We start from the raw sequence: 108,451 nt of genomic DNA on the forward strand, positions 1-108,451 counted from the left end.
GATACACTTCTCACTGCCTAAAGAAGGCCATGGAGACTGGCAGGATTTTGTCATATGAAAATAGACACCAAGGATAAAGCACTTTTTTTTTTAACATTCATTTGAGCTAGTATAACCTACAGAACCAGTTTTAAATCGACTCTTTTGGAGAGGCTGAAAAAAGATGTGAGGAAATGCACAAATGTACACCCCCTCTTATAACTGGGGATGTTAATGAATCAAATACATAATATCAGGGGTGTCAAAGTCATTTTTTTCGCAGGCCGCATTGTAGTCATAGCTTCTTTCGGAGGGCCATTATGACTGTCAACCCAAATAAATGTATGAGCGCCTCATATTATATACAGTAAAAGCTACAAAACAAACTGACAAATAACTCGTTTTCAAATCAGTCGAGTAAAAAACTGGTAAAATATTTAAAAAAAAAAAGAAGATATTACTAAAAGTGAAGACAATTTGCTATTCTAGTAATGACATGACAAATTTGATGCACAATTTGTCTTCGCGGGCCACATAAAATGATGTGGCGGGCCGTATCTGGCCCCCGGGCCTTGGGTTTGACACCAGTGCATTACATGACATAAAAAGACATTCTAGGTCCAAAATCCTGCAGATTGCATTTTTAAATTTAACATTGATACTTGACACAATGCCAACAAATAACATAGGCTGACCTTCACCCGGTCACCAAATACATTACCTCACCTCTTGCACGCCCTCGCTCCCCTTTTGCGCTTTGCCAGCTGTGCTTTGGGCACATTGAGTCCCATTCTGGGTAACATGATCCAAATGATGGTGACACTCACAGCAGGCGAGCATCTGCTGAGGTACAACAGTGTCCCCCCTCAAAAGCTGTTTATTCTTTGTGCGCGTGTGTGTGCGTACTGAGAGCTGCTGAGGTTTGTCCTGAAAACTGCTGACACTACCAAATATTAAAATCGATATTTCCTTGACTGTAAGGTCTGGCTATCTTGTTAGAAAAAGATTTTAGCCAATTGGATTGAACTTTTCTGCTTGTCAGCATTTGTCTCACTGTGTCATCCATCGCCTGTCTGAATTGGAGTCCAGCTTTCTCGCTCCATTTGGCACCTGGCTTTGGCTGCCGCCTGAACCCCCTGATCAGCGAGCCCGCCTGCAAATCTCCCTCATCTGAAACAACACTGGCAACACTTGCACCTTGGGCCAGCCCGGCCCCCCATCTGCTGTCCTGGCAGTGTGCTCACGCATGGAGATTATCTACTTAATCTCACCGTTCCAAACCAGATCGCCTCCTCATGCACGCACACGCCCATGCTGCCATTTTGGCTGGACTGAGGTGATCGCGAGGTTCTCATGGGAGCGTCCGCAAGCGGCTCGGGAACCTGACCGCTGCAGGTTTGATCCCTGGGACTTCATATTTGAAGCTTCCCATTCATGTCATCAGCTCTTTCTCTTTGCGCTAAATGTCTTATGAGTGTGTCAACTCCATCACACACGAGCATAATGGAAGAGCGAACGGGACCCGTAAAAGACAAGGAGACCCACTCTTAATGCTCCAGCTGCCTGACGACGTGACACACTAGCACACTCCGGCTGGAAGCTCCTGGAAGGAAGTGGCTGGCAAATTGGGTTGTTTTTCTGTGAACACTCAGAAGGGCTTGTGATTAATTATTCAGCAGGTTCTTGGTGTCCCTGCAGCAAGCCCAACATCTGCCAATTATTTAAAGCCACTCACATCTCATTAACAGATTATAGCTTCATGTGCATCTATTTTGCACATCTTCAAATGAACACAAATGACTCATTTAAACTAGTTTCCCCGTGTAAATAAATGCAACTTGCATTTAAGACACTTTGAGTGCTACACATTTTGGCTGGATTGTCTTTCTTAATCAAAACGTTAACATCAGGTATCATCAACAATGGCTGGCAGATTGATTGGCTGCAATACAACAGTACAATTTTGCTGCAAATCCATTTTTACGAGCTTCTGAAAGCCATAAAAAAAATCATATCCCCTGAAGAGATTAGCGTGGATGTTTCCATAACAGCAGTTTTATCAGAACAGCACATTTTCTTTCTATGAAGAGCACTTGCGGCTTCTTCTTCATTGTTTTTCGCATAAACATAAACAGACAGTGGCTACTTGGAAAACGACTTACTGACTGATCTAGTTGACCCAACAAAACAATTTATCTTTCATTTTTGTGCCTGCTCTGTTCATAAGTCTCAGTGACATTGTGAGATTCACATCATTACCTGTAATTTACTATATTTGGGAAATTTGGATCCATTTAGTTAGCAGCCAGACTTGTTTGTAGTGCATGAGAGAACAGCTGAATATTCTATTCAGACTCTCAGCACAGTAAATTAGTCCTTTCTATTCATTTCATGAAATTAAATGAAACTGTAAACACAACTATTTCCATCTACATTTATTTTAAAAAAGAAAATCTGAAGAAAACACAAAACAACATCCAGTGTCTCTCCCTGCCTGGGAATGAGACAGAGCAACATGTTTAAAAGCATACAAACCAGCAAACTGTAATCTAGCAGCATCCAAATGTTGGAATCTCCAAAGTCATCATTTATATATTTAAATATATAGAGTTGTTGTTTTTTTTTGTTTTTTTTTTCCTTAGCCCTGCCCAACTACACATTTTACAACATACAGAGAGCTGTATCTCTCCTTAGTGCAGAAAAAGAAAAAGAATTACCCTTAATAAAATAAACAACTTTAGGTTAAATAAGCTTAAATAACAGTGTTAAATACAAGACACTTCTGTGGCTGATATGTACAGAAATAAACACATTTGGCGTTGTAATTGTGGTTCACTGGCGCTTGCTCTAATGCTTTCGAAAACCACTGCATAAGAACACATTTTACTGCGATAAACGACACACAGTCACACACACAGGCACGCTCGCACGCACGCACGCACGCACACGCGTTTCTATCAGTGAGCCACAGACAAGGCATGTGTTTAGAAAAGCCAAGAGAAACAATCCGATTTAACACCCAAGAGTTTTAGGCACAATCTCCTGCTTTAGAATACAACTGCTGAGTGTTTGTGCTAACCTCTTTCATAGTTTTATTCCTAACACAGTTCCATAACTACAACTTGTTATTGCTAGGACAGTGCGACAGTGACTGGAGACTACCGACAATCGTGTGTAGGGAAAAGCACCTTTGAACATCAAGACCGCTGCCAAAATGTGACACGTCATCACTACACTGAGGGAACAAAAAGGTGAAGTTGAAAGAACAAGAAAGAAAAAGGCGCAAATGAGACCCCCTTTTTTTCATCACTTATGGAACCCAAACGTCTCAAGTTGAGGTACATTCATTATTCTTCCAGCTCTCATTTTTCACCCAGGGGTTGATTCCTCTTGAGCGTATAGCACTTCATGAAATCCTCTTCCCGAAGCGGCTGCGACAGCGTGCGGAGCTTAAGTACAGCTGCAGGTACAGTAGACTGACGTGACATAGGTAGGTTACAAGTTGACCACAGTAAATGAGCTTTACATTCCACTACTGTAAGAGGATCTCGTGGAAGAATTCCTCTCCGCAGCCGGGGATGAGGGAATTTCCCAGAAGGAGTCTCAGCTGGCGCGATGGACAAACTGTTAGCCAAGTCTGGACTGAATACGAGGAGGCCTGTTCACATAATGCGAGTCTCTCCACACTTGAGCTCTTTCTATAGTCTTCCCGAGACAATTCACAAGTGTTGTGGACTGGGAGCTTTCAGTACAAAAGTGTGCGCCGTCCACCTCATCCACCGTCTCCATCTCAGGGCTTCTTGTCGATGCTGTGAAAGAACCACTCGGTGAACTTCCTGAGCTGAGCCGACGCCGTCTGGCTCTCCTCTTGCAACCGCATGTTGTCCTTCCTCAGGTGCTGTACCTCCTCCTGTAGCATTGCCTTGTCCTCCTTCTCCTAAACATAGTTAACAAGAACAAGTTCTGGTTTGGAGAGGTGTGGAGCGATTCTGGAAAACAGCTGATTTGCGATTGGTCATGACCTCAGCTGAGAGTATTCCATTAAACTAACATGCATGTTTTTCAGTGTAGCAGGAAGCTGGAGTAAACAAGTAACAACAGGTAGTTGTGCTAACCACGTGACCACTGAGCTGCTGAAAGAGCATCCTTCCATCCATTTTCTATAGCGTTTGTCCACAAGTTCAATGGTAAGCACAAATAGACAATAATACATCTATGGACAAATTTGAGTCTTCAGATAACCTAAGCCGAGCATAAAGGTACATGTACCAACATGGAAAACCCACACAGGGAGGCTGGAGGCGAGATTTAAACCGAAAACCTCAGAACTGTGAGTCAGACGTCCTAACCGCTCGAAGGGCATAATTAAAAATCCTTAAAAAGAGGTGGATGAAAGCGCCTCCATTACAAACGGTTTTCATCATTAAAGGGAGATATTAACATAGCAAAGCAGCCTTTTTAGCTTGATAAAAGTACACTTCCTCCTATTTGGAAACATGAAGGCCCAACACAAAGAGGCAAGCAAGGCAAGGTATTGAGTGAAGGAAGAACCATGAATATATTCGGAGCTGAGCTGGCGTGGAGATAGCAAGCAAACGCGATGATTGAAAGCTGAAGCAATACATTTGTGGGTGAAGTTACCTTTCGGAGGTCATGCTGGAGCTGCCTGAGGATCACCTCCAGCTGGTTCACTTTGCCAGTCAGTGTAGATGGGGAGCTGCAGAGCAAGAGATAGAATACAAGGTAAAAAGTCTAATTAGTCTCACAGGGGGGAAATTTGGTATCACAGGAGACAAAACAAATTCTATTACTATACGCTATACAATAAGTGCTCATGTCGGTACGTACTCTGTATCCAGTGCCGCTCCTTCCGCCTCGACAACCCTTCTGGTCAGTTCTCGAGATAGCTCCAGTGCTTCGGCCCTCTGCATGTCCGTCATGGTGCAGAAAGACGCCACACGCTGGTCTACAGACACAATGGGTCAAATATTAGGTCAGAATGTTACAAAAAAAACTGAACCACACGCCCCGCTTAGGATAGAGCAACTCATTTAAGCAAAGTATGAATATAAATTAATGTTTTGGGGGATATGGGGGGGAGTCTCTCAGAGCGATCAGGATGCAGACAATATGGAACAAGGTGGTAAACTGAGAGTTTTCCTCTGGCAGCTGTTTGCTTCTTAATGGGCTGAGAGGAATCAGGCATGCTTCTTTTCTTGTATCAGGCCCTTAAGCTTCCTAAAATCCCAGTGGAATAGCCAAATTTAGCATGTTATGCTCGGAATTGCTCCGTTTTAGAGGCATAATGCTCTTTTCTTAAGTAAGCAGCCTCTCTGTCTTGCGCCGATGGTGTGAGACACACGATAGGGGAATCTGCATAATTCACACGAGAGATTAAGAAAAACCCTTCCTTTAATGTAGCGCTAATCCACTCAAAGACAAAAAGCTAATTGAGTCTGGAGGTGGATACTCAGATGAGTCAGGAAAGGGACAGCGAGCTCTCATTTACATATGAATGTATATTTTCTTGATATTACGCATGTGTTTGAAAGATTAAAAACACAGAAAAGCAGTTTGTGTGTTTTGGACGATGCCGCGTCCAGCTTGAATAGACATTGAGACAAAAAAAAAAAGCAGCCGCTATTAGATTTGACTGGAAAAGACATTTTACAGCCATCAACATTTGTGCAGTGTGATTGAAAAGAAGCCATTGAAATGTCATATTTTTGTTGCGATAATGTAGGAGGCCCCCACTCTGTGGTATGTCCCGGGGTCCAAGTGAGCAGTGGTGGTAAATGCATTGCTCCAAGCTAGTCAAGTATACATGTACATGGCACAACAAGAGTGCTCTGATCTGGCCGGGTTGCCTGTCATTCTCACTGTTTCCATTCTACTTAAATGATTTGCTGCAGGGCAATGTGGCAGAAAATGCATCAGTGAAGAATCTGAATCAGGAGTTCTTATTAATTATGACAAATGAATGGTCACGTTACATTGCCCGCTCAGTCGACTCGGGGTCAGGGAAAGTTCAGGCGTGCTGGCGTTTCTGTGAGTAATGGGGGATACTCTGCAAACAGGCTCGTAAAAAAGGGGAGGGGGGGGGGGCGGAAACATGATGCTGACCATGACAAAATGATGACACGTGTCATCACTTCTTGAATGCCATTAAAATACTCTGACTTGGCAGGGACCGGTTGGTCATTTTGAGAAGACAACATTGTTTTTTATAAACTTGTCTGAGATGCTTTTTTTAGTATGTTAGTATTATAATGCAAAAAAAAAAAAGAAAAGAATTTCACATGAGGATTGGGCCAAGGTTAAATCTTATTGCATGATTTAGATCTAGATGAGCATTCAGGAATTTAGATATATAATTTTGAATATGGACACATTACAACCAGCTAGAGAAAGTCGGACTGGAACAGTATCATGTCCTTTGTGTTTGTCTTTTATTTTTTATGATTGCTTAATGTGTTATTTTGTCCATTAATATAGGAGACAGGAGTCTACCACAATATAGCACTATTTTTGGTCTTGTCGGAGAAAAAGCTACGCAAATAATTTCCAGAAAACTATCATGCTGTATAATAAAAAAAGGGCCAGAATCCACCTGAAGGCTGATTACTTGCTGAGCAGTGAAACGTTGGGCTTACATTGTCAAAAACAGCCTCCAAGCAAAATTGCTTGACAGGAATCAGAATGAGGCTCAGAGCAGAGGGTAAAAAGCAACCATTCCCAAAGGTTGCCTCCATGAGCACTTTGGAGAGACGGGAAAAAAAACAAGCACTATTCTAAGCCTACACATGCAAGAGAGAAAGTTCTTGCAGACTGCAGACAGACAAACAGATAAGCTAAGCAGCAAAGAGGAAAGGCAGCCGGTGTCTAGGGGGCGCTAGCAGCTTGAGGAAGGCAGGTTACCTTCAAAGGCTTTTGCTGCGTCAACCAGGTGAGACCAGTCCAGGCCTGTGGCAGTCTCTGGGAGGGGCATGAGGCCCGGGTCGCTGAACTTGGACCTGTCTGCCAAGAAGCCGTCAGAGAACCAAAACTCATCTGCAGAGACAGGCCCAGATCAGATCAGCGTCTGGTTCTGGAGCTGAGTTTAGGCCTTGATTTGGAGTCACCCATCAATTTGCAGAAGGGCATTACGTGAAGGGTTAAGGAGGGAGAGGACATCCAGGAAGGTGCGGGGCGAGGGGATCTCTCGTTTCATTAGGATGTATATTATCAGCAGCTATCTTTAAAATATGCTTAGTTAAACAGCTCATTTAAAATCTGGCATTTAAGTCTATATTGACTCTGAATGCCTCAAACTGCAAACTAATTTTGTGTGCACAGTTGGGTGGAGTGACATAAACTCATTTCTCTGCATAACAATTGCAAAACCCAGAGAGAGGCAATAAATAAGCTGTCAAAATGAATGTCTCATGTTTCAATCAATATCGCTCTTCCCTGAAAATGTCTTCAGCCAAGTCTCGGCGCTAAATATATCCATTCAATCAACAGTCCGCCATTCCAAAGAGGCATTTTAAGCAGCATGAGATGGAGACCGAAAGAGTGGATGCTTCCCTTCTATTTAGCCAGCAGTTTGAGGGATTCACTCTTTACTAAATTGGGCTGTTTCAAAATGGAAAAAGCGAGAGCCGCTGTTCTCAACCACCCTTCAAAACAATCAGGAATCCATCAGGATGACAGCTAGACAAGGCTAAGAAGCCAAGCACACCCTCCCCCCCCCAAAAAAGCTGGTTTCTGTCTAGCCGCGACAGCCAGAGACGACTGAGGAATAATGTGGAAATGAGACATGAGGGACAGAGACGGGAAGCAGACAGTGACTGATGAGTGAACGAAGCATCACGTCTGACACACACCAGCACGGAGGCATGGACACGTTCTCGTCGGAGCTAAGCTCAAAGACCTGCAGTGGTGCGAGCAGGACACATCACGGCTTTTCCACTAATCCGTATTGAGATGATGCTGCGGCAAGCACGGCGAGCCTCTCGTAGGCATCGCGCCGCCTAACACACACTTTCAATTAGGTGGCGATGCCAAGGAGTTTTGCTCAAGTGTTTTGCTGGTTGGCCCAGTGAAATTGTTTTGATAGAAGTAGCTCTTCAAACAAGTATCTATAAGATGACTCATCTGGAGCCAAGTGAGAAGAGACACTTGAATAAGATGTGTCGCTTGCATAAAAAAAAATATATATATTTGTGTCTTCTGTACTAGGCTTGTACTTACTCCTCAGGTTGGACTGGGGTTGGTTGTGGATCATGCGAGGGGGAAGCGTGCAGTGGTAAGGTGGCGTGGTGCTGAATAGAATGTCGTTAGGCATGGCTTGGTCCAGCATGGAGCTGTGGGAGCTGGCGTAGGAGGAGCCCTTGCGGTTGCTACATACGCTCTCGTCCGATAACGTCCGGTACAGAGAATGACGGGGTGATAGACTTCCCGTCACAGACAGCTGGGTGGAGCAAAGAAAAAGGACAGCTTATCAGGAGGGAGTCAATGACAATCTGAAACACTTTAATCAACAATGGGTGGTTGAGGAAATCACAGAGGGAACAACATCAGGAATTAACGAGAAGTAGGAAGCAGTACGCATGCCTCAGCTGCTTGACGAACAATAAAGTCAACATTCATTGTTAATGCAATATCAGATAAAGGGCATGTTTTGCCACCATACGACCTTGTAATTTACTAATCGTACTAAAACGTACTGAAACATTTTGGCAGAGCGCTGTGTACAACCAGTATGGATCAACAAAATCATCAATTGATCCATATATAAGGCGCTCTGCATTATAAGGCGCACTGTGTTTTTTTTTTTTTGGAAATTTGACGTTTTTAAGTGTGCCTAATAGTGCGGAAAATACGGTACTTTGTTTAGTAACATTTCATTGTTTCCACATTTTACAATTAACAGTGGTTAACTAGTTTTCACACTTGTATTGTAGCTGGAAGTCACAACATTCTTCTGGTATTAAAGAGACAGTATTATTATTCCCTCAAGTGACAGAGTAATTCGTTACATGTGACGTAGTCATTAAACCAGGAAATTTGTGATCTGGTGATTTTCCCCCCCGTAGCAGAAAGATGGCGGCGAGATATGTCAGGGTTCAGTACAGTGAGGCCTACCCGTATAAAACAATTAGTAATATTACTAGACACAGGATTATATGAAAAAATATATATTAATCTGGTAATACTTTTTTTTTTTGCATATTATGGAAATGAATGGTGTTTTTAAAATAAATGAACCCTAAAAAAATCAAAACATTCTACACTGTCCCTTTAAGTATTTAATATGTTTTGAATTCAGAGCCTGCTTAAATCTACAATATAGTACACAAACTAGTTTCATTCTTATTGATTATATGGTGCAACAAGTTTTACAGCGCTGTGATATGCTTCTGGCTCAGGCTTTTTACCAAGGTACAGCCAATACTGCAGTCGACTAAATCACCTTTTTGCTGAGCTGAGTGCATACTTGCTCGAGAAGGCATATACTGTGCAAACATCTTTGTGTGTGTGCTCACCGCAATAGACTGATAATGAACTCTTCGAGGCCAGTGCAGCGTAACCACATACGTACACAAGAGTAGGTAGGAGAGTTGGAAAAGCATTTTTCTCCTGAGGGCATGTATGTATGTTCGTGAGGCAGGATACATAGAGTTTCAAGGCCGTGTCCAGAAATTTGACAGGGATCTCCTCTCGAAACACGCAAAACCACACAGCGCAACCCAATCCGTCATTGCCCTGTTCAGCTTACATAAATATTGCTGGAGTGGCATCAGAAGTAGCCACAAATGATATGCAGGACTGACAGCCAGATGAGTAAATGTCAGCCTACAGCTTCCCGACTTTAAGCATCAACGACTGTCATCTGCGCGAGCCAACACCCAGCCGTCTCTATTTCAAAGACGGCGTTGCCACGAATCCCGCAGTGCGAAGCTAACAGACAGCGAGTGCATCTTGAAAGTGAGCATACATTGGAATTCAAAGGAGAGGACGGACGCACTCTGCTTCCTTAAAATCTCTAACGACATGTCATTCTCACTCATCAAAACATTAAGCAGGATTTAGAACTTCCCTTCATGTGAAGAGAAAATAGCCTCGATCACAAAGCACACACATGGACCAAAGGTCAGTGAAAACATTTGCGATCTAATGATTTGCAGAAGCCACATGTTATTGAAGCTTTAATCAGAAGAGGTGATTTGGGAACCTGCGGTGTACTTTAAATACCTTTAAAATAACATTTCAAAGTTGTTTCCAGGTGCCAAATGTTATCGTAACAGCCCAAAATTCCACGCCTGGTTTGGAGTATCGTGAATTCTTTACCTCATGCGCTTATCAGCCACACTAACACATGCACCTATATTTTCCCTTGAGTTATCGGAGTTTTTCCTCAATGGACAAAGCCAACGAGCGGCATATGGAACCCCTTGACGTGCCACTTGGGAGGATGTGTTGGACAACCAGTTTCTTTCCCACAAGAGGAGCCGTGCGGTAGACTAAGCTGCAAACGGCCTTTCCTTTACGTCAGCCGCACAATAGTCAGCCTGTCCGTGGAAGGGACGTCCCGGCGGACATGGTGGTTGCCAAAGAAAATCTCTCAGCACCTGCTCAACCACACAAAGAATGGCATCGGGCGGTTGCCGGAAGTGACACATGCGCTAACCTTTTCTGTAATACTCTCCTTGATTACATAGAGGCCCAACCACGTCACATTGTATTAAATTAGAAACGACCCAATGGTTTTTTCCAACATTGTCACCAGTGCAATGTGCCAGCTGATGATTGAAAACATTCACCTCCAACAAAAGAGCCGTATGTATTCATTAGGATTACCCAGTTTGTATACAGTCGTTTGGGCATGCGTCTCCCTCCCAGATTGCTTTTCCACATGTTATCAGGCAGAGGATGTGTGCAAACAAAGGCTTACAATTTCAACTTGCACTCTGAGAGCACTTTTGGGGATTTCATGTCCAGCTTTACTACGACATGGAGGGGAAATGAAAGAAAATGACGCAGACACATCTGTGTTATGTTCATTTTCAGAACAGAAAATAGCCGTTTCACGGTGTAAGGCTAGTGCGTGAAAATATGACAAACTAATCAGAGGCCCAAGATGCTTTGTGCGAGAACACGGCTGTGTGCCTTCCTCCTCTCACGAGAGGAAGTAGATTTTGCACAAGAATTGAGTGGCATCCAAAAATAACCCAATTGTGCATCTCTAGGGTCCCTTCCAGGAAGATAATAGATGGAGGACAGCAGGAAGAGGGTGGTGGGGCTGGGGGAGATGATGCAATTAATCGAGTCTGTAGGACCCAGCAACAGCAAACATCATTCCATTCTGCGCCTTTAATCCATAACATCCCAATAGAGCGGACTCAGGCTCTGTTATAAATTGAATTTACCTGTCAATAGCAAGCGAGATAAAGGCTCTGGTGTTGGGAGGGAGGAGTTGTAGCCGCAGATGTTTGCCCTGCTTTTTCTGTCTTTGCGGTTAGAGGTTATCTGCACGGGTTCACGCTTTGAATCCAGGAAAATGGCCTAAGGGGGGGTTGCTCATATCTGTGCTTGATACTTCCAATGCTGTGTTTTCTCATGTTAAAGTTTAAGAGGTTCCATTTGAACGCACGCCATGAAAGATATAGATGGTGGCCTCACCTTTTGACCCCTGCCTTCTCCTGGTGGACTGTCGGGCAGCATCATTTTCAGGTATTCCTTCTTTGAAAGTCTTTGCAATGATTTTCCATCCCGCTCGGTTGCCTGAAGGTGGCAGGCGGCCTCCTGTGCATACAGCTGCCTAAAGACAAACAACAGCAGAGCCCATCAGCAAGGTCATGCAAGGCAAGTCCTGCAGGGGAGGCTTGGAGCCAGCCGGCCCGGGTTCAGCTTTTGAAGAAAGTATGTCAGTAACACACAAGGCAACTCGGGTGAATCTGATTTAGCATGCCAACATCAGGCAACATCAGTGTTGTGAAGGAGCAGAGCTGGAAAGTGTGAAGAACACAGCCAAGCACCGTGAGACGGAGGGAGGGAGAGAGGGAGGGAGGGGAACAAGGAAGGATTTGTAGATGAATGACATCAAAAATATTGCACTCTGTGGGAGTGTACAGACACCACTGGAGGAGGACATAAGAGGTGCAGGACCCAGAAGAGGGAGCATGTTTTGATTTGTGGGCGGTGGGTTGGGGAAATTCAGATGCTTTTAGAGCAAGCACTCGGATGTGAGCGACCTATCCGGTAAAGTGAGCTGCCAGTGAGGATGGCACAGTATCAGCGCTGCTCTTGGCACTTCGGTTGGCACAGAGTTCGATGGCTACGCTGGGAAATTACCACACACACGTCTGGCTGAAATGCTACACATCGACACATGCACATGTGTTAAGAGATGCGTTATATTTTATACTAGAACCGTTCTGGTTCTTGACTGTGTGGCTAATTGTTTTGGGCACAACTTTACCACAGTAACTACAAATGTATTCATTATAGCTTCAAGTAAAACATCTGCTACCACTGGCTTATCCTGTGAAAGAGTAACAATAGAGTGTAGTGTTTACAGTAGGTTACCCGCCAAACACTCCGCAAGCTTGTCTAACATTAATGTTATTACCCAGCTGGAACCTTGCAGTGTTGGCTAGGGGGCTGACACAAGGACTTTGGGGTAAGCAGTAGTGCGCTGTAACATTAGTCTGCAGAGACCCGGAAGAAATGTCACAGCCACTGATGCACAAGTCATTAACCTCCACTTATAGCAAGCAACCATCTTGAGGGAGTGAGAGTCGGGGAAAGGGTAGAGTGTGTGTGTGTGTGTGTGTGTATGGGGGAGGTTCACAATGGATCAGAGCTAGGGCCAGAGGGTTGATTTCCACTGATTGTGTACCTTGCACGCTCAGACAGCATTTCGAGAAGGAGCGCTAACAAGCTTTCAGCTCCTCTGGAAGAAGAAGGAGCAAGTGGAAGAGAAAAAAAAAGATGGAGTTAGGCGCGCCATTACAAATACTGACTAGTGTTACAGCGGGTCAAGAGAGAAACATCATTATGTTACAACAATATCCGCGAAAAAATATTACACCATTCATCACGAGACGGGCTTATGTAAGGTAAAATAAATAATAAACAACCCCTTGGGAAGGATAAGTGAATTAGGGGGCTTTTTCATAAGTCTGCAAAAGATGACTTAGGCACATGTGATCAATCACACAGCGCTTAAAAAACAAATATCGACGAGTAGATTAAATTACTTCAAAGATGGCGCAAAGTTTTGCTCTCGCAAGTCCCCAAGCCCATTTGATCATTGGTGAGTCTTTGCAGGAAATAAGCTTCAACCAGTACCGACTGATGGCATCCTTTTGCATCCCGCATGACTGTTGTGTACTTGTCATCTCATAGCAGTGTGTGGATCTCTCATTGTCATCCACAAAAGACGGGCTAGAAACTGAGGCCGGCAGTCCACGGGGATACGTCTCCTCGGAAACGATCAATAACCACAAGTGACATATGCCAAGTGTATGATGTCCGCGGCTTCATTGAGCGTATTTGTTCTGTAGCTGTCTGTCTCAATCAGGCTGAGTTTGTGCACACCGGGAGTCCACTAGACAGAATGGGTGCTTGGATCGGAACGGGTCTGGCAGTAATCGTAACCGGTGATTCTCGTGCAAAATCATATATCTTTCTCCGTCTTGTTAACAAACACACTCACCCACACTGTGACATGTTGGGAGGTTCCTCATTGCTGTGATCATCATCACCGTCATTATTAGTTGTCTTCTCTGGGAGATTGCCATCTGACTGTGGACGTGTCTGTGCACTAGCCCCTGAGCTGGCATCCAGGCCACAATCGGGGCCTGGCCCCGGCTGGGGCTCGGGCTCTGCACCCGAGTTGCTGGTCTGAGGGATGGTGTACACCTTGGTGGAGTCGGCGGACATACGATATCTGGCACCACGGGCCAACGGACTCCCAGAGTGATGTGAGCCACTGACCAAAAAGCAAAAGAAAAGAAAACAAAAAAATGCAACTCAAAAGTTGACCATGCATGAATTGAGTCAAAGCGGGCAAAAAATATGAACGCATGAACAAACATGAAATGATCTCAGCATTAAGATAATAAATAAAAATCATACAAATATGATACATGGAGAAAGATAATCTTCCTTCCTAATTCATGTTTAGATTCAATCCAAATCTTGTGTGCAATTTAAAGTTGGCATTAGCTGGCGATAGTCTCCACTTGCATATTCATGACCATCTGGACCACACCCCTGCTGTATTTGCCCCTGCTGCACTGTTGGTTTGAATGTTCAAAAACAATTACATGAAAAAGATGGGAAGCATCAGGGTGGTTATGGCGCGATGATGCTATGGACTACTTCCTTATTTAGGATGCTCGTGAGTTGGTCTAGTTCCCACAAACACTACTAATTAGAGCAAATTATGCAAACATAATCATGTAATGGATGCCATAAACACAAGACTTCAATTCTATTTTTTGGCCAATGAGACCAGTGAGTGCTAGACTAGCCTTCTTCACACCACTTTTCTTTCCCAGATGGGCAGCAGCCTGGTGAGGGGCATTTGGACAAGAATGTGATGAAGCACTCCCCCATGTTGCTTCAGTCTGACAACAGCTCCAGCAACAATCCTCAACACAGCTGGATGAGTCAAAGTGAGTCGAGAGCAAGGATGGGTGAAAAGTGTAGCTTTATAGCCGGTAAATAAAATATCCTTGTGTGTGTTTTTTTTTTTTTTAACAGAATGGGGCATGGCATGGTGTCTTGGTGGCGAATGTAACGCGGGATTTTGTGGCGAACCGTATAAGGATCACTTGGTGTGTTTTATCTCAGTAGTCAAATCAATAACCCAACACGCTAGAAATAAAGCCACAGCAGACTCAAGTAAGTCCAAAGAAAAAGAGGAAATAAAAATCAAGGAAGTTTGAGTGGTTTATCTCCTTTTGTTTCTGGGCTTCCTCAAATAATTATTTTGTGTCCTAAATGTTAAATAAAGATGTACATATAACTCCAGCAGCACGAGTGGTCACATGGGTTGCGCAACATTTACAAAACACTGATTAAATTAGTCAGAGAGATACGATGTTGCATAATCTAAATTCGATTAGTATTATTATAAAAACGCTACATACATGCGAGTACGGGAGGACACAGATCATAGTTTGGTGTTTGGAACAAGGACATTTTGGATGTGATTCTCCTTCATGTTCATCCCACCTTTCAATAAGACCTTGAATTTTTGTCATTCAGTGATGTGCAAAGTGTTTTTACAGAAAAAAAACTTTGATTTGGTATTTGTCCTTCAGCCGCGAGAATTGCAACAAGCCATATGCCTCAATTTAAATGACAACACTTTCGGCATGAGTACTCTTCATGCTTCTATTCGATTTTTGCAAGCGAGTGAAAATCCAAAAGCCAACCAAAAAATTGATATTTATGGGAACAAGTAAAATACATTTGGAAGTGCGCAATGATGTATACTCTTAAAATGTCCATTGAATAGAAATCCTTAATACATATTACTTAGACTCAGATTTTCTCACTTCATTAGTCATCTACACATTTCCCCTCCATTTGTTTTAATATGTCGGCCATATAAAACAAATCAAACAGTGTGTGTTAACACAAAAAATAGTGCCATTGAAAATAACATTTAGAGCCGTCGTTTCGGTGATGTGCCGTACCTCGAGTGTGAAGAGATCTCGCTGAGGTCTCCGATGCTTCCTTCTGCCACATTACTCGCCATTAAAGCAGAAGCGTAACACTGCGGCAGGTATGGTTTTCCATGATCTTCTTCAGATGCTCCGTCTTCATGGTGCTCTGATACCCATGGGTGTCCCTGCTCCCCCGCCCTGCTCTGCATCAACATCCGAGCCCCCGGGACCATGCAGGGATTGGTGTCGATGCCGCTGTCCGTGGAGGCCCCTTTGATGTAAGTAAGACCCAACATCTCCGGGTCCATCAAATCTCCTGAGCCAAAATGCTTATCATCACTGTTGCTGGAGGCGTTGCTGGATAGAGTGTTGCTACTTGAGTGGCTCGAGTTTTTATCGCCCATCTAGGGACGGCAAGAGAATCACATATACACATTATATCAGACAAGGTCAGACAAACATTACAGGGTTTTTTTTCGCGCTAGCTCTACAGAAGAAAATATCAGCCTTGCTCCTCCTAAGTAGTCCTACTTGGGGTGTTTCATGTTGTTAGCGTCGTGGAACTTAGTTTAAAGTACCGTGACTTCAACTTTGCTACCACTCAACTTAAATCAACAGCCATGTAATTTATTTTGTTGACTAGTACAACGGGCAAAATGTAATTTGGGATCTCTGGGGAGGCAAATTAAGATCACTCCATGTTACATCAAAAAGACCAACGTTACTCTTTTTTAATTTTTTTAAATAAGATGGTAACTGCATTGTATTGGGGGGAATGTTGTTTGGCGTCAAGAGACCAGTTCCACTTTTTATCCATCTCCCCTGGGGTGATGTGACAACATCTGAATTATGAACGCCTTGGTTGTTGTTAAAGCTGTCACTGGTTTCAAAGTAGGAACCCAATGGTTTGGAAAAGAATGCACCACTGACAGAAGGGCTATTGTTCAGAATATATTCAAGCTTCCGGCTAAGGTATCTGAGCAAAGAAGAAGTGATGAGATAGGACATGACTGAAGCCACACAAAACACTGCTCAGAAGCAAATGAGTCTTAAATACGTCCAATACTTGAGACAATTGAACTTTTACCCTGGAGAGCTTGTTGGGAGAGTCTTTGCTTCCTTCTCGCTGCTTCAGAGGGTTCAGGATCTTAGTGGAGGGGATGTGCCACTTGGCCTCTGCGGACCCGCATAAAGAAATGTAAACAACTTTATCCAACTCGAGACTATGGCTACCATGGTTGGATCGAGCACTCACCTGCCGACCTGGTCCTCTCCAGAGTGGGTTCTCGTTCCCTGTGCATGTCTCCATCGTCTCCTTGGATATCTTCCCCATGCTCATGAAGGATAGGAGAGGGACATCTGCAGAGAGAAACACCAGACAGGAGGTGGTGAGCATTGTTCTCCACAAGGAGAAAGGCTCATAATGGATTTTCAGCAGAGGTAACGCAATTAGTGCACAATCACCGGGAGCCGAAACACTTGACTTTAGAACAGAGAAGCAAACAAAAGAGCTTTCAGATGACTCAGCATTCTTTGTCTTGAGAAAAAGAAGAGCTATTTTTTTTCCAGCTGGCTTTATAATTAAAGCGATTAGAACTAATAGGGGTTCCCTCCTCTACACTGCCGGTCATGCTGTCCTCGTGATTTTTCCCAGCGATCCTAGCTGGAGATCAATGGACTCGTCAATGTGTCACGTTCTGTTCTGTCAGCTCTGATGGACCACAGCAACCCGCATCCCTGCAAATTTAGTGCACCATTGAGGCTTCTGACAGGAATGTAGCAGCATGGAGCAAGGCATTTTGTCAAGGGCTGTAATCTTTTAGAGAAGTATATTGGTCTCTGGAGCATTCTGCTTATATGTCAGTAACAGGTTGGAAAGTGGTAACCTACTGGTCTCTGGATTTAACTGAAATTATAATTCATTTTTTCGATTTCATTCATTTTCAAACCAGAATTTTTGAATGGCCTCTGAGTTCAGCAGGCCAGACAGTCAGCAATTCTTTAGAATGGTTTTATCATTTCGTTTCAATGTTCTGAGAAAAGAAGCTGGAAACAGTCTGAGATTACACACAAGAAAAACAAAAAAAACTTCTCTTTCCAACTGAGCTGCCTCCACTTCAAAGCAAGGACTGATCTTTTAGGGAGACTTTTTCAACAACACCCGTTGAACCCATTTTGCAAGTTGGTGGTTATACTTGGCAGATTTTTTAAAATCAGGATCCATAATACAGCAGAAAACAAGCACAGCAAGGCCCGTTATTTAAACTAATACTAGACGAACAGCCTCAACCAAGTAATTTGTCCATTCAAATTCTTCGCTTAAAGCTTTTGCTTGAACATAACGACTATGTATTCAATGCTAATAAATAAATAAATAAATAAATAAATAAATAAATAAATAAATAAATAAATAAATAAATAAATAAATAAATAAATAAATAAATAAATAAATAAATAAATAAATAAATAAATACATGAACCAACCAACCAACCAACCAATAAATAAATAAATAAATTTGTGAAATCACATGTATTACGATTGCAGGAGCACACACCTTCAAAAAACTAGGATTAAAGTATGGGTTGTGAAAAGGAGTACCATTGATGTGGTCACCTACCCATCATATCCAGGCTGTTGAGACCAGGAGCTGCTGCCACAAGGTCCTGGATCGCTGGAGGAGGACTGGTTACTAGGGGAGCTGCGGTAATGGTGGTCTCCCTTATTACAGGAAACAACCTGGGGATTCTCCAAATCCTGCATCATTCTGCAGAGCAAAAAGAGGCCAACGTCTGAGGGATAATAATTACTCATTTAGATTGGCCAGTGAGCTTTAATCCATCTAATTTGTGTAGTGATTGCCCTCATTTTGGCCGCTGGTTAGCTGGAGGCTCCTAACTGACTTTGGATGGGAGACTGGTCACTAGCCAATCGCACTCACAATTATACCATGGGCAAATTATTATTTTTTAATTAACCTGAAAATCATGTTTTTGAAGTGAGAGAAGTCAGAGTTCCCATAAATAATCAGGTATCAGTAACGGTAGAGTTATTAATGTAAGCTGATCAAAATTGGCTTCCCCAAAACATTTTGTTTGCAGAGTTCCAATGCAGCATGAATTTTAAAAAAGTCGATTTAAAAAAAACCTCAAAGAGAAGGCAATCTCAGTAAAATTCTATTCTGATTCATATTTCCTTCTTCTAAATTCTCGATCCCCATAGTTCTCCTCTGCTTTCACTCCTCCATTAGATGGTTTAGAGTGGAAGTCTTTTTGTTTCTGCAGTAATTGGCTGAGATGGGCTGAGATGAGCTGTGCCGTGCCAGTGTCCCGTCACCTCCTCATCAGTAGACCGCAGAGGCGCAGGGAGCGTGGAGTGGGAGTCATACACAGAGTAAAAGAAAGAATGGAAAATGGAGTGCTCCCACTGACAGAGACTGTGATTAGGCAGAGGAGATAGCCGTTATCCCAGTACAGCCAGAACAGGCCAAACCACAGGGGGTCATTTTGACACCATGAAAAGGTTAGCATGACTGTGGGGCTTTCATTAGGATGAACAAATCACTGCTTTACATGGCTGGATGGAGATGTCCTAAAGAGGCTGTCAGACAGATGAGACTGGGAGCTACATTCAAAGAGATGAATTCATGGGGACTAAAAGGTTCCTTTCATATTTATACGATAGCTCAACATAAAAGTGCTACTTAATGAGTTTTGTTTTTCCATCCATCCATTTTCTACACAAAATACCCGCCATCCGCAAATGAATCTCTTATCCTGGAAGAGAAATAGGGGTTCATTTTTTTGCAATGCTTTATAGTATAAAATCAACAAGTGAGTGTACCTGGATCCATCTGGTAACTTCCTGTCAAAGGAAGTGCTTCGTGGGATGGCGGCCTGGTGCTGTTGCAGGATCTGCTGGCACTGGAGGCGATCAGGACCCTGAGTGGGCGACCCTCTGGTCAAAGGTGTACCAGCCGTCGCGGGGACCCGATGCCAGGTAGTGTTCCTTCTGAAAGGTGTCTTATACTCGCAGGGGGTACCCTCACTGTCGACTTTGTACTCTACCATGGGAATGCGATACAGCTCAGAGCAGCCCCTGAGAAGAAATTAAGATGGCAAGCCACACATTTGTGTATTGTAGAAACAACAGCATCAATTATTAACAAAACGACTAACTCAAAATTGCTTCGAGTAAAAGCTTACTAACAATCCATACTTTAATATTTCCATCATCCATCTTATCCATGGCTTTTGGAGAATCAATGGGAGAGAACCGATATGCTTCCGATGACTAATTAGCTGAGTGCTAATAGTATAAAAACAGAGTGGCTTAGTGTGTTTTTTAGGGAAAAGAAGACACTCTGCAAGACTGGAGAGCGCAATGAAACAGAACATAAATATTATGCTAAAAGATGCAAAACTGCTCTGTGGAGGTGAGGCTTGAACTCAAGACTTGATTACTAACAATATGGAAGATCAAATTCTTATTAACATGCAAATTAGAGCATATTTAATGCGAGGGATATTTACAATAAAGTCAGAGACTGTGCAGATCATTTCCAAATAATATTTCATAATACATCTATTAATTAAATAATGTCTGTATTTGTTTGATGGATTTGTTTAACAATTTAATTAATGTTTTTAATTGATGTAATGATGTGACTAATACCTTGCTACAATAACTATTGCATCATGTGTTATCATAATAATGCATTAAAAGAATGCTGGAAGTGTTACAACATATCACAACTGCTCAAATACTGTCAAACAAAAAAAAGATGGGTCGCTTAATTTTTTACTATGAATACTCCAAAATCCTCATTTCCATCCGTGTGCTCATACTGTATGCACACTAACATAATTATTTCAATGTTTTGTTGTGAATAACAGTGAACTTCTCTGAAGTAGCCAGACCTCGGATGCTGTTTCATGCAACACTGATGGTGGAGCCTGGGATCTGTGTATATTTGTGGGGGAAAGGGATTATAGGGTGAAGGGTCAGGGTTAAACATTCTAGATGTTGTGCAAGCTCTCCACAAGCATCTCAAGCATGACCTTCATGATTGCACTTGCACTATTTTCTACAATCCACTGCGGGTTGAAATCTATGAATGCATTGCTGTGGTCAGAAGTGCAAACAGAGAGGCTTGAGGAGGGTGAGTATAAAGGGAAGACACTCTCATCAGACTGGCTGGCTGTTTACAACTGGCATCCGAGTGGTGTTGTGGTTGTGTTACACGACAACATTGAAATCATCCCCCACGGGTTCACCCGTCTCACACCTATACGGCCAATGTCAACATCACGTCATGTATGCACATCCTCCAGATCTTATGGTTTGAATAATTGATTGACTTCATCTCTAGTATGTCACAACTGAAAATAAGAGATGGCACAGTATCATTGTTGGCAGGGATGGAAGAAGTGGCAGGAATGAGGAAAGGCGTTGAATCCTCAACAATGTTCCATTCTTTCTCCGGGACTGCTAACCCACTCATTACCTTGATGAACTGTGTGTACATGGTAATGCCAGGTTGCCACACGCAATTATTTCCTCAAAGGCTAAATGTGGTTAACAGCTTGTCAACAAGAAAGGTCTCGGTTTTTGTTCCGAGCTGTGCTTTTAACACAAGAATGATTATGAAGTGACAAGGTATGATCTAATGTTACAGCTCAGTGCCTGCCAGGCTGACTTCTGAAAATAACCATCAAACTGGACCAGGGTTACTTGCTTTGAAATATATAGGGGAATTCTGTCTTTCTGTGTATAAATCATAGCAGAACAGCAGGAAACCAGCACTAAACCTGAGCTTTAGCATAGTGTTGGAAAAACAGACTGGTAGATGCATTCATTCGACTGGAAGGAGAAGAACTGGTGTGAAATGACATGCCTGCTTCCTCTCAATCTGCACAAGCTAATGCAGCAAGCATACAAGCTAACCCATAAGGCGCACCTTCAATAAATGGCCCATTTTAAAATTTTGTTCATATATAAGGCGCACCGGATTATAAGGCGCACTGTTGGCTTTTGAGAAAATTTGAGGTTTTTAGGTGCGCCTTATAGTGCAGAAAATACGGTACATTTAACCACATGGGCATGCAGTCAATAAAGAAGACTGACAATTTGCTCTCACGTTGTCATGTTTTCTTTGGAGGAAATCATTTGAACGTTTCAACCATTTTAAACGCCATTGCCAAAATGACATGAGTGCTTACTTGGCCAGTTGGGGAGCAATCAGTTATTGGTGCCTAACAAAATAGAATAGATGAGTGTGACAACAGGACCTTGGACCTCAGTCAGGGAGCCGTCACTTCAATGACATGGCCAGGGATTGAAAGACATGCTAATCCATTCCCACAGTCCATGTCACAGCAAAGAGCCAGAGAGGTTGCGACCTCCACCAGCTCTTTGTAGAGCATCATTGTCCTGAGGTTCATTAGGAAGGTGTGATCCAAAGTGAATACGTTTGCAAAAAAATAAAAACTCTCAATGATTTCTTTGCCAAGAAATGTGAATCAAAGAAGGGCTTCAGTGTAGAAAGTGAAGGGATTAAGAGGAGCTATTTGTGATGCAGGTTAGGAATGTTTTTGTTTAGCAGCTTTTTCTTTCACAGAGTGTCATCATGGGAAGTGAGAAATCCGGCTTAACTTGAGTCCAGATGAGTGATGACGACTGATGGCACTTCAAAGTAAAGGTCACGAATGGCCATCTAAATGTCGCGAGTAATACTTGTTATCAGCGGGGGTGTAGAGCAGGTTAAGCCCCTTTTAATTTCAGATAAACAATAAATCTGGGGATCAGAAGAACCTACACAACGATAGATAGAATAAAATTCATTCCTATTATTATGTTTGTGTTATTTTCCATTTGTACCTCATGGTCATCTTGCATTTAAATCCAAATTAAACTAATTTGTATACTTAAAAACCCGGTAACAAAAAAGCGGTCAAATGAGCCACTATATTCATTTTGACATTTCTTCTGACCAATAGTGGACAAGCCTCTGGCACTGCTACAATTGGCTAAAAGCATATCCTGCCCTTAGTGTAAAGAAATCTAGTTATATGCACGTCGTTTCAGAGCCTTGGCTTCAGACACAGTTATGGTTATGTTACACTATTATGGTTTAATAAACATAAACGGCTCCAAAAAGTGACTGACATAAGATCAACCTCGATACGATAGAAATCCCAAATGAAAAAGCTCTATAAATATTCTCCTCTCAAATGACATTTGGATATAAATAGTCCGATAGTGGGTGTATGAAGCAGGTCATATTGTCTAGAGGGCATGAGACTCTCGTCCATTGTTGAGCTTGCCCCCATCGTGCAGCTCACGGGGGACTGACAGAACCCTTCAAGCCCCGGCTGAATTCCTTTCTTTTGAGATCATTGTGGAGAAAGCAGAGCACTCATTGTTGACTGCTACATTTAAGCAACTTTAAAACTCAGCCAGCAGAAAGAAAAAAAAAAAACTTGAGAGCCCTTACATCTCTCCATCTGACCTCTCGCTTCTTATTTGACCGGGCCTTGGGAATATATTCACAAGACCTCAAGATGGATCCTTTTGGTTCTCATGAAACAGCATTAATTTGTGTTTGACAAAGTAGAGAAATACTCTGGTAAAGCTCCAAAGCACAGCACCACTATGTTCTTCTATGGTAATACCCACTAATCTGCCAAATGTATCTATTTGTAAATGCCACATCGGGATCAAATAAAGTTCAATATGTAAAGTATCGTGTCACCTTGTAAGCTTGTATGAATAATTCTCTTTGGGCCTAATGCTAAAATTAAACTGGCACTAGCACTTTAGTTTCCTATGTTTTCAGAGCCTGGAAGAGTTTTTGTAGGATGATTGTTTTGCACATATTCAGATTCCCTGAACTGCAATTATGACTAGTGTATCATCGTTTATGATCACTGATCTTGGTAAGAGGATTAGACGGCAGTTCAGCTAGAGGCTGCTGTGTTGAACTCAAACAGGAAGAATATTAGGCTACCATTTTGGGAAAAACAAAATGTTGCCAACAGAGAAAACTTAAGTCAAAATCAGTGATGAAGCTAACACTATAATAAATATGTTTGTTTTCCCCAAGTTTTCTCATATTCTATTTGTAACGTAAACTGTTGATCTATTCATCACGGCAGTGATTCGAAAATATCGCCCATATCTGGACAGTAAATTCATTCTTTATTTGCAACAAACCACAAGACAATTCTGCCTTGCTTATTTGTAAGTGGAAGAAAAGATTACAAAAGAATATGAATGTGGTATAGCAAAACATCTCCAAAACAAAGATAATATGAGTGAGAAAATGGGGAGATGAAGCCTTTTACAAACATTGAATTGTTTCTTAAATACTGTTATACGCTTGGGTTATAGGGAGGGACTTTATTTGTCAGCCACAGTGGTGATTGTGATTGTCTCTCGCAGAGCAAAGGCAATTTCACACAGCCCACTTATTCTCATCACATCATCTGAAATATGTTCCTCTTTCTGGAAAAATGGCATCCCGCCACGGGTGAATGTTCCCAAAAACCCAGCCCCTCCCACTCTAATTGCTAAAGTGAACAATGGGGGAGGACAGAAATAAAAGCAATCTGCAAAAGTGAACCATAGCGGCAAGACTTGAGGGATTAATCTAAATGATCTCATTATAACCCTGAAATGCTGATTGTGAGTGTATTGTTGTACAGGTGCCCCAACAAACAAAGACTCTGCGGGGAAGCAGCTGTCAACATCTAGTAAAAAAAAACAAGGGAGTATATTTCTCTCCACTAATTATCTCAGATATGGGAGGAAATATCAAGTTAACACAAAAACATGAGAATGAAAAGTTACATTTCTTACCTTCGAGGGGTCCCATCTTCATATGGTTGGATGATAACCACCTTGACAGCCACAGAGGTGCGCAGAAGGTCAATCATCTGCTCGTGGGTGAGGGTGGCCACAGCCACCTTGCAAATCTCAACCAGACGGCTGCCCTGTCTCAAGCCCGCCTTCCAAGCAAAGCCAAAGGGCTCGACATCAGCCACGATCCCCTCAAAGTTGACGTGGAAACCCAGCTGGCCCAGGCCGTTGCGGCGTAAAGTCATCTCTATGGTTTCACAGCCTCTGGTGGTGATCTGAAACAGGAAAAAAAAGTCTGTCTGTTAATCATGTGCAATATGACGACAGTTATCTACATCTGAATATAAGAGCAATTATCTGATTGCAATGAGAGAATGGTGTATAACGTTACATTGATTTGGATTCATTTCATAATTGTATGCTATCAATAACACAAACAAATTCCAGTTGTTAACACGAACGGCTTTAAAACAAAAGCAATTCCATTTCAGTATCATTATAGACGTCCAAAAAAAAAAAAAAAGGTCACAGATAAAATCACACCATCTATTTTTAGCTTAACAACATAATTCGACCAAGCTATTTGGAGGTCTCACTCGAGCGTGAGTGCACTGCGTTGCTGGATACTTTCCCAAAAGTGTTTTCTGTAGAAGCACTGGAGAAGAAATCACATCACACTCAATGAGCTTTAATCACTGGTCAGATTAGTTGTGGTTGACTGGCTCTATAAACCTCAGAGTGGCAGCTGGCTTCAGGGACACATTAACTCAGACTTTGGCCTGTCAACACTTGACCAGATTCTCACACTAGCAGAAATCCTACCCTGCTGTGCGAGTTGAGCCCAGACAACCATAGTGGACCACAACAGATCAACTGGTGTCCACTAAGTGAGATGCATAATTAGTTTTGTGGATTCACTCGTTTGTTAATCACTCCATTTCCCCTTTAGATAACAGTCTAGAGCTAAAGAAAAATATGAATGAATGAGGAAACACAAAGCTAAGGGAAGACTGAGAAGCTTGCTTCCCAAATTAAGCTGATATTCTGCAAAAATTAAGTGGGGAAAATATAAATTTCTAAAACTCGCTGAGAGGAGTTTATGAAACACAATACTAAAGGAAGACTGAGGAACTTGATTCCCAAACTAAGCTAATATTCTGCAAAAATTAAGTGGGGAAAAAAAATACAATATGAAGTGTGTCCTGAAGTTTTTTCCTGGGCATCAGGGGACACAAATTTGTCATCATGTTTTTTTGTTGTTGTTTTTTACACTTGACTGTTTAAAAAATGAGCCTGAAGTTTAGTTAAAAATGTCAACATTTTTCTTGTAAGAAAAATAAATAAATAAGAAGCTTGATGAAGTCATGATGTAAAGTTCTGTTTAACATTGTTCAGCAGTACGGTTTGAAGATAAATGTTGACGTTAGCATCAATAGGCACGCTTTCATACCAAGAATCCTCCTTAATGTCAGCCAATTAGTTTCATTGTGAAGTGCCGTGTAACCCGAGATTGAACCATAAAGTAATCACAAAGACTATACATGATGAATAAAATTTGGTGACCAAAAAGAGAACGATTTAGATTACAACTCAGCAGAGGAGATTAAAATGTTATAACCCCTACAATCCAATTCCATGCAGATTTAGCACACCAATATTGACCAAATATTGAAAATATCAAAAAATAAATGCTCTATTCACTCTTATATATATTTTTTTTTATCCGTGCACACACTGAAAAGTCAAAAGAAAAGGACCACACATAGGACAGTGATGACTTGTTCAATAAAATCCAAACATGGGGGCCCCCGAGCTCACTGGCACCCTGGAGAGCAGGATGTTATCACAAAGCTTTTAGTGGTGTTCCCACACAGGCTGCACAGGCCAATCTAGTACTTGCTTCACAATACATCACTTACTCTTCCACTGTCTGGAAACCATTCAAATGAAAACGGAATTGGATGAAGTTCCAGGACAAAAGACAGACACCTTCTGGATTGATGGGCAGGGTCACCAATGATGCACATTTTATAAGGCAAGCACAGATTGGCACGAGCATCTAGTACTTATTATCTTTTGTGCAAGAGCTGGCAGAAATCCCACGGGCAAATGTGAGCGAGATTAGCATGGGCAATGAGGAGGAGATGGATGTCCTTTGGCTAATCACAAATGCTAATATGGCCTTCTCTGTTCTTTTATGTCATGAATGTACTGACGAAGGTGACTACTTTGTAGAATTTTGGAATCTTCTGAGACATTTACATTATGCAAAATCATTGTCCTTGGGCTGCATTTTTTTTGGGGGGGACTGTGCTATTGTTCCAATATTAGGATATAGAATGTTAGTTTTTCAGACCCAATAGCTGTGACTTTATTTCCTCCCCAAAAACTGGATTGTATTCTCTTGGATGCATCCCTCATGACATCAATCTAAAAAATTGCCCCAAATCTCATGAATGTTGATCGTCAATTCCATTCAATAATGTATTTTTCCCCGCTAATGGTTTTACTAAAGTGAGAGCAACACATCTAAATATGTGACCCACGCTGACTGTGAGTGATAACTTTGAGCCCAAAATAACTAGGAGGGTTAAAATCCTCTTGGGGCTTTTCATTTTGGGGCTGAACACTTTACAAATCAAAGGTGATACTACAGTGTTAGCAATAAAATTCATAAATGGATGGTTGACTCAGTGGAATGAGAGGGAGGAAAGGGGGTTATGGGAAATATTAGTTTACCTCGTTAGTATCGAGGATGCAGTATGGAAGGAATACAATGACTTTAAAATGAAAGAATTATTGCAATTGAGACTTTGAAGCATTTACCTCCAATCTTTGCACCATCTCCCGGATATCTTCTCCACAGTTGTCATGAGCAGACAACATGACACACTCCCCGCGCTCATAGAAGATCTTTATACTCATAATCCCTGAGGTCCATCCAATGACATCGCGACAAGAACAATTGAACACCACATTTTTGGATTCCTCCTCAATGAGCACAATGAACTCGTTGGATATGCCGAGCAAGCAGTCCACATCCGCTGATTGGCCGAAGTCCCGAGCCCGAACGCTCCAAGTGATGGCTCCAACGCTGAAGGCATGTGCATCCTTCCTAGGTTTCACTTTCTCCTTCTTCTTGGCGCCGAGGTTAATGAAGCTGAATTTGACAGCGGAGTCAATGGTAGCAGTGCTAACAAAGTTTTCCGCTAGGTCCTTTAGGTACTCCTGCCGCGTACGGGTCGCCATGGCTCGGAACTTCTCGGACTTATGCGCTGCATTTTCTCCATTTATGACTTTGGCAAGCAGGAAGTCCCTAAAAACTGCAGACTTTGGAAAGGTCACAGACTTTGGAATCGGGGGGCCGAACGGAGGCACGTCTTTTGACCTGGACACGGCGACACTGGAAGACAAAATAAAATACTTTAACTGAGCGGCTCATAGTATAAAAGACAGCTATTAGAAATGATAAAATACTGCTCATTTTAATCTTCCTCTGTCAAAGGCTGAGGTTTATGTCAACACTAGAAATACTCAGGGAGAAATTTCAAAGTCATAATTTCCAGGTGTCGTGATAATAACTGTATCATTACTGTGCAGATCAAAAGACTCACTCGTTATTCTTCTACTGTCAAGTAGCCACGGCAGAAAACAGAACAATTAGTTGAACATTATCATTATTCTTCCAAATTAATAGCCATGAAAAAGGTGGCACAAAGACATTTATGTGAAGCCAATAGAAAGATAAATGTACCCACTTTGCCTTGAGGATATTTAATTGCCTCTCATTCCAGAGTACTATGGCTGCAATATTTGTCGATTTGACACGTTGCCACACATACTGCTTTCATAGATAGCTTTCAAGGAATCTCACAGCCAGGCTTGTTTTATTTACCTGTAGCAGACATTATCAGTGCAGGGATTGTGGACTTTGACGATGACAAACACATGCTGGAAATGGGAACGGATGCTCTTTGGAGTAAAAGGAAGGGCCCCGGGCTCCTGGAACACTATGGTGACGATGTCATTGCCAATATGCCTTTTCCGCAATAACTAAAGACAAGATAGGAACAGCAGTTTAATACAAGAAGGGAAAAAATGACAATCCTTTTTGTATTTAATGATCCTCAAATGACTTCAGGTTCTTCTTTTAAACTTAGAGTATGAGGTTTGTTCACAAATGTAAAAGTTCAGTAAATTCAGGCCTAGAGAACATCAATTCCCAACCTACAGCCTCTTTTGTTCAATTGTGTACTGATTCTGTATTTTCAGGATTAAGCGAATTTAATTCAAGCTAAACTTTAGGTTGGTGAGGTGAATGTGAGCGGATGAGAGTAAAATCTATTTGTCCTGCTGTACGTTTATTGAGGTTTAAATTAAGTGACATAACTTGGTAACATGAAATAAGAGACACAAATCACAAATGGGTCTCTGTTTATTAATGTCAACAGAACAAAAGGTGTGTAGAAACGCAACTATTGGACCCTTATGATGGCAAATTCATGGCACCAATGGTTGTCAAGCAACAGCTACAATCATTTAATTTCACTAGTTAGAATAGATAGGCAGGTCCTGCCCCTGGGGATGCATTGATTAAAATCCTACTATGAGGTACCGTTGCCATGGCAATGCTCGGAGTTTCAACTGATGGGTTGTTACTGTGGCGAAATGATCTCGTCGAGGCGTGGGGGGCAACTGGCAGGAGTCAAGAATGAGGCTATCCAAATATGAAGCTGCTTAGAGACTACAGTCCATCGCAAAGTGGTTTACCATACAGACTCTAAATTGATGCTTGTGAAATTGGTGTTTGCTGACCTGTTGTCTGTTGTTGGGTGTGTAGGGGAGCATGGTGGATACATGAAACATCAGCTCGTAGTCTTTATAGGTGGTGTAGAGAGAATGAGTGCCTGTTGAATCAGCTGGAACAACAAAAACAACTCAGTCTTAGATTTGTGGGAAAATTTGAATTGCATTCACAATAGAAATGGGAATTGGAGCATTAGGGTGAAAAGGAGACAGTTATAATTATTCATCCATTGGTCTTCATATGTACCGTCGGTTTACACCGTCCAATTATTTATCTTACTTTTGTTATCTAGCTGCGCTCTGTACTTGGTGAAGCCTTTGAGGCGAACTCTCTGGCCCAAAAGATCCAAGAACTCCTCCAGTGCTGGTCCGGCGCTCTCGTTGTTGTACATCTCTTCTTCTGTGCTTTGTCCGGCCTTACAATAAAGTACGCCAACCTTGTGCTGGAAACTTAGCTGGAAAGAGAGACATCAACACACGCACGTACTCCGTAAGTATAATTTTCTGTTGGAGCTGCGTAGCATACAAAACACTTGTGCATACTCTGCGTGATGCACTCAAACTGCCGAGAGTGGCCACTCGTCACATCACAGCTAATGCGATCGCTTTCATAACCTTTTCTAAGAAAGAGCTGATCTTATTTTGTAAAAGTAGAGCTATAACATCACATGGGGCCCCCATAGGTACTATGTACATAATAACAAGCAGTGAATTTTTGAATTAGAACCAAGAAATGCAAACTAAACTGTCATGGCTTTCAAGTTATGCAATTAATTCCGCTTGAAAACCTTTGTTTTGACAAATATTATTATTGTGATTGTAATGATCTTAATTATTAGAATACTGTTTGACTTAAGCAAAGTCTAGCTGACAGTCAAAATATAATACTCCACTTTGTTTTGCTTTGTTTTTACTGCGGGTATTATTACTGGCCAGGTCAAAATGACATGCGGAGCCTCCTCCACCACCATCATCATCAATCTTTAACGGCTCACTGCTCCTTGAACCTGACCAAAACAAAGAGTCAAAGGGGAAATAATAAATGGCCGCCTGCCTCAGTATTTTGCTACCTGTTGCCCGCATTCTCCCTTTAAAGGCATCTTCTTGAACTTGACCCAGGGTCAATACATCTATACAGAAGAAATGGATTTCTGTGGATGTGAAAAGTAACGGCAACAAAGTCGAATAGCTTTTCTCCTCGGTTACAGGTCATCAGCTCCTGGTGTACTGCTGACACTGTTGTCATGGTGACTTTCTCTATCAGGCAATCTGCTGTGCACTAAAGTGGCAGCACTGACAGAAGGCTATTATACCATGTCAAGCAGTGGCAATGGCAAAATGAGGTTCCTTCCTTTGAGAAAGAAAAATATCTATTGGGATCACATCACCTTTTACTCTTGTTAAGACATTGGCCAATGGCAAGGACAATTACGTTGGCCTGGTGGGAAATGGTCAGTGCTTGAAAAGTGCAAACACATAAATGCATTAGTCAGGCTCCTGGGATATAGCTTCCAACAGATTTATCTGAAGTAGTTTCAACTTGTGAAAAACTGCAGACAAAATAATCTCCATCAACCAAAATATAGAAAAAAAATATTCTATTTATATCCATGATGGCAAGTGATTGATTTTCTTAAGCAAGAGAAGTGACTGAAAGAGTAGCCTCAATAGTGTTATTGAGCCCGTGAACAAATGATATCTTAACCTGAAAGAGATCTCACAATGCAATTACTATTGACTTCTCGGGCTTGCCCACTTAAGTATCAAATAATCAATGCAAACCATCTTTTTGATAAAAAATAAATTTGACACGACTTTTATTTGTGGTTGAAATAATAAGAGCTCTGGTTAAGATACGAATTGAAGACGATGGCAGTAAATCAATAATCGCTGTAACATCTGTCCTTATCAAAATTAAATGTACAATGTTAGAGATAATGTAACAGGGATGGTAAAAGAAAGAAGTTTGTCATTTTCCAGATGGGAGCAACAGATATTTTATATTTTATATGAGCAGTTTACTTAAGAATGTAATTTATGATATATAATCTCAAATCATATCCCAAAATATCTAACAGGCTAATGCGTTTGCCAGTCCATCTGCACACATGTAAAGTACATTTACGCTTTTATCTCCTTTTCCATCCTGGCAAGCCAACATATTGCTTTGAGGGATTTTCTCTCAGCACAACTGATCATGTAAATACTGAAGACTTTTTTTCACTAGCCATGCAAACACACGATTTAATCTGATAGACATGTAAAACATGCAAGCAAAAAAAAAAAACGCAAAATGTTGGACTCCTTCCTGTCGCATTGTTGAGGTGCTGAAAAGCTACTTTGCTTGTCTTATCAACATTTACACAGCAACAATAATTTTGTATATAAATAAAAATTGTCAAATGTAAAAGTGGTCATAATTCAACATCTTTCAACAAAGTAAAGCCGTGATTATAAGCAGAACTATTATTTTTTTTAATTACATTTAATTTGCCTTAGAGGGATATCTTGACTCTTTCTGTTTACAATGTGGGGGGAAAAAATCTTGATATATCAGAGGGAATGCTCATTCACATTTTAAGAGGCTGTCCCCTGACATTTGGACAAAAAGCTAAATGCTAACAAATGTAATTATGCCGATAAGTAGCCATATCTCTCATAGGCAGACAACCAAGTGCAATGCTGCTTAATCCCTGCATAATTCTTCCTGTCCATCGTGTCTAACCATGTTGTTATCTTGAAATGACCACTCGCATATTGATAACATCAGGTATCATCCAGTTCAAAAAATAAATCCCATCACAAAGGTTAGGAAATATGTAACTTGTAATTCAAATTGTGTCATTAGGATTTAAATTGATGGGGGGAAGGGGGGGGGGGGGGGAAAGAAGCTATGACTACAATGCGGCCCGTGAAAAAAAGGAGTTTGACACCCCTGGTGTACATCGTGTAGCTTTTCTGTCCTTTTGAGTTGAATATAGTTCAGCACACCCATTACTTCAGCTTCTGTCCAATTACTTTAATGTTCTGTTGTGACATTCCATGCCAACGTTGTTAATAATGAATGCGGAGCTACTCCCAAAATGAGAGTTAACATCCGACTGCTTAAACGGCAACTAAAAAGTCTGCACTTACTCCTTGTTCATCCAATTTGAGCAGTTGCTCCGGTACTTTAGGGGAGTTGATTGCCAGCCTCAAGCATTGGATATTTAGCTCTGGGATTACATATTCAAGCACTTCCTTAAGTGGCAAGCCACGGGCCGTCCCATGTCGTGCTGTGGATGGGATTGCATCTTCCAGAATGGCTCCTCGAAGGGTAGTCAGCTGTCAGGATACAAATGGAAAAAGTTCAACAATTACCCTTTGTTCCATGTAATGCTTACAAATTTGTCACAACATCGGGTACACATTTTGACAGTGTGAATCAAAATTGAATTGTTTTGTTGGCTGGATTTTTGTGTTGCATCTCTATATCCCTGCACAGGTGTACTTTAAGTTTTGACCCGAAACGTAATAGGGTTAGGTCACTATGTGCGCTCCTTCCATGTAGGTCAGCAAGTCTGGAACACAATGATTTGATGATGGCTTGAAACATTTTGTACCGACGTCAAACTGGGTAGGCTCGTGCTTGCTGTTGCGAACCCCAGTTCTAATACAATTTCATTTTATGCCGTGCTATTCAGGGCAATGGCTTATTACAGCTCCAATGGGCAGCATTAACATCTCCCATTGTAAATAATTAAAATAGTCTAACTGAACAGTAGATGCTAAGTGGTATTTTAGTGTTACGATCATTAATGTGCCGGTAATGGTTGAAGCTAACAGCTTTAAAACACACCACCGATAACGATGTGTTGCTGTTTGGAGGATTACAGACACGTTTACACCTATGAATCCCCGCTCCTATCTGCACGGCCTGCGGACTTAGATGTCGGCAGTCAAGAGAGGGGTATGCTATGCTGAAAAGCAGATTACTTTAACAGCAAGCCAGAGCGGGACACAGAGAAAAAGAGCACTGGGGCTTAATGATAGGCGCCCATGCAAATAGACGCTCCACTGGTTCGGGAGTTAAAAGTGCGTGCAACACGCAGGGTTCGCATGACCCAGATACATTGCTTTATCAAGGGAGTGTCGCCCAAACCTAAGAATGGTATGAGATATCAGTGACATTTCTTTGCCTCACACATCTGTTGGACCTGAATTATTCATTGCTTGAGACCACCAAGCATCTATCAGTGAGAGGGTTCCTCTACCATCAAGGGAGCATGAGAAGAAGCATTTCAGTTTGTGGATTAATAATGTTGTATAGGTGAAGGAGCACGTGCAAGGACAGTGGCAATGAAACGGCATCTGCAAGACTGAACCATTCAGCCAAGACTGGCAAAGAACTATTTGGGTCTTTAATGTAGATTTGGGGAGTGTGAGCTTCCAATTCTTTTCATGACCAATGAAGCGTTTCTGCACACTTACGGACTTGTCACAAAGGAAGTGGCTATAACTCACAAAGGGTGTTTGGCAAGACATGTTTAGCATGGCAACAACAAGGCTCAGGGCAGAGACCTGTTGTTTACTATCAATAACACACTATCACCTCTAAATGAAAATAATTCTACTTTTTATAATATTTGATACAAAGTGGCCATCTTATCATTTGATTAAAATTACCGTTTTTCCCCATGTATAATGCGCAAAATTTAACTAGTTTATTGTCCTAAAATCTGGGGTGCGCATTATACATGGGTACAATTTTTTTCTTTTTTTTATCCGGATATCATACGGAGGCCGCCATTACAGATGCACTTTCTTCTCTGCTGTTCACTTCAAACACGCTCCATACGAACCCAATGCTCTCGTATCAGACGCTTGCTCAATCACCTGCTCGTTTGCTGTCACGATGTACCCTACACAAATCCGAAACATTTCTTCACTATCGAATTTGCTAGCGCAGTGATACTGACCGGCAGAATAACATCCGGTTATTCCCAAAGATGATCTTTTTTCTGAAATAATTTTACGTTTACGGAGTCCTTCTTGATCCTCCATGTGTTTAGAACATTGTAGAGTAAATGTAGCAAAACAATTTTGCTCAAATTAAATCGATAACCATCATTAAACAAAACCTTGGGCAAAATGTCAGAACTGTAAAATGTCCTCTAAAGTACAGCGGGATGAATGCAATTTCACTATCTCCAGTTGAGGTAGAAGAGCAACAGTGTTTATTCAATACAAAATACATTGTATTCACTGTTGAACAAAACAGTGTCATTCTCTCTCCCTGTCTGAGCAGACGTTTCATTTTATCTGAGAACAGCCTTGTAACTGCCTGAATGACCTCAGTGACTCAAACATGTTGTGCTCAAGGCAACATAACATTTTAAAAAAATGTCAATACTTTATCAGGAAATGCAGTAGGTATCTCTGCTATGTATTTGTAAAAGTTCCCGTCCAATTTAGAACATGAGGTTGTACGAAAAGAGCAATTATCAGAGCGTTATGTTTACCTGACTGGTTCTGAAGGTGACTCGATAGTTGTACTGCATTCCATCTTTCTCCTTGCCGTCATCCAGACGCTCCCTGCGGACGCTCACTGCCACAGGTCCCAGATGGTCGTCTACACCAAAATAGTTTTGGTGCTCTGGAGACACATTTAAAAGAGTACCAAATGAATCTCTCAGTGTTGGCATGTTTTCCAGACCTTTCTCAGGGTTCTAAGAAGACTTCTTTGGCAAGTGATCAAAAGTCAAGTTTTGACAGATTGAAGTGCGCAGAGGAAATGATCCAAAACGTTCCAATTGATTCACTCAAAATTAGAATACAGGAGCTCTTGGATTAAATACATGGAAAATACAGAATTTCCATTCACCTGGTGGAACTCATCACCAGCAACAAACTGTATTCTCATGTTGGATATGGATGGATTTTCTATTCAGATAGTAAGAGCTTAGTGTGTGCAGGTTCTATTATTGTTTTTACATCTGGACTTGATGAATTTATGATCCCGTATCAAGCATACCCATATGAGATGAAGTCAGAGAATAGTGAAGATTCTTTGGGCTATTCTCACGATAAGGTTGCTGCAGATGGTTTAAATGTTGCTTCCATGTCGCTTAGACCATGCATCTTAAATGCACACCTCCCTTAAGAGCAAATCATATTTAATCATGTAAAATAAATTTACTGAGTCAAGGTAAGACATAGCTACCCATGTGAGTAATGACATGTTAGGGATAGTGAACTGAGGGGGCGGCATGCTCGGTTTGGTCGAAGGCCAAAACGCAACTGAAAACTGCAGCGGAAAGTTTTATTGTCAACACTTTTGCTTCACGTGTCACTTGGCGTTGACAAAATGCCAAAGGTTACCAAATAGATGGCTTGGGTTGTCATGTCAAATAACGCATCAAATTTGTCTTCCAGCCACCTTGCGATACACAGCCACTTTAACCCTCTGCAAGCTCTAACATCAAAAAATCACTTTTGTTTTTACATGTATTTACTTGGTGCGAAGTATTGAGTCTCTTTAGTTTAACGACTCCCAATATACATGCTGTGACTATTAGCAAGTCTTTGCCTTTGGCGATGGATAAACACTGTTCATTAGTGCAGTCCTTAGGAACAACACCCCTGCTGATGATGCAAATATGGCTTTAAGCAATCAGTGAGATCAATGTCCAACAGGCCAAGCTGATGGAAGCATTCACGTCATGCTTGAGTGAGTGTGCGTCTTTGTGCATGTGTGTGTGTATCCGAAGTGATGATAGACTTGTCTCGCGAGTTGAACACCTCATAAAAAGGCTACATTCACAAACTGTGCAAAGGCATCATCTTTAGAAAAAGAGATGAGCAAGAAAAGCAATCTGACAACTGAACATGCGACTTCAGCTAGATACGCTATACGTGGTGACCTGTGTTACCCGAAAGGTTAAGCACTCTCAACACAACCATTTCATGGGAGAGTGAGTTACGGGAGGGAGTCTTTCAGAGTCAATGATTAGCCGATGACGTTCAATGGTACATCTAAACAATAATTGTGCCAGAAAGGCTTTGAGTGACGTTACAAACTGACAGATTTATTTAAAGAAGGGGTTGGTTTTTTTTGTGGACATTCAGGCATCTGCCAATGTTAAAAGGTGAAGCAGCTGTTTTCTGCGTGGCCTAAGGTTGGGAAATTCAATCTGCTGAGAGCAGCCAATCCCAAGACAGTAGGGAAACAGATATGTATGGATATAATGATGTGACGGGTTGGGCTGGCACGAGTATTTACAGCCATGCTCACGGGTGGTTTAATGGGGAGACCATGGCATGGTTTTGCTGACCCCGAAGTTTTATAAGAACCGTCCTCACACCCCAACTGCCCCCCATGGAGAACAGCTGCAACACAGCCTTTCGCTCACTTCTTACTTCACACATGACCAATCACAGCTTCTCACCAAAGTTGGGCGCAATATCCATAGAGGACATGACCGCTTGTCTCTCAAGTAAGAGAAACATACACTCTTGTACCAAGGACAAGCCGGCTATTGTTCTAGCCGAATATCATCTGGTCCTGTAGCAACAAATAACTGGGATGTTAAGACATCTGATATGATGAGCTGAGGCTGTTCCATTGGGAAACTTGCTTTCCCACTGTACTTTTTTTAAAGAAGCAAATATATTGTCTGCGGCCACCATTTTTACCTCACTGTTAATCGGACAAGCTACCCTCAAAAAGTTACTTCTAAAACTTGACTTTTTACCTAATTCTACCTTTATGTTTTTGATGCAATTATTTGATCAAAGAACAAAGTTTAATCGGGTAATGCTCCAAAGACCGTATTTTCCGCACTATAAGGCGCACCTTCAACGTTGCTCAAACGTTAATATCACACAACACAAAATAAACACGTAAAGCTTACTTTATTAAATTAGTGCTCATCCACGAATCCATATTGGTCCATATATAGGGTGCACCGGATTATAAGGCGCACTGTCGGCTTTTGAGAAAATTGGAGGTTTTTAGGTGCGCCTTATAGTGCGGAAAATACGGTACTCAATTTAACACAGTAAAACCTAGATTGAGTGACTTGCCAAAGGCCGTCTGGTAAAATAATAGATGGTTAGCAGAACTGGCAGACAAACAGATTTCTTACCTTTTCCATAGAAGAACTTGTGGTAGTAGTAAGCACCAAGGTCAATGTGCTCAATGATGTAGCGTTTGACCTTCTCCCTATGGATGGGCTGGCTTTCTCGAGGGACTTCCAAGACAGAGACGCCAGCATTGGTGCAGTGAGAGCTTAGCGAGGATTCAAAGGAGCAGCTCTCCGACAGTCCGCTGTAGTTGGCGCTGTTGGCTCTGGAAAGTGAAATCTTTCTCTCGCCTTCACCGCCGATCTCGTTGCGAAAGTGCGGGCAGCCCAACACCAGGTTATTACTCTTTCCGTCCCCCTCATCAGCATCCAAGTTCTCCTTTGGATTCAAGTCTTCCCTACTTCCTAGTGGTGATTCAAAGAAGGCAGAATTTCCACTACCGCATCCTATTACTCCAGCATCTGGTCCAGGTCCCGGTAGAGCACCGGGTCCAATGCCGGACAAGCCCCCAGCTGAAGCAGCTGAAGCTCCAGTAGTGGTGTTTTTCCTCTGGCTCAAGTTAGCTCGGCTAGCAACCGCTTCACTGATGTTAAAAAGCACGCTCTGAACATCATAATGGGCAAAGCATTTTTGAAAACTGAGAGGTCTTCGATCATCCTCCAGAGAGAGTCGGAAAGCGTCGCTTTCGCTTTTAATTGTCCGCAATTTCTTGAACAAAGATGTTTCAGATGACTCTGACTTTAGACGCCTCATGAAGGACTTCTCCCTTTCTCTGCTATAGAGGAGAGCGCTATCTATATAGTCGTAGCCTGGAATAGTGACAAACTCCCCTCTGGCTATCTGGGCTGCTGTCTGTAAGCTGGGGGAGAGGGAGGCATCACAGCGCAACAACTCGGGAAAACCCTGGGGTGGTACACTGCGGTGGTCCAAGGTATCCACTCTGTAGCCCCTGAGCATGGTGAAAAAGCCATCCCCGCTTAAACCTTGGCGGTCAATCGAGGACGTACTTCCATATTCTCGATGTAAAGAGGCCCCGGTGTTTGGATTGACTGCTGTCTGGTCCACTACGTCTTCGGAATCAATATCGCTGATTGTGACATCACTGTTGCTGCGTTGTCGAATAGGGTGAAGGCCTTTCAATGGTGAGTGGCTGAGGAGGTCACTCAATGAATACTTTGCATCAGAGTAGTCTACCTCCAAACAGACTGGTTCTTCTTGCGCATGCACATCCACAGTATGGTCCTGCTGGCCGTTCTGAAATACCGGTATCACACTCTGATAATTTGGTGATGGCCGTCCATCCCAACCATCTTTTCTTGGTGGCCATTCTGTTACCCTGGCTCTGACCCCCATTTTAGGCATGGCTGGATTACCATTGGTTTTGCCCGGTCCTTCAAATTTGCCTTGCATGTTGGAGCCCGGGGGTCCCATGCTGCCATTGAGGGCTTTGAGTTTCCTGCTAAATAACTCCTCTGACTGCATGCCTCTATGGTATTCCTCTGGGCCTCCCACGACTCCCACAAGCTTCGATTTATTATCCGTCACCGGGCTCAAAATACTCATATCTTGCAAACAGACACCTTGAAGAGCAGACTTCTAGGACGCTTCATGATATCACGTGACCTGCTCACTGGTGAGACAAAGAGATGGGATCTTTTTTTCTGTGAGGTTGTTTTCATACCTCACAAAAGGCCACTGGCACAACTACTAACAACATTTGGATGTGAAGGACACGTGTCTGTGGAGTTCTGAGGCACCGCGGAGTGGAATCTTTTTTCACAGCCTGCCGCCAACGTAGAACGACAGCTGGAAGAGGTTGACCTAAAGTGAAAGGACAGAACCACAGAGTGAAATATTAACACACAGATAACACACCGATTAACTGGGACATCATTACAAATTTATTTGTATAGTGTAATTTACGTTTTCATTCAAAACATGGTAAAAGTAGATACTATTGTGATACATTTTATACACTGTTAAGTGACGTTGGACAGAATCAGCGGTTGTTTTGGTTTGTGGGAGTCATAGTGTTCACCAAATGTAGCTGATCGGAGGATTTAAGAGGAGTTGGTACAATTATGGCTTGATAACTAAACAGATGTATTGTGTATCAACTTGTCCAATGCCTAACAGATGGTGCTGAAGTGAATTACAGTAACAGGAGGCAGATGTTAAGCTAGACGTTTACATGTACAAATATCTGATACTGCCTGCATGATCAAACATGCAAATTATACAGCAGAGATGTTTTTGCATATTAAAACACGGTTTCATACATTTGGTTTTTTTTTTTTTTTGGTTGACGGAAAATAACAATGGGTTGAATTGGACATGATGAATGTTCATTTTTCATTCATCTTCCGAACCGCTTATCCGCACAAGGCTCTCGGGGGTACTGGAGAGCGTAGCCTATCCCAGCAGTCGGGCGGTAGGCGGGGTACACCCTGAACTGGTCGCCAGCTAATTTTATAAACAGAAATATATTATGAGCCAAAATTCCTGATGTCATTCTACTAGCATAAACTCTCTAGACAAGTTTATTCAATCACTCCCCTCTCAGCTAACTAAAAAGATAAACACAGGAACAATATTGACATCTGTATCCAACAGTTTCATAAATAGTAAATGGGTACAATTACATTGTGCTTCTCTCTTTCAATACTGTTTGCCAGCTCATTTATGTTTGCTTGTCCTGTTCAGGGGTGTGGGGGTTGGAGCCCATCCCAGGCAATTGCAGGCAATTGTGAATACAGTCAGCTTTATCGGCGAAAATGACAATTCACTCTATTACTGACAGCCTGACACAATTGCAATTCCCATAGATCCATTTTAACAAACCAGGCTTACTCAAATGTACCCAAAAAAATCGATGGTGTTTCTGACGTCACTTGGTCTCTTGGCCCAAAATCTCCCTTGTTAATGTTTCTAAAGAAGAACAGTTTGTTGATGCACAATTTAAAAAAAAAAACTTGTGTTATTAAATGAATGTGTTTTTTTTCTCTTGTGTATCCATCTTGTTTCTTTGTGATATATGACAGTAAAATGGGGCTTTGCTTAAAACGAGTCCACCGGCCTCAAACTTTGCTCTTTCTATTGTTTTTGTTTTTCTGTCATTTACCAATAAGCAACTTTGAAATGAAAATGTGGATCAAATCTAACAGCCATAGACATTTGAGCATGTCTATCTACTTCAACCAAAAATACCGGATGATACCATTTTGACAAATAATTCTAGAAATTGTCAGTCTTTCTAAAACATGTCACTAAATGTTACCTAATGGCTTGTCTTGCTTTAAACGACTTTGTTTACAAGGACCAAATGGTCGGTGCTATTTAACACAAGCAGTGTGTCATGTGGCAGCAATTTAGAGGGGGAAAAAAAAGCCTGCTCTGGGAAATATGTCTGTTGAGTGTCGGTAACTGATGAAAGCCAAAATATACTGTATAATAAACAATCCCGAAAACGCTTGGTTAATTTGGGATTAAACTGCTTTTATCGTTTCTCGTCATATAATTATCCAAATTAGATCTTCTTTCCCTCCAAAAGCGATAAAGACAGTGCCACAGTCAGCCAGTAGACACAATTGTATTCAAAAACTAACATATGAAAAAAATAAAACATCAACAGGAGATTCTGTGTACCAAACTCATACTCTCTAACGTACTAATCTAATTTGTACAAATATATAGTTTATAATGAATGCAAATAATCAGCAACAAAAAACAGACCTGGTCAATCTATACTTATTTTCTTGTAGGTCAAGGCACCTTGAAAGTGTCTCCTGCTGCTAGTAAATGTGACTTAAAGAAAAGAAGAGTCAGCCTCAATAATTTGCCTGCTTCACCTTGTTTATGTTGCCATGAAGGGTCAGGACAGGGTGAGGGGGCTTTTATTTCACACGGGAGACAAGGCAGCCTAAACCAATGAACATGGTGGTCTGTGTTCCCCTTCCCTCCATTCTATTAAGTTATTTCTCTGTGACATTGATTAATGAACACAGTTGCAGCACGTCTCACACCGTCAACTAATGGAGTGCGTGGCAGGATCCATGGTCAGCAGAATCTATTGTGTGACTTGAAGGTGGCTCTGATGTTCACTGCATAGCGGCAGCGTGTGCTAAGGAGGTGGCCGGTAGGCTACGTTCCTGACAGGCCCTTATTACTGAAGTAATGTACAGTTATTAGAAATGTTTAGGACAGAAAGCCTGGCAAACTATGGGGCTGGATGGAGAAATAAGAATAGAAGTGAGGCAACAGAGGGAAATGCATTGTGGCCTCCTATCTAAACGGTGATGATTACCATATTTTCCGCACTACAAGGCACACCGGATTATAAGGCGCACCTTCAATGAGTGGCCCATTTTAAAACGTCCATATATATGGCGCGCTGGATTATAAGGCACATCTTCAATGAATGGCTCATTTTAAAACTTTGCCCATATATAAGTCCATATATTTGGAGACGGCTGCCGTAGTGGCTCAATATTGGTCCATATATAGGGCGCATCGGATTATAAGGCGCACTGTCGGCTTTTGAGAAAATTTGAGGTTTTTAGGTGCGCCTTATAGTGCGGAAAATACGGTATGCAGGACTGCGGCCCTCGAGGACCGGACTTGGACATCCCTGGCTGAAAAAGATTTTGACAAGGGGGAAACGTTGCAGTTAAAAAGATAAAAAGCCATCATTATCACTTTATGATTCCATCATTTAGTTTTGCAGGAGGAAGATAAAAGTTAACAGCCCGACATATTTTTTTGCGTCCTTCCTACTTTAGTAATGATAATGTCAAAAAAGGCAGTAACTAGTCAGATGCAATGTGAATCGAATCATTGCACTTTTGATTATTCATGTTTCAAACAAAGTGGCTATAAAACCTTCCCCTGAAGAATCCTTAATTTCATTTTTATTCCCTGATGTCAGATAGACATTGTAATAAATTTAGAAGGAGGCTGCAGTACATCTCATCAGCAAAATCTTAAAATAATCCTCTGACATTGTGGCCTTAAAAGTCAGGCATGTAACACAGAGTGAAGAAAGTCAATACATTCTCTCCACAATCTTGAGATTAATACTTATCTGTCAGTGATATGCCTTTTTTTTTTGTGCCAGAGCAGAACATAATGTCAGCCAGGTCTGACAAACTCCTTATTAATCACTTTTGCAGTATGACTAAGCAAGAGTAGAAGTCACCCAACCCCAAACAATTTTTTGATAGATTTTTTTTCTTCTTTCTTCATACATTCATCATCACTCTTAATTTTTCTTCTTGCTATCTCCAAAATGAATGCATAAATCAACAATTATTCATTATGCAGTTCCACTGACATTGATATTCCTGATAACTGCAAGATAGATTTTGGATCTGAGACATCAAAATGAAGAGGGAGAAATACTAGCATATTTGAAAGATTAATATTTTGTGAACACCTACTCATTTATATATTGAGCATTCTCCCCAGTCCCTTTTGCCCCAGGATGAAGGTCAAACATGTTTGTTTAGCTCCTACTATGCTGTCGAGCTACTTTGAACCTTGAGGTCATCACAGACCTGTGATCACAACCAATTATGTTTATTAAAGCTCTGTGTAATTGAGCAATATTAAACCTGCCTCAGTTCCAACTTGGCAGGAAATAGATGTCCCCAACATGTTTCGACCTCCGGAGGCAGAGGGCAAGCCTTGATGCAATCATCCTTCCCTCCCACAGCCAAATTAGGGTGCAATGTAGGTTAAAGGGCAAGATGATTACACCAATTTTCCACCTCATGGACTTCATCATATAGTGAATCAGGCAGCACTGCAATGGGAAGCCAATTTCCAAGACGAACTGTGCATTTCTTATTGGCCTTTGATTGTTTCATGGTGACAGGCTATGGCTAGTCATAAATTTGGATGTGTCACACAATGTTCATCAAGACCTGCCAGGAAGGGGGAAATCCAAGAGTAAAGCAAACAAACCCAAGGGCATGTTGCTTGTGCTTCACTGACCATTTGACTTCTCCATAAAACCACAATTAAAACAATGAGCCACATTCCATGTCACTCCACAGTCGAGTGAGATCACATTTACACCGCAAATGGTGTTTACGTTTTATCCTACTTAGGGGTGATTTAAAAGTCTGTGGTGCGCTCGGTTTGAAGATTCCAACGGAATTAAGACTGTTTAGTAACTTTCAAATAATGAGTCCAAATTAGATGAATGTTTTCGTAAGAGTAAAAATGTGCTTCAACATACTTTGATGACTCTTTCAGACTGTTTAACTTGATGAACTTGTTTCGGATAATCCTTTTAAAACCATCAGCTATTAGATCAAAGCACACAAAAGAACCTCCTCGACAGGTAGTACAAGTATGCTAGATGTTTTAAAAAATACACTTCTCGTGAAGTTCACCCCGCTCTCGTTGAGTAAATAGAGTGACAGGTGGCAACTACCATCAGCAATGTGCATTTTTAAAAATGCCACAGGCCTTGCTCTGTAGCCACGCTAGCTGCCCATTTCAAATTGCATTAAGATACTTGCTGAACAGACTGAGAAATCATTGTCAAACATAAGATCTTCTTTGTGGTGTCCAGAAATATGTAAGTTATAATGTACTTTTCAGTTTTTCTCATTGCGAGTTTCCTATGTGCAGAATGCGTACTGAAAATGTATAAAAAATTTTTTTAAAAAGTACTGATATTGGTGTCAAAATGTAACAATGACTGAAAAAGCTACTCAAATTACTGTAATTTGAATTTTGTAGATTTTCATCTGGACTGAGCAGGTAACATGCAGTGGGAAAGGGACATGCCAGCTGGTACCATACGGAACAAAGTTTAAGGATCAATATGGCTCTAAAGCCATCAACTGCCACAATCACATCTCAAGACCTCTGCATGTAACAAAAGACTTCAATTTAACATATATATTAATTAATGTGTGTCCTTTGTTTTTTTTTCCTTTGAAATGCCAGCTATTTAATAAGGAACGGGGACGAGGTAAACTTGTAGGTTATGTAGTGGCCAGATTGTGCTCCAAAATAATCTACTAACTAAGCACTCTGACATGACATCATTTCTTTTGTAATTTGGACATGGCTCACCCACAAATGAGATCATGCTACTACTAGAGATGGGAAGACAAAAGACTCCTGGAATGTGTGTGTACAGAATTGGTTGAGCTAAACAGAGGAAGCCATTAGACGGCAGGCAGAGTCATTTTGTTTACGTCGCAGCACATACTGACCTTGGCCGCTACCACGACCGGCAAAGAAGAATAAGCAGAAGAGATAAAAAAACAAAAGTCAAAGCATACACTGACTGTCTCCTAATCCCCCCAGCGCCTGCTTTCACTATGCACAGTGGGAAATACCCACATTGGCTAATGCCCATTCCCAGGTGCACATGCTTTTAGGAGAACACATCAAACAAACGCCCTAGCCTCCGCAAGAGTCTTTCCCCTTGCATAAGCTTAAAAAAAATCTTTGCACGCTCTGTCTGCATAAAATCCATGGTTTACTTCGGAATCTAGAGGATTAGAAAGGAATTTGGAAATTGACGGATGCCGGAATTGAGCTTGAATACTGCCCAAACCCTCGGAAAACTTACTGCAGATGCAACGACTGTGACGGTTGAATACAAGACGCGTGAGGAGGTAGATGTTAGCAACTTACTCCTGTTGACTGCAATGCAATGCCAAGATCACTGAAGAAACCAAAAGGGATCTCGCCACACCTCCTCGGTCGACAGTTGTGCTCTCACGGATAAAACGTAACAAAAGCCAGCCATTTGTTTTTTCTTCAGCTCTGCGGTCTGGCCTAGTGTTTATTTCAAATAGACCCTATAATGGCGGTAGATGACAGGAACAAGTGTGTGCTTCCACTGAGTGCTTTTTAGCCAGCAGCAGCTCGAAATCTGGAATGTGCTGGGTTCAGATGAGTCTGAAGCGCATGGGTCACCCGTGATTGGACTCCATTTCATTTGGTTCAAGGAACAGTAAGTATTTAAAGAGCTGAGACTACATTCTCACTGCTCTTTATTCATATAGGACATTTTACAACAGCTGTAGCTGTAACAAAGAGCTTCACGTATAGCAATGAGACAACCTCAAAGAAAATGGAAACAGTTGATTTGATTATCTTTGTTTCCTTTTTCAAACGATCAAAAGCCCACAAAATATCTTGGGGAATTTATTGGCAATTGTACCTGAAGAAGTCGAATCTGTGGCAAGAAAGAGCAACCTGACAAACAAAGAATGTATGTGCACATGAGAATGAGGAACACTCAAGAATGAATTGATTTTCACCTGAACGTAACATGAAATGAGCACACTCATTACATTTTGTGCACTAAAAGCCTACGGAGCAACAGATGCATCGCACTTTATGCTCGCATGACAACAAATACCCACCAGAGACAATTTGCTGGGCAGTGTGACAAGATGATCAAGATTTTGCAGGATTGTAATGTTTTATCTTATGAGACTAGCATTCCCAACATTGTTTATGTACCTGTCATGGACTCGTACAACCAGTTACCATGTAAACAAAACACTAATTTCGGTATACAGTGGAAGTCCCGCCCATAATTCATGCAAAGACTCATAGGTTGGACTACTAAGACGGATAAAGCACATGAGTGCATTTAAAAGACAAGTGCTCGTGGGTTTGGCTTCCATATTAGCACAAGAGTGGATGTGAGCAATGGGGAGTGTCAAGCCCCCTCCTGGACTGATTGAAAAAGATAGTCTCCTGTCCACTAGGCCGGCCAGCTGGCTAACTGCCCAGCGCCTGCCAGGCAGCACATTGCCATTGTTCTATAGTTGTTTCAGTGGGAGCTGGGAATTAAAATAAACAGGACAACAGATTTTGCCTGTTTACTCACAAGAGAACAAAGCATACTGCTGCCACATCAACAAACGTTAATGCTTTAGACTGGCTGATGAAGTCCATCATTCCAACAATAAGCACGTGAACTGTTTTTAACTATGGTGAAGTTGAAGTAATTGTTACACGCTGTATATGACAGGTAGCTTTAGTATCACAACTAAATCACATATGCATAGTTTTGGAGTCACTCCCTGTGTATTCAATTCTTGCAGGATTCACTTCCTGTATGTTCACAACAGAAGGAGACCGTGTTCACTTGTGGCTGCTCGAGCAGAGCCCCTTCCTGAAAACAGAAAGCTCTGTGGCCCCACTCCAAAAGGGACCATCTGTCTCATAAAGAGGTGGTGGTGGTGAAGGGAGGGGGGGGGGGGCACAACAGCCTTCACTCCAATGGGGAGATTGAGAGGGGACATGCAAGTTTTGATGTGACCTGGTGGGTCTCCAGAATAAAACCACTACTATCTATTTCGATCTGCAGACTTCTCCCCTTCTGCTGATCCCCAGCCGCCTGCTGCCCACCCAGCTACTTCCATAATGACAGCCTGTCAGCAATGCACTACCCGGGAAGGAGTGAGTAGGGGGGGGGAACAAGATAGAAAAAAAAAAAAAAATGAGGACACAAATGGTGGGAACGGCAATCTCATTTTGCAAATAGGGCAAACTGTCAACAGATCTGTGGGAAGTTTAATTATTTCTTTAAACACAACACATGTTCATGCTCTATATATTTTTGTTGTTGGTTTGGATACTGCAAATAAATCGTATTTGTTTCATATGCCACTCTTGAGCTGCAAAGCCAAGTGATGCACAACTGATGAAGCAAATTACCCAGAACTAAACTGCACTGCTCTGGCTGACATGTACTGCACTACCAAAGGGCAACATTGACCACTGGAGGGGCAAGAAAAGACAGCATTGTTAGGTATCAGACATCAGATGAACGTTAGGTACTTTAGAACTTATGCCCATCATTTGGACCATGGTGCTATTACGGGTGCACACAATAAGTGATTGATCAAATTTTGTGATTTGCATGCAAGTAGTTACCGTATTTTCCGCACTATAAGGCGCACCGGATTATAATTATATATTTTTTACTGCTATTTGATGATGTATTGATTCTAATTTATTGTATTGCAAGCAAAACTATAAATAAATAAAACATAAAAGAATTTGAAAAATTTAAATAAATAAAAAAATAAATAGTGTTGGAACTAAAAAGTGCTCAAGACTTTCCAAAGAATGAGAAGTGTCTCTTCCGCAGATTTAGTTCCACGACGCCAACAAAAACAGATTTATACACCTCATCAGGAAGCACACGCAAACTAAAATTATATCAAAACATTTCAGTCCTTTAATACCTGTTCACTCACAATGACGACAAGTAATTTTCTTTTCAAAGTATGTTATTCAGACTGGTGTTGTTGACATAAATCTGGCAGCTTTAAGAATTCAGCCCTCAGGTCACATGCAGAAAGCTCCAACAACTGACAATGGGGTAAGTTTAGTCAAGCAGAAAATGTGAAGGGAAGAGGTGGACACAAGTAAGCACAGATACGAATGAATCACATTTATTACCCACGCAAAAGTTTCCTGTGTTGCCTCTGCCAAAATACACACACTTGTTTGACAACTACTCATTATTTTTTTTGCGTATAAATGTTTATAACTTTTTTGTTTGTAAATTCGGTACTTTTAATTATGTGACGCACATTGAGTTACCGTGTTTATGAAATACACAGTATACTGTAAATAAACTGCCTTGCCTATAAACACATACGTGAAAACAGAAATGCAAGTTAATGTTGGCCGGTGTGCATGTTTATTTAGACGTCAACATTTAAGACCATTGAATACCAATAGTTGACATGTTTACTTACTTACAAGAGTCTTTTTTTACTCAAGCCATAAATCCTAAAAGGCGAGGATATAAATCTCTGTAAGCCACTAAGATAATGAGTCCACTGGGTAGATGGCATCCCTCTGCATTAAATCCACTTGTCGAGTCCAAACCACCCAAGAACACACTCCGGCTAGGAATCCACAAAAGACAGGTGGAAAAAAAAACTTTCTGCAGCTTTTTTCAAAGTAATATGTGCCAAAAGTTTGATGAAAATTTGGGAATAAAAGGATAAAAGTAATTAAGGGCAGGTCCGGAAGCCTTCAGGGAGTCGCTTTGGCGAACTGCATACAGCTGCTACTTAAATGACACAAGTTTCTACCTCCCCCTGTGACAAAGACACCAAGAGCTGAATGACACTTTAGCATTAGCATATGTGAGAGAAAGTAGGTGGCTGCCCTGGGTGGGGGCAGAAATACTACAGGGGGGTTGAAGTAGTTTGGGTATGTGTGCAGGGGGGAGGGGGTGGGTGGACACTGGTGACATTCAGCGCTCCTCTGCCTGACAGGAAGGACAAGGCAAAACAGACAGGGAGAAAAAAAATCTATTTTCTTTCCAAAAGATGTATGGGTGAAGGCAGTGAGCGTCAAAATTCTTTTTGACAGATGACATTTGAAGTTACGGAAGATGGAGAAAGGCACATAAGTCATTCTTCTGAAGAATAACAACGATGTGGTCGAGGATTCATACACACCGTGATATGGGGGCAAACACACAATCACAATTGCCTTTCACTTTGAGAATCTCTCGTTGTACATGTGTGACAATGACAATAAAGATCTATTCTATTCTATTTGACACATAATGAGTTTGCATATTTAGTATTAAAAGGTTGAGATGGAAGAAAAGTCTATCATGGTTGGTATTTTTGTTCCGTGTCGACCTATTTGTCTGTAATACGAGCTTCGATTCATGTACTAAAATCAAAATGGTACCAAGGTGGCCTAAATGGATCCCTTTTATTCTTTTCTGACTGCGCAGGAGTGAAAGAGTTGACTTTTTTCCCGTGGTGTTCTTCAACACAAGCACTAGCACTCACTGGCACACACTATTGCATAGGCTAAAAATATACTTGTTTTCTTTCTCATATAAACTCCAGGCAAAGTCCAGCTATTATTTGGATAAGCAAATATTGGCACCCTTCCAGAGGGGCCCCTTTATTTTGATTATTTATATAAACAATCCATGTTCAGCATGCGTTTCGTTTGTCACTAGTTGCACACAAATCCTGCAAGTTATCTATCCAAATGTATTATACGTACTTGTGGGTTTTATAATTCAACATTTGCAAGTAATGCATCTTTCCCAAACACAGTGTGCAGGTTTACAGACGAGAAGCACAAACAACTGTGCTATGATGCTCCTTTGTTGTTCTCACGCAGGCCTACACACCTACTTTTAACAAGCATGCTTTCCGTTCTCACCGCCATGAGCATACCAAACTCACTCACCAGCTACTACATTTGATGAGATAAAAGTATATTGAAGGCTTATTATATTGGGGTTGTATAAAAATATAGTGAAATTCCCATACTATTGCAATGTAGTTGTGAAGCAGGTTATTTGGGAGTAAGTCAATCTTTTTAAAACAACAGTACAGGTCTTATGAGGGATTACGTTTTGATTACCGTATTTTCTGGACTATAAGGCGCACCGGACTATAAGGCGCACCATTATTGCATCATGTCAGATCTTTAATCCAAATCAAATCATTCTCCATTTTATCTTTTTTATTTCAAATTCAGACGCAACAAATTACTTTATAATCACAAAATAATGATCCATAGTCTTTTTGATTCATGATTCATAGTCTTCAGCGGGCCACTTATGATTGATTTCATGACACAATGCTTCGGGGCAGTTTAAATGTAGGAATTTGGTCTATATATAAGGCGCACCGAACTATAAGGCACACTGCCTTTAGGTGCGCCTTATGGTCTGGAAAATACGGTATATAGTTCTTTTACGATAAAACATAATTGGGTTTTAGTGTCCTTAATTGGAAAACCGTAAAACAGAGTCATTCCAACTACTTACTCATATGTGTTTTGCTCGGTTTTTACTGGTTGGAGGTAAGAGCATGATAATAGCAGGAAATGACAGACTTAATTTTAGTTGAATGAATGAATGGCAGCAAGTAGGCATCTTTGTGCCACATTCTGCTTTGATCCAGCCTCCGCAGGCATGTTCCCAGCTTTGATTTGAGTGAATGGGAAGGAAGGAGTTTTATTTGAGGAGTGGGAAGCCGCAGGAGGTAACACTTAGATTTTCGTGTCACTGCATCTGCGCAGACTCACAAACTATTCATCAGCCTGCACACATACAACGGAGCCTTTGGAGGAGCGCACAAACTCAAGAATACTGCCCGTTTGCAAATTTGATGTGTCATTTACATAGCAAAGGTAGTCATTACAGCGATGGAAACACATACACAATGACCTACATTCACAAACACTGAAAAGACATCTTGAAAGCCCCGCTGAGATTCAAACAAACAGAGAAGTTGGGAGGTTTGTTTAATGCTCAACTGACCCCACATACAAAAATGGCATTTTTAAAGCACGTTTAACTGTGATCAGAAAAATGTTGAAAGGAGGCAACTTGTTGCTGTCAACAAACAAGGGCAAGTCCAGGTACTGTGATTCATCTTTTTTATATTATCATGACCTGGATAACTGAGAATCTACTTTAATTAACACACTTGTTCCTGTGGGATTCATTTTCACAAACCTTTGTCTAATTTCACAATTCACTTACTTACAACACAGTGCATGTATTTCTTGAACGTCTCTTGTCATTGCGAGGTTTCTGCAGTTTTGGAGAATTATTGATTCTTTTGGTCAACGCGGGGGACGAAGAAACACGACTCGGTGATATGGAAGTAATCAAGGCTTGCTATGCAATTACACTACTTAAACAGGTAGAACTGCATAATGCAGCAAGGAACAAAGACTTGAGTCTGATTGCTTCCACCAGGGTCCATTTAATGATCTACAGAGACCCTAAAACACCTGTATCCGTCTCGACTGAGTATGAGTGACGATAAGCAGGAATGTGATGTATTTGCCGTCGAGTATTTTTAGTCCTGCTGATAAGAGCATGCTGTGGAAGGACAAGGTTCTCCTTAGTTACGCAGAGTGGAAGAGAAGCTGTTAAAGGAAATGGCATTTTCTTCCAACAGAGAGGCTGAACAGCTGGCGAGCAACAGGCAGGACGCTGCCCCTTCTATCTGCTCCCTCATCCACGTCTCATTGTGTTCCACAAATTTTGTTGGATAGGGGAGCTGAGCTGCCACCATTTTCCTCCACTCTGCCACTCGGCACAAGAGAGCATGAAAGACAAGGGGGCTGTGGGCATGAGGTGAGGCGGTGGAGAGTAAACAGTGGCTCACATCCCTCGATCTTGTTGCTAGGCAACTTTTTGCCATGAGTGACAGCAAATGTCCTTTATGAACAAAGACAGAAGTAAAAGGAGAGAGTGGTGCAGGGATGAACAGTAGACCAGAGTTGTGCAATGGGATAAATGCACTCACACTTGTATACTTGTACAATCTATCTAATATAAGACAACGTTGTCGGAAAAAAAAATGCACCATTGTGAGAGGTGTTGCCAAATATGATGCCTCTGTAAAATAATTTACTCAAATCTAAGAAATATCTGAGTTTGTGATGAAGTGTCACACCATTGTAAGATAACAATACAAAATTAATATTGAGCAGCAGCTATTTGGAAGGGTATACACACAAGAAAACCACCTAACAAAGATACACGACTCTAAATAAATGTCAAATTATGGAGAACACATTCAAAAATACTTGATCTTCCTTTTCTTTCACTCAACCACACATGAGGCTGAAAAGTTGCGGTCACTGGTTTGTCCCTGTCAGCTTGACACGATTACAGAAAGACGTCTGCTAATGGTTTGGGCAAATTTGCCACTACCACATTGAGAATTCATCCTTGCCAATAAGCTTGTGAATAAAGCTTCACATTTCAATGCATCTTTTATTGCAAACATATGAAACCCCCTGAGAAGTACTGGATTTCAACACAGCTAACAAACCAAACTGGCATAAATGAACAAACAACACAGTACTTGCTCACATTTGAACGGCACAGATGTTCTACCTCATCCGTAAAGAAGATTATTCATTCCCCCCCCCCCCCCCCCCCCCCCCCCCGCTCACAATTGTAAGGGTTAAAATGAACACCCACATAATGATTGCTGCCATAGTGATGGCTTTCATGGGACTTTTGGCAAAGAAGGGAGAGCGGGTTGCCAGATTAGGAGTGTTACTCTGCAGATGTGTGCAGAGGTAGTTAGGAAGTAAAGAGAAAATGACACTGGAAACCACATTGTAAACAGCAGAATAGCAGCGGAGGCAAGATGGCCAATGTTGTTAAATGACAGCAGATGATGCCAGATGTCTCGAAAAGTGAAGTGTGCCTCAAATCAACAAGGAGCAGATATGGGTTGTTTTCTGCAATTATGCTCCAGAAATGTGACAAAGCTTAATTTATGCAAAACCAGTTCACAATGATAAGTGATTCTTCTTGCAGTGTGCTATGAATACATTTAAACAAGTTCATTTAAATGCATCGGGACTACACGAGGGGCCAATTTTGTGAACAACCTGCACCTCGTGACGTCATGATGTGTGGATTAAAACAAATGATAGCCTAGCTGTATGCAGACTAAATATACTTTAAAAAATCTGGCTAGAGCTCACACATAAGTGACTGAAGGGGTAGATAGAAATGGAGCTGAAGGAAGCAACGGGGAAATGGCCTGAGTTATTTCCATTCCCTCTGCCCGTTTATGGAAACATTATGGGAACACGGCTCTGTTCTCATGGAGGACCAAGACGCTTTGGGAAGTGAGTTAAAGAAGAAGTAAGTGAAGGAGAGTGTGGGTGAAAAAGGGAGGAGGGGCTAAAATAGTTCTTTTCCAAGTTTTCTCTTGAAAAGACCATGCTCTGTGTGTGTCCTGCATTGTTTAGCCCGCCCTCTGGCAAAGACCACAATAGCCTCCATTTATCTCGCCCGAGCATCCAGCCTTATTGAAAAAAAAAGGCCGTGAAAGGCGAGCAAGCATCACATGTGCCAAGGTGACATGGCTTTTCCCTTGTTAACACTTAAGTATAGCATCCAGAGTCCACACAGCACAGTCCTCATGGCCGTGAGGGATTACTCTGCTGACATACCGGCGAAAAAGAAGTAGTACATCTGTTCAATATATTTGCATTTCTATTGGTTGAGATCACAATGCACCACTTGACTCGATGGAAAGCGAACATTCTCAGTCAGGCGTGAGAAACCCTCCCCATCAATGAGGCTTTTTTTATTTTTTCCACCCTTTGGTTTCTTTAGCCGGTGTAACAGCACATCGCAAGGAGCAGCTTGCGCACAACGCAATCTGTCAGCCTTGAGACAGACTGGCCCAGTTTGCCCTGATTGGCTTTCATCAATTCCTATTTGCGCTGTGTTCTCAGAAGCAGAAAGGGGACCAAGTGCCGTTTCAGGACATTGCAATGTGTGCTATTCAGCAATCTGCAGCTCTAATTGCAGAGTGTGAGGAATTCGCCACATCTCGAGCAATGAGGCCCAACAGCTGCGGCGGGCATGGCATGCGCTGGGTGTGTTAAAGTGAGGTTTGGCTTCTAAAAGGGTGTCAAAGTCTAATACCCCACTGGGAGCCACCCACACCTAAGCATAAGTATGCACAAAAGCTCACATGCAAACACATCAAGAGGTTTCTAATCACAACAATGCAACTTTCAGTCCTTTTCCATGTCCCACAGCCTAAGGAATCATTTAATATGCTTTCACACATCTGACAAAAGTATTACCTTTTGTCATGATGATGGGCCAATAAAGTTTACACACCCCATAAAAGGTTTTCTCATCAGAGAGTGTCACCCTTCCTGTTTGGAAAACCAAGACGTACACATGCATTGTACCTCCAGACGGCACAGTTTTCACGGGACACCTGTTGAGGAAATGCTGCACCGAGAAATGTGTTTGGACTAACTCTTAACTACCTGACTGTTCTTTTTTTAAATAAATAATGAAGTGGCAGAATCCATGTGAATGTTCTAAACTTAGTCACCCAATAATTATTGGTACATTTGTGAAAATTGTATCTTGAGGGGCAGCTATCCTCTGAAAAATACATCTAGACAAGCCCACAATCCATACATTGACCATAAAAAGTGCATCGGAGAGGAAGTCATGTGTGGGTGTTCTTTTCCCCCCCTCCCGTTCAACACAATGCACGTCCCCATCCTCCTCTTCCTGAATGCTAAATGCGTAAAGTATCTCGAGAGATAAGTGCAGATGAATTCATTCCGTCCACAAGGAGCCAAGTGCACTGATGTCACCTGATGTACATGAGGCCCCACCTCAAGTGATTTGGTGACCTTTAACCTTGAGGACTGATCAAGGCCACTGATCTGATGAGGTGGACATTTGAGGCAAGGGGAGGGCAGCCAAATAAATTGAGGATAAATAAAAATAGGGGGGTGGGCTCAACAAAAGCACAACAGTTGTAAAATGCATATCTCTTTTCACAACAGTAGAGCACTTCGGTCTTATCTCTCCAAGGAGACCCCACTAGTGGAAAGTTCAAGCACAAAAGAATTGTTTTTCATGGGCTTGCTTGAGTCATTGAATGGACGTGACCTCACAGAAGAGATTGAAAAAGGCCCGTAATTATTTCTCTCGCTGTCTGTTTTTTTGTTTGTTTTTTCCCCAGTAAAAGCATTCCAAGGAAGCACAAACTCCTTTCTTTGGAGAAAGAAAGTGACATTACAAAAGCATTGGACACAGTTCAGCTGTCTCTCAAGGTTATTATTAACAAAACTACACATTTGGAACATAGAAATGTATGTTTGGTGGAGTTGTTAATAACTATAACTATACTACCAGCACACCATTATGATCAAAATAAAAATATCCAAAACAAGAGATTTATCACATATGTTGGCGAAAAATATTCAGCTATAACAATAGGTTTACTATTTCGGTTCTAGTTTTGTGGTGTTGTGGAATTGTTCATTATTATGAGAGCTGATTCTAATTTTGATCTCCATCAGTCACAAGAGCTAGCATGTCATTTATCGCTGTCAACTGTAGAGTTTTGTTATTAAAGGCTACACAAATAAATGTGGATTGCCTTATTTTGACACAGTTCTTCATTGTGTTGTTACTTGAGCTACGATATATTATATATAGGAATGTGACAAATACCGCAAATGAAAACTAAACCGCTAACAACCATCAGGAAAGAAATTCCTGAGGCACATCTCAGCAGGATCTCATCTTCTGAATCTTTGAAATAGTTTTCAAACAATTGAAAAAAACATTTCTAACATGGTCACAAGCATGTTTTTAATTTTACGCTGACAACAAAACACACAGGACACAAATCCACAACATTTCTGCCTCTCAGTCTGAAATGCCTTTCAATGTCAATTAACCATAATGACAGGAAATAATTAACAAAGACTCAAGCTTCTATTTCCACCCTCCCTTAATACAAAGTCAAACGTTACCAGCACGTTGGAAAAATGATCATCCATCATGTGTGATCTGCTGGGAATGAGATTGTTTACATCCGCCTGACGAACCTTACTGCAATGACATGGTTTATTTCAATACGTTATCATCGACGAGAGGTCGAGAAATCCCATCTACTCTGTTTTAAGATTATTTAGGATTTTGCACTTAATCTGAATTGTCTGTGACTATTTTTTCTCAGTGTCAATACATTAAAAAAAGAGATCTATTATCTTACTTTGTCCTCTGATGTTTGAACTCTTTAGTGTGGTTATACAGCTGCTCCGGTGGTCCTAGTCCAAGCACCTGGTTGAGCATGCATTTGTGAACTGTATGTGGCCCTTCAGCCTTGTTTACATTGACAAGAGGTTCCACAGGCAACCAGTAACAAAGCCTGGGCAAGGAACACACTGAATGTAATGAGCAGTAAGAATTCAGTCCCTCTTTGATACACTACAGCCCAACATAGTACTGGTGACAGTTCCCGAGAATAAATCGCTCCTTCTTTTAAGCCAAATGGAAGATTTAAAAAGTAGCATTTGGTGTTAAATGTGTTGCCCCCTGGTTCTGGATCCAACTGGGTTCCCACCCACTGTGGCTGACATATCCACAGCAGGTTTCAATACACTTGAGTAGAGGGGAGGAAGGCAGCAGTTTGTCTTGACCACACTGACAGAAGTGGGAGTAGGGTGGGGGGGACAATCAGGCCACTGTCACTCCATATTATCTTCCATCCGCAATCGTCAAGTGACAGCTAGTCAAACCCGTGTGAGAAAAATGCACACGTGCATTGTGGACTTCTTTTGACGACAACATAATGCATTTTTAGGCCAAAGGGATTAGTCATCATTCAAGTAAAGTTATTTTGTGTTTCAAGATACAGTATTTTAGTAATGGTGGTTTAATGGTGCGTGTATGTATGGTCAAAGCTTAACCAGAAAACAGTAAGGTGCAAATCAAAAATAAAAATGATTTAAAAAGAAAAAGAAAAAATGTAAAAATTAAAAATAATGCTTCAAACAATGAAATGAGAGAAAGGAAAAAAATGACACAATTATTTAATTTGAGATTTTACCATGATGTTTAAATTTAGAATAAAAAAAGAAATCAAAAATAACGCTTCAAACAATGAAACAAGAGAAAGGAAAAAAATATTTAATTATTATTTAATTTTAGATTATGCCATGACGATTAAATTGAGAATACCCAGATCCACGAGTATTACTACTACATCTGTGTCACAATCAACAAGCAAACGACCATAGTGTTGTTCTAGTCCCCCGCAAAAACATGCATTTATTTATGAAACAAAATTCATTCCCGTCTGATTTATGTCAGTGAAAACATACAGGAATAACATCCTCCTACCCATGTGTTCCGTCAGTGCTTTTACAAACAACAGCCTACAGGCCATAAGCAGACGCTAATATGTCACATGCCAGACAGCTGGCAACATAAAAGAAACCCACCGAAAAAAAACAGACAGTTTCTCACGATTGATAAAGGACTGTTTAGGGAGAAAGTTCCTTCCTGTGAGAGAGAGAGGAAAAAAAGCAGATACCCACAAGATTTTCACATTCCCGACAAAGCTCAACACAAAGCAGCTGAGCAACACAAAGCAGATTTACAAAGCAGTATTATTCAACCCCACGTACAGAACGACACTTGATGAAGGTGTCACCTAGGGCCAGGGATTTAATTTCTATGCAAAACGTATTTTGCTTTCTCGAGTCACTTTGACATTGACATAGTGGTTGTGAAGGTGTCTATGCCAGCAATATCCAAATAGGCGGGCATGCAGAGTGGCTGACCACTTCATGGCACATTAGTCAAGGCTCTGCTCTATTGGACTTGCTAATTACAATCAGGCACTATCAAAAACAAGCATTTTTTTACGCTTTACAAGTCGTCAATGGCTATTTACCTCGCTTCCATTTGAAACTAAAGGCTACAATTGATGTTGAGGAATCCAAAGTGTATATAAAGTAAAATATTTAAAGACACAAAAATCACTGAACTAGAATAAATCACAATGTTTTCTTTGCATGTACGTATATGAAAACAATAACCAATAAATAAATATAGAAATACACATTTTGCCTACCTTTTTGTAGGCACGCAAATATTTTGATAGCTTCCCTTTGCTTGGTCTTACTTCCGCTATCTCGTGTAATAGAAAACTGAAATGATCTAGCACCATTACACATTTGCATCAGACCGTTGCGCTTCAGGCCTCACCACCTCAATTCATAACGGTAATATTAACCATCTGAAAATAACCGTTTCATCCATACTTGTTAGCTGTTGACAGCCTAAAGGGATAAAGGTTTCAACTGACTAAAAACTACGTTGATTGGTGTATTGAATGTTCATAGACACAAGAACATGTTCATATAATTATTATATTTCACTTGAGTACATTGAGCTGAAAGATAAGCCAGAGCGCCATTGGATCTCTAGAGACATACAACCAAACTCCATCACTGGGCCTTTTTTTAACAGTAGGAAGGTTGTATGCAGAGCAAATCCCTTCTTATCTTTCAATGGAGGCGAAGACCCCATTTTTTAAAGTCAACTGAAACGCACGAACTCAAGTTAACCCAAAGATTCATGGGACTGGGACTTGGACTCTGTAGCCTCTAGGTTAATGACTGGCCAATGCTTACTCGCTCCATTGTTGCTGTAGAAAAGACGTCGAGACAAAGCATGTAGGGAGGGTCAGCAACTTCAAGCGGCCTTTCCCTCCTCCAACATTCCTGTTATGGACATTAATGAGCCCCAAAGGGACATGGAGGTGCAGGTAATTCATCTTGGCAGGACACATTTTCTTACATGTTTGCAAATCCATAGTGCACAAGTGCGGCAGCTTTTTTTGTGTGACACTGTGAAACAACCCAGAATACAAAGAATGCTCAAAAACTCTGACTAAGGGTATTTTTGGCCGTTGACCCGGTAGATGTAATTTGGTGCTTTTGTTCATTTTGCAAGACTGAGGAATTAATAGCGATTACGGGTTAGTACGGCACGAGAGAAGCCCTCAGATGACCTCATTTTCACCTTTGTTCATGATAAGTAAAACAAAAAAAAAGCAGTTGGCAGCATTATACATCATGGTGCCATCTGTTGCATGATTGAGTTTGGACTAAAAAATGATGTGGGATTTTAAAAACGCTCTGAAAGCAATGATTAAAGTCGATTGATGTGGCAAGATGCCAAAAAAAAAAAGTTGCAACTGAATATGTTGGTGCTTACTGTATTTCCTAAAACGGTGGCCTCTGCTCAAATAGATCATGTGTTAATCCCTGGGTGGCTCACCCATTTGAACAAATAAACGCCTCTCCTCAAGGCATCGGTTTTCTTCACAGCAAATAAAAAACAATTCCTGCCACCAGTCACCTGAACGTACAATTACAACTGTTGAGATCTGTTGCGGCGTATCGACAGGTGCGAATATTATTTGTGGAAACTAAAGCAGGGGACAATTAGTTCCAGTCACAACTGTGCTTCAATATCAATGAAAAGCTTGAATAAAAACACACACAAATAGAAACTGTTAATGTTAAGCACTTGTACATTCCATTCTCATTTTAACACACAGGAACCAATTCTCTGCTGACCAACCAATGAATAGCAGCATATTTAATTCCACTACAACTCAAGCATATAAGCATCCTCTCAGATCTTTTTTTCAAATAGTCCCCGAGTACTCTCCGCATTTGAGTATAATGTCACTGTGTGAAGAAATACAGTTTTCATTGTCAGCAGAGTCAACTCCAAAATGGATGTCGAGCTCTGAGTGTAAAGATGAGAGGCCACATTTTCTATTTCCTCTGCAGTCAGGCCATGCAAGAGCAGGCAGGGATGGCAGCAAGCTCAAACCTTTAACTTCTCCTTTGACGCCACATTCCGACTTCTCCTTTGTTCCCCTGCATCTCTGCAATACATCCCCAGAAGTTGACAGGGTCCTGACCAGAGATGGCATGATAACCACTGAACATTTGTCGTTATACCATCTGCTACACCGAGCAAAACTTCCCTTTTGGCCATCACACGCCTTGTGCCTGGCACACAAATAAGCTTCCGGATGAGTGGCGCAGAAGCTACAGATATACTCAATTAAAAGACAGTGGCTAGATAAAGAGGCTTAAGATATTCCCCAAGTAGCCACTTTCACAAAAAAGCACTACTTCAGCAAGCTTTTAGTGACTATCTTTATCTATAGTATTCTTACATTTTGTAGACCCTGGAGTTGAGTTTTGCACTTGGTGAAAAGAGAACACCTCAACAGTAGTCAGAATGCAGACTAGTAGTTTTTGTTTGCTTTTTTTCCTGCAGCAGAACACAAGTGGTAGTACAAAAAGTCCCTGCAGATGAGTTACTGCCACCCTTAAGTATACTCTTCGAGTCTGAATCATATCAGCAGAGTCAGATTAACCACCGCTTACTGTGCAAGCACAATATGACAGACAATATATCCTCAAGCAATGCATACTGTAATATGTCATCAAATCAAATTTCTTTGCATCACATAAAGTGGTCATAATGCACAAGATATGTGATTAATACCATGACACTGATTGACATCTACTCAGCTACAGGGCAATATCTGACATTTGTGAGGTTGTCTTGTGATACTCTGGATTGTCAACCTTCACCTCAAAGTACAACCCTCTTTTTTTGCCCACTTTATATATTAAATTAACAAATTGTTAATATCAACCAAAATTATCCTCATGTGATAATCTGGTGGCTAATCCAGGGTGCACACTACCTCTCTGCAAATCATATGGGATAGGCTTCATGGAGGTCACCTGTGACTCAAATAGGGACGAGTGTTTGATTATTGGTGGGTGGATAAATGATTATCATTATTAAAACTTACTAAAGAGGAACACTACCTTTTAGTAGTTTTTCAGAGTATAGCCAACAGCACCCACATTGTCTCAAAAGATGACTATAGGTGGGAAAAAAAAAAATTGATGACATAACCCAACCCAATGACAACATCTGCTTTCTCTGACAGTGATAACCAGGCTTTAAATCTTCCATAAATCCAGACTACAATCAAAACAAAAACTGAAAAAAAGATGAGGAGGGCATCAGGTTCTCACTACAGGACCAGGCAACATGTGATCCCCAGCTGCTGGTTGGTTGGTTTTAAATCAACAAGATTTAGTTGGGGAGGCCCCTACTGTGACTCTCTGCCAGCCAGCCGGTCTGTTGGTCATGACCAGACTAAGACTCCTGATCCTCATCACATGGAGAATGTGTGTGAGGGGGTAACAATGTGCCACCTCGGCCAAGTTTTATTTGCCCCTAAAAACATGATGAGTCAGCACAACAGAAGGAAATAACATCATGAAGAGGCTAGGTGCTGCAAAAAGCGTCAGGTAATTTCCCATAACAGAACCCTCCCTAAACAGCTCGGCGTTATGGTAACATCTTCATAGGGAAGTAGTGTGTCTCAAACACACACACAACTAAGCAGTGTAACACTAGATGGGCGTTTCCGATGCCCCAAGGCCACAAGCCATCCTCAACAACACTGCAATGATAACTTGAAATGTCCCGGAGGCATGTCACAGGAAGCCGTCCGTCTCTCTGACAAACCTGACAGGTGTCTTATTGTTCAACTGAGCACACATTGTGCACATAACTTTATTTTTGAAAGGCATATCTATCAGCTTCAATTATCCATTGTGTTTATTCACGCAGAAGGTGTTTTTAGAAAGAAATGAGAACATAGTTCCGCTTCAATGGCCCTTTCTTTATGTTATTGCTGACTCTACAAAGCCATCTCAATGGAGGTGCGTGTATGCTTGAGGCAGTTATTTACTCACAGTGACCCTATCTTCCTTTAAAAAAAAAAAAACAAAACTCTGAAAGTACCGTATTTTCCGGACTATAAGGCGCACCTAAAAACCTAGAATTTTCTCAAAAGCCGACAGTGCGCCTTATAGTCCGGTGCGCCTTATATATGGACCGAACTCCTAAATTTAAACTGGCCCGAAGCATTGTGTCATGAAATCAATCATAAGTGGCCCGCTGAAGACTATGAATCAGGAATCAAAAAGACTATGGATCATTATTTTGTGATTATAAAGTAATTTGTTGCGTCTGAAGTTGAAATAAAAAAGATAAAATGGAAAATGATTTGATTTGGATTCAAAATCTGACCTGATGCATTAATGGTGCGCCTTATAGTCCGGTGCGCCTTATATAAGGACAACGTTTCAAAATGGGCCATTCATTGAAGGTGCGCCTTATAGTCCGGTGCGCCTTATAGTCCGGATAATACGGTATACAAAACAGACATTCCAAGAAGATCATTTTTAAGAACAATTCCACATGAGCACACACATGCACCTCAACTCATTTGGAAGGTCACGTTTGAGTTAAGCAACCAAATTTATCTTCATCAGACATCAAACTATAAAAATAATTATGCTTTAATGAAGATACTAAGTTAGGAACAGGAAAAAATATGTTTATTTGCCTGAAAAGCTAAGATGGGGAATATGAAACCAGAGGGAGATAAATGAGAGCACATTCAATTATGCAATGATAATTTGCATTTGAACTCTGGTGTACCGTTTGAAGCTCTTTATGAGGAATTGAGATCTTGTGGGGTTTTCATTTCTTAGAGGAAGAGATCAGTGAGTATACTTGATTTAAGATTAACATGACTTGACTTGTTTAGTCTCTCATGGGACATAGGTCACAAAGGCAGCAATGAAACATGCATATTGTGCTCTGCTTAACTGACAGATTACAATCATGCGCGGACTCAACTTGATAAGGAGGAAAATACTTCCTTGACAGGTTATACTGACTACATACTATAGTCGGAATAAAGGAACGGAATCACATTGCAGTCCAATTAAACGTCTAGGAAAAAATAAAAAAGCAAATTCTACAGTCAAATGTTCTGGAAGAGGGAATTTAAAGGCTGAATTACAAGTGAACAACGAAATCTCTGTCGCCCTCTATTGCTCAAGCGACGACTGACTCCACGAAACAAACCCCATTCACAAATATTTCAAGGCGAATAGACCCCTTTCCCCCCCAAATAGTGAATACTAGTGTTAAACACCGAAAACAAAATCAGACTCGAGTTTATTTGGAAGAATAACTATATTTAGTGAACGGACATTGAGGAAATAAGTTAAAACAACAAAACATGACATTTAATTTATAGGCGGAAATTAGTGATCAATCGTCCTATTTGTTTTGAAATGAAAACGCCCAAAAAAATCACTTTAGCTTCAATTTTTGCAATTAAATTAGGAGTTTCTATCCCGTTTCGCTCTTGCAAGCACTACACTTTTAATCTACACAACCACGTAGTCCTCCGTGCATATTTGTATTATATGCACAGAATTTTGTTCAATTAAAAGGAGGAAAATCCTTATGTCTTACTTTACATTGAGAGCGTCGCCAGTTCGCCAACAAAGTATCCTGATCGGCCTTGCGCAAGATGCACAGTCGGGCTTTCTCTTTCAGCCTGAGCCTCCAGACTGAAGCGAGCGAGTGCAGACATCCAGCACCAGCAGCACCTCGTTCGGCGATGACAGCACGCCGGGAGAAAGTCCCCGCCCACCGGGACTCCTGCTGCCCTGTGTGAGAAATGGTTTATTTACACGGTCCTCGTTTTGTGAGTGCGCGCTTGCGTGTATTTTGCGTGTTTCTAACCCAGACTAATGTGTACTGCCTTAAATATTAATAACATCCTCATAGTGTGTACATATGAACTGACCTAATTTCCAATCACCTTTAGTCTATTTTAGTCGGCCCAAACTCACAGTTTGCCACTAAAAGGTTCTCAAAAATGGGGAAAAACATGTGAACCAGCTTTTAATCATTTTTAAGTTTGAAACCTGTAAATTGTCTTCATCATTCCTTCAAATTCATTTGAATATAATAAACTGCGCGTCCAAGTGAGAACTACTGAAATGAACTTCTTTTCCCATGAGCCCCCACTAACCTATGACGCCATAATCTTGCGACATCCGTTGCTAGGCGACGACAGACGCCGAAAGATGACCGTCCTCAGGTCAACTTGGAGTAGTTGCTATTTTACTTTTTTCAGTACACTCTTCCATTCATTCTCATCGCAGGTCGCAACAAACAAAAGAGGTTTCAAACTAACTTAAATCGAAAACCAGAAGCTTTAAAACATCCCTTTGTGAGCATTAAGAACAGTATAATGTTGAGTACCGTACAGATTTATAAAAAATACTAGACCCCGTCAACCGTTTGCATTATTTCATTTCAGCTTCATGTCTTATAATTTTTGCGCGCGCGCGTGTGTGTTTTTGTATATTTTTGTTCATACTTTTATTTATAGTGAGCACGTGGGAACTGGTATTGCCACTATAATATATAAATTAATCCAATCCAATTGTTTTTTTGTACTGGGCCGTATTTTCTCTCAGCTCACGATTGCTTAGTTGTAGCAATTTACTGTCAAAATTTGTTATTTTGTGAGTTCTGATCCGGATATCCGGGTTGATGTGGTGCTTTCTTTGCGACAGGAGATTCAAAAGTCCCACCGTTTGAATGCAACATCAGCCAGCAGCTAGCTTGTGTGCTAGCTAATTCTCAATGTTGTTGTTGTTGTTATGTGTCGAACCCACGTCGCTACTACAATGTCACAACGACCGGATGAGAACCCGAAACGAGAGACTTTGTTTTCATTTGAGCTTTTGGTGGAATACATTCGAATTAACAGTGAAAAGGAGATCTCCGACCAGCTCGCTGTTGGAATACGACTGTTGGACTTTCCAACGCTGCTCATTTATCCGCCTGAACTGAGAGGAGATAATAGAAATAATCACCTACAGCATGAAAAGGACAAGCGATGGGTATATTCGTTTAATAGAGGCAAGTCGTGTTTTTTCGAAATGAATCTCGACTCTCTGCACAGGAAACTCACCAACACCCCTCTCTATGTTATGATTCTCGATGTGAAAGACGAGATACCCAAATTATTAGGGACGTCCCTCATCTCGTTGGCTTCCATCATTAACAGAATCAGACACGACTCCATTGAACACGATGTTGTTAGTTGCTCATCTTTTGGAGAGAGAGGGTCCGTGTGCGTAAAAAACCTTGCAGAGGAGCCAGTTGGAGTTATTTCACTGAGTTACAAACTGCTAATGGTGGGTGACAGTCTACCACCGCATGTGACAAAAAACATACCGGTCTCCAGTAAACAATGTGCTCAAGAAGACATCCTGAAGAAGAGGGCAAATGAAAAATTACGTTCTGGCTCTATGGGAGTTAAGTTTCCCACGCAGGACAATTCTGAAGATGGATGGAATAATGTGGAGAAACAAGCTGTGTTCACCCAAACTGAACATGACCCAATAAGCCAAATTCCTCACACAGTCCAAGAACATAAGAACTTGGATGAGGACCTAACTGTGTTTTGTCCCCCATGTCTGTACTATTGCAATTCTGGCAAGGAAAAACGTAAACCCCAAGGAAGTGAGTACAGATTAGTTCAATGCGAGTCACCAGTGGTATCACACAAAGCGACATTCTCCGACAATGAAAGTGGAAATTCCTTAGCAACGGACCAGGCATTGCAAAATGAGCCTAACGTATCTGCAAGTGTCACTCCAAAAGGCCTCGAGGAAGCTCTGAGACCACTGCCTCTCCTTAATGCTCTTTTTCTTGAACTGTCACAGTTAAATGTCCACAACCTGCACCAGCAGCCTCTGTCGAATCATCCAGACTTGGCCTGGATATATAAAACAGCTTCTCCTGAGGCTTCGGGCAGACAATGGAGCACACCGAAAACAAGACCAGAGCACGAAAGCAAGGTGGACACCAATTCAAAACATTTGCATTCCCCCAGAATAGTTTTGCCCCAAAGTATGAAGGCTGAGCCCAAAGAATCAATGCAAAACAACCAATTTGAGGCTTTAATTGACAGTAAACCACACAGGAAAAAGTTAATGTACAGAACAACCAAAACATACAATCTAAGGCGGCAAAAAAACTGCACTGTAGTGAAAAATCGTGACTGTATGGCATTACACACAACCAATCAAACACGGTTAAGTGCAAGTAAAGGAGAGAAAAAAGTCAAAAGTTTCATTCCTAAAGAAAATACGAAGACGCAAAAAACGAAAGAGGTCTCTGTGGTGGAGGATACAACAAAGCAAAAACATGAAGATAGATCAAAGTTGGAAAGTCCTAAGCAAGAACTAGACACTTCATCCATTTCTCTCTCTTGTCTCGATGATGATGCCACAAGCAACCAACTCCCCAAAATGATCCTGACGTGGACTAAATCAGAGAGCCAAATCATGAAACTGGACTCTCGCAAAAGTAGTAGGCACAGCAGCCACAAGTCTGTAGTGTCAGACTCTGACAAGGAAGAAGAATACGCAGACGACTTTAACAGTCTTGAGGCCAGCGATGCGGACACATCCAGTAGTCCCGAGTCTGCCAAGTCGAAGCCTTCAAGGCCTCCTTTTCTCACTTCAGATTCAGACTCGGAACCCGTTAAGAAAAAAACCCTCCTCCCAGCGCCCATTAGAGGTCACAGCCCCGTGCGGCGGGTTCTGAGAGGCACGCACCTCATCCAGCCTCGAACACAAGACTCAGCACTCAGCTTCTCTTCTGAAGATGGATCAGCCTCCATGCAAATGGGATACTCCAAGAAACAAGAAAAGGAAGAGGACGCTGGAGTTACGTCCCCAAGAAGCCTAAAGAGTGAGAGCAGCAGCCTCGTTTGGCGAGGTTCTTCAGACTCCATGTGCTCTGATCCACTGGAGGCTAAGGAACTGGAAGATGACCTTGGATCCTTGGACTTTAGAAAAGAGTATCAACATATATCTGAGCTTGCGGCCTTCAAGCTCCCTGGTTACACAATGTAAACACAGAGCACCACAAAAATAAATACATGGGCTTTTAGTATTGTATTGAGTATTGTTTACATATGATTGTGTTTGAAATAAAGATATTTCATTTAGGAAAATACTCAATTATGCAACTGTTTTCTTTGAATATTTCACATCCATTTGTTTGCAGTATATATTTATATATAATATATCTATATATGAATAGAGTGTTTTAGGTCATGCTGCTTTATCCTTTATGCAGTACACCTCTAAGAACTATTTTTTAAAAAGTTTCCATGTATTCCAAGTATTTCCTAACCATTGAATTAAAACTGCTCAAATATATAAAAAAAAATCATACATGCTCAAATGTTAAATTGCTTTTCCAAAATCAGGCGGCGTTTCCAATAAGTCTAACATGATCAATGTTTTCTGACTGCGTTTTCAGTCGTTGAAGATATTTCTACGCATGCGCGGTCTTTGTTTGCGGAAGTGAACCAGTGTGGCAGAAGGGAGCGACCAAATGCTCAGGCATGTGTTTTTGACAGGACCGCCAGGTAACAGTTCACACGTTAGTCTCACCATATTCAAGAAACTTATTAACAGCGACTAAAATACCAAAATAAAGAAAATTTAGATGAGGCCAGTATAATCAATTTTTTTCTCCGATCAGAGTTTACGATCAACTCGTTCAGTACTAAAGATCTGCTAACCCTTTTCTTCCCACAACTAAATTAAAGAGGAAATATATTGACAAACAGAATAAGTTATTGTAGTAAGTCTGTTTTCCTTAACGAGCTGCTAATGTCCATAGTGTGAGCGAAAGATGCACGGATTTACAACGTTATCAGGTGTCCTCGTTTTACGACGGTTACGAACAGCGCACCTCGAGTAACGTCACAAAAAGGCACGCACAGTTAAAGTTGTAGTCTACATTTGATTGTTTTATAAGCATAGCCAAGCGTTTCGCCTATCAATATTAAATTTAATTATAACTTGGAGAAACTAAGTGAAATTAGATTTCCCTCAGCATCCTGATTATATTTATGGCACTTTATGACAAAATTCTGGTTATGTCACCACCATAGGAACAAAACTCCATTGTAAACTGAGGACCACGTACGTGAGAATTTTCCATGAGTTAAACAGTATTCTTGTTGCAGGTGTGGGTAAAACCACTCTGGTCCAGAAGACGTGTGATGCGCTAGTGTCCTCGGGTCAGTCGGTGGAAGGCTTTTACACGGAAGAGGTCAGGGAAGGAGGCCGCAGAGTGGGGTTTGATGTGGTCACAGTGAGTGGCGAAAGAGACCACCTGTCCAGAATCAGGTCGAAGGAATGTCAAACAAGCTGCTCTTTTTGATGTTGTGTTTGAGTAACCCCGGCATGCATTTCATCCCGCAGAGATGTTGCTGGTGACTCTCATGGCAGACGGGAGTACAAAGTAGGACAGTATGTTGTGGATTTACCTTCATTTGAACGCCTGGCCCTCCCCCTCTTCAAGAAGGTACACCACACACTGCCGAGTCTGATTTCATCAACAGATCATAGCTGCCTTTTATTCCTGCTTAACAAATCATCAAACCTTTTGATTTTTCTCAAACCAAAGAGCATAATTGGAAGCCTGCATAAATTCCAGAGTGACATTTTTAGTAGCAGTGGTGCCGTCTGGCTCTCTTTGACCATGAATATCCTGCTTGTAAAGTGAGCCCGGAGCGCCGCCTACACATTAGCTGTAAAGAAAGGTGTCATGGTGCTGCGTTTTCTTTTTATCTCTTGTAAACGTTTCTCTATAATCATAGTAAACCATGGTCTGCGTACTACCGTGTCGTATTCACATGCTAACATGATGACATTTTTCCTTTTGTTAGACTGACAAAATGTTTGTTGTCATGCATTTAATACAGTAGTGATAATTAATTGGCTGTTCATTAAAGAAATGAAGCCAATTTGGATTGCCGTACTTGACAGAAAACCAGCATAAGCCTTGTTACTTTGGTCTCAACTCATTTGTGGCCTGATGAAGAACAACAACATATCAGCAAAAGTGTAAGCGGGTTTTTTATTTTCTCAGAAAGACTTTGCAAACTTTTGTCTTCTTTGCGGAATACCCTCCTAATATGTGCTCTTGCACAACCACTCCTCCAGGTCATAATGCAACAATCACCGTCACGATAAATGTCCATCTTATCGCTCTAATGTTCTTCATTCACATCATGGCTCCAGCCTTGCTGTGAAGATTACGCATATTCTCCCAATGCTCGCGGGAGTTCTTTCCGAGGACTCCCGGCTTCCTCTCACATTCCAGAAACATGCATGTCGTGTTAATTGAAGACTCTAAATTATGTGTGTTTGAATGGTTGTTTTGAATGTTCGTGCCCTGTGATTAACTGGCGGCCAGCCTAGGGTGTACCCCGCCTCTTGACCAAAGTCAAATGGGGATATGCTCCAACTTGTCCACAATTATAACGAGGATAAGTCAAAAATGGACAAAATGACACCACCGGCATGGAAAAAAAAAAGTTCTGAACTTTCAGCCCTTGCCCCTCGCATTGTTTTATTGCAACCCGCTGAATGAAAGTAAGTAGTGGGTTTACATACAATACACAGAGAATACTTTGGTGGTGTGATTGTTCTCTCCTATGCTATAGAGCAGGGGTGTCAAACTCATTTCTTGTGCGGGACGCATTGTCGTCATAGCTTCTTTCGGAGGAACATTATGACTGTCAACCCAAATAAATGTATGAGCACCTCATATTATATACAGCAAAAGCTACAAAACAAACTGACAAATAACCAAATCAGACGAGTAAAAACTGGTCAAGTATTAAAAAAAAAGATACTATTAAAAGTGAAGACAATTTGCAGTTCTAGTAATGACACACCAATTAGATGCACAATTTGTCTTTGCGGGCCACATGAAATGATGTGGCGGGCCGTATCTGGCCCCCGGGCCTTGAGTTTGACACCTGTGCTATCGAGCGATACTACAAAACTGCTGCATCAGAGACATAACAGATCAACATGTCTGCATTTGCTTTATACACAGAACGTAAAATTCTGTGCTATCCTGTGTCCAGGTGAGCCCAGAAGACGGAACTAGTAAGAAAGTGTTTGTCCTTGACGAGATTGGGAAAATGGAACTCTTCAGCCAGCCGTTCATCAAAGCGGTGAGACAGACACTAGACGGCTCTTCTTGCACGATCTTGGGCACCATTCCCATCCCCAAGGGGAAACCGCTCGGCTTGGTGGAAGAGGTGCGCATGAGGAGCGACGTCAAGATCTTCACTGTGAGTACAAATACTATACAGTTGCTAGGAAAATGGGGTTGGGAGGGAGAAGGATATGTAGGTCAGTTTTAAGAGTTTCTTGTAGGGACCATGTTTACATTCTATCGCAGACACATGTATGTTGTGTGTTGGATAGACTAGAGCCATTCCCTGCATGATCCTAAACCGATAGCAGGGTTAACATCAAATCATGCGTGACTGATTAAACAACAAAGGCTTGACTGAAATGTCCAAATAATAATCATGGGGGACCCCATTATAGATATTGTCATGCTAAGTACCAGTATTTACTTATCCTGCACGAGGTTACAGTATTGAGCAGTGTAACCTCATGATGAACCGTTTCTCCCTTTGAGCGTGATCATCATCCATTGTATGTTTGGCGTTCATCATCAAATACCGTTTGTTTAGCTTCTCAAAGCAATATTCATTGTTTGTTGTCCCGCCTAGGTGACAAAGGAAAACAGAAATGCCATCCTGCAAGATATTCTCTCAGCACTTCGGGAGGGTTTAAAATAGTAACGCAAACACAACTTTAGGAAGGTAAACTTGCAATTAAATTCACCTGATACCGTATTTTATTTTTAAAGTATGCGTCCATGTATTACAGCAGATTTGTGACTTGTTCAACGGGTGCACAATTTTTAGTTTCGCATTGTGCCTGCTCTCAATGGATTCAGTGCAGAATGATTGATGGGTCGCATAGCAGTGCATTGCATTGCCTTGTGTTGTCAAATTGCTAGTTTTCACAACTATTCCTGCACATGTGCAATCATTTTGATTATCCCCAATTAAAGACAAACGCTCATTAGAAATCAATCAACATACTGTGCAATATTTTTTGTATTTGAATGCTTTATCATTTGGATAATAGGAAAATAAATGTTTTGGTTCTCAGTTGTTTAGGGTTTGGCTTACATGCTTCTCCATTTTGAACTTTATACACACACACACACACATATGAATAATACTCGATGGATATTGAACCATATGTCATAAACCTCCAAAGTTCTTCTTTTTTTTTTTTTAAAGTTGAAAGCCAGCTTTATTGGCCCCTTTTCCAAAGAGTGTCCGGTCATTTCAAAGTGAAACTCGAATTTTGGCTTATTTTTAGTATCACTTGCGTAAGTGATGTAAGCTGTCAGGCCAGCCGCAGTGAGAGCAGCCAGCTGTGATGTGCGTCAGACATACTGCTGCGCCAGCATCTGCTCTTTGGCCACCTCTGACGTCTCGCCAATGGTTGGCACTCCAAAGCGGCGTTGCAATGGTGCCGCTTCTGTTGCGGTATGATAGTGTGTGTTACTTGGGCGTATATTTAAAGGCTGATTGGCGTTGAGGCAGTCCACAGTGAGGTGGCACCCGCCACTCTGGATTGGCAAGCAGACTGCTGCATGGGAGCAGAGGGATTATATAAGAGTGACCTTTTCCAGGTTTATCCCCTAAGTGCTGTCTGGATACCTTTTGATGTGTCATGATGTGATTATATGCCACGGTGTACTTTTTGGGTTTTTTTCTAAGCTTGAGGCATATTGATGACACTGCATAAAGAGCCTGCCATCATATTCAGCATTTTCACGCTCACCCAAAGTTACCGGAAATAGGCCTCAGTCTACCCACAATGCTAGCGCTAAGGCTAATGGATGGAAGATGGAACATCAACACAATGTGTTTAGTGACACTTCCCTGATGTGGCCATACCATGGCCGCTCTTTCAATACTATGAATACCACATGTGACCATCTGTCCTCGGTGATTTGAAAGCATTAATGTTCCTTAAGCTTGGGCAGCATCGTGTTAAAAGCCACGCCGAATGGATATGCCTTAATATCCATATCTCCGAGGTACATTTGCTCCAAGCTGTGGGACAGATGTCTGTCTGCCACCTCGCTTTCTTTATCCCTTCACACAGAAATTCAAGGAGCTTACTGACAATCTAGGACAAAAGAGATCTTGCAATGAGAGAAATGGGACTTGAAGATATTGCCGTCAAAATATGCTGGGTGACAGCTGTGCCAACATAGCATTGTTACTTTTTTTAGGAGGATTTTTGTCACGATTTATCAATTTCCAGATGTCTTAATAAAAGGCCTGATATTCTATCAAAAAAACTGCCAAGGATGAATAATTACAGCGCACTTAATATCCGATTAATATCCACAACAACTTATTGTGTCTTCTGTTTTTATTTGATTCAAGTGTGATCCAAATGAATTGTGGGATGAATTAATTACAACCCCTTTAATTAAGTTGGATTTTCTTTTTCAAATTGTATCCCATATGAGACCCTTTGAAAGCATACGCAGAAAGAATTTATTAGAAGCGTGTGCAGGCTGTGACTTTTCATTTTCTCCCCTCCACTAAAACAGATAGTAGCAGCGACCTGAATGTCCAAAAGGGTCCAAAGACTTAAATGTCATTCGACCTGGGTCCTTAACCACTATGCAAAGCTGCTTCCCATCTTAGTGATTCCTAAACCGCTCTTCCCATTCCATCATTTTAACAGGCTCACCCCAAAGGTTGCAGCCGTGGGGTGCGGATAGGCTTGAGTTTCCCAAGTAAGATTGTTGTTTGCCGCTTTTATCCCTCATCTCACCCGAGCCTTAAATCCAGCAACAAGTGGCGGTGACACAACAGCAGAGTACGTTATAATGTCAGTAAAGGGGGGAGGGGGTTAAGCCTTCGCGGTGGTAACTCAAGTCAGCATATGACACAGAGGTCAGAGTTCACAGGTTGAGTACAAGGATCAGAGCAGGGATGATTACTAGATAGGCTTTTGTCTCTGTGGGTTGCAAACGATGTGGCTGTCATGTAAAACTTGGTTGTCTTCATTGTGGTTACAATGTCATGCTTTTCCAGTGAGTTCAGGAATTTCATTTAGACTTAAACACTCAAATGCCCCAAGTCCTCAAAGAAGAGAATCTGCAAATCATCACTCTTCTCTTTTTAGTTGTTTTCAACGCAACAACCAGGTGTCCAATATTTTTGCACATGTTGTGGACCTGATGTAAGTACGCAGTTTTAAAAGTACATCGATGTGACACATGAATGTACTGTAGCTTATGTACATTAAACAAACTGCTGTGTGAGTCATGCAGCAGTCAGAAATGTGATAATGGTTCTCAGATTGCTGACCTGCAATGATGGATGCGCCTGCCAGTTTAATTTGGCACATATGGACCGCAAATACAGATCTGTCTCTATTTCGTATGTTACTGCAAAGGCCGTGTGCATGTATGCATGTTTAAAAGCCAAATTTGGGCAACTGACAGGTGAAGCATTTGTTGGAGCAAAACAAAAAGTAAAATGCATATCTTATTTTGGAGCAGCTGTTCTGCACCGTCAGGGCAGATGTGAGGTGACCTTTTATTTGTATTCGAAAATTTCAAGTGTATCCCTAGATGTTAGTCTTAAAATAATTGTCCTCTATATTGAGATTAAAAGGTTGAGGAACTCCAAAACAAATTCCTAAACCTTTTTTGCAAATTTGATCCACACTAATAATGACTAATATACTTTTTTTTTTTTAATTACAGATTAAAAACACAACTGCATGAAATCATTACTGTTAAGTTGTTTTATTATGAAAATTCGCTGTAACAAAGCATCACAAGCAGTATCCAACTGCAGGTTTTAGTGTAAGAAGAAATTAACGAGTGCAAAACACACAGGAGGGAAACAATTGTGGGCACCACTGTAATGACTTTAGTATATTGTACGTAAGTGTTATTACTTTAGTATGCAAATGTTCTTTCAAAATGTACTTCCCGCAGTGCTGTTTTGTACACACACTGATAAAAGACAAACAACATATCCGTTTATTTTCTTTCTTTGCCGTTTATCTTCATTGGGGGAGCTGGAGACTATCCCAGTTTAGTTTGTGTGGGAGGGATATACCCAGGTCAAGGTCTAGTTATCAGTTTTAGAAAGGCTTCTGAAATTATATGTTGTTAATGATTCTTAAAGAAATGTGAAGACTTAAATCACGTTAATTATTTTCTACAATAATTATCAGCTTGAATTAAATGTGTAAGTAACATCAATAAGCATCACCATTTATGCAAATCTCTGCAAATGTTTCCATTTTCAGCGAACAATTATTTTTTTTTAACAGGCCCACAGGCAATTCATGTGGTCCTCGAAGGCAACCCGGATTAAAGCGTAAATGCATGTTTTTGGTATTTGGGAAGAAGTCTGAGTACCTGCAGAAAACCCAGGCAAGCACAAAAATGCTAACTCCACTATTTATCGTGCTGCCTCATAGAACACAAAAAAAATGTAAAATGAAGACAAGCGGCAAACTAAACTACATAGCACACACGGTATCAAAATCACACAGAAATCTCACACATTCAAATAAAACTGCGAAAGCAACTCTGAATATAAATATAGTCAGTAGTAGATAATACTCATAAAAACGTGCACTGCACATTAGAGCGACCGGTGCAAAGTCACACGTCCTTTTTGCCAAAGAACTTCTTAAAGACTGATTTGTTGCCAGGCCGGGGCTGGCTGGTGTAGCTCGTGGGTGGCGAGGCGTTCCGCTGCCATCCGGCTACCATCACCGGTGGCACGCTACAGGTCTCACTGTCCATTGACTTGTCTCCCAGCACTAGTGTCACACTGTAGTTAGACCCTTTCTCCAGACCTCCGCAGTTCCGCTGCGTGGGTTTGATCTTCTGATAGGTTGCTAGGAGACACACAGAACGCAAATAGTCGACACTCTCAGACGACGTATTGTCAAGGTCATTCAGGTTAATAGGCGTAAACTAACCAGAAGTGAAGGAGTGGGAGGGAAACTTGCTGCTCGGCCAGTCCTGATTGCTGTGTGGAGGAGACGGATGGGAGGAAGAGGTGTTGTCTCCACTTCCTCCCTGAGTCATCATCTGCTTACAGCTGCTGCCATCATAATCATCATAATCATCATCTGTGAAAGAACAAGAAGGAAACCGAAAAGGCAGAAATGAAGCGATGTGCATGAGTCACAATGACGTAAAGGAGCTAGTCGTGGCATGCAAGCTCCCTCTAGTGATACTTGAGAGAATCACGGAAATAAATGTTCAAACTGCATTACAATTTTGTTTGTAAAATCCAGTACAATACATTTGTAAAGCACAGTTTGGTTGGAAGAAGTTTGTACTTTATATTAATGTAAAAACTCTGTTCCGATCCCTCTCACATATAATTCTAAAACCGTTAGAGACCAACAATATACTTATATTCAACTATTTTACTTATTCATGATGAAAATTACTACTCTCTAATTGTTATTAACTTGTTGTACTTTTAATTATACACGTGCTTTTTCATGTTAATATCTATAATAATAATAATAAATAGTAGTATAACATAGCCAGTGTTATTACAAGTCATCAAGATCTTAATAAAAATAAAAAACCCCAATGGCAATGACAGAACTGAGCATAAAACACATAAAATGATTTAATAAACTTTTGAGAGATAAAACCGCTGCCATGATTTTGCCAAACACTGAGACCTACTACGCTACTGTATTTTAATGTTTGTCGTGGTGTATCTTTATAGACAGCCAAGTAGTTGTATTTATTTATTTATTTGTTTATATATTTATTTAACCGGTGTGGAAAATTGAATTACTAATATTTTTTCAGTACAGGTGAGCAGTAAAACAATACTTGGGCTCCCTCTAGCGTTGAAGATCATAACTGCAATGACTCACCCTATTATGACCATCTAAAAGACAACTCCCTTAAAATGTGTTTTTAAAGGATCAGTTGTGTTAAATGGATATTTTTGTGTTCAGCAATCATAATAATAAAATAATAATACATTTTAAGTCTTAAGTCTATCTGTCCCAATCATTTCGCTCAACTAAAAAAATGTATTTCATTACAAACTGTATCTGTAAAAGTTGAAATCTTAATCTATTGTCTCATAATCATCTTTTGTTTACTTGGCATTTCTGATATTTATATACGTCTACAGCAAAACTAGAGAAATCCCTGTTTCAATACTTTTGGAGTAGAGTGCACAATTTCTATACATAGAAGACTCAAGGGCCTTACTGCAGGAGTGTCCATGTGTGGATGAAATGCTCGAATGTTCCTCCATACGACTGTGCGGCAAGCACGTGAACTCTCTGGAGAGGACAACCATGTCTCTGGCTCGGTTCAGGGCTTTCCGTCTGGGAAACGTGGAGGTGACATCATGCTGGGAGGAGCAGTAGCATTTGGCCAGACCATAACAAGCTGAGCACAGAGGGGGGCTTCTGTTGGGAGGGACAGATGTTTTCTTTCCATTACAGAGTATTCGTTGCAAGAGCAATGCTGTTAGGTTGGACAGGATCTTTTCTTACAAGGAAATGGGGACGTCTTGAGCTACTGGGTCGCTTGATAACGCAGACACAGACTGACTTGCACCTTTTAAGATAGAACGAAAGATTAAATTGCATTGTCGTCTTACAGACATACTGTAAATCTCTTTACCTGTGATTGCTTGTATTTTGTTCATCCATGTATTCATCAGAAAGCGTGACGAGGCATTGAACAGATATTCAGAGCCATCACGTAACCTGAAGGCCACAAAAGTTGGAGATATTCAACGGTCCACTTTGTTCACTCAGTTAACCTCCTTTGTTACATCTGAAATCATTGTAATGCATTATGTTTTACGAGCTTACCTCAAACGGAAGCAGTTTGGTTTCTTGGTGTACTCTGGTGCAGATGAACACTCCGCTCCCGTGAGGTTCAGCGGGAGGCCACATGCAGAACTCTGCAAGGCAGCAAAGGTTGACCACTACTGAGCGTGTATTACTGTCTGATTTTATTATTCATGGATATTGTACTCACCCTCAGTGTTTCCTTTCTATCCTGATAGAAGCATAAGGTGTGACGATATAAGACCGTATGGTATGAATTCCAGCCTCTGGAGGCAGCCTGTGGAAATAAGATAAAAGTATGCTGCTGACTGGGGACTTTACACTTGCTGACCGTGCTCACTTGAATAACAAATGGAAGCTTTCTTACTTTCTTTCCTCCAAGTTGAAGCTTTTGCTTCCTCTCGAGAGTTCCCTCCATTGATTGCTGATCAGGATTTTCATTCTAAAAGGCGTTATAAAAGTGATTCTGGTTCTTTCAATCGAAGGAGACCAATTTCTGCTGCAAAAAGATGCTTTTAATCTTACTAGGGTAGCGCAGCGCCCTCTTGTGGCCGTTGACGCGTCCTGCATATCCATGGGTTCAAAGTTTGGAGCATCCTCGTTTTGGTAACAGAAACCGTTTGACTGACGCTGTTGAGAAGAAAATGTAAATAACAGCCATCCCAAAATAAACATAAAATGACGTTTTAAATGATGATTTATATTTACTACTATTTATCTTTTCATGACAGTATGTAGGGAATTTAGATTAGAAAGTATTCCTACTTAAAACTGCTTGGTGATTATGTAGCGGAAACAGAACATTGTGGTTGTCAGTATTTTGGAAACTCTTTTATGCTGATTTTAACTAACATTAAATGAGTAGTGTCACATCGGCCAAAGAACAACTATTAAATTTGGAAGCTGAACTACTTGGCAGTGCCTGAGAAAACATTTTTTTTTTTTTTTTTATATTGGTTTTGGCAGAGGCCTGAACTCTGCACTATGCTGGGAAAATGTGTGCAAAATAAAACAAAAAGTCACATTAACAGAAGTAAGATGAATTGATTCAACAAATCAGGTCAGCATGATCACCTTACCTTTGAACTAGCTGTGTGTTCGCCAATCTCCTTCCCATCTTTTGACTCTTCCTCATCTTCCTCCTCTCTGTATTGGTAGACATATTTCTGACTGTCACCAACATCTGGAAGTTTCAACTGATCTGCAGCTGTTTCGTTCACAACCACTAAGGTCTTGTCAATTTGATCCCTATTTGGAAAAGCTGCCCAGGACCTTCTGTCTCTTACAGTTTGCGGCGGGCCCTGGAAACTCAGCTCCTTGCTGCCACCCAGGAGGCTCTGGATGTTAGACGGCAGCCTGAAGTCAGCCACAAAGAGGTTGGGTTCTGAAACCGTGGCCAGGTTTCGATAGAGATTAGCGGGCAGTTTGCTGGTGCATGAGCTGGGAGTGGGCTCACTCGGCTGATCCGATGAGATGGGCTCGTCTTGTCGAGGCTGGTACATGATATCTGAACAGATACTCTGCCTCAAATTGCTAGTTTGATTCCAGATGCCTTCCAGCTCTTCTTCTTCCTCCTCAAACTGTTGATGGTCCAGGTGGACATGGTCTTGTTGTGGATCTTCTTTGGGTTTTGAAGCGCCCACATTTTCTGTCATCTTCATGTGATCAACGCGTCCTACTTGAAGGGACAAGAGCCTCCCAACCATTCCGGTAATCTGGAGATTATCTGGACAAGATGCATCAGGATGAAGTTTGATGCTGCTGGAGCTGGAGATACCCGAGTCTACCGAGTCTTGACGAACATTGATAGTCGATTTGACATTGACAATCATATGAGAAGCTTGGTGTGGACACTGTCCTGGCTTCTCATCATGTACACCTCGTGTGATTGCACTTTTATGGTACTTGTGTCCATTGAGGTCCCGAATAAGTGTACGGACATTTGGGCACTGGTGTTTAGGAGCCGCAGGGCCTATGGCTAAAGTCGCTTGATTCACATAAATAGGAGGTTGGGAAAACTTGCAGGTGTCATCCTCGACAGTTTTGAGTCCTGGTGACTTTTCATCCTTTTCCTGCTCGGCATCACCCTGCAGGTTGAACTGCCTTTTGGACGAACAAGATGCCAACCGAGCCTCTTCTTTTTCTGGAGGAGGTGTGTGGAAATAGCCGTCATTATCAGGCAAGTCTTTCACAACCTCTGTAGACATCTGTGTCCCAGAGCTGATTGCGGCTCTGCTAGCAGCGTTGCCTGGCGACGATCGGATTTGTTTGAATGAACTTAATTCTGTGTGCCGTTGGAGGTTCGGATCTGGATCATTCCGGGAAACCTTATTGGATTCTGGAGGAGCTATAGTTATGATTTCCTGAATGCTAGGGATGAGAGTCATGTCCTTTGTCAAGTCGAAGCTCAACACAGAGCCCAAGGAAAGAAATCTGCAGCGGCCTGCCCCTTGGGTGGAGGGGACCGGTCCCTCTGAAACAGCATATGGAGTAATAGCGTCCTCTCCAGTACACTCGAACTCTCTCAGTGGCGGATTCTTTATGCCTTCCATAGAGTCAATTCCATCCCCGCACTGTGGCGAGCTTTTCTTCCTTCGACCGTCTTTGAGTGGCCAGGTACGCGTGTCATAAGTGACCGTCTCACCGGCATAAAGGGGCTCATCTGCTTCCTGGTCGACACCCATGACTTTCTGGATGGTATGCCTGCGAGTGTCGTGCTTTCTCTTCCTCTTCTGGCCCATTCGCTTAAGGCTGCAGAATATGGAGTTGTTGATATGTCTTCCATTCAAAGGGTGGAAGGATACGCTAGTCTGAGGTGCTTGCGCTGTGGAAGGTGGTGAAAAGGAGGATGGCGAGGCACTAGAGGAGGCCGAGGATGTCAAGCGGCTCTTTTGACGCGGGAGAGAGATACTTTCGTACACCGGGGCCACAGCTGAGTTGTTATCCTTGACATGGAAGTAAGTACTCACCTACGAAGAGATAGAGAGACGTGTGAATGTTTTTTTCTTCCCTCCCATCAGAGATATGTTGCCATTTTACAGTCACCAAAGAACTAGATCTCATGTGTTAATGATAGAATGAGCACTGAAAAAATCCAAAGCATGACTTATATTTGTGTGCGAACATTCAACCTATTTATTTATATGAATTTAATATTATCATGCAATTTGTTAAGTGAAAGCAAAGGGAAAAAAAAGGAAATCTGCATCTTTTGGAAGACCAAGGTGCAAGAGCACCAAGAAACTTATTTCGTGATGTACTGTGAATCAAAAGTGACTGTCCCTGAGCTACAAACACATCTGTGTGGGGACATCTGGAACTGTGGAGCAAAAAAAACCCAACTAAAAATGGAACCTAAGCTACTTTGAAGCTGTACTTAAGGTTGGAAAGGAGAGAAAAAGCAATAAAGTGGGAAACTAAAAACCATTTAAAGAGGTCCGGGAAACTTTACTGAATCCGTCATCACGACAACATCCGAGTTACAAGAAGTTTGTTGGTAAAACGATAACCATCATACTTAAGAAAAGCAAGCTTATTTTTTCTTTGCTGTTGTTGACATGATGATGTGCTGACTGGTGGATATAAATTCAATATGTTACACGGTAGTTGACATTAAGCAGACCGAGTGAGAGGATTTTTTTTTCTCAGCCTGCAAATATGTTCGACAGTGAGCGGGTCAGCCAGCCCACATTGATCTCTCCTGTTTTTGTGTATGAGCTGTCTGTGAATATGAAAACTGAAAACCCTCCCTTCTCTCATGATTTTTCTTTCTTCGTAAGTACCGTACTGAAAAAATATTACTGATGTCGTCAGTGACCTGCCCACATCAACTTGACTTTCATCACAATGCGATCGACGTAAATCAAATCTGAAGTCATACCAGCTCATGGTTATATCGTAAAAATAACACACCCCTATTGTCCTCCCGTAAAATATCGCTCCAGTTATTGTGCGTCATTAAAGCCGAATTTATAGGCTTCTTGTTTGCATCTATGAAGTTTGTGAGAGGAAAATTCTTAGCACTACCAATAAATTGTATTTTCACGTTTTTCGAACTGACACGTGAACATTAACCAAAAACAGAGATTTGTGATGCCGTGAGTAAAATAATATTTTGTCAGCAATAAGGTTTTCAAATATTTCGTCCAAGTGTAAAACGTCTCATCTTGGCAAATGGATTCCAACACGGGGAAGCTGCAGGGCCGGCTGCACCTTATACGGTGTAAATAACTCCACACAGCATGCAGTCTCAGCACACTTGAAGGCGAGCGCAGCATGCGTTGTCAATTCACACCCTGCAATTTACCTCGTTTGCACTCTGCCGATAAATCTTTTTCTTTCGCTTTAAACTACCCAAAGTATTTTCCAAAAGCCCCTGGCAGCGCTTCCAGAATTTTTTACAGGCAGGCGCACTGGGCTAAAGGAGAGAGTGGGCAAAAAGACGATATATGACGGCCAAAACAGAATGAGAAATGAACAAAAAGCAGATAGTCAAGGAGAGGTGCTGTTGCGATGTCTGAAAAGCCATTTGCTGGATGACCCAAAACTATAACTGTACTGACCCTGTGGAGAGCCTCCGAAGTTTCTTCGACATCATCAATCCAAACAGGTCGATCGTCCACCTGCACCTGGCTGTCCCCTGTGTTACCAAAGCTGAGAATGAGGTTGACCATGCTCCCTAAAGAGGAACTGCTGGGCTCCTTAATGACCGTGACGGCCGGTGTGGGAGACTCTGATCGTTGAGTTATACTTTTCATGACCTCATAATCATCTTCTAACTGCTTCTCTTTTGGTTGTCGTGCATGTCCAGCAAACCTTTCTGAGCTCTGGCTGTCTTCTCTCGCCTTGGATTTGCTTTCGTCTGAGATGATATTCAGAGACTGGCAGAATTTGTAAGAATTTGTTGACTGTTAAAAAAAGAAGCCAGAAAAAAGCCAATTAGTTATTACAAATATTTTCATTTGTTTTAAACAGTGAGTGTATCTTGAGCAAACGTTTAAAATTTCAGGTGATTTTTTTGCAACCGTACCTCTGATGGGGAGCACAACGTGGCCTCGGAGTAAATGTTATCTATTGGGGACTCCTGCATACTCTTTTTGTCATTCCACTCTTGTTTCTTTGCTATCCAGTGCACAGAAATCCACCCAAGCATACTCCGCAGTTCTTCTATCCGCTCTCCTACCTGGAACACATTACTAAGGGTCAGAAGGAAAATCATCCGATGATCCAGTAATACATATAAAACCCAGCTCACCATCTGAGTGAGATGGTGTTCTTTGTCTAAAATGTTTCTCCCAGATGCTGCCAGCTGGTCAAACTCTTTAAACTTCTGCTCAATTTGTATATCGAGCTCTGCGGACTGCAGGCTTTGTCCATCTTCCCTCAAATGCAAGGTATCGGAGAAAATGCATGACCGGGTGTCCTCTGTCCATGAGCTAGTCACAGAAGTGGAGGTGAGGTAAGAGTTGTTGGAAGAGACAAGGAACAGACTTGTGAGGATAGTCATTCGCAGAATATGAGAATGACCAGACCTCCACCCAAAACAGACGTACATTAGCTTGTCAGATTCAGACCAGGAAATGAGTTAGAACTTCCTGAACACGTCACATTTTAAGTTAAGAACTTTGCTCTATACTTTTTATAGATGACAAAACGAAATATGGCAAGAACATCTGGCCTTAAAGAAGGGCATACCCCTGCAATGAGCTTACATTATTGCGAGGTAGCTCCTGAAGAAGTCTTGGAGATGCAAGAATTCTTGCAGACGTGATTTGAGCTCCACCATACTTTTCCCCAGCTCCGTCCAGACCTTCAGTGTTGCCCGAATCTTGGTCCAAAGTACTCTTTCTGGGCAGAGCTCCTTCAAGCGACAAGCCTGGCTCTCCATCTCCTTGACTTCATCAGTAAGAACTTCATAGTCAATCTGTGAGGATCACAGAATCCCGATTACAGCATAATCTTTGGCACAGTTTTTGTGAGCCTGTACCAGTTCTAATGTTGCCCATGACTTCATATGCTCTCTACAGCAGGGAAAACATATGGTCCACATATGTTTGATCACGCAATAGCAAACAAGCCATCGTGTCCACCTTTTTTTTCTTCCTTTTGACAAGGCGGTAATTAATCGTGTTAAAGGTTCTCTGGGAGCAATACTTTATTGCGTCCGTCTGCAACAGTGAGCATCAAGAACAGTGAGATAGGATTCCTGTCTCCTGACGGTATATTTATTTCAGTTTGTGGGATTAGGTCATTTCTGCTTCACTGGTATCAGGTCCAGATAGTTGTGCGTGTGTGTGCGCACATGACTCATACTGATATTTAGTGTTTCCAAACGTACACCACTAACTCTGTATCCTTCGGATGTGATACACCCATTAAACACACACAGAACAAAATCTGGCAGGTGTATCCTTAATCTAAAGCCATTCAATCAAAAATGATTCAAGACCATATTAGCCTTAGTGAACTTCTGAATTTGCAAAACAATCTTTCGCTCACCTCAAGGTGGGTGTTCCTCTCCTGCAGAGTCTCAAAGTCACAGTTATCTGGCTCACATTGGACAGCCAGATCTGTCTCCTTCTCAAGGATCTCCAGGTTAAGCTCATTGCAGCCGCAGAGGCACTCCTCCAAGCACACAGCCAGTCTGGCTTGCTAGTGTTACACACAAGTCATCATGAGAACTTGTAAAATTGTACTTTTTAGTCATTATTCCTCAGTGAGATAAACATTACAAATGTTATAAGGTGACGTCGATGCCCTTTGACATGTTTATGCGCTATCCTGACGTGCGCTGCATAAATCACATGACTTAAAAGAAAACGCCTCAAAAAAAATGCTCATTTGTGGCCTTTTAAATCCATAGCATGCAAATCAAACCAGATGCTGCTATTTTTTTTTTTGCACAATTGTTGGCATAGAAATTCTTTTAACTGAAAAGCTTTCTACCAATTAATACACAGGTTTCTGGACTTATTCTTCTCTTCTCCAACCTGGCTCAGAAGCTCTTGTATGGATTGCTCGTGACTCTGTGATGGTCCTCTTTCTCCCACTGTGTCATTTAGTATCGCCACCGTTTCTTCTCGTTCCTCCACATGGTCGCCCATGCTCAGATCAGCCTCACCGCTGCTTTGAAGTCCCAGCAAGTCAGGAATTGATGAACGCTTACTGAGGAGAGGCTATGCAAAAATATCTATTATACTTTATGTACTTCAGAATGATTTTTTTTTTCAAGGTACCGTATTTTCCGCACTATAAGGCATACTTAAAAACCTCCAATTTTCTCAAAAGCCAACAGGTCACCTTATAATCAGGTGCGCTTTATATATGAACCAACATTGAGCCACTACTGTCCAAAGTCCGGCCCGTGGGCCAAATGTATATATCTTATATATGGACAAAGTTTTAAAATGGGCCATTCATTGAAGGTGCGCCTTATAATCCGGTGCGCTTTATAGTGCGGAAAATACGGTAGTTCGTATAAAGACAGAGGGGAAGACAAACAGGAAAAAACGGGATTGGAAAAAAGTTATTTGGTATGTCTTACCTGATTGAAGCAATATTGACTGCTGTCAAGCTCTTGACTCTCCTCAAGCTCCAAATGCTCCAAAAACTCAGTCAGCATTTGCTCCGAACTCTGCTGAGTCAGGGCGTTTTGAACACGTTGATATCTGGAAACATTTGAAACACTGGAAAGTCAGGCACACCGAAATAATCACCTGCATTCCCAGTCGAGCGCTTTTCAGCAAGGATATTTGACACACAATGTATCATCGGAGTTTATTTTACTATGCAAGAACCATGTTTTGATGTCGTCATGTGTCACATAAACAAATCTAAATCAGAGCAAGGTTCTACCTACATGAGTGCAGAATTTACTTTTGAGATGGGAAACAGAGCCGTTTGAAAGGATATTTTTCCACATTAAACGGGGTTGAAGTTGCTTGCGTTCAATGTTAATAAATGACACTGGCCCAACTGCGGGTTAGTGAGAGTTTTCTTGAGGTGTCTATTCCAGGCCTTGCTCATTACCTACTCTGAAGAACTTAAATGGAAACTTTTACCACTCTTTGTTTTCTTTAGTCAGTTTGGTGTTCTTTGCAGCCTGGTTTTTATGAGTATAGGTACATCTAATGATACAGCTATATCCCAAGTTGTATTTAGTGACCATGGCAACGACCTTTCATGCTATAAGTCAACCAAAGCATGGAAAGGCTGAGTCTGACATTCATTGTGTGGTGGGGAAGTAGATGTCAAGACAGGTTTAGACATCATGTGCTCCATGAATTAGAAATGACGAAGCCTTAAACGGATGAGCACATCGAAGAAAATAAAAAATCTGTGGTTATTCTGTATTTTTCTGTCTCAATAATAAAACCTCAGAAATAAATGAAATTACAACTGGCAAGCGGAACATTCATAAATCTCCCAGCTATGGGTACAACTTCATTGTTTAAAAAATGACATCTGATCTTACTTTCTGTCCATCTCTTCCATACGCAAGCCATGTGCATGTAGGTGACTGCGGCCATGGAGACGCTCCACCTCTTGTCTGAGCGTATCCAGCTCGAGGCCACGAATGGCTACTTCTTTCACTAGCCGACCACTCTCTCGTTCTTTAATTGACGTGGTTTCAGGGTCACAGGACTCCTTCATGGAAATCTCCGTCGACTCCAGCCCGGTCTCTCGGCTTCCAAGTCTCTGTCGTACTTTAAAAACCTTTACAGTAAAGAAACTGAATGTCAGAGTTTGCGAGAGCTGGACTTTTCATTGCAAGAAACCTGGCCCAGTATAAGCAATAAAAATGTGGCTGGTTTGCCACTTATACTTTGTAAAATACCAAAGTCATATTCACTTAATCATATTTGAGTCAACTTCAGACACAATCATGAACTTTCTCACAAAGAAAAAACATACATAATCATCTGCCATGAGCCCATTCATTTCAAGAAAATAATTTCTGTCTGACTTGAGAATACAGGTTATGCGATGAATGTTACCCTCACGCCCATGTCTTCCGAGGCCTGCAGGAATACAGCATTCCTCTGGTGCCTCCTCTGCAGTTCTTCCCAAAGCATCTCCAGCTGGCCAAGGAACTGTTCTATCCTGGTGCTGCCTGGATGCTGAGCGCGGACCAACCCATAGCCCTCCTGAAAATTGGACATTCAGATAATTTGAATAACTGTCCATCGATTGGGCAAATTACAAGTGAAAAATTCATTCAGGCTGTAGCTTACTCTTTTGACCACCTCTATCCTGACTTTGTTGGTGAGGATTTCTTGTTGCACTGCATGTTGGCACCTCCTGGCCTCCTCTAGTCCCTCGCATGTGGCTATAGAGCACACTTGTGTGGCCATAGAAACATTTTCCTTCAGCCAGGACAAAGTCTGCAGAAAGCAATTAGGTTAAAGAGATGGGACGTTAGCTTAGGAGAATAGATGTTCACTGAAAAACAACACGGTAAAATAGCTAGCCAGTGTACTAAGAATAAGGTGCAGTTTTCATTCCAGAACTAGTAAAAAAAAAAAATTTGCATAGGTACATATGAGCATCTAAGTTTACTTCTGCATTGTGTCTGTAAGAACCAGCGAGCACAAATGGAGTACCAACTAAGCGAGTTGTGCAATGAAATTTGATGGATTGAGAATGAGATGTACGTTTTTATTTTTTAAATAATAATTTGGGGGTGTTGCTGGCAGAGGTAAGTTTACCTTGTCAGCTGACACAGTGAACTTCTGGAGCTGAATATGAAGCTGTGGGTGGCCTCTCAGGGCAGTGGCTTGCTTGGTTTCAACTCTAGGCTCTCTGTTGGAAAGAACACACAGACATGGAACTCATATTATGACTTACATAAAGACTTTATTACATAAGAGCGAGGGAGTACAGCTCGGGTGACATTACCTTTCCCTCCCTGAATGATGACTGATGATGACATCATCAGGCCCATCTCTCATGGGTAAAGAGGTGTGGTTCACACTTTGCTGCGCCTGGCTTTGCTTAGTGCTCCCGCAACATTCAGATGTACCCTGGCGGAAAGAATAAATTATCAAACGTAAGATAAAATGTATTCCGCAAACTTGAAGCGAATTCATTGGCTGGGTTAAATGAAACACGCAATGCTAATTACACAGTTGGACAAGACCAAGAATAACCCCAAAAATACTTGTCGCATGAAAACCACGACCACAAAAAGACGAAGTATGACAGTTTTCGGAAAACAAATACAGAACAAGATGGCCGTTCAAAGTTGTCATGAAGCTAACCCCTGATTTAAATGCCACATCCCAGTACAACAAGGATTAATGGAGCCGACATCCATTCCCAACACATTTGCTTCTGTTCTCCTTTCTTCATAATATAAACAATCTGTCAAGTGTGCCCAACATCCAAAGATTATGAAAGTGATGAAGTCAGACAGTGCAAGTGAATCTTTTGAAGTGGTATTCTGCTTTTCAGGCCATCTCGTTTCACAAGACACTTCTACCGACAGTGGTGTTGAAGTTCATCTGTTTTCGACTTGAGTGTCTTCCTATGAAGTGATGTCAGCCAAAAACTATCACTTAGCACCGAGTCCATCTGGTCTGCAGGCCTAGCGTCTGACAGCACTTAGCCGGAGAAACAAATCATGTTCGTGTTTACCTCCAGCAATAAAGAGACCGTACTACTGGCATCCATACTGAACCCACAATAAGTGAGCACAGGCGTATGGATGTTGATGTATACACGGGCGACTAAAATACTTTTGACAAGTGGATGTATTTATGCACGATGCATGCGGTCAACAGTATTTGCACACTAGATCGTGTCTGTTAACAAATTAAGTTGTCCAGCTGCAAATACTAAGTACCGTATTTTCCGGACTATAAGGCGCACCTTCAATGAATGGCCCATTTTAAAACTTTGTCCTTGTTTAAGGCGCACCGGACTATAAGGCGCACCATTAATGCATCATGTCAGATTTTTAATCTAAATCAAATCATTCTCCAGTTTATCTTTTTTATTTCAACTTCAGACGCAACAAATGACTTTATAATCACAAAATAATGATCCATAGTCTTTTTGATTCATGATTCATAGTCTTCAGCGGGACACTTATGATTGATTTCATGACACAATGCTTCGGGCCAGTTTAAATTTCGGAATTTGGTCCATATATAAGGCGCACCGGACTATAAGGCGCACTGTCGGCTATTGAGAAAATTTTAGGTTTTTAGGTGCGCTTTATAGTCCGGAAAATCCAGTACACACAGGCGCCCGAGGTTTTGATGTGGTCAAGGATGCACACAGACCTTGCTACAATCTGAACGCCTGTGTAATAAAACACAAACGGCAATAAAAACACACGTTCACCCGAAAGCTGCTGGTGGCCACAACTCATGCCCACACACAGATTGACTGAGGCAACCTTTCCCAAATCCGGCGCATCTCTTCTCCATGACGTCACTAACGACTCAAATGGCCCCGCCCTCACTCACAGCTCAACAGACATTACATTATTAATTGCACAACTAACAGTAATGACTCACTTGGATTAAACTGAACATAGCTACAAGCATTTTCTTGTCGAGAGAATGGAGAACATTTGAACTTTTATACAAATTACACAATGCTGATGCTACACAGTCAAGTAATTTCTCTGCAGCATACTCAGTTTGTCATTATAAATTTATGTTCAGCTCTGTCTAAGTAGCAACATTCTCATACGCGATAGTTTTCTTACATGGTTGCCAGAATATAATTTCATTTTATGATCCACTCGCCTGCCATCTATGAACACATCAATGGCTGTAGTTTGCTCAGGGGGTAGAGCCAGGATATTATTCTGCCATAAAGTAAAAGGCTATGTAAACCAGTTGACTTTGAGGTGAAGGTAAAATTCTGTTTGCGCTGGCCCAACCTTTACCAAGGTTTCATAGTCAGAGCTTGACAGATTTCATGGAACCTTGTGCAATACTTAAACCGGGTGTTCTTGCGGTAGCTACAGGACAGAAGGGAATAAAAAGCATCATGTTAATTTTGGGACCGTACTATGAAATCTGACAATGTACTGCAATACATTACCGAATAGAAGAAATGAAAACATGCTTGTTGGGTGTCCGTGCTCACATCTAACCCCGGAAAACCCTTCTCAAACTATAAATAAGGCATTCATCGAACACTTTACGTGCAGATGACATTGTGGTCACGCTAGTATCATACGGTAAGACCTACATTGCTTACCGTATAGTCTTCCGTGTGACTCTGCCTTGCTCTACCCAGCTTTCCCATGCTCGTTTGAGTCTCTGTTCCCATATTGCATTGGAGTTCTAGGGTTGGTGTCAAGGGGTCAGCATCTTCCCTGGTGAATGTGGAGCCTGTGGGGGGGAGGGCTGTCCGGTCACTCCTGCAGGACAAGCAGAGTGAGAGATTGCTGTGCAGGGCCCCACAATAAACTCCAATTATGGTTGTGAATTTTCTGCCAGCGTTTGTGTCTTTTGGATTTAAATAGCCAAGGCACACGGCTTAAACGACAGCGGTTACGTCATTTATGGAACTGAAGATTGTCCCCGAGTAGGACATGCTGTGAGCATTTCATGGTCGGGCAGGGATGAGCATGATTCTTCCCAAAGATATTTCCTCATTTGGTATTTTGATGATGGCGGTGGAGAGCGTTGTCTAATGTTGATCCAATTTCTCCATGGGTGTTCTCATGGGTTAAGATGTGGTGACTGCAGAAGTTGTTTCTGCATGAATTCATTCAGCCTTTCCTATTAATTTGGCATCCTATATATATAGTACATAAAACTTGTTATATTACTGTCAGCCTTGAAATTATCTTTTTTTTAAATTATCTATTTACATTGTGGACATTCTACTGATTCTACACATTTTGTTTTCCCCTGATGAATGTCTGGTCTTATCCCAGACATTAAAATTGGTCCTTCTTTAATAATTACTACAAAGTTTTACTGAGCTGTGCTCACAGGACCATCGTAGTTGTCTTATCCGGATCTGCTGGCTTACCTGAAAACCTTCTGAAGAGAAACCCAGCAGTCCTTCACCTCACTCTGCTTCTGTGTTACACCGGCAGCCAAGGCAGGGTGGAGATTTGAAAGCTGGGACACACTGACATCTAACATCTAGCGCACACATGCATGTTGGTTAGGTGAGGAGTGTTCCTGAAAAATACTTTCAATTATGTTTTATTTACCATGATTTGACTGGCAATGTCACGTATTTCTCTGTCTCCGAAGAGGCCTGGCTCTTTTGAGGCAAATATGCTTTTCATCTGAGATAAAAGCAAATGTGTCAGTGATGTCATTTCCATGTGTTGGACAGGGAAAAACATCATGAAGATGAATTAGATTACCATGTTATTAATGGCAAACAACGTATTGTCAGCCTGCTGGTAAAATGAGGACACTTCCAATGCAAGATGAAGATTGTCTTTGTGTTTTTTCAGATGAGACTGCACCTTCAACCACCTGTAAACAGCAGAAAACAATTGAAAAAAAAATATTTTAGTACATCTTGAACACATGTCAAACTCAGATACGGCCCGTGGCATCATTTTATGTGACTCTAAAGGCAAATGATGTGTGTAGACTTTGTTTCTTGTAAATTGTCTTCACTTTTAACAACATTGAGATAAAATCTTATTTTTTTTACTGACCGCCCCCCCTTTAAATTCAATTGATAAATAGTTGATCAATTTAGTGGCTTCTGATTTCAAATACATACATTCTACATATAATATAACATAATGTAAGTCAATCATACATTTAATATATGGCTTCAACGGAAACTATAGCAACAATGTGTCCCGTGAGAAAAACGAGTTTGAGACCCTTGATCTTGAAGGACACTCACATTTTATTGATATTTTTTCTCCTGCTGGAGATGCTTTTACTATCAGACTTCCCTTGTTTCTCCAGTTTTAAAGCCATGTGATTGATCTCTTCATGGAGGGTTCTATACAGCTGTTCGTCCTAAAGAAAGAAAATAAACCAACAAACTTAAATAATTACAAATAAAGAAAAGTTGTGCACTCAAAAGCAACACAAAATACAGTACATCAAATATATACAGTGTATTTAACCATCATAATAATTGTATTTAATTTAACAATTAACTTTGATGTAAAATGTTCTGCTTTGTTGTTTCTGAATATGACTGTTCACAATTATTACTAGGGCTCACCTGTTTTAAATCTAAAATTCTTCTGGTTAGCTGCATTTTGTCAACGTTTGCACCCAGGACATTAACAAGAGACTGTTCCTCTTCCTGTTGGCACACATAAAAGACGGAGTTTATAGGCTCCATTAGTTGGGAAACCAGAGATTTTTTTTTTTAAAGGGAACAGAATAATATCACATTGTACCTGCCATCAAGGAAAGGCATTAACAGAAAAAGCCCCCAGCATGAGGAGACAAACGAATACTGTAAATAAGCGATCAAAATTCAACTTAAAAAAAAAAAAAGCATCCGCCACTCTATTCATGCAGTAAACGTCAGCCACTGGTTACAGCAACCCGATAAGGAAATAAATACAGGGAATAAATGCACGTGAATGAATGTGAATGATTTATAAATGAAATATTTAATTACTTAATACCTTTGTATTGTCAAAAAATGGTATGATGTACAAGAATTTATAGCTCCACTTTACCTTCTCTTTAATCCATGTCTCAAGTTTGTCCACCTTTTTGTTGAACTCCTGCAGGTTTTTGGATCCTCCCAAGACCCTGGACTGAGTGGCAGCTGTCTGTTTCAGAATGTTCCATTGATCTTTCAACTGGCTGAGCTGATTCTTCACAAGGTCAGAGGTGGGATTCAGTTTGCAGATCAGCTGATCACCTGTCTTTTAAAAAAGAGGTGAACAAAAGAAGCAATTTAATATCCTACAGAGTCTTTCATTTAGTGTTTTTGTGAGATTCGTCGACTCAAAAATAACCCCAACAATTCTTGATATGCTTTTCTGTTGGTTTCTGAAGTTTTGGGTATGTTTATTATCTGTAATCTACCATTTCTGAACATTTTCTTCAAAAGATGACTATTCTAAACTCTTTGTGATTAATGGTTTCATTCAAAATGTTCTTAAACGTCAAGGCAAGTTTGCATTTTATTGTACTGTAACATTGTAAATATTCACTGTCGTACAAAAAAAGAAAAATCTACCTGATTAAGTTGAATTAGAGTGTTGTCAAAATCTTTAAGATCTCGCTGAAGTATCTGTGAGGCTTCATCCCAGTCCTGCAGGGGGCAGCCCTGAATTTTCGAGTCGTCTTGCAGTTTGCTTTTGCTCCACGTCTGAGCCTACAAAATCCATTTCCTCTTTGTTAATTTCATTCTAATCTCTTTTATAACAAGCAAATCCAATTTCCTTACACAATAGACAAACACATTTTATAGAACTGTATAAATTCTGTTAAACGACTGTCGACGCCTACTGGTTGCATGACATCAGATGTGTTACCTCTCAAGACGTGTTAGTAAATACAGTGCTATTTCTGCTGATGAGGAGAGCAAAGAGAACTTGGCTTAGAGTGCTTCAGGCACATCAAGAAACTCTTTGTTCTCAATTTCATCTTATTCAGAGCAGTATTTTCACATGGTTGCTGCCAGGACACGATTGCATTAAGCTTTGTGGGGAGCAGACTTGTCTGGCTGATGACATAAATAGTTAGAACTCAAAAGTAGGTGACAAAATCCAAAAGCAGATTATTGCCAGTTATAAAGTGCCAGCAATTCTTTCAGTCACAATGATTGATTTGATAAATTAATAGTCTGGTACTGGCACTTCCAGTTCTAAACAAGACCAAAGTTAGAGCCTACATAAATCAGTAAAACGTTTATTTTCCACAGAGCTCTTCTTGTGTACTTTATCGAACGGCAAATTACAGCTCAGTGCACACATAAGACATTACAATGTCAACACATTGAGCCTAAAGGAATATGGAATAATAAGAAATATTATAAACTCACTTCCAACATCGAGACCACACATGACAAGCCACAAGAATGAAACGTGTGATGTCACGTGTTATGTTTACGGGACCCAAGAGGCATCTTAGGTATTTCGGTGTAGAACAGAAGGAAAAGAGTTTGACAAAATGTGCCTGCTGTTATCGCCTCAATCTGGTAGGCTCTCATAGCTCACAATGACCTCATACAGGAAGTCTATGATTCCCTTGTTTCTTCCTGTCCACTCTGCACGACAATGGCTTGTTGATCCCAATGTACAGTTGGGCCTTGGTCAAACCCCAAAAGAAGAGCGCTAATGTTGGCAGTTTAGATTCTATCACTGCTTCTATAATGTGAAAAATCTGTGGCAATATTGAAAACAAAGACGCCTTTGGTGAATATAATTTGAAAGAAATATGGCCCTGTTTCAGACAGCCTTTTAGTCCTAAAAAGCCTCATTTTAGCAATTGAAGGTAAAAACAAGAACACAAGTGTACATTTTTACAGGTTGTAAAATGTTGACGATTCAGCTACGGTTTTAACTGCTGCAGTAATGTGGCTTGGCTCGGAAAACAACTGTGAGAGTGCAGGTTTTTAGACTTTATCATGGAAAGAGTTGGTGAAAGTGGTGTTTTGCAGAAGAAGCTTTCAATACAGCTGTGCTGACCGCCTTTGCGATCTTAACCTCAAGCATTGAGCCAATTCAAAATCTCCAACCCTAAAAAATTACATAAAGCATGTAAATCAGCAACAATCAATTTCTTATGCTTGTTTCTTAAAAACTCAAGCATCACTGACCTTAAGGCTATGTTTGCTCAGATGAACAATGAACTACAGTATTGCATTGTTTTGAACACAAAAACATTTCCCGAACAGTTCATCTTATTAAAATGGACCGATTCATATTTGGCCAGATTGCCTACGCAAAATGTCCTTCTGCCAAACTCACAGGTCCGCCGGCCTGGAAGTAAGGATGAGATAACGCGCCCCGTTCTGTAGCTCATAGAGCCTTGCGGGGCCATAGGCGTGAAGAGATGGAGCCAAACAATGATCTCATCCCTAAATAATTGCTTCACTTGTGGCGCTTTTCCCTCCTCGTCTCCCCTTAGCTAAACACGGCTCATTCAGTTCCTGGGACAAAATAAGAAGCAGTACATATTTTGGCTGATTCCATTCTTAGGCATAATATACAGCTTATTAAAGAAACACAGTCTCACACTATTCCTTCTGTGGTCATAAAGGTTGGACAAAAAGCATTTGCCTGGCTCTGACTGCAGTGGAAGACTGCACAAGTTGACTTTCAAGTTGTTCTCATTTTTTTTAAAAATAGAAAATAGATTAAAATACTGTTAATAAGTTTTAAAAAAATGCCTAAATTGTTTTCAATAGTATGATAAAACTTTAACTGAAGATTATATTTTATATAAAATTTTAACATTATAACTAAAAGGCAAAGTTAAAAAAAAGAAAATAACAACTACTGGTCAACTTTGAAAATCCTTGGCAGACAGAATGGAGAAGGTAGAGTGGGACCCCCCCCCCCCCCCCTATATTTTTAGGGAAGTTGCATATTGAAAAAGAAAAACAAAAAATATAGCCAGACTGATTCCTGTATTGCAGGAACTCTCATTTCTGGTTCAGTGTTTATTATGACACAATTCCGCTCTACCAACATGAGTGCTGATGTATGATTTCATTCCAAAATAAGAAACAATAACATTTTTTAGGGGAGTTGATCTTTTAGATCCTCATTGATCTGAAGTCATAACAAAATTAGTGCGGTTACACATGATGCTGGTTTGGCATCTGAGGCATATTTCCCCCCAAATTTTGATTTATACAATTGTATCATTTTTAGGGTGCTTGGAAGTTCCAGTGTAGTTTTTAAAAACCTTCACAGTAATGTGGAAAAGTCTCTTCACATTAGAAAAGGTTGATGGATGATAGCAATGACATTCATTAGAATTCTAAATATATTCCATTTAAGTTTAAGAGGGGCAGCCAGGTTCCTGCTATTACTCAAGCGAGGGAATGTTACGCACAAGTAGTAACCACAATACAGTTTTAATAAACTGCTTTTTCCATTTTCTATTTGTCTACCAATCAAGAGGTCATTACAGCATCGTTAAAACAACATATTTACGGGTGATCGCAGCACAACAATTAAATCTAGTTCATGATTGTAAATTTTCAGTTAGTTACTGTCGTCAGATATGTAATATGTGTTACAAAAAATATATTTACCTGCAGTACTTTCTTCTTGAAGAGAGATGTGTGCTGACTATAGCAATCACTCTTGAATGTGACATTGGTCGGGGCTTCACTCTGTGGGTGATGCTGACATTTTTGAGGGTCTTTCTCCTGTCATACAGACAACGGGAAATTTAAATGTCAGTCTGAAAATTCACAAGAATTTAGTCGTTAGGATTCATGCTGCTTGTACGGATGTCAGGGGATTAACCGGTACATCTTCAGTGACCATGATTCCGACATGACGTTTCAGTAAGACTGAAAACATCCCAAGGCCAAACAACTCAATCATGTCAGCATTATATCTAATTTTAAAAAACGAGCATAATGTTCCCACTACTCAAGCATTCCTGAAGCTCTCCGGCCGGGAAACACCTGGGTACATGGAGGAAGCAGGAGCTGGCAGATTCTCAAGTGTCTGCTATTAAACATGGGCTTGCAATGCCTGTTTCTATCTCCTGCTCAGTTTTTATCTTTGGCTACAAATAAATAAATCAATAAATAGATAAATAAATAGATAAATAAATAAATAAATAAATAAATAAATAAATAAATAAATAAATAAATAAATAAATAAATAAATAAATAAATAAATAAATAAATAAATAAATAAATAAATAAATAAATAAATAAATAATTAATTAATTTAATACATTGTTTGATTTTTTTAGCATGAGTGGCAATGAAGATGCGTCATGTAGTTGCATGACCTAAAAGGATGGGGGAGACCATCGCTGTATTAGTGTGTTATTATTACCGGCCTCCATGTGGACTTTACAATGTCTTTTCTTTTGTTAACATCTTCCCTGACCTCATGTTTTCCAGTGAGCACTGCCTCTGAAGGGTGTGCTGTAACAGAGCACTACACACACACACACACACACACACACACACACGCACACACATGAAAACAGAGATGACTTCAACGTACACCTTGCCAAACATAACACACTTCGCCCAGTGTCATGCAACACACTACATACAGTGGGCTAAAGCGGATCAGGTTATTCTGCTGACTGATGACTTTTCCATTTAGTGACAGCCAAACAAGAAGAAATTGAAAGACTCAAACTGCCTTTGTCATAATGCCCCAGAAATGTGTCAAATATGGAAATGCGGAGGGCAAACAACCTACTGTAATTTCACCAGCACTAATATAACAGATAAACAATAAATATTTTTTCAAAAAAGAAAAAACATGAATTTCTACTCATTTGAGGGAGGAAAAAAACTGATCAGTACATTTAACAGTCAAATTTAAAAAAAATCATCATACCTGTTGGATGGACTTTTGTCGATATAGTTTTGGTTTGGTTTGCCCCTGTATTGCCGGATAATCCCCGCCATTGCTTGTTTTCAATAAAACCTTATATTTTGAGACAAATTGCACTGTTGTTAATGATATATGTAAGATTGTAAGCCAGCATGATAAATCTATCACAAATATTCTTCAAATTAGGCTGCAGCGTCATGATGCAAAGACCTGTTCATTAAATCTAAAGCTTTAAGGAGACAAATTAATACATTAAAACTCATACTCAAAGAGCATTTAGCGACTTACATTTTATACATTTAAAAAAAAGAAACATAAAAAATATGGATGTAAGTTTTGTAAAAAGAACACATTTAAATATGAGAATATAGCAGTTTTAGGGTCGTCATAATCTGGATAAAACAAACATGGCTCTGGTGCGATCAAACAATCAAAGACATCTATTTTTTAAATGTCTTGTACCTTGAACTGAGAGTGAGGTTTATTGTCACAATCGACCCCAACGATCCTCGGAAGGCTGCAATCACATGTAGCGCTGATGTTGTTATTGTTGTTGTGGTTTTTGGATGTGCTTCCCAAAATGGATCGCTGTCTTAGTCCCACAGAAATGGTGTTCTCTGGGCTTTTCTCACTCCCAGAAATTGTGATCTTTTTGATGGCTCTCGAAACAGCAGAAGAAGGCGCGAGGTTCTGGTTCAGGTGGTCTTCTGCGATCATGTCTTCCTGTTTGTGTTTCCCGGGGGCTACCCGCTGGTCGGTGGGCGCAACCAGGCAGGGTCCATGTGCGCAGACCTGCTGTCGGCTGAGGTAGAGCGAGTTCAGGTTCTGCTGCAGTGTGCAGTTATCAAGGTTCTGGCATTCCAAATAAGTCTCGGAGAACTCTTGGCATTTTGGCACGGCGGGAACTGACAGTTTAGTCCCAATTGTGAAGGGCTGTATCTTCCTGACAATACTCTCAGACATGGTCAGTGCCTTGAGGAGATAAAAATCCTGGGGACCAGATTGCCGTTGTAAAGAAAAGTTTCACTCTCCTCACTCACCACGTCTGCTTGTACAGTCTCTGAGCTGCTGACAAGTGGAAGGTTGAACGGCAAGTGAAAGGAGAGCTCAGTTGTCCACCTTCTTGTGCATGTTGAGAAGGCAGAGCACACAGCCTACGATGGCTTCCTTGGACTCTTGGGAGGTGACCCGTTCCCAGACGTGGCGCAGAGCTGTGCCGATGTGCGTGACGGCTGAAGAGAGGCTTCTCCTGAGGAACTGGACCAATGAGCCAACCAGACTGCTACTGAGGAGCCTGATAACCAGGGACCGCAGCAGGATGAAAACTGCTGGCATGCTGCCTGAGTGACTTTCTGCTTGGAGTGAAAAAAAAAGCTCTTGGAAGGAGGGGGAGAGCAGAGGGTTGGTTCAAGAGAGGATGAAGTCACCACCTCTCCATTCTCTCTCTTTTTCTCGCTCTAAGGACCTCGGAGGGGGCTGAGAAGCCTTTGGATGTCAAAACTCCAGCTGAAAAAAAAGTTCACCAGAGACCGAGTTAAAAGTTTGAATACTCTTCAGAGTCCATCCTGTATGAGATAATATCACACACACCTTCTTTCTGGTTTCGTTTGAGGAACAGAATCTGGGAGTAGACGAGGCTTTTCTGAAGCGTATCTGATGCTCCACTGAGCTCGGTCTGCCCACCGTCTGACCAGAAATGAGAGTGAAGCCCACAGACACCTGCCTTGACCTTCCTCCATCTGCAGGAAACAGTTGTCACGCAGGTTCTCGAACACAACCTCCCGTCATTCATCTCCTCCAGCTTAACGAGCGGCTGGCAGTTGCGCACGTGCGAGGCCGATAGCAGCCGAGCAGATGCCGAGCCCATGACTGCCGCTCCTATGGCAGCGCACATGTCAGGCTGACTGATTGGAATGTTATGGGTGGGGTGCTTCTGTCCAAGCAGCGGGGGATTACTGAAGAGGGCAGAGAGCAGGAAAACTATTTGTGTTGCGTAAAAGAGACGTACCCAAAAAAGGAACTCTCACTTTTCACTCCTTTGCCCTCCCTCTGAGTTGAAGACATCACCAGGTCAGAAGGTCACCCTCTCAATAATTTAAGATGACACAAGATGAAACAAAATCAAACACATACGTATATAGTACAATTAATTATATCAATTATACTGATCAAATCCAACAATTTAAGATCAATTTACAGATGTATAACATTTTCTAGCTTAGAAGAGAAATTGATTTGAAAACATTATGCTCCTACAAAGGACACATAACTTTATTGATCCCGGTGATTGATTTTCGTTTGGATGCAGACTCATTATATTCCAACACACAACAAATAGTTGTTGTTGTTTGATACTGCTCTTATTAGCTACTTTTAAATCAAACTCAACCTTTTATATGATGCAATTTGGAGTGCATTTTAGAACATATAATATAGTGCTCAGAATGTGTGTCATTATAAATAATGTTCTCCAATGATTTTTATTTCAAAATTGTAATACTGCACATAATCTTTCACATTATTTTGGCAGTATTTTTTTCAATATAATTCTAATCCTAGGTCACATCTCTCTCCCGGTTAGCACATTTTCTATGGAAATACACTTTACGCCAAATCTGGTTCAAGAACTTTAAGTAAACGTCATGACATTTCCTTATTTTATTGCACCGCACGGCTTGTACTTGAGCCTGTAAATATTTAGAGAGGATGGAAAGTTGTTTGCTTGCAGAGACACTGTCAGATAAGATTTGAACCAGGTGTGCTATCTCTCCCAACCAATTCCGATTAGGCTACTGTAACACCTTCCTTATGCTGTTTACACTGGAAGTCCTCCCTCGCCCCAGATCTCATTCCTATGTAGAATTCTGCAGCCTAAATTTATGAATAATAATTTGCTCCGAACTGAAACTTCTGTAAAAGTGCCATCTTTCTTCATTGCGGACTTTGAAGCTTTCAGCAGAGCAGCGCGTTTGCTTCTAGTCTGATGGCTGATATCACTGCCGCCCAAGTTGATAATAAAGTCCCGATGCGTTCTCACCACAGGCCTTGTGAGATTTTCTTGCATTTTCCTCGAGCCACTAAGTACGACTTGGAAGACATGTCCGGGGGTGATGTCACCGTTACTGCCCGCATGAAAAGAGTGTGATAGCTGTGCTGTGGCTGAGGGGAAAACATGCAATGGCGCTTGAGAGGGGGTCTGTACTTTTCCACTTGCTCTATGTCATCTCAAAGGCATGATTGGCCTTCTGGTTGAATTTCATCGTAGATAGGAAGTTGGGCCTCGGAGCGTGATTCAATTTGTTTTGTTAGAGATAGAAGTGGTTGTCGGATTTTTTTTTAAAAAATGACACGGACAGTAACAGCTGAACACCTGTCTGGCAACTCAGTAGTCAGAATTTTTTATACTGCTTGTTTTTATTGATTTTTTGGGGCAAGTTGGAGCTTATGCCACCCTGGACTAGTCTCTAGTCAAACACAGGCCACATAGAAATAAATGAAATTGTTTCACTAACCTAGCTTGCTTGGGTTCAGAATGTGGGATGAAGCTGAAGTAACTGGAGAAAAACAATACAAGCATAGGGGGGAAGAAAAAAAAAATTTAATGACTTATACGGGATGGGAAGACAAAAGACAGTTGTTCTAAAACTGACAAAACATGAGTTACAACAACGGTGCATCTGAATTGTGAAGTCATCCATTTGTTCTAAAGCTTATCGGTGTGTCTCAACAGCTTAAAATTCCTTAATTCTAAGATCACACATTCAAATCGACATCTTGACGATGACCTTTCACAAGGGTCGACTGCAGGCGGTTGTAATTCAACTCGGACATTTACAACATGTTTTTATCGAATGATTTTTATTAATTTTTATAGATTCACGACAGCTGCAGTTTATGGAAAGAGGACAATAAAAACACAAGCTACAATAGCTACAAGTTTTACAACATGATCTTTCTTTTTTTGCCCACCTCAAATCTCTTTGTTGATGACATAACTTCATCAAGATCATTTCAACATTCAGCTTTTTATGCAGGCCTTTGGCTATATTCGCCCTAATGAGACTGCATGCTTATCAGCTGACGTTCAGATGCGAACACGCACCCACACACACATGCACACACACGCACAAACACACACCTTTTACACTAACACCGGCGGTCCTTTGACAATCTGATTCACATTTCTTCAAAACATGTCAACTCCTATCACACAAAGACTCAAGTGTTGAATGACATCAGATGCAATTAAGTGCCAAGTTAGTCATTGTTTAGAAAGCAAGACTGCCAGGATCTTCACATGGCAGGAAAAGGCAAGCAGGGACAATGCAATATTTCATCATGACGCATACATCAAGTCAGTTCTCCTGGGTCATTGTTTAAGAAAAAAAAAAAGACTTTGAGTTGAGGTAAATGTAAAAATATTATCTTAAAATGAGTTAAAACGCAATTCAACACTGCATAGAAGACATTTGACCGGCCCCGTAATGGTGATCTACTTCCATCCAAGCTGACTTGGGGTAAAAGGCAGACTACAGGTCAATCACAGGTCACATAAATAGAGACATTCACACTCACAACGTCACCGAGAGTTGATTAAACCCACGCTGCCTGTACTGCAGTCAATGGAAGGACACCATTACACCTTGTTGGACTGCCAAATTGTTCAATTTTCATAACACATTTTTCCATCGGAATTTGAATCTGTTCCAGACGAATGCATGTGCCAAGGAGGTCAGTTTCTTTCCAACAATGACTAAATCTAATTCACTTTGTGGTGTACGTTCTAGCATAATAAATAATGGTGCCTTAGTGTTACTTGAACCATAATGTTATGGTACTGAACAGCCTGGCCAGAGTTGTGTATGCAGAACCATTGTGTTACTTTATTACTCACTTTACACAAATAGTATGTGTAGATTAAAACATCAAACGGGTTCTGTTTTGGGTTCAAGACTGTGTTTTGTGTTGGTCTTGCAAATCAATGTTCAGATCAGGGACACGCACATACTTTTCTTTGAGTTTACTTCCAAGAAACCCTCAGGTGGCAGTTAGGCTGGCGGGATGAGGTCACACCGTCATGTAACAGCATTGGTTTCCATGGTGATGGCGCTACAGCAGCGGGAAGCAATCTAGTCATATCAAAGGCCAAATAACACAAGACGGCTGTGTCTTATTTTTACCCCTCTAAAGGTATCAATCACATTGAGAGAGTGTGTTAACCTTTAACCTGTGATGTCATTCCGGCGGAAGGTTGGCTGCCTTCAAGCCTTATTGTGGAAGTGGTGTTGACCTAGTGTAGTGTGATGAATTAATCACATGAACAGACTCTAATCTGGAGCTGCGGTCTGCCTGGAGCGTATTACTTCACATCTGAGTCACTTGGTTTTGCCAAGAACGGAAGATTTTTAATACAAAAAAACATACGGACACAAACAAGAAAGGATTGAAGTTGAATATATTTACAACGACATGCATTTTTACACATTCACACGAGTTGCTCTATAATAATAATAATAAAAAAAAGTTTCATTTGAATTTGCCTTCTTCAAGAGGACAATTATGAGCGAGCCAAAGTACATCTTGACTTCATTTTCAACATTAGCCTAATGTTTTAGGTGAGGTAATTTTTCCCTGTCATCTTCTGTGTAAATAAAAAAACAAGTCCTATTTAACTGACCCTTTTGAAATGAACTACATAATATCTCACGATAGAGGACAACTCAAAGCGTAGAATTAATTTAAGACAGCCAAATCAATTGTTTCACCTTTAAAATACAAAGTGGCCTCGGGGGCATTACATAACACCTTGGACCCACCTGAGAGTTTGGCTTTATTGTTTGTCTAACTCATGTCACCTCCCGTTAGAGGAATGGATGAGCTCATTGTTGACAACAGGCTGAGCAATGCATGCTTGTCGGCACGTAACCTCAGATGACAATGTAACAAATTAAGTTAGAACCGTGACAAAAGCATGACAAAGTATATTTTGTTTTAAATAAGACTTCAGGACAATGTTTAACATAATGGTTTATGCTACAGTTAAAAAAAATACTATTAATAGCATCATTCCATGTTTTGACCGTATTATTACCACTGTATGTAAATAATCACAAGATTAAATCAATAAGATTACAACTGTGAAAACATCACTGTTCTTGCACTTGATGGATGTAATGAATTTGACCTTGTATGGCTTGTTTCAATTATAGGATTTGAACAACCAATTATAATCAATCAATGGGAGTGGGTTTTCTCCAGGTATGTCTGTTTCCACCCACATGCCATAAACATGTTGAATGAGGACTTTGTGAACATCACTATGAATGGTGGTTTGTCTATATGCCCTGTAATTGGTCAGCAAGTCCAGAGTCACTGATTTATAATCCTAACGAGGTTGAATGCTTTAATAAAAATGCTGAATTTATTTCATGCATTTACTGTTTTACTTAAATTCATTGAGTTAGCCTACCAAACAATATACAAGTTCTCTTATTTTTCAAGTACTCCACAGAAGGATGCATTGCTTAGCAACATCAAAACAAATAGAGATTTGAATCACCTTGATTTATTTTCTTCTGCAGGGCACAACAAGTAGAGCCAATGAAATGCAATTAGAATCGAGCCTAAAATGCTCATCTGTGAATATTTTCAGATATAATTTAAGAGCTTTTGCATGTGCATAATTGTCAGTTGTACAGTATAAGCATATTTACGAGTGATTAGGTACCAAGGTGCAGTATCATCAACAACAAGTACGTGTGGTTGATTTTAAACGTTAACAGGATGTAAAACTGTACGTACAAAGTAAGATGCGACACAAATGTGCTTACGCACGTGTCGTTAGACCACTTGTGGAAAAAAACAAAAAAAACAATTGGCTTTCAAACAGTTGGCGTTTAATCATGGAGCAATGTCCCAACTGTTTTGGGGGAAGGAGGGTGAGATGCGGCTGCCTTTCGTCGAAAATAGAAAGTAAGCCACATAATTAAAGTCATTCAGGAGAAAATGCAACCAGTTGTCTCTCCTGTTGCAGTCAATCTGAGAGACTCTCACGGGTCTTCTGTCATATGCTACACAGTCTATTACTGTTGTAAAAATTAAATGGACCTTAAAAAGCAGGGAAAATGTAAAAAAAAGCTTATGACAAGGAAAAAAAAGTGTCACATCCTGAAAGAAAGAATAAAAAGTTGAAAGAAGTGTAATGATCATGCTATCATTAACTTTAATTTAGCTTAGAAGCACTTTCCTGGACCTCTTTACATGTGAAAATTGACACACAAGCCACAACGAACCCCGCACATTAAAGAACTGCTCCTGAGTAGCATTAAAGACACTCTACAAAGATGACAAACCACAGAGCTCCATTTGTATGCTTAATAGTAAATGGACTGCATTTATTAAGTCCATTTTTCACCACAGCCTTACAATGTTACGTCACACAAACTGTATTCATACACTGACAGGGACATTTGAGGACTACTGCCTTGAGCTTGGTCTAAAGCCATTCTTTTTTTTTTTTTTTTTTTTTTACTAAATTGAACTTCCAGTCTCGGTCCATTTACCATAGAATGATTGAATTCGAGTAGCTTTCACCCAAACCGACGCTGACTTTTTATAACCAGCATGGAAATCATTATATACGGAATTACTCATTTATTAAGGATTTTTTGTTCAAACCATGTCCTTATGAAAGTCTTTCCTTGTAAAGAATGGATTGTTAGTTCTTAGGTAATTGGACACTATGTCTGGTCAATAAAAATCTGCTACAAAGTACTAATTTTTCATAATTCTGCGCTCTTTCACTGAACCGCAAGCAAGAAATACGAGCAAATGTGCATACCAATCTTCCTTTTCAGAAACGTACAAAGAGCTCTGTTCATTAAAAAAGCCACGGATTAAAGGAAAATGCATGATTCAATCATCTGGCCACAGAATTAGATCATGTTCTATGACATCATGTTGGACCGCTTGTAGCTGTTGACTTTATCCAGCTATTGCGGAAGTCAAATCAGAGGATTTAACATCCTGGGAATATGTCTGCGCATTCACATTCTGTAGCTTCACGTCCTTTAGTGTGATCGTATAAACAGATCGTGGCCCTGACTGATACAAGCCTGACTGAGTTCCACGGCGGTACCGCTTACCTTATTATTATGTCATGGAAAGCCTGGACATTTCAGGAGAGGGTCAGTAATAATAATGTAGATGCATCAATTAAGTCAGAGATTTTACCGTACTAGGTACCGTATGACCTATTTCAAGAGAATACTGCAGTTGATTTAGTCCAGTGTTAGTTGTGCTGCTTATATCACAATAAATGAAATATTTGTATTTGAAGCTGTAAAGAAAATAAATGGCTACATGTTGCCACAAACATTGCAAAGCGAATCCATCATGCCTACAAAATACCAAACAACAGTTGGTTTTAGCAGTTGTTGTTAACTCAGAGCTAGTCTACAGTTGGATAGTTCTCCCAACAACAGACGGACAGACACCACCTGTGCTGGCCATAAAGCTGTGAAACACACCACTAAGCAAATGTGCCATTGCAGGGACAGATGGATGACGCAATGTGTGCAGACGCTGACAGGTGGGATGATATAGGCCAAGCTTTTAAAACAAACTGAATATACTGATTCAAAATAAAATATTTACTGAGTGCCTCAAGAAGAAGCACTGATGCATTCTCTTTTCTGAGGAATTACAATTAATTACCGTATTCTCCTCACTATAAGGCGCACCGGATTATAAGGCGCACCTTCAATGAATGGCCCATTTTAAAACTGTCCATATATAAGATAAATACATCTGGCCCGTGGGCTGGACTTTGGACACGCCTGCTGTAGTGGCTCAATATTGACCCATATATAAGGCACACCTGAATATAAGGCACACTCTCGGCTTTTGAGGAAATTGGAGGTTTTTAGGTGCGCCTTATAGTGCGGAAAATACGGTAAATGCAACATTGCAAAGTCCGCACAGTCGGGCCTGAACCGAAATTCAAACCGGGGATCTCAGACATGGCAACCACTAGGGCAATGTGCTGCCCACCAAGACCCACATTTTGATTTCCAACCCAGAAGCTCAGAACTGAGAAGCAGACAGCTTTGTTCCAGTCTAACTGTTCTTTCATGCGTAACATCTACAATGTCTGCTGGAATACATTGTGGTTTTTCCATAACCCTTTTTAGCTTCTTAATATACTTAAGATGAACAGTGCGCGAATGCCGCAGTATCATTTCCCATATCATTCAGATAAATGAGACTTACGTGAGAACGGGTCAAACGTAACGCAAGTGACCCAGACATGATCGTCGTGTTTGCCACATCCAAAAACTTTTGGGACCTCTTCCAGACAATAACATCATCTAACTGTAATTGTGTAATATCAACAGTGTGAGAAAGTACTGCTGTGTGGACAGGTTTGGGAAATTTGAGTGATCACAGTTTGTATAAGCTTCTTTGTGTGTATTTTAGCAGTCACGGCTGAGAAGCCTCTTTATATATGTAGACTCGTCTCATTCACCTTAGATCTTAGTGGAACTCTATATATATATTTTTTTACTTGTGTCCTTCTTTTGTATGTAATCACCTATGAGAGTTCAAAGTAGCAGCTTTTGGCAGCTGTCGTTTTGCACAGTCTGGCCATTGTCCATGACAAGCAGCTGGCATGGGGACAAAATGCCTGCACACAACGAATCCTTCAAAGAGGATCAAACTGGGTCGTGATGCAAGCAGGTCTGCAGCAGCTGTAATATGTTCTCTCTTCACCATAATCCTTGGACCAGTCTAAACTTTCACTATTTTAACATTTGAAAGCAGGTAGATAAGTCTCAACCCAACCCTCTGCAATCGAATGCTTTGTAAAATTAAAGTATTTTTTAATGTCTTTAAATTGCTGTTTTAATGATTCCAAAATGGCAAATAAAAGTGCTACTTCATGTTTATTCTAATGTATTCATTGAACCGCAAGCAAAAAAAAAAAAAATGCAGACATGAGTACCAAACCTAATAAAGTCAGTTGTTCATTTAATTAGCCCATTAGACCTAAAGGAAAATGTATGAGGTAATCCTACACAACAAGAGCAGTGTTAGAAAAATGCTACAACACTGATTGGAATAAGTCAGCACAAGCAATATGAACTTTCTCTGAGGTTGAAAGGATGGTTATAAAATCTAGAATAATTTGTACTCTATTACTGACAGCTTAATGATTAATGGTCTAAATTTCAGGCGTTTTTTTTTTAAATGGATAGCTGCAGTGGAATGCTGAAAAAATTGTGATCAATTGGAGCTTCTGCTCATGTTATTTGCCCAATATGTTACAGCGACAACAGTTGAGGCAAGGGAACTGCATGCTGCAAAACCTAGGAGCAAGGATTAATTGGTGGGCGCCCTCTATTGATTGTGATGAGAGACAGCTTTTCCATAACATTTTCATTATTATTCGAATATTTTATGACGGTTTTTATAGAATTTTTATTAAAGACCTTGTAAAGTGAATTTAGAAATTGTTTCTAAATACATTATACAGCGAGTGTTTGGAAAAAAGAATTCTGAAAACAAAGACTGAAAAATGTCATTTGTGGAGCTGTATTATTAAACTTGAATACACACTTCCTAAATCTAAAAAAATGATAATTACCTCAAATTACGTTATTATTAATAACTGATGGTATTCACCCATGCGAAGACAATCTTGTTAAGGATTTTTGAGGTAGGAAACATTTTAATATCAAAATGAAACACTATTCCTAGAAAACTTTGCAAGTGTTTGTATTTTCAGCGTTTCTACACAATTACGAGGAAATCGCAATGCCCCATAACCTTAAGAAAAAAAAAAAAAATTAGAACAGGTCCACGAGCTCTTCACTTGTCCCGTTCTTGGGGTCACTAATGACAGATAAATTTGGGAAGCTAGATACGTGCAAGACAGCGATCTCCTGCTCCTGGAAGGGGAATAGTGGAGGCTGATATAAATATGAAATGAAGACATGATCCACCATTGTTAGCAGTCTCAATGACCAGTGATGAAATCAATCTACTAGTTCCCACCTATCAATTGATTTCATCACTGGTCTGCCACCCTACGGAAAAGCGCTCGAGACTTACTAAACACCTCCCCTGAATCGTGATATTCAGGAGGAACCAAAGAGAGATCAGGAGGTGAATTCTCTGATGCAATTGTTAATCCAGATTACTACAGAGATTCATTGTTCAAGAGTCTCAGGTTCATCTCGGGAAGCCATCTGATTTTGAAGCTCCTCACACAGTTCGCAAATTAAAGCTTTTTTTGTCCAGCCTCTTTCCATCCACTTTTAGAGGCTAAAATCCTGAACTCGATGGCATAGTCTGCAGCTGATTGAGAGTCCTGACGTATTAGCTGGATTAATGAAAGGCTGATCAAAAACTCTTTGCATCTCCTCGGAAAATGAAGCAAATGATTCCAAGATTTCTGACTTTGATTCCCATGAGGCGTTGGCTCATCTTCTTGCTCTTCCCCGAAGCAAGTTGATGACATAGGCACACTTTGAGCCATCGTCCAAATATGCACTTGCTTGTTGGTAAAAAAAAACGGGGAGCACTTTAACAGGAACCAGCCACAAGCTCCTACATCCCCGGAATATTGTTCAGGCGATGGAATGTTGGGCTGGTGAGGAAAAAAAGCTTTTGTCAGTGAGTTGGTATCTCCCAGATTAGAGATGCGGGGCTGAGCAGGTGATGAAATCAGCAATGGGACGCTGGACGCCATCTGTGCGGCTATTGAGTTCACCATGGTGCAAAGGTTCTGAATAGAGTCCACAACAGTCTTCAGAAGATGCTCACGTTGACCGAGTAATGGTCTTTAGTGCCTCACGGCTCAGTGAATTGGGTCTTCTGAGTCTGCTGGGTCCATGATGCAGTACGTACCGTCACGTTTAATGCAGGATTTGGACCCAGAAGCAGACAGTAGACATGAGTGGGAAACCAGTCTTTATGTACAAAATTTCAAAGTAACAACAGAAACGTAGAAGGCAAACATTTCTGACAAAGTGTAACTGAGTAACTCAAGTATATATAGAGAAGATGATGTATCTAATCCTATGTGAACAAATAAGGAACTATGTCACTAACATAACTATGCGACCAAATAAATGACCTACAGTCATAAAGGACAAAGCCACTAACACAGTGGTTCTTAACCTGGGTTCCATCGAACCTTAGGGGTTCGGTGAGTCGGTCTCAGGGGTTCGGCAGAGCTCCATTGCGGCGGTCCGAACATACCTGCTTTATTGTGTAAATTTATGATGATGCTTATCTGAACTGGTCTTGCAAAAGCAACACCAGAGGTCACACTGATTTGCAGGTGTGTAATTTGTTGTGAGTTATGTTGGTTTTGTTCTTTGAACAAGGTGATGCTCATGCACGGCTCATTTTGTGCAGCAGTAAAAAAACATCAATGTCTTGAATTTGAAAAAAATCATTTTATTTTTCACTAAAGAGGGGTTTAGTGAATGTGCATATGAAACTAGTGGG

At 41.0% G+C, this 108,451-nt stretch overlaps 4 protein-coding genes across 12 annotated transcripts; 2 read left to right on the top strand and 2 right to left on the bottom strand.

Annotated features, from left to right (window-relative positions):
• Window positions 1–2,399: 2,399 nt before the first annotated feature.
• Window positions 2,400–63,279, bottom strand: LOC133158056 (signal-induced proliferation-associated 1-like protein 2). Of its 6 annotated transcripts, none has more exons than XM_061284885.1 (22): window positions 63,124–63,279; window positions 37,434–39,192; window positions 34,809–34,942; window positions 32,443–32,631; window positions 29,588–29,762; window positions 29,317–29,420; window positions 28,397–28,554; window positions 27,328–27,904; window positions 24,502–24,776; window positions 19,486–19,740; window positions 18,263–18,409; window positions 16,900–17,003; window positions 16,732–16,820; window positions 15,675–16,048; window positions 13,682–13,957; window positions 12,863–12,916; window positions 11,644–11,782; window positions 8,212–8,431; window positions 6,898–7,029; window positions 4,828–4,945; window positions 4,621–4,696; window positions 2,400–3,916 (listed from the first exon to the last, which is right to left on the bottom strand). In XM_061284885.1, exons 2-22 carry the CDS (start codon window positions 38,932–38,934, stop codon window positions 3,770–3,772), a joined length of 5,244 nt encoding a protein of 1,747 aa, XP_061140869.1. In that variant the 5' UTR covers window positions 38,935–39,192; window positions 63,124–63,279; the 3' UTR covers window positions 2,400–3,769. The 6 variants fall into 6 exon arrangements, with proteins under 6 accessions (XP_061140869.1, XP_061140868.1, XP_061140870.1 ...); XM_061284884.1 differs by having other exon boundaries at window positions 63,119–63,277; XM_061284886.1 differs by lacking the exon at window positions 63,124–63,279 and adding an exon at window positions 44,963–45,072.
• Window positions 63,280–64,207: 928 nt separating this feature from the next.
• On the top strand, window positions 64,208–66,691 carry map10 (microtubule associated protein 10). The gene has a single exon (XM_061285914.1). It carries the CDS (start codon window positions 64,321–64,323, stop codon window positions 66,586–66,588), a length of 2,268 nt encoding a protein of 755 aa, XP_061141898.1. The 5' UTR covers window positions 64,208–64,320; the 3' UTR covers window positions 66,589–66,691.
• A 321-nt stretch (window positions 66,692–67,012) lies between these two features.
• Window positions 67,013–70,739, top strand: ntpcr (nucleoside-triphosphatase, cancer-related). The gene is made up of 5 exons (XM_061285756.1): window positions 67,013–67,109; window positions 67,716–67,878; window positions 67,954–68,056; window positions 69,630–69,839; window positions 70,290–70,739. Exons 1-5 carry the CDS (start codon window positions 67,076–67,078, stop codon window positions 70,356–70,358), a joined length of 579 nt encoding a protein of 192 aa, XP_061141740.1. The 5' UTR covers window positions 67,013–67,075; the 3' UTR covers window positions 70,359–70,739.
• A 2,659-nt stretch (window positions 70,740–73,398) lies between these two features.
• On the bottom strand, window positions 73,399–97,040 carry LOC133158506 (uncharacterized). Of its 4 annotated transcripts, none has more exons than XM_061285750.1 (35): window positions 96,398–97,040; window positions 95,939–96,028; window positions 95,420–95,524; window positions 94,657–94,773; window positions 91,627–91,764; window positions 91,118–91,309; window positions 90,649–90,732; window positions 90,319–90,437; window positions 89,819–89,933; window positions 89,660–89,737; window positions 89,473–89,588; window positions 88,690–88,852; window positions 86,371–86,495; window positions 86,181–86,274; window positions 85,707–85,856; window positions 85,476–85,619; window positions 84,947–85,188; window positions 84,017–84,140; window positions 83,463–83,648; window positions 82,972–83,124; window positions 82,185–82,396; window positions 81,728–81,908; window positions 81,503–81,655; window positions 81,036–81,380; window positions 80,780–80,890; window positions 77,553–79,442; window positions 76,999–77,103; window positions 76,841–76,915; window positions 76,664–76,750; window positions 76,495–76,586; window positions 76,301–76,386; window positions 76,171–76,234; window positions 75,881–76,083; window positions 74,611–74,763; window positions 73,399–74,526 (listed from the first exon to the last, which is right to left on the bottom strand). In XM_061285750.1, the coding sequence occupies exons 1-35, from the start codon at window positions 96,896–96,898 to the stop codon at window positions 74,288–74,290; spliced, it is 7,032 nt and encodes a 2,343-aa protein (XP_061141734.1). In that variant the 5' UTR covers window positions 96,899–97,040; the 3' UTR covers window positions 73,399–74,287. The 4 variants fall into 4 exon arrangements, with proteins under 4 accessions (XP_061141734.1, XP_061141733.1, XP_061141735.1 ...); XM_061285749.1 differs by having other exon boundaries at window positions 85,470–85,619; XM_061285751.1 differs by lacking the exon at window positions 95,420–95,524 and having other exon boundaries at window positions 85,470–85,619.
• Window positions 97,041–108,451: the final 11,411 nt, after the last annotated feature.

The sequence above is a fragment of the Syngnathus typhle genome, linkage group LG8 (genome assembly GCF_033458585.1).
Source record: "Syngnathus typhle isolate RoL2023-S1 ecotype Sweden linkage group LG8, RoL_Styp_1.0, whole genome shotgun sequence".
Classification (NCBI taxonomy): Eukaryota; Metazoa; Chordata; class Actinopteri; order Syngnathiformes; family Syngnathidae; genus Syngnathus; species Syngnathus typhle.

What these genes read in the sequence shown, in the direction of transcription:
- LOC133158056 (XM_061284885.1), bottom strand. Translation starts at nt 38,934, where the DNA reads ATGAGTATTTTGAGCCCGGTGACGGATAATAAATCGAAGCTTGTGGGA. An exon ending in AGCGCAGCTAGATAACAAAA is followed by an intron (nt 29,421 to 29,587) that starts GTAAGATAAATA and finishes TTGTTGTTCCAG; the next exon opens with CTGATTCAACAGGCACTCAT. An exon ending in CTCCCAACAAGCTCTCCAGG is followed by an intron (nt 16,049 to 16,731) that starts GTAAAAGTTCAA and finishes TGCCGTCCCTAG; the next exon opens with ATGGGCGATAAAAACTCGAG.
- LOC133158506 (XM_061285749.1), bottom strand. Translation starts at nt 96,898, where the DNA reads ATGTCTGAGAGTATTGTCAGGAAGATACAGCCCTTCACAATTGGGACT. An exon ending in AACACCATCTCACTCAGATG is followed by an intron (nt 81,656 to 81,727) that starts GTGAGCTGGGTT and finishes AATGTGTTCCAG; the next exon opens with GTAGGAGAGCGGATAGAAGA. An exon ending in CTCCCACTCCTTCACTTCTG is followed by an intron (nt 74,527 to 74,610) that starts GTTAGTTTACGC and finishes TGTGTCTCCTAG; the next exon opens with CAACCTATCAGAAGATCAAA.
- ntpcr (XM_061285756.1), top strand. Translation starts at nt 67,076, where the DNA reads ATGCTCAGGCATGTGTTTTTGACAGGACCGCCAG. An exon ending in GACCACCTGTCCAGAATCAG is followed by an intron (nt 67,879 to 67,953) that starts GTCGAAGGAATG and finishes TTCATCCCGCAG; the next exon opens with AGATGTTGCTGGTGACTCTC. An exon ending in GCGACGTCAAGATCTTCACT is followed by an intron (nt 69,840 to 70,289) that starts GTGAGTACAAAT and finishes TGTCCCGCCTAG; the next exon opens with GTGACAAAGGAAAACAGAAA.
- map10 (XM_061285914.1), top strand. Translation starts at nt 64,321, where the DNA reads ATGTGTCGAACCCACGTCGCTACTACAATGTCACAACGACCGGATGAG.